A 113651-nucleotide genomic window follows, 5' to 3' on the forward strand; every position below is an offset into this window, starting at 1 on the left:
CAACATAATAGGGCCAAATCATCATCTATTTAGCTTCGTCAAATCACTGACAGCAGGCCTTGATAAAAGAGAGTGGAAAATATGTAGGGTACAAGAAGCTGCCAAGACCCTCACCGACTAGAGCCCCCTATTGAAGCCAGATGTTGACTCAACTGGCCAATTTTGATAAATGGCATGATGATTACCATTATAGATCGGGTAATTTTATATCAGCGTGCCACATTGTTGGTCGTCTTTAATGATAGCCAAATGAACTCTGGTTTGTGCCCGAGGCCAGGTGGGCTTTTCTGTGATTGGTGTGCCGCATGCAGTGCCTCAAGCGGCCATTAGGAGGGTGCCCCTGCTGCGGACAGGGCGCCTGGTCTTGTGGGCACGGCTGACGGTGCCCGTTGTTGTCATCAAGTGTCCAGCTGAGCCCTGAGCCCATCACACAGACCTGTAATGAGACTTAATTGGCGCTTTAGCCTGACTTTTGCCTTATTCAATGTCCTCAATCCCATTAGAAAGGCTTACTAGATCAGAGCTCCGTGTACTTGACACAGTAACCCAGATGGATGTTACCTTGTGTGACCCTCCGAGCGCCCAGCAGACTACTGTGGTCCAAACACTGTAGTCTGTCTCCCATTCCTCAGGGATTGGAGCATTACAGTAGATTAGCTGGAGTAATACCTCGATGGAGAACGGGTATGTGGGGTCATGGGTTCGCTCCAGGACATGAAAACCAATGTTTGCTTTCAGGGAAAACTGTCACAGACACACTTCTGAGAATCAACGAAATCCAATTAGTGTAATGCTTAGTCCAATAGGCGTCTTTCCTCTGATTTGGCACTGTCCTTATTGCACCCCTGTAGGATCTATTAACCTTGTTTTCAGCCTGGCTTTAGAGACATTCCTGAGATAGGTGATCTTGAACTTTACTACAGTTATCTTGCACTCTAATACAGATAGTCACTTCCCCTCATCTTTTTTAGGCACAGTATGGGAATTTTTAGGGTGAATCTAAAAAGAAAGAAAAAAGCAAGACCCTCCCTAGCATAATTAACATTTATATTTAATTAACTCTTCTCTTGACTTAGAAAAAACATGTCAAAAATATTATATTCACGGGAAACAAAACACTGTAAATGTCATAGTCAGAGTCTATTTTGAAGACAGGTAGCTCTGTAGCTTCAGATGGACTAAAGTATCACAGTCTTTCTCCACCACCCACAGATTCCGCTTAAAAATAAACATAAATGAGATTAGATGATGCTACGTATAGCCTGATTAATTACATGATGCCTGAGTCACATGGCCGATCGAGTTGGAGAGGATTCTTCCAGACAGCCTCCAATAAGCACAGCGTTAACTATCAGGCCACCTATTTGACCGTTTTATTTTTATGTAATTATTCTATGATAAATCACACAAGGGAAGAATGAATCTGGGATCAGGAGAAAGCAAAAAACACATAACCCAAACCAGGGGCGATTCTAGGATCAAACCTTTAGGGGGGCTATCAGCCTATGAAGGTAAATATGGTGCAAAAGGTGAGAGCTTGTAGAATACAATGTGAGAACTTGCAGAACAAAAAATCTGAACTTGTATGTTAAAATTTGCACATGTAGAAAATATTCACACACACGTGATCTGAATTTGAAGTCACAGAAAAAATATTCACACACCTGTATTCTGAATGTGAATGTGTTTAGATAACTAAAAGGTATTTATTTATGGTTGGTTGGTTAGTTAGCTAACGTTAGCTTGCTATTCCACCAACGCTGGCGGTGAGCTCCAGGGGGGATGTGCCGCTACCGGGTGCGGGGCTCTCCGTGTCCCGCTGGAGCTCCGACTGCAGGTCGAGGTCGGCAGCGAAGCTTTCTGGCAATAGCAATGTTGCTACGCTGGCCGGTCCCCACTGGTGACGGTCCATCTGCGGCTGCAGGACCTGGAGCTCACCGCCAGTGTTTCAGTTTGACTGTTAAACAGTGTTAAGATAATTAAAAGGTATTTATTTAGAAGCAGGCTTGTTGGTTACTTAGCTAACGCTAGCTTGCTAATTCCACCAAGCTTCCATGCTACATAGCTAAATAAGCCGGACAGGGGTGTCACTCATCTGGCGATAGAAACCCTGCTTTCTCCGTTCTGTTCACTGAGATCTCCACAGCCTCTCCACAGTCCACAGGCACAAATTAGTTTTGCACCAAATGTATCGCAACAAGTGTTGCAAAAGTCGAGGCGCAGATTCGCCACTTTGTGATGCAAGAGAGCACATTATGTGAAGTTGCAGTGACAGATTTGAGAGGTTGTAATCAACGAGTTATGGTTGTGATGGAAAATGAACCTGAGTTAAAAAAAAAAAAGTACACGGAGTAAATGTTGCATTACAAGTTTGCAGCTGTCATTGTGTTCATGCAAATACCAATCTACACATTTGTGAATATTTTTTCTGCAACTTTACATTCAGAATACAGGAATGTGAATATATTCTACAAGTGCAAATTTCAATTTACAAGTTCAGATTTTTTTTACAAGCTCTCGTGTGTTTTTTTTTATCTTTGTGTGACTTCAAATTGAGATCACATGTGTGTGAATAAGTGCAAATTTCAGTTTACAAGTTCAGATTTTTTGTTCTGCAGGTTCTCACGTTGTATTCTACAAGCTCTCACCTTTTGCACCATATTTACCTTCATACTCAGCCCCTAATGAGAATGTGACACGGATATAGTGTGCATGCACACTATCCCGCTAAATCAGTAATTTCATTAGCCGATTATCTCTGAACTAGCCACTGAAAAACAACGTCAGCTAACGTTTTTTGACACTACTAACACTGTGATGGAACTAAACCTGACACTTTATAAGTCACAGTAATAACGACCAATTTGACCCTGTAATTGTTTGTCCTCTGTTACTAACAGACAAGTTCGCAAACTCTCACATGAAGCACCAAAATTGATGAAAAAAAAGAATTTGTGGTGGCTGAGATGAAATTTAGGGGGGCTTGAGTCTAAAATCTCCCATGACCCATCTGACACTGTCTCCACCCAAGTCATTTTCATACAGTCCCTGAATTACAAAGAACAATTCAATGCTTTTTGGATTTCAAATTTCCAGCCAACTGGCAACTGGCTCGAATACAGAAATGTGGCAGTTTACCTGTTTATCAAACAGTCAGACGGTCTGACTGTTTGATAAACAGGTAAACTGCCACATTTCTGACCTCTAACAGGAACTTGATATGTAAGTCTCAAATTGCAATCATTCAAAATCAAATATAATAAAACAAACACAAGAAAGAGCCATAACATAGAAGTCCTTTTTGTAGCATAGCTCATTTTATTGTTTAAACAGTTTTGCATAGGAAATATATCCACTTCCAGTAATTGACTGCAGTAAAAACAGCTGCTAGCAGTATAGGCTGGATATAACAGTAACAATCACAAAAAGTTGAGCCTTTATTTACACTGATTTTAATCTTGTGGCAATTTTAGCCCCTGCACCAAATGTAACCAGCTGGAAGGCATCGCCTAATGCTCGGCATTTCTAAAATCAATAAAAGAAGGGATATCAAGGCCTTCGCTATACAGTTCACAATGGACACCTGTGGCTCCTAAACTGTCAATGAAAAGATAAAAAAACAAAAAAAGATTTCCAAAAAGTCCTCTAAAACGTACATTCAGATACATACATAGACCTTTGCACACACTTGCAGTGTAACTACGATCACTACTGGAGACTGTTTACATATTGTTTTGTTGGTGTTGTTGTTGTTGTTCGTTATATATAATTCCACCATGATTCATGGATTAGAAATGTGCGTGCAGAGGGAAGTAAAAGTGCCACAAGACCCAAAAATAAATCAGCCCTGCAGAGAAAAACTGGTGAGTACTCTTAAGAAAAGACATTATTTTAGCTGTTCACTCCCCCCCCCCCCCACACTCCCCCTGGGGCGGAAAAAAGAATTTTGAACAAGCTCGATGTGGGCATTGTGTGCTGACATAATTAATAAATTGCAAAAAACTAAAAACAAAGCAAAAACATCAAAAGAAGTAATAAAGAGCATATTTCTAGATGAGTTTGCCACATTCTGTTCTGTGTGATGGTGTTTTTTTCTTGTCACATATGAAAGTAAGTCTATCACATTTTACAATTATATACAATAGACACTTGGACAGCTCGAACAGGCACTGCATTGCTATCTTTTTGTCTTCTTTTGGTGAATGTTACATCCTGTAAAAATGCTGGTTTTCATGTTTTATAGAGACCTGATGCCAAGTGACTAGCAGCTAGCCAACGTATGGAAGGTGTGTATTGCTCATGTAGGATGAAAATGAAGTTTGAATCTGCATGTATACGCCCTCTCACTCCCTACCAGAGTGCGTGACATTCAGTTAAAAGGAAAATCACACATATTGCATGAGTGCCAGAGGTCCTCCTTGCATAAAGTTGTCCTGTTTCTCGATGATCGCAGTGATCAATGCCAAAATACTTTCTTAAATAAGGTCGTTGTGAGTGTCAACATCTTCCCTAAATACGGCTCTTTCTCATGGGTGGAACATAAAGTTTCAAGAGCTTTTTGACAGGCTACATTCACACCCATCGTAGCAATAGTAATACGTAACCATGCCTAAATACACTTAACTATTATGAGCCTGGAAGGTACAGTACCCTATTCTGAAGCACCTGCAGTTAATGTTTGTTTGTGGTGTGAATGAAGTGTTTTTCCTACATCACATCAGGCATAGACAGCATGTGGAATGTGCAAAATGAGTGATGCCTAGATGTTGTTACCAATCGTTGAAGAGATATTTAAGAGCGTCGTCCGCACACAAAGAAATTAGACGGCTCAACATTGGCCGGTCGGATCTGATCTATGTCGTCTTGCAACATGTCCTCTGAAAAGAAACAAAAAAACAAAAAAGAAACTATCTGAAAGATTCATCGAGGACGTTTTTTTTCACTGCAGATTTTACCCTGCTTCTTCGCTTAAGGTCAGGTGCAATCTGGGGCCTTTTCTACTGGTTAAGTGACATCACCTCCCAGCTGCTACAAGAAACACACTCACACCAAGATCTTGTTGGACAAGAATTCACACCCATTTGCAAAAAGAAAAATTTTGATAAATCACATCACACTCGCTATGGCCACACTAATGAAAAAACAACAATTCAAATATTCATGAAGTCTTTCCCGAATGGAAATATCTAAGCACTAACCAAGATCAGAAATAATAATATTAATAATAATAAAAAAAACCTTCATTGTTGTTTATTTATATTTATGGATTTGTATAGAATATTTTCCCCCCTTTTTTTTACTTTACATACAGGAATACAACGGATGAAAACACTTTAGATTCTACTTATCGGGAAAAGCTGGAGAGTTGTAACTCAAATCCAGCCTCCAAAACAAAAACCCGAATTCAATTTGCTATTTTTTTTTTTTTCCTAAAATGGAATTGACTTATTTTTCCCCAGAATTGAAGATTTACAAATAAGGGCTTAAGAGGAGAACTCTTGAGAAAGTTTACAGTGTACAAACTCCTGTCCTATGGCAGGCTTTTTTTTTTTTTTCATTTTTTCAATAGAAAGACCCTCATCTTCTCTCGTTGTGTAGTGTCAGAGGCACTCTATCACACATCCAGCTCACAAAGTCACACACACGCGCGCGCACATGCACACGAACACTCAAGCTGCCAAAGCAGAGTTCAACCCCACGGACTACTGCTATCGACGCAATCAGGATATTTACCTTTATGTACAGTCTCCTATTCAAATAAACACCAACAGCACAGTGACCCTGACACATTTTTATCACACACACAGGCAAACACACACCCACTCACAAACACACACCTGGGGACAATGCACGTCAGTGGGGTCTCCAATGGCCAAAGGCTGCAAAGCACTTATAGTTTATCTTTAAAAAAAAAAAAAAAAAAGAATAAAACAACAACAAAAAAGACAGAACAGTGCACATAAAACGGGGTGACTTTTTAAAAATTTTCCTGCATAAGAAATCTGGGTGAAGACGGAGAGATTGAGCTTGACTTGAGGATTATTTTAAAAACGTTTTCTGCTTGTTAGCCCTCTGCTTACTACTGGTGGAGATCTACCGGTGGTACCGTCTCTCCCAGGGGAACATTTCTTCTTTCACGATTGTAGGGAAAGAGTGCAAAAGGTGTCATAGCAGTATCGGAGGAAAAGTATTTTTGTTTTTTAGATGGTAAGATAATGATTGATATAAATAATGCCCTGTTATACGCCTGAGAGATTTAGTTTAAGACTAGGTTCAAAACGCTGTACGGGGGAGCAGGCGATTGCCTGTGTGCTAGTTAAGTGCTACATTTTTCTTCTAGTGGATTCTATTTATGCTTCTACTGGGCCACTGGAAAACACCAAGCTTCTGTGGTTCCAATATTTGCTTTGACATACTCTACTGGGCTCTCCGCTGGGGAAGTTTCTCAGGAATTGACATATGTGCATATCGTATATACATTTATACAAATCTACTACTCATAAAATACTTTCTAAAGGCTTGCTTGAGCCTGTCTGGGACTGATTTGGACAGGTCTCACTAGCATTAGTCGGTGTGTGATTGTTGCGCAGGTCACAGGCCACTTCAACTGATGTGTTTAAGGCATCTACTTGGGAATTGCATTCGGTGACGTAGAATAGTACGGCGTAGTATTGGATTGGAGCGTGCAACAGTATCCGCCGTCAGTTGCAGCTTTAAGGGATCTATGAGACAATGGGATTCTACGCCAAATGATTTCTTAAAATGATTGTCATACTCAAGCCAAGCCGTCTCTCCTGTGAAAAAAATGAGCTCCTTCGAGAACACACGCTAGCACCCCAGGTGGAAAGTTGAAAGTAAGAGTCACAGTAGACCAATCAGTGACTTTGCAGCCGTAGAAAGACCAAGGGTGCATTTTTTTTTTTCTTTTTTATAGAAGTACTTCTAGAAAAATACCGCCCCTCCCCCTAAAACTCCCAAATTCAAAATACACTGGAACACCATCATTCGGTAGGCCTATATGCTAAAGAAAAAAAAAAAAAAAAAAAGACCTTGTCATACACTGCATAGAAAGCAGTCCCCACTTTGGTCAATAAAAAAAGGAAAACACCCACAACAACAACAACATCATCAACAACAACAACGACAAACAACGATATCAACAAAATAAATGCATTACAATATTGTCTATCTCCACACTAGCCTCTAATAATTGACGCATCTATAAGCACTACCTACATAGGCAAAACTTGGTATTGCATAATTTTCATAATTCTGAATTCCACCCTCCACAATAGTAATTGGAAGATGAACAAAATGAGCATTGGAAAATAAGAAAAACAAAAGATGACAGGTTATTAGATAAACCACCAAAATACTGAGAGAGAGAGAGAGAGAAAAAAAAAACTGCTGGTTGATTACAAACTTTAAAACGGCAACTATACACAGCCTTGATATGCAATGTAACTGTGAGATAGAGTAGTACATGAAGTTAAAAATCAACAATTTCATTCAGAGTACAAAACAATTCTTATCATAAAAATGTTAATTTTTTTTTCTATAATGATAAATGCAGCAAAAACAAGTGTAGTGATGTCTCTATATTCAAAGGCAAGGCACGTAATGTGGACTATATGTCATCGTGCAAATTAATAGTATTGGAGAGATTTTCCTTGTATAAATATGTCTGGACTGGAGAGGCAATGGCTATGAACATGCCGTGCACAATTCGAGATTTCAGGGATTTGCCACCACCTGGATTCATAATTTCAGTTTTCAACCTCTTCCACTGCGGAGTTAACCTTGCACACTGTAGCTTTACACATAAGCCGACTGTATATTTGCATGAATTATACATTTCCATGGAGTAACACTTTGCATTCCATATATAATTTTTGTAAACATAAGCTTTAGAAGCTGATGGCCAAATGCATATGGTCTTGATCTTATTTATCGTGAACATTTATAAAAAATTAAATGCCATTTATTTACACACTATGTGTGTTTCATTTCTTTACTTATGTTCGATTATTTCCCCCCACCCCCCGCCCCCAAAATAAATAAAAAAAAACTCCCCATAATGATGGGAAGGGCTCAAAAGAAGTGCTGGTTTTACTCAGCGCTGCACAGGTAGCTTAGTGCTTGCCTTCAACTGCCTTTCACGCTTGATGTTTTTTTCTCATGGGAGAAGACGGATATGTGACTGAAATCAAATTCAAATGTTTTTTTCTTAAACATTTTACCCATAAATCCATTTAATATTTATCCCCCTTCCTTTAGAGTCTTAGGGCTGACAGACTGATAGCTTCCCTTCAAAGAATTGCACTTGCCTGTATCAAGATTTTCTATTTCTCCGTCTTTTTAAATCCTTTTGTAAAGGAGTTGCAATTTTTTTCTTTTTTTTAATGAGGGGTCCTATCTCAAGCCAAACATTTAGTGTTTTTTGAAAACCGCATCAAGAGTTCTCAACTCTTACTTTAAGTATGTATGTTAATTCTTGTAGTAAGTAGCAGAAAAGAATAAACACAGTCAACACATTTTCTGAACAAAGAGTCGTATCACAGTAAACTGAAATCAAACGGAAGAAGAAACACTCTGAATTCACAATTTTTTTGTTCCTATGAAAACCTCTTTTCAAGAGGTCTGATTGGAGAGCTTAGAGTCCACCAGGCAGAGGTTGTCGATACGCAGACCTCTTCACTTGTGTGTGTGTGTGTGTGTGTGTGTGTGTGTGTGTGTGTGTGTAAATCAAGATTTTACAACTTCCCCCAACATGGAAAAATAGTAGGAATTGCCGCTAAGAGACTAGAGTGTCATGCAATAACACATTAAGGCATCTATACATCACAGTATTTGAATGGGATTGAAAAGTTCTGCAGACACAACAACTGGCTGGTGGCTGGTGGATGTGTGGGCGGGGCGAGGACACAGCAGACCTGACGCTGTTTTCTTTTTTTCTTTCCTGCGTACAAACCCTCGTCTTCACTTCACGGCCAGTGTCCTTCATGGGGTGGGACGGGAGTGTGGGGGGGAGGGGGGGGGAGAGAGAGAGAGAGATATGGAAGGGGCGAGACTGGGAATTAGGGGCGATTGTGCAGCTCACGCTGCTTTGCTGGTTTCATCCATGGCTGTGGACACCTGTAGTGCTAAGATGTGCACCACCAACACCCCCACCCACGCATCCACCCCGGGGGTCATCCGGCCTCTGTGTGTTCAGTTCCCTGTCTCCGCGGGGACCAGGGGCTCACCAATGATGTTTATGCTGTAGTTCTGGTGGACATTTGTTGGCAGAATCGGAGTCCCGTTCGACACTTGGAATGGAACTAAGCTCGCCCAGGTACCAGGACTGGAGAGAGAGAGGGAGAGAGAGAGAGAGAGAGAGAGAGAGAGAGAGAGAGAGAGAGAGAGAGAGAGAGTGTGAGAGATAGAGAGAAGACAGAGAAAGACGGAGAGATTAGTCACATGCCATTAACTTGTTTGTGCAGCATGCAGTCAAAATCAGATTCTTTCTTTCAATTATCCTGATCAACCAGCATCAGTGCTCTGCTGACAGTCATCAAGGTTCAAGGTCTTATTTTTTTGAATGTGTTCAGACAGAGAGGGGCAAACAAAAAGAAAAATGGCAGCACTAGCTCATTCATCTAAGCGGAGGTGATTCCACTTGATTCCCAGTGAAGGACATTGTGTGTGAGAGGGGGCTTCTTCTCTGCATTGATGGCAGTATAGAAAAAGCATGAGGGGGAGAGTGTGATTGGTGGTGGAGGAGGGGTTGTGGGTAAAAAGTGTGGTGGGGGTTTCCTACACAAAGCTGTCCCATCCCTATTCATCTCACGCTAATGGCAAAACAACACAGTGATTGTTCCTGGGGAGCAACGTTGCTAACTGAAAACGCGAGCGGGAACAAACAGCGCGTTGTTCCCGTGGGGTGCTGCGCTACGTAGATGTCAGATAATTAGCCCCCCCCACACCCCCCCCCTCCCCCCTCCCCGCCCTTCTCCCCCAAAGGCCCCCAGTGTGCACTCATCTGACACCCTCCTTCCTCTCACATCACATAAAGTCGGAGAATACCTGTGTCGCACATTTTCTACCCGTTTCACCAATAACTAACTTTTTTTAAGAGCGGGGGAGGAGGGGGGGGGAAGAAGAATGACGGCGGGGGCGATGAGTGAGAAAAAAAAAGTGGACAAGAAGAAATGTTTGGGAAGACGGGTGACAAGGAGAAGAGTTGTTTTCACAAGGAACAAAAAAAAAAAAGAAAAGAACAAAAGCCAAGGCTAAAGTGTGAAGATGCTGGTTTGCAGAAGTGGAACACAGACGTGATTCTTTGCGCAGCTTTAACGATTTGACAACAACGTCTGCGTTCATGAAAGCCACAGATCAACCAGTCTGCATTTTATACAAATCACCAGTCAGCGCTCTTTCACTTAAAACAATGGAAGTGCAAATTCAATTCACCTCGTGTCCTAAAAGAGTCAGACTCTTTAATGAGCTTTGAAAAGAAAGAAAGACAGAGAGGAGAAGATGTATTCAAAAATAAAAACAAACATCACTCAAGTTTTAGGGTTGTGTTTGAGTGTGCAAAGAGTTAACAACAACCTCAAGGCTAATCCTCTCTAGCAGTTTTTTGTTGTTTTTTTTTCTCCTGTCCAGCCCGTCCTCCTGCTATCTTCTCTCTCCTGCTTTCTTCCCTCCCTCCCTCCTTCTCTCTTTCACCCTGCCAAAAATCATCGGACAGGAAAGGGGGGATTAAATTTTTCCTACCTTGCTGAACAAAGACCGCACAGAGTGGCCAAGGGCTGCAGCTTTCTCTTTTTCGCTTTCTTTCTTTCTTTCTTTCTTTCTTTCTATCTTTCTTACTCCCACTCTGTCTTCCATTTCTCTGTGTTTCTCGTTTCCTTATGAGACTCCTCTCAGGTAATGGCTTACATTAGGGGGACCACACAGCTACAAAAGCAGACTCCCGGGCCTTTGTGCGCACTAACCCGGCAGATCGGTTTTAATCTTGTTAAAATCGATGGCTGTCAGTCCATATCTGCATCCCATAACCTAAAGCTGCATTGGGCAGGATTTTTTTTTTTTTTTATGTAAAGAACTCCTGTACTATTAGGCTAAATGACAAAGTGGGGGCTGAAATCCTCCCATCACTGCTAATTGAGACTTGCAGATTAACCTTTTCAGTATGACTGAACTTTAAATGCAAACTGTGTCCTAAAAAGCAGCAAGTGAGGGCTCCATCCAAAGAACGTCAGACTCTTCAATGGTCGATATTTTGCTTCCTGTACCTTTTAAATCATTTGGTATGATGCAATCACATACAGGCCATGCTAAAAAAAAAATGTGGTGCCACATTACAGGAATTCTGGGTATTGTTGTTCCAGTTTGTCAAGCAGTTCCCTTTTTGCTACAATCTGGACCAACCAAAATGGCAAAATTTGCTTTATGGCAAAATATATGTTGATTCTTTATGTTGCTGCTCATCAAGCAACTCTGGACAAAAATAAATCAGACCTCCATTGCTGTAATTCCTTAGGTACCCTTCAAGATGGCCTCCCCTTGCCCTGTCCAAGCTCCCAAACCTCACTAATTCTACTCCCTGCAAGCACAGCTCGGGCATACAGCGTGCTTCGTTTAAGGATTAGCTCTCTAAATTAGATTATCTAATGGCATCTTAATGGATTGCTGACCCATTTCCTGCACAATGGCAACATGCGAGTCTGGCAGCGTTTTAATTTGGGGGCTAGTAGTGAAGAAGGCATTGCGGAGCGCTCCATTTAAAGGGCAAGAGAGATAAAAGAGAAATGCGACTGATTCCATCTATATGTTGAATGATTTTACGTCAATAAGCCATCAAAGAGGGGAAAAATACAGAATAGAATTACCGTCCCATCTTTGTAACAAAAATGATCTATATTCAGTTGGGATCTATTTGATCTGTGCTCATTACTGTACACTCACATGGAGAAAAGAGGAGGAGTTGGCTGGTGTGTGAGTAAAGTAAGTGAGCTCGAGCTGCTGCAGGGGACATTTTTCTCTTGCTACCTCCACTGGCCTATTAGGAGGCCTATTGAAGGGGGTTCTGCTGTGTGCATGTGTGTTTGTAAAAGAGTTTGTAACTTCAGCAGGCACAAAATGAGCTACACACACACACACACACACACACACACGCACACACACACACACACACACACAGATGATCTAAACTTCATGGAAAAGGGGAAATGGGAGACGTAACAGGAAAAGGCTTAGCTCAGCTTGCTCGCTCTGCCATGGTGGAAATGGTTCAGGTTTTTCCCCCAGAGAGGGAGAGATACAGTATGGAGGCAGGGAGGGGGGAGATGAAGGGGGTGACTTTCTGTAACTTTAGGTTAACGAGAGTAAAGCATGACTTCAGCATAAAGTCAAACAAAGCTAAGCTTGTTAAAATGTGGAAAGTAAAACATCCTCACGTGGCTAAAAAAGCTGACCTGAAATGACTTTTTGTTTTTATTTTCCACGGCTGGACTTCATTTGTTCTTATTAGCTTCATCAAATGTTTGTGTAATGAAATGAGAACAACTTTGTTTTTGTGTGAATCCAAGAAGAAAGCTATGTTTCAAACCCCCCGGATCAACTTTGAAATAAATAAAGTTTGACAAATTCACACAAAAATCTCTTAAACATACAGTAAATACTAATTATTCAGGGGGAAAACTGATAGCTGGATAATTATGGACAGGATACAGAGAAACCAATCCTAAAATAGCAAAAGCACTATAAACGACTGGGAAAATAATGAAGGAGTGAAAAAACAGATGAAGGAAAAGAAAGGTCAACCTCAGACAACACCACTTCAGTATTAACACTTACAGTCACAGGTGAGATACATTTGATTTATATGTGAATTTATATGTGACATATATATATGGATTGTTAAAATGTAAGAACATCAAGAAAATCATTTATTATATGGTGTAATTAATTGAAGTTTGTGTGTGTGTGTTCGTGTGGTGCAAGAGAGACAGAGAGACAGCATGAAAGAATGAAAAGGTTACCTTTGCCAAGTAATCCCCAAAGTGTCGTCAGTGGCACTGGGGCCATAATGCCTGCCGTTTTGAGTCACGCTCCAGTCACACTTCCTCAGCTGTCAATTGAAACCTAGCAGTCAGATCACTGGGCCAAGACAACTTCCACTTCAGATTACACTACAACTCAACACTATACACAAATGCATGCATTGGAGCCTAGAGCAGGAGCAGCGGCAATACAAAATTACTCCAAAACAAGTCCTAGCTGTAAAAATAGTGAATGGAATTCAATATTTGCTGGGGAAAATGTACAGTAAAATCAAAAGCTATGGATAAAACAGACAAATAAAAAAACATGCAGTCACAGTTAGTGGTAACAGCTAACCTGGAAGTAAAAAAAAAAACAACAAAAAAAACTGTTAGTAACAAGTGAGTGGCATCATATTGGTAGTTCATCTGTGAGGGGTTACTGCTTTTTAAGATGGTTAGCCAATGAAGCCATGCAATCCACTGGATGCATGCACTCTGTCGATGATCACTTCTTCACCGTAAGTGCACTTTCCGATTCAGGAAGGAGTACGCATGCCTTCAAGCATGCAGACTTTTTTTCATTAGCTAAACTGTTTTTATTGATTAGGGGTCAAAATTACAATAACGTTAAACAACGAGCGCACGCACGCACACACACACACACACACACACACACACACACACACACACACACATACATACACGCACGTGCACGCTAACCCCTTTTCCCACCCCCTCTTAAGACATGCCAACCTTACATACAGATTACAAATTACTGCAACAAAAAAGCCACACACAAACTGTGTCTCCTTTGCATGCATTATGCGAGCGCACGTGTCTGCAATCCAGCTGAGAGCTATCTCTGCCAATACCAACCTAACCTTGCCCTGTGGTCAACACATTCATTTAGTAATGCATCGGGATAAAACTGCACTGTTAGCACTCTGCGTGCAGTGGCAGACGTTCTGCAGAGGCTCTTAAGAGGCATTTAATCAGATATACGCATACGCTGAATATTCAAAGCCATTTGCAGCGGTCAAGAAATGTGTTCTTTCTCCTCCGTGCACCTGGACGAACACATCAGGAGACGATGATGGTTTCCTACTTAAGCCATACTTAAATACAGTGATGTGTTTTTGGTAGGTGCCTGGATTTTCTTTTCCGGAACAAATGCAAAGTAGTGGAAAGAAACTGAATTTAAATCTCAAAAGCCTTACGTTACAATGTAATGCATTAGTTTGACTTTATCAATAGCTCAATAGATCAATAGCTGCTTAATTAAACTGAATAGGAAACAATGCATGTTGTTTCATCCAGCGTGTTTTCTCTGTATTCAGGGGAAGGTCGGGAGACTAAACCCCCACGCTGCTCCCGCGCTCTCCAGCCTGACAAAAGCTTGGAGAGAATGTGCGGGTTGGGCCAGACGCTCGGTGCCACCGCTCCTCGAGGGGCTCGCCATCTGTCCGCTGGCACCGGCACATCAGAGTGGCACAGGCAGCGGGGGAAAAGGGGGACAGAGCTGGGGAACGTTAGTAAACAGATGCGGGCAGATTGTGGATTAGGATCCTTCCTTAGATAATACCAAATGACATCTGATCACGGATCTTTCCCTGCGGAATGCTAGATGATGGCATTCCCTCGAGGGGTTAACCAAGGCGAGAGATGAATGGAGGGTTCTCACACATTCACTGGGAATCGTAGAGCAGGTGTGGGAATCGTGTGGTGGTGTTGTTTTGTTTTATTTTTTCATTTTTGAAGCCTACAGCCTACTGTGTGTGTGTGTGTGTGTGTTTGTTTGTGTGTTTCCAGTTTCAGACTTCTAATTCAGTGGTGCAAAATTTTAAAACAGGCACTGCTCTGAAAAGTAAATTGTTTTAAGCTTCACTACCAGGTTATCTTTCCTAGTAATGAAATAATATAATTATCATTCACAGTTTGGAACCAACACTGTAGTAGCAGTTTGGGCAAGGAGCACGAGATCTATATATATATATATATATATATATATATATATATATATATATATATATATATATACACTAAATTATTAAAACAATGATTCCAGTGTTCCAAATATTAAAATTGCCTTCTAACTCTTCTGTTTTTCCTCTGTTTGAAAATCAAATCAAAGGTTGCTCTGACAGCAGCAGAGGTACACAGATGCAGCGCATGTCATGGCCTCTTTCCATCACACAGACAGACAGACAAAGACCACGTTTCAAAACCCTTAACTCTCTAGCCATAATGTGTGTGAGGCGTTTCCCCTTTACCTACCAAGCCTAGCGGCAAACGGCTGCAACTAAACAACGTAAAGTGTCGGTAAGCCTCACGGATCCCACACAATAAACATCCCCATCGCCAGATAAGGACAATGACAGAGTATTCCGTGAAAGTGTTTAGTCCGGAGGGACTTGGCTCGGTGCTGACCCGCTCTGCGAGGCCAGATCCCAGGCCGTTAAATCACACCACAGAAAACAAAAACAACCGTGACAAGCAGAAGCATGATGAATCAATAAAGAAGACGGTTTGGAGTCCCTTAAGCCGACGAGAACATTTATTCGTGTGGATATAGCATGTAATAACCTTCTAGAAGGCTGTCACTGTTGTGCTTGTAAATTTTTCATTCTTCTTTTACATTTTAAGCCACTGTCATTTTCCTCTTTCCAAACTGCGCCAGTCCAAAGTACTTCAGGTTTTGTCTTGTCAGTGCAACGGGATCACACACACACGTTCATTTAAATTTGGAATAATTACAATCAATCAAATAAAAAGTTAAAAAAGATTGTTATAAGATTATCATACTGTGTTTCTGAGGAGGATATTTCTATATCTGGCTAAATTACAAATCTAAAAGAAAAAGGCCTTAAAGCCTCTGGGGGCAAAGCTTTGGACAGCTCATGCTGCTCCACTCAGACTGCTGCTGTCTTGTGTAGTCACTTTGTGCCTCAATGAAAGAAGTAGCGGGGCTACAAGAAAATGTGGAAGACAAACTGCGCGACGTTAGCCAAGTGAATCCTCCCTCTCCTCCTCCTTCTCCTCCCGAGTGGAATAAAGGCATCCCATGACTGCTGACAAACATCCACTAGCCTACTCTGATTTTAGGAAAACATGGGGAGCAAGAAAGGCAGAGAAGAGAGAGGAAAAAAAGAAAGACAGAGAAAGAGGAGTGAGGAAACAGAGGCCAGCTTTGTCATTTTTACTAAACATAAAAAAAAATTAAATAAATAAAAGCGAGCTGAGGAGAAACCTAGCGATCATTATGTAGCCGCGTGCAGATGCATTCAATTAGTTGTGGTTGGAAAAGCCTTGGCCTGAGACCAGCACTTTCAATAAGACGGGGTGGGGGAGAGCACTCTCTCCTGCCCGACAACACCGCAACACTCCTAACCTCGCAGACACACACAAACACACTCACATATGCACACACAGACACACACACACACACATACACACACACAGGGTGACCACATCTGCCCTATAGGACCGCTGCTGGGGCAACCGCCTGACGCCAACACTAAATATTCAGCCCGTGTACTGTAAATGAGTGTACTGATTACATGTGGTATGTGTGTTTGTGTGTGTGTGTGTGTGTGTGTGTGTGTGTGTGTGTGTGTGTGTGTGTGTGTGTGTGTGTGTGGGGGGGTGTGTTTGTGTGTGGGGTTGGGGGGGGGGGAGGGGGGGGGGAAAAAAAAAAAAAAAAAAAAAAAAAAAAAAAAAATGGGTGTGGCAATGACAGTGAATGTCCTGACTGACTGTAGGCTTTAAACTCTAACACACACTCCAAATGATATCTCACACTATAAATTCATCCATCCTAAAAATCCAAGAGAAAATGTGGTAGCGCTGTTGTTTTAAGATACATCTGCATGGATTACTGACATGCTTACTAAGTGTATTTTTCAAAAACAATTTGCTATATGAAATGGAATCTACTTAAATTCAGCTAATGGACATACTGAGGATATTAAATTGTGGGTCATTTAAGGATCTTTCAAGGGTCCTTGAAAATAAAACTCCATCGGTAGTGTTAATAATAATAATGGCAGTGAAAAAAGAACAGCTCTAACCCCAAACTCTTGTATTTACGAAAATCATTTGATTATCACTATAACCTGCTATCTTTAGCCGTGTTAAGGGCTCTATCCTTTTGGGGTCTGAAAAACTTGACATGTTGCTAATTCTTTATACCAATGGTGAGTGCTCTGATCTGATCTAGAAGCGCTCTGATCTAACGAGACAGTTTAATGCTTCCAGCAAATCAAATTCAGAGTGCGACAGGCTTTTGCAGAGGGCAGGGATTTCACATCTGATGTGCGGGGAGATGGGGGACAGAAAATGAAAAGATAAAGAGGAGCAGGTGGCAGGAGGCGCAGGTGCGAGGGGGAGGAAGGGAATCTCACCTGTTGCTGGTGGAGGAAGGCGGGATCTCTTGGGCTCAGGCCTACAAAGCGGTTAGCCGTCGGGGTGCCAGGGGCTGAGTAGCCTGGGTAACATGCCATCACAAAAACAGACATACAAGCTTGCATTACAATTGGCATTTAGCATTTAGACTTCCTCCCTGCTATAGCATTGAGAGCTCACTGTGTAGACCGCTTCACCCTTTGTCACAACCAAGCTGACAGCTGATGAGCAAACTCACCCAAATTTGGTCTCATATGCAGTGATTGTGGAAGAGAATCGCCTACTGGGTCTTCACGAAGGGGGGCACAATTAGATATATCACACAGAAGTATTTGGGCTACGACGCAAAGCATCTCACTATTACTCAATGCTTCTACGCTGCTCCGATAACACGGCCTTTGTCTTTAAAGTGGTATGGAAGTTTAATCTGGGCACATCATTCTCAGAAGGAGAGTGGAACCTGATGCTAAGAACTTTCAAAAAGATGTCCAACGATCTTAAAACTAGACACATTCAATTTAAGATCCTGAACAGAGTTTACTGGACACCATCCAAATGATACAACGTCAAACTAAGGGATAGCCCTAATTCTCCCCCAGGGGGTGAGGGCACTCTACACATGCACATTCTATGGGATTGCCCTGACATACAAGATTTCTGGGTGGGAATTTGCGCCCATATTGAACGTTTGTGGAGATAAAAGGGAAGTTTCCTTCTCTCCTAGTCTATTTGTGTTAGGTGATCCTTCTCTTCTCTTCAGGATCTACGGCCCTCAGAGTGGATTCGAACGGCCATGAATGGTTTGAATGGAAGGCCCCCGATGCTCCCTTTGTGAATTCCTGGGTTAGCCAGTTTGGTCATTTGGCAGCACTGGAAAAGCTGTCTTTAAGACTTATGACTTATGACCTTTACATGCTGAAATAGAATAACTGGGAAACCCACATTAAGAGCCCTGATCGAAGTTCAACTCTCTTAACCTCCCTCTCTTTCTGTAGCACTGTAAAAACATGTTGCTGTTTTTTTTTTTATTATAGTAAATGAGTGTTGATTGTTACTATTTAGTTTTTGTTAGCACTGCAAAATAGTCTCTCTTGCCTCCCTTTCTCTCAATAGATATACAGTAAGTCTTCTTCATTCTATGCATTATCCTTTAAAAGGGGTTGTTCTCAAGTACTGTTTAAGTACTGTTTTGTCTTTGCTTTGTATTGGTGCCTACATTGTCTATCTTGTATGTGGCATCCTTAAAAATAACAATAACAATAAAAATAATAAATCTTTTCTTTTTTTGCAGATGCATTTTATGCAGTAGATGTTTTTTTTTAAGAATGTCAAATGTATGTGAGAGCAACTTAACACCAGCTGAAAATATCTTGAATTCCAGTCACCTTGCTGCATTGATGTACACATGTACTCAATGGGGGTGTGCAGTAGGTGATGGAGGAGTGGTGATCAGTACTGGATGCTAGGGGACTCACCTTCTGTGGATGTGGTGATGGGCTTGGTGTCTGGCATGGAGAGCGAGACGGGTCGCACAGCGCCGTGGTGCGGGGAGGGGGCCAGAACTGGGGTGAAGTGGCCTGGGACCTTTCCTACCACCTGGCCACTGCTGTTAGGCTGCAGGCGGGGGGTACAGACACAAAAACAACACAATTCAGCACAAGCACTTTATTTCCCAAAAATGATTTATTTTGTCCAGATTTAAGGGGGTGTTCATGCCAAACATGTGTGGAGTGGTGTACTCCTACATCTCTGGAGTTTATCAGCTTTTGTTTTGTTTGGTAAGATCAGGGAACAGTCGTGAAAGATTTGGATGAACATAAATTGGCATATTAATATCTGCCAGTAACTTATGTTTGAAAAATAAACATACTTAAACAGGAAGGATGAATTAAGGCAAAAAGCAAAGACAATCATTCTTTTCTGAAGGTGCTCCAAAAGCAAGAACCTCATTTGTTTTATCCGCCACAGGCAAACTGTGTCCACTTACTTACAGTATGTTTACGATGTCTTGTTCGCTTGTAAATATGCAGTTTGGCAGATCTCAATTAAACAATAGAAGTATGTAACAAACTCCACTTTTCCAAAACGGTGAGCACTCAACAAACTTAATGTCCTATCCTCATTTCTAGGGGGGTTATATCCTCTTAACTGCTGCGTTTGCCCTCACAGACCCAAAAAATCTACAACAAAAGGTGACCAGACTGCTCACTCTTACACTTAATGCTCCGTCTGAAGAAAAGATTTTAGTACTTTCAGTCACTGGGTTGTCACAGTTATTACTAAAAGATCTGTGGGGGGGGGGGGCACTGACGATGGATTTCCTACATGATTTTAAACAATTTTTTTAGTGGCGCTCATAAATGGAATTTAGGAGGACTCGGGCATGAAAAGACATAGAGAGAGCTGCGGAGTGGCCTGTTACAATGGCGTGAATGTGCGAGTACAGGGAGCGAGGCAGAGCGACTTTATATATAGAGAAAGAAATAAAGGAAGCTAGTGGGAGCTACTCTTTCAGACGGCTGGAGACTGTCTGGGGCGTTCATTTCAGGGCCGCCCCAAGTTCAAAACTCAAACAGGCCTTTTTGGAAAAGAATTGTGTCCACAGGGTTCCCTTTCGATGTGAATAGAATGTTTAATTAGAGTGTAATATAATCTGCGTTAAAGCAAGCATAAAAACATTCTGGCACTCGTCCATGGGATTATAAGCGCTGTGTTATTTGCTTAGCCTCCCCACCCTCCCTCCCTCCTCCCCCAATTGGTCTTCCAGCGTTCTCTCTTCCCTACCAGACCCCACCTCACTAGCCCGCCACCACCCCCCTTCTCTTCTTTCTCCAGCACCGCAGCAGAGGGCCAGTTAATTCTGCACAAGAGCCGGGCCCCGGCAACGGCAAATATTTACAACCTTTATCATTCCCCGCGGTTTTTCTCTAGAGTAACAGTCCCCCCCCCCTCTCTAACCCGCTCCCTGCTCTGGAGATGGAGCCGTCTACGAGGCCTTTGTTTACAGTAAGAACAGCGGGGATATAAAACTCACATAAATATCACACGGCTCTCTCATCTATAGAGACGCCTGCTCTCTCTCCAACACACTGGCCGCAGTGTATACCCAGAATATATAAAAAGCCCTAAGCTATTTCATTTACTACAATGTCCTGATCCAGTTTTGTATGTCACGTGTGACTGCAATTGCAATAGTTTGGTTGACTTTTTTTATGGAGACATCGAGTACTTTTTTTTTATTTTATTTAGCATGACCACAAATATAAGGCTGACAAGGTACTATAACCCTCGTCATGTGCATTATATCAAACAGAAAAGATATGCGTCTCTGTCACATGAAGTGGTCCGCAAAGTTCAGTCTGGGGTTGCCTGCAAAATGAAAAGTGGTTTAATTTAACTATGATGTAATTCACACTAAATTATTCTGATTACTTAACTCTTTATGAGACCTATTGTAATAATAGGTTTCTGACCAATAGTATTTCCCCACACTAAATGAAATGACGTGTGTCCAGTTAAGGGTTCCCAGGAAAAAATACTATCAAATTGTGGCCAGCTTAAGGGCTTAAAATGTCTAATTTTGGGCTTATAAAATTATTCTTTTTTTAAGATTTTCTGGAGAAAAGCACTGAGAAAATGTCTGACATAACGAATGACCAGGAGCAGGTTTCAGATTAAAGAAAAAAAAACAAGCAAAGCAGGATGATGTTTCTCTACTTCCAAATAGACCAATGAGGCACTGATGAAATAACAACAAATGCGTGCTGTAATTTCTCTTAGGTCAGATGGGAACAGAGCCGAACAAGATAACAAAAGGACTACTCGAGGCCATGAAACTCTTGCCAACCCAGCCTCCGACGTCTGGCCAACAAACTGGCTTCTTCAAAGATAAAAATAAATAAATAAATAAAAACTGACCTGGCTGCTCTGTGGGCTGGACGGGTCGTATGACGGCACGTAGCTCTTGAGGGGATCAGCTGGGTTGAGGTGGGGCGGGTAGCGGATGGTGGTGTGCGAGAAGTAGGGCGACGGCGCTGGGGGCAAGATAGCAGAGGCCGAGAACTGCAGGGGCGAGTGTGGAGGGGGGCTCCTCGTCGATATAACTGCAAGAGAGACAGACAGAAGAGTCAAGAGGGTGTTTGCGAGACGGAGTTAAGATAAAGCGATCATCATTGATCTGAGAGGGTAAATGAAGTACGGACATAGATTTTTCCACTGTGTTTATCAGGAAAAAAAGTCAATTCGAGCTCCAGATTTAGCAAGAGAGCTGGTTGTTGAAGTCACCAGTGACTCACCACTGTGTCCTACACCTGTGAGGCCTGGGTGATGAGGCTGAGAGAAAGTGCTGAGTCGGGGTGACGAGTCCTGTGGGGAGGTGGGGCTGAACAGCGGCTTCTCTGGCTTCTTCATGGTAGGAGAGGACATGTCTGCTAGTGGCAAAACACACACAGGCATACAAACACATGAATGCGTGCTCACGTCAGAAAATGGGTACATGCCTTATCGATTATTCAAAGGTCTTTGATCATTTCTTTGGCCATGTTTGCACAGGACTAGACAAGAGAAACATTAAAAGTGACCCCCCGCTCTGGAGGTAAAAAGTTAAATTGTATGTTTTTGTTTTATATATATATACACACATATACATATTACTAAAAGGGAATAGACATTGGACATCTGGAACAAGAAACTATTGATACAAAACCTTTGGTTCTGTACAATTCTAATGTTAACAACTGTAACTCCATATGTACTTGTCAATTGATGTGAAATTTCCTAATAAAAAGATAATTGAAAAAATAAAAAATAAAAGTGACCCAACTTCTGTGTTGTGTTTACCATTTTCATACAGAAAAATGAAATAAAATGACTTCACAGGTAAATAAACATTTTAAACTTAGTTTTTAGCAAAAACTAAAAGGTGTGTTGCTGAAAATGTATCAAAACATTTTGCTCCAGCTTCCACTAATTCTTCCATTTCTCACGAATAACAGAAATGAAGTACCAAAAATGGATTACAGTTGAAATTAAGCAGAATTTGATCTGATTGGGATTAGTATTATTACACAGGGCACCTTGTCTTTTGCAAATGCAGCAGACAATGGAAACATTTATTCAGCAAATTACAGACACCGCAAAGGGTCAAAATCACTCATAATCTCTGGAATCATTACAAATTACTGAACATCCTCAAGAAATAGGAGTCCTGTGAAAATTCGGCTTTTGTCATGTCTAGGCAGACAATTAAATCAAGCGATCTGATGCACAGTTGTAAAGCAGCCGGGCACTCAAATGGGATTTAAGAATTTCAAGACCCTCACGTCATCTTAAATAGAACATTACACTGTAACATCTGCTCGCCTCGGCCTTGCACAATGTTTGACAAGCTACTGTAATACTCCATGAATAATCCTCGGCTCGGCAGAAGACACAAAATTTGTTTAGAAAATGTGTGTCGTTCTACAAACTAAAAAGTATCTGCTCAAACTCTTACAAGTTGCTCATTATTACTGTTCTACACTTTCATGAGCAATGTTCTTCTGTCACGGCTGTGCGGTTTTCAATTTTCCATGGTAAGACAGTGTCTGAAGGGAACGTGATAACAAATAGATGCGAGAGGCAATGGCCTATGTCTGCTCGTGCTTCTTCTATGAACATTCATCAAGTGCTTTTCTGGTCTGTCACAGACACATTCTTGGGGTGTATAACTTTTAAATCATCCATCTCTTTCCCCCCCCCTCAAAAAAAGCTACACCCTGTTGTTGATGCATTTCCATAGTTTTTACCGCCTTTTCCCTCCCTTTTTCCTCCCACAACAGGGAAGGATCCACCCGAGTGACGGGAATATTCACTCATCTCCAGAGAAAGAGAGCGACAAAGGTGGCTGGAATTCAGGGGGATTTCCCAGTCTGAGGTTGCAAGAGGATACAGGCTTAAGTGCTTTCTTTTTTTGTGTCAGAGGGAGAAATACCTTCGAGAAGATTGATATCACTGCTCAATGTTTCCATGTATAAATAGGAAATATTTTCTGTAGTGGAGGTATTCAGCTTTTCCCCTCTTCTGCTAATTAAATCCTTTAGAGAGTCAACTGGACCGCCTTGGGAAATTAAACTAGACAATTCATTACCAGAAATTAAACACCTTTAATAGTTTAAATTACATTTTGCATTTAGACCAGACTAGCTGTGAATGTGTACCTTCACATAAAGAAATTCCACCCCAAAAAAAAATTAACGCTGTACTTTCCCAGAGAAAAATACAAACGAGAAACAATTTCTTCCTCTACGTGGAGAAGTTTTGTCCAATGACAACCATGTGCGAGAAATGACCGCTTGGCACTTGGGAGGCCTCATATGGGTTTAATATCACCCCACTTGTCATTTATTCTCTCCTGACAGAATAATGGCTGTCTTTGGAGAGCTTCCTACCCACTGCTTTCCCTTTCTCCTCGCCCCAAAGCGTCTAAGTTTACGCAGAGCAATACTCCCAGGCCTTGTGCAAAGGGACAGACTACATTCTCATGTACCCACATTGGGCTGTGGTTGAATCCCACCAGTGTGGTGTCTCTCGTGTATCAGCTGATGTTTTCCTCTCTCACCCTCCCTACTAATTATGCTGAAATAAAAAAAAAAAAGAGGACTGGATAGAAGAGCAAAAACAAGGACGTGCACAAAGTTAAAACAAAAGGTAAAACCACAGTGCGCCTTGCTGAGGAAATGGTGGGACATTGTGTAAAATGCAGGGGCAGCGCGGGCAGCAACGTGTGGAGAAAAGTCAGCAGAGAGTGAGAATGATCCGGAAACACGGGACAGCGAGGCCTTAATTAAAAGTGTGACGGGCTCTGCCCTGCACCAGGAGACGACGTAATGAGACATGCAAGCTGTCCCGTGAGGATCTCGCTTTCTCTCGCGCAGAAAACAAGCAGTCAGGACAGCTTGTTTCTCCGATACACACTTCTCTACCTTTTCTTTTTCCCCCAGTAAGCCCTGTGTATGACCTCATTAGGTGAGCTTTATTTCTTAATTCCCTTCTAACTAATGCCTAAAAGTTGGATCATCAAAACTCTACTGATAGGGAATTTCTCTCATGTTCAGCCAAGATGTATAGCCTGATTTCCTGATGAGAAGCTATCTGACACGTTTGCCCCGCGGGGTCTGATAGCACTACATGAGGTTTAGGAATTGGGATTTCTCTATAAAAGCCACTCACAAGGTGTTTCCGCTATCTGTATATGAAGAAAAATGACGCACCCAACATTTGAACACTCACAACTTGCACTTCTGTACAAGTTAAAACTCATATAATAAAGTTTATCAGTAATGAAAAGAACCAAAGAGTTGTGAATCTCAGCTGGAACACTTTGTTCTCATATCGGACACTCTGCATTGTGGGATCCATGTAAGCAACAGGTGCAAGAGAATACAGATTTACATTCAGACAGCAGTTCAAATGGGTTTAAACATTTCTATGACTGGCGATGCCTGGGCCCATCTCTGTCATGGTATGTATTTTAAGAGGGTTGAACAGGTTCATGTGCAGAGAAACCAGATGCAGTTCATCCGCACTAAAACGGGTGGCGGCATTGATGTACAGTAGCTTATGACAAGGCTGGGAGTTAGAGAGAGTTCAGCTGCTGTTAAAAAAAGCAACGCGAGGTGTTCGCTTTGATCAAATCTATTTCCATGCGATGAGGGTGAAATAAGTCCCTCATTAAATTCGGTCAACACGCTGCCGTGCGGGGCTGTTCCCCAACTCCACCGTTTGTGTTAACTGTATGAATGCGATGGAGGGTGTTACTGACAAAGAGCATCCACACCGGACAAACCTCCCATTTGGTAAATAAAGGTGGGCAGATAAAAAACAGGGAAATCACCTCCGTCTCTATCGTGCCAGTTTGCCCGACTGCTGGCTGGCGAGCTGGGTGACGAGTAGAAGTCAGGTCCTGTCGGGCTGGTGTCCATGTTCTCCTCCATGTTGACCGTTTTGGGCCTTTTGCTGTGGGACATGGAGAAGTTTATGGTTTAGCATAGCCAGTCTTTTTTTGGTATTCAGGTCTGTACTGATTTGGGGCAGTTTGTGTGGATGTTTGGCGCAGAGTAGCTTGTGTGAAGGTTTAGTTAAAGCTATAGTGCGTAGTTTCTGTCGGCCCCATGAGGAATTCTAAGTAATGACAACAAAAACTGTCGGCGCGTCCACATGATACGAGCCTTCTGTGACCGCGCACCACCCCCACGCCCCCTTTACACGGTTGCTAGTAGCCAAGGAGGACACGGAGGATTAAATAAACATGATGGACTCTTCAGAAGAGGTCGTTATCTTCACTCCCGTCTCTGCGCGGGAAAGTCACCGGACGCCACAATCTTCTGAACGTAGCCATACTGAGAAATACAGAGAGAGTTGTGTGGAGCCGATAGTCTTAATTATCGTTGTAGCAACTCATTTGGCAACGGCTTGAACGTAACAGACGTTCATCATTCTATCAAAAAGTTACGCACTAAAGCTTTAAAGGAATAGTTTGACAAATATTCGGAAACAAGAGTTACACGAGATGAGTGATACACTCTTCTATCTGTATGCTAAACATGAAGCTAGTGCCAGGAGATGGTTAGCTTAGCTTAGCATAAAAACTGGAAGCAAGGGGATTCAGCTAGCCTGGCTCTGTCCGAAAGTTAAAAAAAAAAGATCCACACATTTTTTTCACTTTGTTTTTCTGCACTGACGAAACAAAAAACATATAACATGTTCATTATTTCTGTGTTAATAATAATATACAATGTCACTGCTGTGATGTTTTTATATCCCAGCTTTTGTTGCTGTAACTTCCACTGACCTGCCAGGAGGGGAGGACAGGGAGCGATGCAGCCCCACGCTGGAGTTCAGGTCATGATAGTAGGGTTGGCTGGGCATGTCGGCCATGGAGAAGTTTACCGCAGCACCGTGGGTGATGGGCACTGTAGAGGACACAGAGAAAACAAAGAGAGACAGTTATGCTGTAACCACTGCAAAGGAGTTCAGTGTCTGCAGTGTTGTCAGATGGAGCGCTGTGTCTCTCCCTAGCCTCACACGTAGAGACGCACAATTAATTGCACAAAAGCTTGACTGACTGTTACTGACGCTTTGTGTTTAGAGGCCCTGTGTAACAAATGAAGCGCTCCCTATTCACAGGTTAACTGTCCCGACCATCACAAGCGTTTCTGCTAAGCACTCTGATTAGTGAAGTCACTGCTTCCCAAAGTGGGATGAATCTCTGTATGTGTACATTTTATTACTACCAATATTATTATTTTTGAGTCCAGTCTTATTTGAACGTGGCACTGAATATACACTAAATGTGGAAATACACAGCAGTGAGTCGACAGCGTATTTCACAGCCGAAAGCGACAAAAGCAGGCCATTTGTGGCTAAATAGTATAATTAGTGATGCATCAAAAATTGGATGAACAATCTTCAACCTTTTCTTCACTTCTCTGCGCTCCAATATAATACTCAGCAGTTTCCTCGCATAGTGATTTACAGTGGCAAAGGTGTGGTTTTTCTCACTGCGGTCAAGGTGAGGTATATTGTTTCAAGGGAGGCCGGGCCAGTGTTTGCAGAACAAAAGGAGTTCACCACCCATCCTCACTCTCTCCCTCTCTCTCTACATCTCTCTCTCGTCAATGTGTGGGCCGCGAGGCAGCCCGCAGCCCGAGCGGTTGGTTGGTTTGGAGTCGATGAGAGGAAGGAGTGTGTGGCGCCGTCTGTTGTGGTCTGAGGTTCACCACTGGCACGATCCCTCCGCCAGCCTCCGCCCTGGCAGCCCACTGAAGCTCTGGCAAAGGCCCCTACCCGCTGCTACCCATACCGAGCTGTCTGTGGAGGAATGCATCCGGCCCGAGTACGCTGAATACAAGACCATTGTTTTTTTTGTTTTTTTTTTTTCATTCATGGCTGAGGATACCCCCAACCATCTCTGTCTGCGCTGGGTTCTCTCTTATTGGCTCGGCAAGATATCTGCAATGCCACTTGGCTGCCCCGCCTGTCATCTCATTTAATAATCTGAGCTTTGACTTTGAAGCTAAAAAAAAAACAAACAGTAAATGCATCAATGGCGCTGCAAATCATAGCAGATTACCTCCTCTTACTCTATAAGGGGGAAATGTACTGTCTTCACAAATGTGCATCAACAGTTTTCACTTGCCCGTGCATGTCTACATTTTTTCTGTTGACAAAATATCTTTACACTTGCAGCCGAGGCTCCTGTTGCATTAATGAATGTCCTCGTCGAAAAGCTGGATTGCAAGTCAGCCTTCAACTCCACAGCTCCCCTTTGATGGACTTCAAAGAATGTCTCAACAGCCTGGAGAGTTGGGAGAGAAGCGCGATGACGGACGAGCGGCTGCTTAGAAATCTTCCCAGGGAGTGACCGGCTGAGTGAGTGACAATTCCTGTGCGTCCGTCGACCTTTTTAAAATTCCAGCTCGACTTCAGTCGGCTTTAGTGAAACCGGGCTCGGTCACATGAGAGCAAGCACGCCAGCGCAGTGGCCATCTGGTCAGGGGGCAAATTAAACGCTAAACAAAAACACAGCCTTTCAAAGGATATTCAGTCCCTGGGCTTCGAAAGGAGTAGGTTCTGCCTTTCAGAGCTTGATGTATGTGACAACCTGGACCATGCTCCTACATCAGAAACCCTTTGATACAGCAGGTAAACAGAAACCAAGGTCAGCTTTAATACTGTTTGTTGTTCTCCATGCATTCGCATGTGAATGGACAAAACATAGTGAGGTTTTTAGGGACAATTTTTGAGGATTTTCACATGTGAAAACCCTGTGTGTACAGGGAATAAAATGATTCACTTTCAAATCTGGAAGTTGCAGCACTGAACAGGACGTACACACCACTCTGAGTAGGGCCGCACAATATATTCTTCTTCTATCATCATCGCGATATCAACTGGCGCAAGATACACATCGCAAAAGGCTGCGACGTAACGGCGATAGACACAAAAACGATTTTTGTGTTAGTTGAAAGAAAATATCAGGAGAAAACCGCACTTTAAAATGTAACTGTCATTCCTTTTTTTGTGGTGCCTTTTATATTCAATATAATGTTCAATTTGTCAATTTTTTTTTTTTTGGAGATGATTTCCTTTTATTTGTTTTAAATTCAACAAGCAATTATTTTGTATTAGAATACTGAAAGCAGCAGATAATGCAGAACTGAGTACAATTTAATATAGGTTTATGTATGAGTAATATCGCGATATACAACAACATTACCGCATATGGCATATTTTCCTTTATATCGTGCAGCCCTAACTCTGAGTCTAACCAGAGGACCGGAATGGACTGGTGTATACTACAAGACCCAGACAGCACAACACAGGTATGTTTCCTTTAAACACAGGTTATGGGGGTGACTGGAGTCTTTGTGCACCGCAGGCATGTCTCAGAGCTAAAGTACAGCAAAACAGCACCTCGGGTTGCCCTCAGCTATCAGAGGCAAGAGGACTGACAGAAGAACAACCGTCAGCGGCTTTACGGAGGGCAGACAAGTCTATACAGATGCACACAGGCTCATAAAGACGGCTGAGCAGTGTTCTCTTATTGCAAAGCAGACTGGCCAAACTGGATTTACCACGCTACAGTTGTATGGTGGATTTCAGTTAATATACAGAGGCTGGGATCTGTAGAAAAGCTGGGACTTTCATATTCTGTTTATAAGAACTATGACTGACTTCTCCCTTATATTAATTAAGGTGCACCTGTTAGGGCAGGGAAACTTACGCCTTCGGTGTGTGTGTGTGTGTGTGTGTGTGTGTGTGTGTGCGTGCGTGCGTGCGTGCGTGCGCAGGGCGCAAAAGATTAGAATATGACGGCTACTGTATGTACTTACTTCTGGACACTCGCACCAGTTCTGTAACACTGAAGACTCCTGATTTAATGAAGCTGTCTTCCAAGTACACTGTAGACACAGGGACATACAGAAAAATCATGAAATCATTTTTTATTTTATTTTTTACGGTCATACATGCTATTTATTAAATACTTTCAGTATGTGAAATCGTCAGTAACATTGGGTTCAACATGTCCGACAATTCCATTACGCATCATTTTGGATGAAGCTTAACAGCCATTGAAATTTAGTTTGTTGTCAATAAAACACTATCTTCAGTAGTAAAAAAAAAAAAGAATTGAGTCTGAAACCCATAAATAAAATCCAAATGTCTTGTTTTCAGGTGCTCTATCATTCTTTCTTTAATCTTATTTCTTGCTTGTTTTTATAACAATATTTAGAAGAGAGCACACGATCATACAAAACCAAGAGAACTGAATTGAGTTCATCAATGAATCACAGACAAATATACAGGTACAGATCATCACACAGGAAATGTAGGCTCCGTCACCACATACATGTAATATTATTTAAAAATGGTAAAAAGAGAGAATGAATCGGTCCTTTTTCATCCAGCATTTTTCACACTTGTCCTTCTGTCTTCAAAGGCTCTAAATCTTCCTCATTTAATCATATTTTCATGAGAATCTAGCTGTGGATTGCCTTTCAAATTATTGTTATGTTTTTAAAGTTTTTTCAAAAATGAAAAACTGAAAAAAAAAAAAAAATGAATCCAACATATTATTAGCAAATATAAATCTCCACTGATGATAGCTTAACTGGCCATCCACAGATACTGTTCACCCTAACAATTCACTGTGCCACATGTATGTTTGACATCAAAACATGATTTAAAAACATCCCAACAATTATTAGGCTATTTAATAGCTTAGCATTCTATGCAAAAAACATACCTATAAAGGCTTTAGGCCGCCCTGCACGTTATTGTAGGCCCAGTTTAATAATATGCAACTACATTTTATACAATATATGTAGTAGGGGGTCCCTGCTCCATCTCTCTTTCAGCTTAAAAACGTTGAAGCCCTGGTTTAAACTTACAGCAGCAAACCATTGTGTGCAGTACAGTAAAGAGTGACAGGACAGGTGTGTGAGGAGAGAGGGAGTGACATATCAGACTTAAACTCCTGCTGCTGAGAGTACAACCAATGAGGCCGCGCTGAGCCACAGGCGCTGCCTATTTGATCACATATACAAGCAAACCTTAATAACTGTCAATATTGACACTGTTGAGCTAAGATACAGTATCACAGCAAGAAAATCCCACCTTAAAGAGTCCTTTACTGTAGTAGTTATAGTAAAGATTATTTACTCTTTCCAATCGTAATAAGGTTTAGGTTCTTAATTAGGTTCTTTCAACCCAGCTCAGATTTTTTTTCTCCTGTATTCAGGTAACTATTTTTTAGATTGCACTAGGGCTGGGCAATATTTCAATATTATATCGATATCGTGATATGAGACTAGACTTTGTCTTAGATTTTGAAGAACTGTAATATCGTTACATTGTAAGTTTAGTCTTTTCCTGGTTTCAAAGGCTGCATGTTGTCGTTTTCTGAATTTACCAGACTGTTCTAGCTGTTCTATTATTTGTCTTTAACCACTTAGTCATTATATCCACATTATGATGGTTATTTATCTAAAATCTAAATGTGAAGATATTTTGTGAAAGCATCAATTGTCAACCTTCCAATTTCGTTGCAATATCGACATCGAGGTGTTTGGTCAAATATATCGTGACTTTTGATTTTCTCCATATCGCCCAGCCCTAGACTGCACAAATGTTCATTATAATGTGTATTGCTTGGGGTGTTGAAGCATTTGTTGCGTTCTGTATGACCTGCCCAGGACGCAGCAACGCTACTCAGAGGCTGTCAGAGTCAAGTAAAACAGCCAGACAAGTTATTATTGACACCCAAATGACTCTGACTCGGCTTTGATGCAATGCCAAGGGCACTCGGGCCATGCCAGAACGATAGGCGGGCAGCTCGATTGGCACCTACAAAGCGTAATGCCTCCAGTGAGCCAACGGCTTTTGTGCGGGGAGCCGTGCCACTGCAGAGGGCCTCCAAGGCCTGAGTCATTGGCTCGCTAGAATGTTTTCCTTGGCACCTGTATCGCCACAACGTACTCTTGAGGTAGAAAACTAATTATACTTCTCAAACTATTTTCATTCCAATATTGTGACGACACAGAGCAGGTCAGTCCAGGGGAACAACGGCGCTGCCAGAGAATATATTCTCTACAGCTGGCTCAACATGACACACTCAGCTACCAGCCAAAGGTGCAATGTGCTGTAACATTTTCACTCCAGATCTTTAGTGTCTCCGTCTCGTTTCTTCTTTGTTTGTTTTTTACAACGTGTTTGATGTTACCAATATGTAATGTAATGATCCAATCTAATTGTATTCCTCCTCACTCCATGCAAAGTTGAAACTGAGCCTCAAAATGCTCCTTCAAGTTTTAAATGATTATTTACGACAGTGTGTCACTTTGGTTTATCTAGTTCATACTGATGGTCCTATTTATGCAGTTCAATTCGCTTGAAAAAGAAAATACCACTTCAGCTGGAAATCTCGTGTTGTTGTTTTAAAAAATTGCCGTTTTTATATAGTTGACATTGGATCACGCTGACGAAAGACATTATATGGTAAGCACCTAAGGCAGTACAGTACAGTGTATTTTTTTTTTTTACAGTAAGGGCTTAGCTATTCTGACCGCAAGTCACTGAGTTCACAGTAGATCAACAATATTTAACCTAAGGTAAGTTATGGTGTACATAGGCTGTTGTACAGAGGGCGAGCTGCAGAGGAACAATAAAGCGATGACAGGAGGGAGGAGGACTGGTACTGTACATACCTGGAAGAGGGTTCTTGCCTGGCTCATTGTTACTGGGACTTCCTGACTGCTGCGAGTCTGCAAACACACAGAGATGGAAGGGGGGATGGGGGGGGGTGGGCTTAGTATAGCACAAGGACAACAACATGCCATCTTACTGAAACACGGTTTTCTTGTCAGCAAAGATTATTTCCAGCAAGGTAACCTGGCGGCTTGGTGAAAACATATGTATCCTGTTACTTATAATAAAAAAATAAGTATGTTTTTATCCCAGTTTGTCTCACACCTTTGGCCTATTACAAACTCACTGAGTGCACTTAAAATAAAGAAATAACTTCTGTCGAGACACTCATCAAGACAAAGTGTATTTCAGGACTTCCTGGGTGGGTGCCCTAATGTTTTTCCTTATCTACCCGTCAAAGCGAGCATACCCACTGTGCATTAAACAAGACAGTCTTGTTTGAACAGCATTCTCATTAATGGGAAGGCAAACCGAAGGAAAAAAGCTCTCTGTCTGACACAGGATAGCCTAAAACTTTTTTAACGGCAGACCTCTGGGTAATTTTTCAAAGGGGCTAAGGGAGTGTTAGGCGGGGGCAGGCGGGGGATACAGAATGTGTTCGGTCCTGCTGTGCAAGGTACGAGCACAGAACAAAACGTGGAGAGAGCACAAGGAGGGGCGGGGAAATACAAGGAAACATGAGTGGAATTCTTTCCACCGGCTACGGTGCGCAGGCTTTGGCATGAGGCGGCCCGGACTGACGTCTTTTACCTTGATGCCTCGATGGGAGGGGAATCTATCATTCCTCAGCAGTTCCTGCCCTGGGTGATCACTGACAGGCATGTGGGTCTTTTTTCCTTTTATATCACGCAACAGCAAAAGTTGTGGAACATCAAATATGAACTGTATAAATCAAGTCCGATTTCAATCTGTGATACAGCACGCTGTACGTCGGAAAGAAAAACTGACTCAACATTGCGAGGCTTTACAGTCACACGTGGAGCGGCAGTGAACTGCTGCCATGCCAAACCACTGAACGACAGCGTCTGAGTGGACCCCGATAATGATCCAAAATGGCCATAGCCCACACATGGCCTGAGGCGGAGAGGGCCCAACGAGAACCAGCAGGGAGATTATCATCTAGGTCTTTAACACGAGAGAGCCGAGACAAGAAGCTAAAGACAGTGAACTCAGATACCCTCGCCTTGCAACAACACCCCTTTTCCTGCAGCAGCTCTCATGAGCTGTGTTACAGAGGCAACGGGGAGAAGGAAAGAGAGGGGGGTGGAAGAGAAAGAAGAAAAAAAAGTTGAAAGATTTATCCCTTACTTGTTCTCTCTCTCTGTGTGTCTCTCCCTCTCTCTCTTGTTCCCCTTCTCCTAAATTTGACTATTAAACAGCACTGCAAAAACAGAATGTTCTTGGCCAAAGCTCAACAATGACAAAGTAGGGAGGGAACAGGACCATACGTTAAGAAGAAGAAAAAGAAAATCCCTCTTTTCCAGTATGCTTAGCCCTGAAAATGTAAGAGTAACGTACAAGTTGTGGTCTCACAATACATCTCTGCTCTGCTTCCTAAAAACGTTTAAAAAAAAAAAAAAACCACAAGGGTGACTTGTGCTTTCTTATCCAGTAGTCTTTCATTTTTTTAAGGGATCTCTGTTAAATCTCTCATGTGGACACGTAGAAAAGTTTCAACATTTAAAAGCAGTTAGTTTGTTTGTTTCAACAATTGCAGAAATTAATGAAATATGCCTATCAATCTTTCCCAGAGGCCAAGGTGACATCGTTTGTCTGATCAACAGACTGAAAAATACTACTATTATTTATAACAAAGAGAAGCAGCAAATCTTCAAATTTGAGAAGCTGGAACAACATAACGATGAGCATTTGTCTTTTATAAACCCCTTCAACAAATAATCAATTATCCAAATTGTTTAAGATTAAGTTTCAGTGAATCATGTCAGAAATAAAATCTATATTATATTGCAAGTTGATGACCCCTGAACACGCGCGCACGCGCACAAACACACACACACACACACACACAGCTGTGTAAAGCAGCTTTTGTGGGCGAGCGGAGGTTTGTGTGGATTTGGCACAGCACATGTCCATAAAGTGATTGCAGGGAGCTCAGCGGCCTTGTCTCCCTGTCTTCTCCCCCCCCCATGCCACTTTCAGAGTCATCCATCAGTCTCGTTACGACTGCCAAGTCTATGCTCGCGCCCTGAGAACTGCTGAGAGGGAAAGAAACGGGCCAGGGGAGAGAGAAAAGAGCACCAGAGAGTGGAGAGGAGGTAAACGCTGAAAAGGTGGTGGGAGGACAGAAGGAGCAAGGAGCAAGGAGGTGGAGGTGGGTAGAGGCGCACCGGTTCGCTTAGATCGGATCAGAGCGTTGTGTTTTCGGTTGTTTTTTTCGCCCTTCTTCTAGGACTGAACAGGCAACCATGACAAAAAAGAGCAGATGGTGGTGGCAATTAGAGATCTCAGGCAGCATCTTCCAGCATGAGGCCCCACTGTAGCACCAGGAGAGACCACCTGGATGACTCAAGGTGGGATGCAAGCATATGGCGCATCTGCCAGGCCTGCACCAGGGCTAGAAACACCTCCCCTTTTGCATTACATTTTACCTTTGACCCGAGAAGGGCAGCTTCATGCTCTATCCTTCTTTCAGGGCGATTACATTGTTTAGAACAGTGCTTGCACATTTGTCAGGCCCGTGTGCCGATTGTATCTACTAAACACTTTTATTTATTTTACATCAAATCACTTTCATCACTCAACAGGTATTTAAATAGACCATAGACCGATCAAAGAAAGATAATTCTGGATTACAAAAGGTTGGATTTAAGTGCAGATAAATTGTCTGTGAATTAAAGAAAAAAAAAAAAAAATGCAGTTCAAAAAAGTGGCTGAAATAAAGTGAAGCAGTGGGATATTTTTGAGCCTGAGGCCTGGTATCTGTATCTAAAAGGTGTCCTGTACAGAACCCCAGCCAATCCGATAGTCTTCAAATAAACAGTAGCGTAACCTGTAAATAAACAGTTGCGGTCGAGGAGGCTGGGCTTTGCCCTGGGAGCTTGGCAGGCCTCGATCACAGGGCCAGACACCACACACACGCCCTCTCTCACACACACACACACACACACACACATAAAGACGCACGTACACACACGGCCCTTTTCCAAAAACAACATTTCTTGGCACCCTCCGTCCCTGCCACTTGTTTAAATAAACAAACCGGTTCATGAAGGAAGGGGAAAAAACAGTACCACGAATGAATCAGATTATCTGCTGTTACTCAGCAAAAAATAAAAAAATAAAAAAAAAGTAGAAGAGAGGGCTTGTGGGTATTTTGGATGTGTCCACGAGTTCTTACACCTTCTTGTCCGGTGGGATACTTATCATACCACTGTAACGATTAGGGCAATTAGGGGTAATGGCAACAGAAATCTGGCTCTGCTAGAAAGTTTCTCAGTGCTTGTGAGGTTTCTCCACGCCCAAGAGTTTTTACTCGCCTGGATTTTATAATCACTAAAACACTCGCACACACACTCTCCCAACCCACCCTCTCCTTTTTTTGGCACTACACCCATTCTGTTCCCACTAAATTGCTGGAACACACGTGCACATATACGCACACAGTGTGGATTAAATTAGCCACATAGTTTTGGGAAACTTTCTTTATTTTTTATTTTTTTGACAGTGGCGGTGCACGTCCTTAGCCCGCAAACACTTGCAGACGCGTACAGATATCCTCCACAAAAAAACAGTGCGCACGCGCGACACGCACACCCTGCAGATGCATACCGCTGTCGACATTTCAGGAGGAGAAGCCTGTCTGGCAGCCATTTTATGTCGAGCGGGGTTCTGTGCACATGTATAGCACTCTGGCTGCCAGAGGCATGGGTCCTGAGCCAAGACGCATTTCAGCAGCCTGGGGAGGCGAGGGGAGGGGGATGTGGAGGAGAGGTGGAGAGGGGTGGACTCCCGGAGAAGTAGGGAAACAGAGAGAGGGAGAGGGGCAGAAAATATCGGCCTAATTACGGAGCAGCTCCGATGCGTAATGTTTCGACAATACAGCTGCTCTTGAGTAAATATTTGATGTGGCCCGAGCAGACTTTCTGCTCAGTGTCCTCCTGCTTTTCTTTCCCTTCCTGCTGCAGGAGACCGGTTTGTCCTTCCTTGGAAATGCACAGTCAAAGTATGTGCGCGTTTTTGTGTGTAGCACGGGGTCATGCAAGTCTTGACAGTACGTGTAAATGACTGTACATGTGCCGGTGTGGAATGTGCGTATGAGTGTGTACTTTGTCCAGTGTCCTCCTCTGCTCCTGGTTTCTATCGTTCACAGCTTCGGCGATGACCTCACAGCACTCGGGCTGGCTTCCAACAGCCGGCAGAACCTGCTCTCTTCTCCAAATCTCTTTCTTTCTTCTTCTCGCTATCTGTCTATTGCTGTCGCTGTGCCTGCAACAGTATCCCTCCTCTATTGTATCTTTTCATACCAGCCTCTGTGGATATCTACTATTCAGTGTGTCTCTGTGAAGATATCGTCTTATCCGGTGATAAGTGCACACTATTTGTTATTTCAAATTTCTTGATTTTTTTTTTTCACTCTCATATGTCCTATTTTTTTTTTTAACACTTATCTCTTTCTTTAAATATCTCCATCTGTGTTGGCGCTCGCCCCCCCTTTGCCGCCTTTTTAAATGCCCCATCTCTTTCTCTCTCTCTCCGTTTCTATCTCTTTGTCTCTCTATCTCTCTCTTCTCTCCCTCCCTCACGCTTTGTTGTCTAAACAAAGTGGCCTTTATCAGGATGAGCCGCAACCCAAACAAGCCAAACAAAAGATATGGGCGAGGAAATCTGCCCGCAGAATTGGGAGGATCTTATCGTGCCAGCCATTGTGTGCCAGCCTGCCAACTGCCGATGCCCCCCACTGCCCACCCCGCACACCCACCGCACACACACCAAATTCTGGCATCTCAGCCCCACCACCCAGACTCATGCATGGCGTTCTGCAAAGGGCTGGCACCTGACCTGGCCGAAAGCAAAGTGATATTGACGCCGAGGGTGAAGGGAAGACAAATGCTGCAGCCAAATGGGCCGCCATCTTAGGGTGGCATTGTTTCACAAGGAAGACGAGCTTTAATTAAACAGTAAAACAAACAAAAAATGAAATGCGGAGCAACTTCCTGATTTACTTACTTCTTCTGTATTTAGTGGGGCTAGGTGTTGAACTGAGTACCAAGTACTGAAAACTGCCTCTCCTATGACCTCTTCCTTGCATTATTGTTGGCTTTATTATCAGTGATACCTTCTGCACAGACAGAAATGTATAGTATTGTATTCCCTTTGACAAACTATGACTGTGTTCCCCCAGTGGTGTCTATACACTGTGTGACACTGTAATGATTATCTCATAATTGGAACAAGGCAAGTATTTCTTATTGGCTAAAAGGAGCACCTGGTAATCCGGATAGCCACCCTATCAAATGACTGCCATTGACGGGGAATGCAGGTACAGTTGGGTGAGTTACACACAAACACACGCACGCACGCACGCACGCACACACACACGCACACACACACTCTCTCTCTCTCTCTCTCTCAGACGAAAGCGAGAGAAAGGCAGATAGAAAGTGAGAGGGGCAAAGTTGAAACGTCTGTGAGAACAATGACATTTTGCTTTCTTTTCTCCAAGCCAGACACCACAGACTTGTTCAATAGAGCAGGAGGACACACACACACACACACACACACACACACACACACACACACACACACACACACACACAGTAGGACTGTCAGGGTTTTGAGACTTATGGAATCAAGTGGGATCCCAGCCCAGACAAGAACAATGAGAAGCCATACAGTGTATGTGTGTGTGGTTGACTGTGTGTGACCCAGCTCCCTTGTATCTCTCTGCGTGCGTGTGCATCTCTCGATGGGAGCATTGCCACCTTGGTGTGTATGTGCGTGGATCATCAGTGTGTGTTTGTTTCTAATCGGTGCATACTAATGCCGGCGAAGAGCGGGCCCTCTTTCTCTCCGCAGAGTCTCTGTGCCTTCTCCTCAGTAAACTCTCACGGCAGTGAAAAGAGGAGAGCATTTTAACCGAGCCGGGAGGACAACAGGCTCCTCATTGAGGTCACCAAACAGTGTGGACGGGGAGGGAGCGCATTCAGTGGCGAGTGGGCCTTGAACAAGGGACTGAATGGCCTGACGGATCATTAGCCACACCGGCCCGGGAGTGGAGAAGGAAGAACCTGGCAAGCACAAAGGGATACACAGCCACAAAACCAAGGATGCAGATGAGGGTTAACCCATCTAAATTCAACTTCCCCACCTTTTAATTTGTGAAATAAAGTTTAGCCACCTCTACACGGATGCATATACTCTGTGCATACAAACACAAACTCAAAAGCAGCTCTGAATGCTTGCTCTATAATGCTGTATTACATGTGCACACACACATTTAACCTGCACGCTGACATACACGCATGCACAAACAGGGGCAGACACCCAGCGTCCCGCGGCGAGCTGATCTGTGCTGTACATGTGGGATGCAGTCAGCGGCCGAGCTGCAGACAAACTACACAACGCGACACAGTGGCTCATCTGTCCCATGAAAAATGAGCAGGCTGGCTTCCAGTCAGCACACTGCGCCCCACTTAATGTTTCCACCTCCTCCCACTCTCTCTCCGTTTGTCCTTTTCTCACAATGTGGCCTTTCCTTTCACTTTTTTTATTACATTCCTTTTTTTTTTGTCTCTCTTTCTGTATCCCTTTTTATTCTTTCTATTCTTGTCACTTTCCTCTTTGCATGCTGCCCAAACTTTTTATCTCCTCCGAAGCACCTGGCACACACAACACAACTGCAACACATCCATTGCATTGCGTGTTGCAGATATATCCATATAGGATTAGCAAAGTTCTTTGTGCTGAAACAATTGGTCAATTAATCAATTAGTGGGTGGATGGGAAATCAATCCCTTACAATTTTGATCATCTTTGGAAGTCATTTATTACGCCAAATTTCAAACCTTTGCTGGTTTCAGCTTCTCAAATGTGAACTTCTCAATTTTTATCATTGCAAATTGAATATCTTTGAATTTGCAGGTCAAAACAAGCTATTCAAAGCCTTCAATTTGGGCTCTGGGAAATTATTTTTTAAACACTTTGTAGACTAAAAAACTATTGATTAATTGAAAAAATTATCAAAAGATTCACTGATAATGAAAATAATTCTTAGATGTAGGCGTTAACAACATATATATATATATATATATATATATATATATATATATATATATATATATATATATATATTTAAACATACTTATAACAACCGCATAGATTAGCAGATTTTTCAAAAGTGTGGTCTCATCATTCACAAGTTTAATCAGCGTCAAGTCTAGCCTGTGAGAAAAAAGAACTTTGCATCTGCGCTGAAACAATGGGCCCGTCAATGGCCAACCTCGGCATCTTTTTGGTATGCACCAAACAAACAATTAGCTTTGTTGCGGCGTAATTGACAGGCAGGGCCGGGTGGCATTTACATTCGCCCGCTGTTGCCACCCTGCCATTCGACGGGCCGGGATAAAAAAGAATAGGTCCATACGAGGGTAGAAGGTTGGCCACATCTCTCTGGTTCGAAGACACCGCTTTTTTTTTCCCGGTGGCAAACTTCCAAGCAGGAGCGTTTTTTTTTTTAATGCACGGCTGTGGAGGAAGGAGGGAAGGGAGGGTGGAGTGAGGACCAGACTATAGATTTAATTATGCATGCATGTTTTCTCATTCATTGTAGTGGTGGGAAGGGGAGAGGGAGAGGTTAAGGGGTGTGTGGTGGGAGGGTTGGGGGGGAGACAGACCAATGACATTCCGTCGTTGTAGTCCTCCTCCTACACACACACAAACACACACACACAAACACACACACACAAGGAGCAGTCTGGGAGCGAGCCGCTATAGGCTAATGAGGTGACACTCACCGTCTGGAGACTAGCCAAAACAGTCCATTAACTCCTAGCCAGTAGTTAAGAGGAGAAGAAGGAGAAAGGTGGTGGTGGGGAGGGTGGAGAGGAGAAAAGAGGAGGCGGATGAGGTGGGGGGCAAGCGGGTGATGTGGGCAGCTAGCCGATGGGTTAGTGGGAGGAGCATGTGAGGGGGGGGGAGAGAAAAAAAAAAGAAGAGAGTCTGAAGTCTTTCAGGATGTGAGGGTGGGGGGTATTTCTGCAGTTTTGTAGTTGTGAATGAATCAGCGGGGTGGCTGGTAGGGGGGGGGGGGGCTGTGCACGAGCGTTCACTGTCGGCGATTATGCTCTGTGGAGGCAGCTCTTGAGGAAAAGTAAGACTGTGTGTGTGTGTGTGTGTGTGTGTGTGTGTGTGTGTGTGTGATGGAGTAGAGTTGGTGGGGTGCACGGTGGATGCCGCGCGAGAGAGAGGACAAGGGAGATGGATCCAAAACCCCCCAGTCAGGCAGACAGACCTTTGACAGAGGAGCTCTGTGATTCGCCTCTTTCATCTTCAGAACCCCCCCATCCAGTCGGATAATTATGAGACAAATGCACTGGACCCCTGCTGCTTGAGTGGCAATGGGCATGGGAGGCCAGAAACACAGAGAGAGGGTTCAAACCTGCACGTCTCGACTGGTCTGGAGGGAGGGGCGGACAGAGGGAACGAGAGATGGTGGGGGGTGTTTAGGGGTCTGGGAAATTCCCCACTCTCCCAAGAGAGACAAGTTGGCCCACAGATCATAGTTCAGGGACAGCCTGGTTGTGATACTAGCGAGGCTTAACTGGTTTTAGCCGCCAACTTCCTTTCAACTTCCACACACACACAAACACACACATATGTCCAGTTAATAAATACTGCATTGTTTGGTTTTTCAAACGTACCTTTCTGAAAAACGTCTGAAAAATGCGCCCTGATTTCTGACTTTCAGCTGGTGGAGTATGCGCCTGACCCAGTTCACAACGTGTTGTTTTATTGATGTATTTGATGGAGCTCTGGTCTGCCCTGATAAGGGAGCAAAGTTAGGAGCTGCAATGGTACTGTACCTACATCTCTAACTCACACCAATCCCACTCTGACAGCCTTACCCCTGGGTAGACATGCATGCTACAGTCAATTGTATTTGACTGCAAATTCCAATGAAAATCATTGAGCAAATATGTAAAACTACTTTGAATTTTAAAGTGATCCATGTGAAAATAATTCAAAATGTTCTGGAAATATGAAAGTAAGAAAAAGAAGCAAAAAAAAAAAAACAAGCTCTCGTTTCATGTCAACAGTTTTGGTATCTACAGATGAAAATAACGTTACGGACTCAAAGTCCCTTCAGTTTGACTCAGGCCTGCGTAATGTTGTGTGTCCATGAGGCCTCAGCCAGTGATGTGTCAGTGATGTGTCAGTGATTGTCAGCGCTTACGCCGGTGTCAGGCTTCAGCCAAGAGGAGTTCCCACTGGCGAGAGCAGCAGGCCGAGCCAGGGCGACTGGGTGCTCCCTCACAGGGCAAATGTCTCTCCTCCAGCTGGGCGAGAGGCCACCGAGGATCCCTGCCACCCATTGCCACTGTTTGCACTCCCTGGGCTCTGCCAAGCGAGCAGCGGTAAAGCGCACACAAACACACACATGTGCACACACACCTTAAAACTGGGGACGTGGAAGGAATTATCCAATCATAGAATGCCACCACATCTAAGACCAGATCTTGGCCCAAAACAGACAAAGAAAACAAAGCGTGCACTCATTCAGATGATTTTGTTCGCACTGCTCCGCTGGAACGGGACATAGGGTGGAGAAGGGGGAGGGGGGGGGGGGGATCAACCACAGAGTTTAATGTGTCATTACAAGCATAAAAACAGACTACTGACATTGCCAACAGATGTCGAGCCAGTTTATTTTTGCCATTACAACTCCAGTAGGGAATGAAGCGGCAGGTGCAAATGAACGCAGTCTTGTCGCTTTCTTTTTTACTACCCAGGCTACTGTGCTGCTGCATCATCATTTCTCCTGATCCTGTCACTCAGACATGCATCATGGAGATAGGCCTGGTTATCAAATCCAAAAAGCTACCTATTGCATTGGCATTGCATCTAAAATGTTATGCAACCGATCCTACATGTGGATTAGATATTACTGGTACCTTCTGGCAAGGTGTAGACCAATCTTCAAGAGCCTTAGTTCTAATATAATAATACCCACACCTTTCTGAACGTCCTACTCCCATGAGTGCAGTAATGACGGAAAGATGTTTTAACTCTCAACGGTGTACGTTGTTCAGATGCAGCAGGCCGATTGGGGAGCTTGTTGGTGGTTTAAATGCCGGCTGCCTGCCGCATGGCCAGTAAAACCCCTCCTTTCCTGTTAATGAGCCTGGAGACGGAGGCCCCCAAGTGCGAGCTGGCCCGAATCAAAGCATGTGTGGGGATCGAGGTCGGGGGACAAGAGGGTTTGTTGGGGGGAGTTTTGGGTGTCTCCACTGGCACAGGACCAGGGAGCGAAGCTTTCAGGGCAAAAGGGAAATCATGGGAGTTTAATTTCACAGAAACCCCTACTCTTATAAAGAAAAGTGTCGGGGGTTCTGGTGGAATCACAGCACCAGGTAAGGGCTCATTTGGTGAGCCCTAGGCAGATGCAGAGCAGCGGTTTTAAAAAAAACGGCATCATAAAACAGGTTCTCACATAACTCAAGGGGGAGTGACAGCGGCTGTGCCCGCCACAAGGTCAGAGCGCTGGCAGCCATCCAGAGACAGTGGAGCTCCTCCGCTCCTCACGGACCCTCCAACTGTCTGGAGATATCCAGCTAACAGCAGTTAAGGTGCAAACCATCTTTGCTCTTTGTGGTTTGTAGGCCCCAGACGCACAATACAAACACAAACACCCAGAGACTCAATACAGTCAACAGCCCGTCACTTACCACAGCAAAGCACTATACAATCATGACAAAACATCTTGGTCTTACAGGAGATCAAAATGCAAATTTCATCTCGCCGGTTTAACACAGCATTCCCTTTGCCACACCACAAGTGTATGATTTATAAATCATACTTAAGTGCATGCTAAGCGAGTATTCAAAGCCAGAGAGAGAGAGAGAAAGAGAACTCTATTCCACATTCCTGGCAAAAAAACAGAGAGCAAATGTGTTCTGTGCGACTTAGGCCTGCTGGGGCAGCCCCCTCTGCCACTGCAGCAATAACAACATGTGGTTTGGCTGCACAGCGCCAGTTTACAGTGGGAAGAGGAGAGGCGCTAAATTAATTTCAGATTCTGTTGTTTGAGAGTCATAAACAATGTTACAGCAAAGCATGGCATCCAGAGAGTCGGCCACAGTGTTTGGTCACATGGTTAGAACACATTACATCAGTCGCTTTTCAGTTTTTTTTGGGAATATATCATTATGCGCCGCGAGTATTGAGATATTACAACTCAGATTGACATAGTAAACTGGTCATGTTGAACACACTGTACAAAACAAAGTGTCCTCGGGCATGGCAATCCTGGTCCTCCCCCCGAGAATGTAAAGGGCTTTTCTTTCGAAATTTATTTCTGGGTTGTTACCAAAATGCTAGGACGATACGCAGAACAAAGAGGTCTCACCTGGCAGGCTTGTGTTTATTTACAAGTACCTTGAACATTGTGGTTTTATGATTACATTCATGCTCTGATAAAGTTAAGAAGGAAGGGCTTTCTGTTAAAGCGAGTTTAAGTCGGGCTGTCCTCGCTGCGCTGCTTCAGCCTTTCCCACGAGGCTCCAAAGCCATAATCTCTTGAAATATTTGCACAGATGACGGCAGCGCTCGGCTGTTTTGACACGAAGCGGCATGAACGAGATCGAGCAGTCACTTTTTCCATCACTTTTCAGTTCAGGAAAGGGAATTCCCCTTTTGTCGCTTTTCCCTGTAGCCCGCCTGCACGACTCCCACCAATCCGTATAACCCTCCTAGCACTCCTTCCTCCACTTCCTCAGCCTGCTAGGATTTGTTCACTCAGGGCCACACCACAGGGGCCTTTACGCCCGCCTCAGAGCCAGCTCCCACAGTCCTTGCTTTCCACTCGCCCAAGCATGTTGTTTTCACTTTATCAGAGATGCCAAAAGTTCATTCACTGAGATCAGGGGTGGGTGGGAGGGCAAACAGGGTTGGGGTAAATGCTGCAGGAGGTTGAGGAGAGAGGTAGTTCCTGTTCTGCCCTGCTTTCGGCTCAGGAAGGCAAGCAGGGCTGTTCTGTTTATGTTGAATGTTTCTGGCAGGGTTGTCTAAGAGCTATAAAACAAGTGGCCCTGGTTTGCGTTTGACTGCGACTTGTTGTCCTCGTTCATCATGACTGCTCACCCACACCCCACCGACACCGACTCAAGCTGCAGGCGGCACAAAAAAAAATAAAGTACACATAGTCACAAAAACACATTTTCCATGTTACCTCTCTTAAACTCTTAGTGGTGCCTCCCAGGCGGTCAAACGTTGACAGAAATATTATTATATTATGTCATATACATTGCTTATGTTTGCCTCCAGGTGTTTTCCCAATGTCTACCCAGGCCTTACAAATGTTCTTTTCAATGTGCTTCAAATACTTTTCAGCTTACACGTTAGCCACTGTCATTCAACTAAACATAAACCCTTTATCTATATCTTTTAACTAATACAAATGCAATTCATTTTTCACATCATAGCTGCACTGAATGTGGTGGGGAATCTGTCCAAAGGCCATAAAAACATAATCTCCTGATCGTAGCCACATTGTTGCATCATGGGCACTGAAAGGAATACCAAAAGGGCCACCACTGGAGCCAAATCTATAATAATCCCACTCCTGGCGAGCATCTGCATATATACATCTCTCCTTGCCTACGTTTTTTTTTTTTCTCCTGAGGGCCTGCTTGAATGTGCGCGTGTAGAAAAAACAATATCTCTTTACTGAAAACTGACGGCACAACAGGCTTGTTGCAATCACAAGGTTGGCAGCCCTGCAGAAACACTTCCCATTTGCGGTGCACGGCTTAGTCCAAGCCACTTGAACTTGGCAGGGCTTACCTGGAACAGCCTACCCGTAGGACCGCCACAGACTCTCCCCCTCAGCCAAGGCAGGAGGCCTCACTGTAAGCCACAACAGCTGATGTCAGGCACACCTCCAGAAAACTGCCTACAAGTGACTTCTAGGTATGTATCAAGGCAGAAGGAAATGATAATGCAACTTTTACCCCGATGAGCCGGTTGAACGGCTTGTTTTAAGTAAGTCAAGTGTAAGCGCTTATGTGGAACTCATTTGCAGTATATTGTTTCATAATTGTATAAACCTCGATTGTAACTGGTTGGAAAAAAAGTTGACCAAATGTTACAAGGTAGTACATAGAGTACAGAGGCACAAAGGACGGAATTGTGCATACAAGGTGACGTTTTTTTTTTGTTTTTATCAATTGAGAGAGAATTACACAGATCGTATGACACCATATGGAATTATTTTTACACATAATGTATTTCCTTTGCGGGCGCTGTGAAAGGCGAGGCCTACAGGGAGTCCTCTTTAGGAGGAGGGGAGGAGGAAAAAAAGCTGTATGTATGGTGAGGAGGGAGGGGGGTGGGGGGTCGAGGGGTTTAGTGGGGCGGTGCAAGCACGCTCAGCGAAAATATGCCTTGTGCACTCGTTGAACTTGGGGCCTGCGCGGGCTTCACTCAAGGTTACAGGAGAGGCCTGTGTGGAGAGGAGCAGGAGAAAGAAACCATGCAGCAGCAGTCCACACGCAACAAGGTTTCCACTGGACTCGCTTTCTTGCCGCTTTTTACTTTGGGAAATGGTTTATGTTCAGTTTCCCGTGAATGCTAAAACGTGTAATATTTAAAAACTTGCGCCGTGACATTTTTTTTTACATCTACTTTATAATATCCCCAACCACACATTTAGTCTCTGGACTGTCACTGAGTCTTACTGCGAGCGTCTGTTGCTCAGATAACAGAAGCAGCGAGCGATCGCCTTTGACACCAGGTTTCCTTCCCTCCTCGGAGCCTGCCGGGACCCTGGCCACGTATCCGCTGCCCCACCCCTGAGCCCTCGGCCACACAAAGGTAGGAAGCGGCCGCTGGAGCAGGGCGCATTGTGATGAGGCCACTAAATCACCTCTCGTTTTATCCAACGCTATTTACGCACGTTTCACCGAAGGAAACCATAAAGACAACAAGGCCTAGTAAATACGTCGCGGACGAGGCTTGCTGGGAAGAAGGGAGGACAGGCTATTGGCTAATTGAATGATATGGACAGTTAGGATATACAAAGCTTTTGATAGGATACGTGGACACACAAAGCTTAAGGAAGCTAGACATTCACAACACCTAAACAGTACAATCTGCTGTAATTTATAATAGCACAGCGATGAATATATCTTAAGTTTTTGCTGTTGAAACTGTGTTAGCCACAAAACCTTTGAGGTCATAGTTTGCAGTAATGCATAGCATTAAATGTATTCTGGGTCTGGGAACAAAAGAAAACATTAGGTCCACCTTAACACGAATATAATGCACCATAGCCTCAAAAAGTAAAACCTCTAAGACACAGTGCCAGAAAAGTTCATCAACAGTACTTCGTGGCTGAATTGTATAAGAATTTAGGTCTTATTATAAGATAAGGATAATTTTACAATTGTAAATCACATCAATGCATAGTAATTGCATATGTGACGGTAAACAGCATATAGGACTGTAAAGTCAAGGATAGAATGCAACCATGACGCTTGTGCCGGAAACATCAAGTTGCCTTTGACTTTGAGACAAAGAAGTTGGCAGTACAAACATCAGCTGAAGCAATTGTCACTTGCCTTTCCGTTTCATCCAAGCAACATCAAGCCATTATCACACCTAAAAAATTTCTCTGCTTCATCAAATTAGTTCAACTTTCATAAAAAACGCAATCAGTCCACATTCCCAATCGTAATAATAAGCCAAGAATTATGGATACACATGTCTTATTGTATCGTTTACCAAATCCAAGCTAATCCGATACAAGTTAAATCAGCGATTCATGCTTGCGATGTCATCGTTCATCGTTCGAAACATCCGTCATCAACGTACACAGCTCGATCCGAAAGAACGTCATCATGATCCGTCCATGCCATATTACAACCGTCCGTCCGTGCCATAGCCTTCGTACATTGATGGATTAACTCATTTCCAGTACGTTAACCTTTAGAAACCTTTCGCCTGTGGAAAGCACCCGCTCTCATCAGCACTTCTTAAAACAAGGGTGTGGTGCAGGTGCTATGTGTGGAGGAACCAAGTTGGATGGTTCAGTTGGATTGGACTCCAACTGAAAAGACCTTGGGGTGCTATATGTCTGTGAGGAACTAGAAGGATGGTAACAATCCTCAAAACATTTCCGCGTCTCGATGATTTCAGCAGATGAGTTTCATCTCTGTCTGCAGGGACTAATGCAACACCGGGTGCCGAGCAGCCCGAGACACTCAAATGTGAGACAATGGGAAATGCACATGCAAGGGTATTTTTAGGCCAGTGCAATTTCTCTGTGACACATTTACTGCGGAGGACCTCAAGAGCGATAACATGCACAAACCGCAGTGTGCCGAGGAGAGTGACAGCAATACTTGGGGCCACAGGAGAGACGGGCCAATTAATGCCGAGAAGTCCTGTGAGTGGAGCCCTCTGTATAATCCCACAACCCACTTTATGGCAAACGCTCCCCTCCTTTGCTGATGTGTGGATCATTAATCACATTCGGTATCAAACGCCTATCCCTTGCCACAAATGTTCATTCCCCAAACTCAAAGCTATGTATGCCAAATACTCCCCTTCACCATAGAAAGCTACTCAAACTTTTCACAATCGATTATCAAGAGAGAGGGGCTGGTAAAACCGTTTAAAATGTGTATTTTCTTCTTTTTTTTTTTAATCATCCAAATCTGGAGTCTGATACTTTTCAGCTGAAGTACCTCCGCACAAGTATTTCTGTGCCGCCACGTGAAAAGACTGAAAACACACTCATGAAAGGAGCTTGCCAACGTCATTAAAAGAAGAAGAAGAAAAAAAAAAAGCATCATGGTTTTAACTTCAATTTAACCAATGCTACTTAATGCCGAGCTCTCAAAATTCTCGCTCGGCACACAGAACTGGCACTTGAGACATGAAAGGGCAGCTGCGACGTTTGGTTTACATTATATCTTAGTGGTTTCCACATTGTGGCCAGGGGATAAGCATCAGGAGAGGTTTATCTCTGTCACAGTGCTCTATGGAATATGTAAACACTATGTGTAATCAGTGCTGCAGTGAAATGGAGTGCAGGGGGGTGTGTGGGAAAGTGAAGTGCTTTAGGAATAAGCCGCCATCTTATTCCTTGAGCTCGGGGAAAGACATTGAAGCTGCAGAACCTCTATGCCTATATGTTGGTTTTTACAGTATACAGGGTGTTTTGTTTTTTTTCAGTTAAAGGAGGAACAAAAACGTTCGAGTGAATCCACAGATGCATTTAAAAAGATAAAAAAGAATAAATCCAGCAAGTTTTAACGCAGGCAGTATTGTTAGTAACTTGGGTGTTAACTTTCACTCTGCTGAGGACCTTCGCTCTCATCTGTCTCATCTGTCTCATCTCCTCCGTCTCTTGGCTTAACTCTGTCAGCGTGTCTTTGTCCCCGCATCATCCACCCTGTGAGGCAGCGCCGCTCCTTTCTGTGGAGGACGGGTACTCGTTTTAGCCGAAGAGCCTCTCTCCCGTCTAGAGCCCAAGTTTTAATATGGTGTCCAATCAAAAGTGATTAAGCATCGCAGAGCACAAACAATGCAGGCCCTTAAATCTCTGTGAACCCTCTTTCACTGGAGCGAATGAAAGAGCACTCTGTCTGCAGCAGCAGATGACAGACGTGCGCTTGAAGATAAGTCTTCTCCGTGAGCCCTTATCCTACCAACACCCGCCGTCCGACCAAATAAAGAAATAGATTACAAAACGCCTAATACAACAGAATGGGATCCCACCTTGAAGGCATCAATGAGGAAGTGAAGAGTGTATTTTGCAAATAGATGTTCCCTTTTACAGCAAAGTGCCTTGACATGATACCTAAAACCCGTGGCACCAGACAGGCCAAGTTAAGTGGCCGAGCCACCATGGGTAACTCGGCTAAATAGAATTAAGTTGAGAATAGAAGACAGACACAGACTCAAACATGTATGAGCAACGAAAGACAGCAAACCAAAACCCTGTTAAGGTACAGAACACGCATGAACAAAACAATAAATCACTAATAAAATCAACCAGCTTCCAAGTTCAGTATATTTCACATGAGGAAAAAATACTTAAAAAAAAAGTCAAACTTGGCTAAATTTCCCGCAAATCATCATGTCTTGCACATAAATTACAGACAATCACAATGCATGATGTATGCTGCGTGTAACACAATACCCTGAACTAATGCATCAGATGCATGCGGTTCATGCAAGGCATATGGCAGCATGAAGATTTAAGGAAAGCTGGATACCAGGGGCAGCCAACTAATACCAAGGGGATACTGTTCTTACTGTGCCTTTTTAAAATGCCAAGAGCAAGAGTAGTACTGCAGCCCACAATGACACGGTGGTTGGACAAATGTTTCATCATTAATATATTATATACACATGAGACAGCGTTGCCTAAATACATGTTTTCAGCACATGTAATGCAATCTTACATCTGGTAAACTTCCATTTGTAGTTGGACTGACTGGGGGAAATGATTTCGCTGGGTACAGTTGGATCGAGGTTTCACAGAAAAGCCTTCAAATTAAATGAAAAATAAAAAAATACAACATATCACTTTATTAATGTTGCTTCCAAATGATCAAAATATTACAGAATCCAAAAGACTGATGATGTATTAGCAAAGGTCTATTAGCCCACATGAGGGATTCAATAACCACATACACAAAGAAGTATATCATCATCATCATCATCAGCACTGGGAGGTCACGTGAGGGAGGAGCTGGCGCTATGACAACGAGACATCAGCCGTCGGCAGCCTGCTGCCGTCAACAAGTCAGCATGAGCACTACCATCTGACTGGGCTTTCCTTACACTGCCCCCATACACTCAGCCAAAACTAGCTATTGCTGCTGCTGTTACTGGCTCCTGCTTTCAATTTCACTAGAGTGGCCCAAGTAATGGCTTCAGCATTTTGTGGTCTGCCGACACATATGGTCCGTGTAGCGATCTGTTCCTGCGCCGCCGCCGCCCCCCCCCCCATCGATAGTTTTGGGACATGCAGGGTGATGTGGGCAGAGGTAGACAGACACAGCCCCAGGGGTCAGCCACATTATGGTGTGGGGGCGTGTACGGGTCTTGTTGTGACTGCCATGAGAATTGGGGGATCGGTCGGGCCAAAGCTGCAATCAATGTGTTGCCGCAGAGTGTGGAATCAACCAAATAGTGCTTGTTCATTCGTAGCAGCAAGGTTCAGGCCATTTTTAGAAATAACAAAACAAAACTTTTTCAACTCGTCAAAAGGAATGACCACATTAACCTTCTCTTTATCACTTACGTCACCACTTAATGCCATTGCTGGTTGATAGGCTACCACTGCCGCTGCTGTCCCAACCTGGCTGCATGACGCAGATTAAAGGTTATTTGCTCAAGTCACGGAGGCAGCTCCTTCGGCTCGCCCTTGTTGGGTTTCCCTATCTGTGTTTGCCTGGACAAATCTTGAACACAAAGCGCCCATTTTGTGCTCCTCTCTGGAGATCCTGTTACAGTGTTCCAGACAGGACGCGGTCCACCAGCGCTGCCTCTGGGAGCATGGCGTTTGGCGAGGGCGGCGCAATTAGGTGCTTCCTCAACTTCAAGCATATGAGACATATGCACTCCTCTTACGTCTCCGAGCGCTTTTTTTTGTGCTGTGATGGGGTAAAATGATCAGGAGGGGGGGTCAAATGATGTCATGCTGCGAGCATTCAGATATAGCAACTTCCCATCCCAGTTACCAACCAAAGAAAATATACAAGCGCATCCAACAGCCTGCTTCAGGATTCCCCATAGTCCATGCGCCGATTGCTATAATATTTGCATTATTGCTCAAGCACCTTCTGCCTGTTAAAACTTACCATGTAATTCCCATAGATTCAAAACAATCCTGAATCAAAACATGAAAAAACACTTAGCAGTACAATAACACCCTTTTGGATACTGAGAAAACTATCATCAAGTTGTTGCTTGTCAATGGTACTGATGGAAATAACTAAGCCTCTCCACCCAACAACACATATGCACAGTGAGTGTGTAGATACAGATGCCTTGAAGTTGATCTAGTGGCCTTATGCCTCCTCTGCTCTAGAAGGACAAAGTACAACTAAGAGAGCGAGCGAGGGAGGCAGAGAGAAGGAGGGAAAATGAGAGAGAAAAGAGTAGTGTTCTCTGACCTCATTCTGACAACAAGCGCGGGAAGAGCCTTTCCCTGGAACCGTTTCGCAATAGCACTGTTGTTTATACAGGTGGCGGGTGAGTCGAGCAAGATATGCAGAGAGCAATGCGTTTTGCAACACCTCATTATGAATACTAAATACATGCAGCATGTCAAATGAGAGTGGCTTGGGTTTCGTTTAAGTTATGACATTTGCAGGGAATGCGTCATTTTGTAGGCTGCGGCCAATTCACCCGTCTCTGTTTGAATTTCAAAGTCGAGTTCCTTCACGCGATCCAAGAGCTGTCAAACACTACTATCCTCGGGTAGCGTCCAGTGAGTGCTCGCCTCCTGGAACGGAGGCCTCTGGTTGGCTCGTGTGTTTGGCTGCGGGGCCGTCTCTGCAACAACATCCACTTGGCCAGAGTTCAACCCACGTGGAAGGCTACAATAGCCCAAAGGTGGCTGCCCAGACCATTGTTTATGCAACAGCACACTACTGCCAGGTTAAAGTTAAAGGGAAAAGAGCAAGACAGCTGATAAATATGCAGGGCTCCTGCCTGTAATGGAGTTATGACATCTGTTAATCCTTCCCATACTAATACAGCTTAGTAAGACATTTATTAATAAACCATAGATTTTTTACACATGCATAAAAGATCTTTTTAAAGATTATTTTTTTTACCATCACATAAAAGGACGGAAATAACATTTTTAATTCCGCTTCTTTGCACATTTGAAGTATTGTCATCTCCATTGTAATATGCTGATGATAACAGTTTAATTGAACATGTTGCTCTGTGAGAATAATGCTGTTAATTCCTATTTTATTGGAGGTAATGACCTATGCTTTTAGATTGTGTTTGTTTCTAAAAGAAGTGGCACGCTGTTGCGGTGATATAAAATGGAAATCTGGCACGTTAACCAAAGCCATTTAACTTTAATGAAATCTTACCCAAACTAAATAGATTTTTACGCTGTTATTTCTGTCACAGTTGAAGCCTGAATACGAACCCATGCATAAGTTAATGTAGCGCCTATCTCATCTTCCTACTAACCAGCGAGGTGAACCAAATCCATTACATCTCAGAGAGGGGTGAAAAAAAAAAAGAAGATCCACACACCAGCTGTTTGGTAAACATACAAAAGTAATTGTTCCAAATACCTTACTTTAACACAGATTAAATGCAATTAGATGCTGTTTATCTAACCACAACAAGTCTCTATGCCAAAAGAAAAACCTCTGTCATTGTTTCGAGCAGTTCTGCTCAGAGGCATTACAGCTGGGAATAGGAGGACTTTTTTTTTTTTTTTTTAAACGTAGCTTCCTTATGTACAGGAAGGAACTTTTAAACACAAACAAAGCCTTTGCTCATTGCATAGGAAGACTATAGGAATGGAAAAAAATTGGTTGGTTGGCTAAGGCAAAGGTCTTCTGAGGTGAATATGAGGAATTTAGGTCAGAGCAGCCGAGACATTTAACCAGCTCAAGCCGCTGCAGCCTGGGTGGAAATAGCATGAGAGGCCAGGGAGAGGGAAACCAGTGCGTCACAGTTCCCGGCCCGAGTCCAGGCTCTCCCCCCCCGACGCAAACAAGAGCCATAACTTCCCTAATGATCCCAGACCATATACGCCTCGGATATATCCCACCAATAGGGAGAGCTTCCTCTTCACCTTTGACGTCAAAGTGGGTGTGCCTACCTTTGACTCTTGCATTAAGTTCAGTACATGTAGGCTTGGTGCTAGTGTGGTGGGATGAATCCGTGGCAAAAAAAAAAGAAAATTAGGTTGGAATGTCCCATTGTGAAAACTCTTTAATCCGAGTATGTACAAAATCACTCCTAAAATCTGGGGAAATCCTATTCTAAGACCTAACAAATCTCTTAATATCTTAAATGTTTGCCAAACCTCGATAATCTGACGCTCTCTTGCTTTAATTTCAGTCTCTCTGTCACATACAATTGCGCCGTGATTCAGAAGTCCAACACCACACACACTCACACACACATTGTAAACAGTCTTTATTGAGACGTGAGTGCTTGTATAAACATAGCCAAGCCCTATTGAGGGTCCGGGGCTGGGTCGAACAATAAGAGGGGGAAAGTTGCTGGACGTTCCTCACAGACGGTGTGTACAAAATCCAATTATCAGAGCCACGGCATTAACATTCCAGCAGTCTGGCAGGTGACGGCTCCGTCTTTTAACCCCCCTTCCCCTACACCACCAGCATGGGATAGAGTCGCTCGGCAGCACCTCGACAATACCCACACACACACACACACACACACACACACACGCAGCCCTTTTCAACTCCCCCCCTTCTAAGATCCCCCAAGTATTGAGACATATATAGAGGGAAGAAGGCAAAGAGTGGGGGAGGCAGTTGGGGGGGGAGTGGGGGGGTCCACCAGTGACACTGGTCTTTTCTTCAGGAGATCAGCGCGACCGGCCTAGCAAGCAGTATCAGTCAATGGGGCATTCTTCTCCTCTCTGTCCCTGGGTGAGAATATGTTGATCGCTGATAACGTTGCTTTGATTGCCATAATGGGGAAACCACTTTTTGTTTTGAGCGTTTGCCTCTAAACAGTGCGCGCTTTGTCAGCCCTGGGTGATGTTCGTGGCATACAAGATGGCGATTAAAAAAAGGTTTAACGGTAAAACAAAAACATTGTTGTTGATCTTGGCTACAGGGCGAGTTGATAATGGATTAAAATAAGGTCTGCGCCTATGGGGGCCCTCGATGACAAGTGAAAAGCAATGCAACTACCCCAGAGATCAGAACAGCGCCAAGTTTAACCCTGCATTCACTGAAAAACTCACAACACTAAGAGTTTACACTTCATTCTCGGTCTTATTTAATTACAGCCTCTAGCTCCTGTAATTAGCCTCTTCACTTTCTTTTTTTTTATTAAACCCTCTGGTATCATATAGCCGGCCATCATGCATCGCTAACACTTTTTTGCTTCACAAACAGTACATGTGGAGTACGTGATAGGTTGCATGATATGCAACGCCTCTGCCTTGTGTCCTGCTTTTTACCCTTGTCAGATCCTATATATAAACGTACATCTGGCCCCCATTCTGCTCTTTCCATCATGTCATCTTACAGAGAAGGCTGTAAGTACAGTACAGTACAGTACAGTACAGTACATTATGGTACAGCAGAGCTGGAACAAATTATTATTTTCATTATGGATTGACTGATTATTTTTTATTCTACATGTACGAAAAAAAAGGAAAAAAAAAAAGTTCTGAACATGTAGGCTTGGTGCTAGTGTGTGGTGGAATGAATCCTTGGCAACACATTTAGGTTTGAATGTCCCAATGTGAAAAATCTTTAATCTGAGTATACAAAATCTAAATCTATCCTAACACCTGGGAAGATCCTATTCTAAGACCCAACAAATCTTGACAATTATAAAAAAAAGAAGCAAATCCTCCCATTTCAAAAGCCCCGGCGATTGTTTTTCACAACTGAACTGAACTTTGCATCGATCAGCCGGGCACTCCAGTGCAGTACAGTACATGATCCCCGCAGATTCCTTAAGCCCCGTTACCAAACACCTCGAGCAGGGATTAAGTTAAGAGTTGAAAGTGTGTTCATGTCTAGGTGCAATGTGAGTGTGGGAGTGTATATAAGTTAGTTCAAGAGGGATATGGTAGGACATGCCAGAAATAATGATGTGCATTTCTGTATACTTCCAGTGAATAAAAAAGGTTTTATGTTACATGTGATCTGGAATCAATGAATATGTAACACCCTAAAGTATTTTTTATATATGTATATATATTTTTTGCTAACTTTTTTTTAATAAAGTTTTAAGAAGCGCCTCTTGACAGTCCACTTTTGGTTTCACCTGCCCTCTTTTCACGGCTAAGAACTTTACTTTGTCCCCCCAACAAAAAAGTTTTTTTCCTTCTATTTTCGCCCTCTCTGTGTTTTACTGTCCTCCTCTGCGGTGAGATGTTAGTCAAGTGTCTTGTGGCTTTCTCCACCCTCAGCAGAAGGCTTGCGCACTGGTTAATTATTCTTGGATGGCAGATAAAAAAAATAAATAAAAAAAAGTGAGTTCTTTCTTTTCTTTTTCTTTTCTTTTTTTTTCAGCTCAGCTTCCCATTCATAACAGTTGGCACTGGTTTTCGCACTGCCTGCCAGAGATCACACCCCAACCATTTTCATTTTCCTTCATCCATTTGTTTCATTCATGTCATAGATTTGGCAGGGGCCCGCATCGTTTTCCTGATGGCCGTCGACCCTTCAACACCCTTCTTTTGAGTCTCAAACTCCCGTTTGTGGCTTTGTTTAGCATCAGAGTGAAGAAAATGTGGAAACAACAATTCACACTGGTGTGCATCAAAGTGACATTGTCTTTTAAACGAATTAATTGTTATCTAAAACTGAAATGAAGATGCTTTAGCAAGGCCATGTAAAGAACTTCTGACGTGCTCTTGGATGAGGAGAAAGACTTCACACATTGAAACTTTTCCTGGGAAAGTGGATTGATATTGTTTGTGTATGTGAGTAGCAGTGTTGGGATAAATCCAAAGTTAAAAAGAACCAGTAAGTGTGGGCTAACATCCCCCTGCCTTCATATAGCCTAGTATATTATCCTTTAAGACCGTGGAGGTAGTAAATGCACTGTGTCCCCCCACACTTTAAGTGTATTACACAGTGCATTCAACTACCCGAGGCCCCAAGAAACAGCAGTTTATCATCATACAACTACTGGAAAAATGCCCACTGACAGGAAAGCTATATCACACACACCCACACACACACACACACACACACACACACACACACACATTGCTCCCACCCACCCCAACCACTTTGCTCAATTTATCAGCTGCAGCTGCGTACATGTGTTTTAATGCATGCACACAAGCTGAATGCTTTTGAGTTTGTATGTGCATGTGAGCATCGGAGTCCAAACACTCTCAGGGCTGCAACCCAATCCCAGAGAACTCAAACGTGTCAAATAAAGCCCAGGCTCTTTAGCGTCGGGAACCAGGCTTCCCAACATGGAAACAAACAAGATGGCTACCGTGTCTCCAACCCGAGCGTGCCTTGCGGTGTTCACCGGCTCCCATCTGAATGGAGTTACAGGCTGGCTAACAGGAGTGCAGAGGAGAAGAGTCTCCTGGGGCAGTTGGCTCAGCAAGCAGGACCAGAGGATGGCTGCACCGTGGATTAGGGCCCCACAGTGGTCCATTGTTAATTGGGCGCCATGTGTGAAAGCTACAGAGAGATTAGTTTGTACAGCTGCTGCCATTTGTCATAACTGCCCTTAACAAGACACACATGGCAACCCAAGTTACAGCCAGAGGTTTTACAGAAAAAGGGGAGAAAAATGTCTGGCGAGCGTCTAATAGTTTGTGAAACAGACCTGCATAAGCTGATGAAGATGTTCCTAGGAAACACCAAGCAGACTCAGCTGGGATCCCATAAGAGATGATGAGTTTGAGCATTACTTATTTAGCCATCTGTAGGTCAGCTACAGTCATTATCATAACTGCTCAAAGAGCTATGTTAAGCCAGTAGAAATCCCAGACCACAGGTTGCAAACAATTTTGTGACAACAATGAGGGAAGATCAGTTATTACATCATGGCCCTCAAATTAGTGTTTTATTAGACAGGCAACAGAGATAACAAGAGGGCAAGTGACGGTTATAGCCTGATGACCTCTTGTTAGCCAAATTTCCTTGGTAATGTAGTCTACACCATGAGGTTTAAGAGAGGGATGGTGCAGCAGAGTTATTTTTTTGGTAAGAATCCACAGTGTAATTGTTGGTTGTAGGTCTACGCACATGTTGGAAGCCTAATTACAATCTTGACCTGGTAAATCCGGAACAAGCTTTTAAAGCACACGCACTTTCAATTTTCGCCCGAAAGACGCTAGAGCACTGTTCTTATTGAGGAGTTGCGGGTTCATTGAATCTAAATGCAGTCTTTTGAGCTAAAGTGCCGGTGAGCAATACTCTTTTCATGGTTTTCTATACGCACATGTATATGGGCATGTGAACATGTGTCCCCATGGTTGCATTTTTGTGTTTGCTTATAACAATTTGGAAGGGTTTTCTAAAAGTGCAGCAAAGTTACCAGCTGGAGCCTTGTGCCAGTGGAGATAGCGGGCCAATTCTGGAGCTTTTCTGGAGCCAGATCATATATGCTTTCAGAAGGCACCATGCTAACAAGCCCCGTTCCTCCCTAGTAAAAATAACGGGCTTCATTAACCATCTTGTTAGTGCTGCAGAGGGCTTTAATCACAGGTTCCAGACAGCACTGGACTAGTTTGTTCCTAACACAAGTAGTTGCACAGTGGCAAACGGTTTCATCATTACTAAACCCATAGACTCAGTGTTTAATACTGGTTAAAAAAAATTATCCAGATATCTAGATTTAGATCAAATGAAATTTAGCAAAATGTAGTTTCTGATTTGAGTTGCTGGTTGTGCATGTTGTATTCATGCCATGCATAAGTTCAATTCTCAAATATCTATGTAGAAATCTCTAAAGAAATATGCGAAAGGTGCATTTTTTATTTGACCTTTTATTCACTGTATCAGTTTGTTGTTTTAATGACTCGATGTAAAGACGCAGTGTGAAAACCGGATCCGTCCGTCACAAAGGAGGAAGTACCTCTGTAAAAAATCTGTTGAACACCTGCTGGTTTGGTGATCCTAAGATGTGAGATTTTCATGTTGTTGCCACCACCAAGGTGTCCATATTTCCTCTCCTCCTGTCCCTCCCTTTATACAGCTCACTTTAATCACATACAACACTGCTCAAAGATGCTGTCTGTCGTAAAAAAACTGCATGTTTATGTAAGTGCTAAAAATGTAAATGACTTACTTTCCTAGTCTCCTTGCCTTCTCCGCTGTTCTATAACTTTTCTTACTGTATGGGTCAATAAAAACAAACAACCATCTTGGGGTTGGTATTGTTTATGACACTGAATATATGGCATCTTCTGCTGATCGAGAGTTGGTTTAAAATTCAGGAGCTTTTTGAGAAGTGAACCTGACATATGTGAGGGAGGAGTGGCTAGCTTTGACAACTCAATGGGGCGCTGATGAATCCGTCCCAAGCAGGCTATTCCCAAGCCCCAGACACCATATCCCCTCTTTGACCTGCTGCACTGACATAAGAAAGAAATCCTCTGGGGATTCGCCCACCCAAAAGTAAATTTTGCACTGCGCTGTTATGGCGGCCCTTTCTTTTTCTGTCCCGCTCAGGTCTTGTCGAGCCGTCACAGTGATGGGCCGTACTGTACCGCCAGACAAAAGAAGAGACAACCATCACTCTGGGCCACTGATCGGCCCTGTCTGGACTGAAAAGACTTTGATGGGGCAAAGCAGGATGGGGGGTGCTGCACACAGAAGTTAGTGTCTCCTGGGCAACCACTCTGATTGTCTGCCCTTGCCTAAAGTTCCCCATCGCACCCCACCTACCTCTACCCCTTCCCATTTTTTTTCTTCCCTTCATTGGTTGTTCACAAGGCTTCTTCCTGGGTAACGGGAACTGGCTTCAACATGAATGTCTCAGTCTGGTACTTGAGGGTGCTTTTCTCTTGGTTGACTTGAAACAATGGGTGGTCAAAAACATCTTCACATGAATTCTCCTCTCTGAACCTTCTTGTCCCTCTTTCCACTACAGACCCTGCTGTCTAACGCGACCAGTCTATCAGGCAGATGGGACAACACTAAGTTTTTCTAGCAGTTGTGCTTGTGCGATGGCAAATAAGAGAGAGCGGACACTGGATGGAGAAACTCAGGGCACAGGGAGGGTCTGCTTTGTAAGGCAGGACAGTGAGGTACAGTGTAGTGCCTGGGATAGGGGGTGAATGTACCCATTTGTCTTCATTTGGAGGACCAGCAGACAGGGTGGGGGTGGGGAATCTATCCGGGAGGAGTGGGAGGTGCTGGTCCTCCAGTCAAGTGGCCTCAGGGGGATTTGAAATGCATTTGGGGTCTGCCCCAAAAGCCTGGGAAAGTGTGGTGAAGCTGAGATCTTAACCGTAGACTAATGACACAAACTGCAGTCCTTAACCAAGTGTAACCACAAACGCAAAATTGAGTCTCAAGAAAAGCCTTTTCAACGCAACGCCTGTGCCGTAGAATGCCAAAGAAAGGCCACGTCCTATTTCTATTTGACGGATGCAACAGCGTAAACTGTGACACAAGCAAATGAAACACTGTAGCGGAGCAAAGGAGGGAGCTGTAAATTTTGTTGAGAAAGAAGGCATCCACATTTCTCAGTGGCCTCTGCTCCGAGTTGCCTTGTTTCCATGGAGATTTATGTACACATGGCGCACAAAAGAGGGCCAAGGAGGTAACACGGCCTGTTTAAGCCTCGAGGTATTTGCTTGAGCAAAACCCCGCTGCTAATAACACAAGCTTCATACTGAGCCAGGCAACCTGGCTGCACAGCACCCAGGTTAGTGTTTGAGAAGGAGCAGAAAGGGAAAGAAGGCAGAGGAAAGTCAGATGGAGATCACAAACAACCAAAGATCCTAAAGAGGGAGTGAAGCCATTAAAAAAAAAAAAAAAGAAAGTAAGCACGAAAGAATGGAAGGAAGGAAGAGAGAGAAAGAAAGAAAGAAAGACCACTGCAAAACATAAATAGCTCCCGGGTTAAAAGAAAAAGGATCGGGAGGACATTTAGTGGGAAGCGGAAATCAATAAGGCAAGCGGTGAAGCTGGGAGGGAGTTCTAAGTGGATTAGATTGAGAGAATGTGTTCGATAGGTTATGGCTCTGACAGAGAGGTAGCCAGACACCGCAGGCTCTATTGCATACTAATAAGGAAGCCAGAATGGAAGCTGAGCACAGGGTTGTGCAGTTCAATCCAAAGAGTTTTTCTATATGGCTCTGGAGTCATCGGTTAAGGTTTTTCCCAGGAGTTGCACTTTACCGTCTTGCTGATTTTGTTCAGAATGTTCACTGTTAAAATCCATGTGCAAGAACAAAATTCCACTCAACTTCCAGAATCCCCAGTCCTGAGACTTTTCCCGGTATCATCTCAAAATTTCAAATTAAAAGGCAGCTGAATAACTGTACTTAACCCCCCAAAAAAACGGAAGACAAACAGTAGTGTCCTTTACGCTGTCTGTTTTCAACAACTTTTGTTTTACACTTCTGGCAGCAACCCAGCCACTCTCTCTCTGGCCAAGCGCCTGGGCCTGGGACAGCTGTCATGGTCAGGGTCCGGGGCTTGAGGGAAAGCCAGGGAGTGAGAAAAGAAAAGCGACTGGGAGAGAGAAGGAGTGAGAGAGAGTCATTTGGCCGGGCAGTGTGCCGCAGGGGTGATTCCTGATGGCAGAGGAGGATAAGGGGGATAAGGGGAGGGAGGGATAGATGTTGTGCTTAGTCACAGACCTCCACTGTGACCCAGAAGGTCAGGCCTCGGCACTGGCCGCCTGACCAAAGCCTCTGAGGCAGCCGGGCGGAAAACAAGATGCAAGCAGCTACCCCACGCAGTGTGGTGAGCAGGCAAAAGCCAGTCTTGGAGATAGGGACCAGCCAGACGACCCAGCCTGAGGGATTGGAGAAGGGGGGGGGGGCGAGGAGGTGTGGGGAGTCAGTGGTACCTACTCCCCCTCACTTAGGCCAGTGAACCAAGGGACCACCAGCCAGACCAGAAGTAGTGGTGGGGGAGTGGAGACAAACAGTTGCCAAGAGACCACCGGTGATCTTGCGGCCGCCGCGGTTTGACCCCGATCGAGGAGGTCAACTAGGGGGGGGGGGGGCTTACGAGCGGCTCCCCCACCTCCTCCCCTGACCCCCCGACCCCCAGGCAAAAAGTCTTCCTCCTCCACGTGCCCTGGGCCTGCAACAGCGCGTTTTCACTGATCTGTTTTGCTCAATTAAACTTCAGAGGACACCCTGCCACATCTCTCCGCAAAGGTCCCGACCCCGGGGGCAGAGGTTAAGTCTGCCACTCGTAAAACTAGGTCTCCATTAACATGGCAGCGTGTATTCAGTGGTAATCCATCCATTTCCACAAACTATCATGACAGTGTGAAAAAAAAGTGTGTGTGTGTGTGTGTGTGTGGGGAGTGTCAAGGTAATGTTTTATGGCCGTGTTAACTTTCGGCACCAGAGTAATGGGAAAGCTGCTTGGCCTTGACTTCTTTAGTCTCCCATTGGACTACCTCGGCAATCCTCTTCGGTCACTGGTTAGAAGGCACTGACAACCATCAGAAAAAAAAGCTCAGAATTCTTTGCAGTAATTTCTACTACTATTCCTACTTCATTCCACCGAAGTACCGCTTGCCGAATTCATATTTTAATCGAGGCAGAGAATGTCCAGCTCGTCGTTTCAATCACATTTTCCAAGATTTTTCAACTATGGTAGAGAGCTTTCAGTGACTTTATTAACTACAGTCCTAAATATGTTGAGGAAATAGTGGTGCGCAGCTTAACAAAGCCAAATACAAACAAGGCTCCCAACATGTCTCGACACGACCATTATACATGCCTTGTTACAACGAAGCCGTCAAACTGTAAAACTGGATATGCAAAATATAAATCCAGGTGGGGAGAGGCGATGATTCAAAGAAAAGAAAAACGACAAAAGTGCATTAGTGTACAACAGCCGTGTGTGTGTGTGTGTGAGAAGCCAGGGCCCTGTATTGAACACGGCCTGCCAGTTGGCACAATGGATGCCACAACCCCCACTCGCAGCCCCCACAGCCTACTTCCCAGCGGGCATTCATCTGGGCATGCACATGGGTGCTACAGCCCTGCCTGGCTAAACGCGTCTGTGCCCCAGAACAAGGGGGCTGAGTGCCCTCTCTAAATTCACCCCGCACACTCGCTGCCAACCCTCCGACCTTTCTCAGGCAGCAACCTACCAGAATAAAAAAAAAAAAAAAAACTCTGAACTTATTGATTTTTGCATACAAAAATAACAAGAAAAAAAAAATGCCGTTGTGTAAATAGCGGCAGCAACACATTTTGTTTTGGTTATCCATTAAAGCGACACAGCAGAAGCGAGCCGCTGCCAGGTAGCCGGACCGAGAGAACCGTATTAAAAGCACAGTCCGGACCCATTTATTTCTCGCAGTTAGCACAAATACCAGATTCTGTTTCAGACGGAGCCGTTTGCTAGTTTCTTTGTGTTTGATTGTGTGTTTGTTTGTTTCGTGCAGTTGCAGCAGAACAAAGGGCAGCGGCTTCCATTCTGCCCCTGTCAAAAAAACTTTCCAACATGCCCACTTCATTGCGGATGCCAACCAACGAATCAAAGGCATGCTGCAGGCAGACAAAGAGGGTTTGATGCCAACCTCCAAACCTCTAACAACCATTACTGGTGATGTGCCTGCCTCCCTGGCACAGTGCAAAACAAAATGGCGCCGCACCACATGCTACCACAATATGGCTGCATTGTCTAGAGATGGGCACTGCTTGGAAACTTGAAGAAAAGGAAAAGACGCTTTAGCTTGCAAAAACGAAAGAGGAAGGGAGAAAAAGCACGTTGTCTCTGTGATCCCGGGAAAAGAATGCTATTTTGTATTTGCCAACGTTTCATTCGGTAAATAATCGCTCTGATCCGCAATGCGATGTTGAATCACAGTGAATTTATTCTCCGGCGATAAAGAACATTATGTTCACCATTTATTTTGAACACTGAAATGAATCTTCTTGCCAACAGTCTTCCTCCATCGCGAACACATTTTCCCAAAATAAAAGCTGATGAAATGCCGTCAATAATATACGATACAGGCACTAACTTATCATTTAAATGGTGTATATTATATAAAAGCAGCATGAAAGAGCCATTCTCAACTTGGTACTGAACAGTTAAAAATGCAGCAGATGCAAACTAGGGAAGCGGTGGCATCCTACAAAAGACACAAAAGAGGGTCTGATGCCAACCCCGGTGCCAGTGGCAACCATTATTGTCTGTGTGCTGTGCCTTCTGCTTTCGCTGGCACTTATCAAACACAAAATGGCGCCCAGGGTTTGATGATAATGAGCTAGCCATACCACCATTTCTTCCTCAATAGCAAAGTATTGGTGGTTATTCGCAGTTGCTGCAATAGGTTTAATACAGGGGAATTTCAACAGGGAATACTATAGGAGGGATTCCTATGGTAGCAACAGATAAAGGGGAGATCACTGTGAGGGACATGAAGGACTGTTAACATTTTGCAACAACAACAAAAAACTGTTTCGATCTGGTGTCCAAATAAGAATGAAAAATAGCATTCATGAGAACATTTACAACATCTATCTAAACAATATTTTCTGCTGAACATGTGCATTGTCTGTCCTAAATGTGAAATGTCGTATTTAAAAAAATTCACAATTACTTTCTTTTAATTTACAGTTTGGAAGACAAAGGTTTTTCAAGCTGCTTTTCAAAAATAATTTATAGTGATACATTTTTGGCTTGAATTGTCAGTGTTGTACATTATCTCTAATGATGGAGTAAATGCCAGTATTTCAGTAGTGTGTGGCAGTCTTTTGGTTGTGTATCAATGTGGAAGAAATTAATTATAATAATACAATTTTACTTTTACAACTTTGACACTTCCATTCACAAATGTGCATGTTAAAACCTATTCCAGTACCTGGCAACACAACTTCTTATTCAACACTTGAATAAAATGCAAGATTCAGTCGTCACACTGTGTCTGCAGAATAATTTTCGGGAATTAAGAAAAGACAGATTTCAGCACAACCATGACAACACACATGATTTATAACAGACACATTTTCTTATTATACTGAAATGTAATATTAAGAAGTAATATTATGAAGGTCTACTTTATTACTCATATTTTGAATGCTAAGCTGGAAAGTGACTTAATATCACCATATGACTATGTAGCTGCTGCCCTTTATTAATGGTGGAAATCTTATATTAAAACAAAATTGTTCTAATGTGATTTTTGAGAGTTTTAAAATTACATAATTTTGCATTGCATAATGGGGACTATGTGGCTACGGCAGTGTTTTTCTTTTTTTTTTATTATAGTAAGGACAACCACAGTTTAAAAAAAAAAAAAAAGCTCGTAATAAACACCACAAGAATCCTGTGTTACAAAATATACTACAACTGCGTTCATTTTAATTTAACCAGTCTATAGTGTAACTTTCCACATTTGTCACGACTTAATATCCAGACAAATAGAATAGGTGTAAAGTGTGTGTGCAATACAAGCCTGTGTGTGTGTACAAGATCAAACATAAACCCTGTCCAAATGAGAGACACTGAGAAACGACTGAACATGAGCAGGAGCTGCTGCGGGACTACAGCAGAGCAAGGACACATTTAAAACATGTTCTACATTTATTGATTACGGACTGTCTTTTGGTTAAGTGATGACCCATACTTGAGCCATATAAAAAAATAATATATGCTGCTTATATATACGGTACTGACTATCAAGTTTCCAATGTTTATTTGTCTGGCGAATGTAGTGGTGATTTCAGCCAGTCTCGGCAGGACTGCCAAAAAGTAACACATGTGACCCTTGACCTTGCCAAGCCATTATTCACACTTGTGCACACACACACACACGCACAAACTCTCTTGCGTGACACACACACACACACACACACACACACACACACACACACACACACACACACACACACACACAGTAAAACAAACACACACAGTATGAGCTTGAACCTACCTTGGTCCTGGACATAGTATGCTAGAAACAAGTCCAGCTCCTTGACCGATACTGTTATGTGGTGTGGCTGGACACAAAGTGCTGGGTTGGTGCAATGTTGAGACTTGACGAGGCGTTCCCCGTCTGTACTTTCCAGAGGGATGCCTTTGAAGAGGATGACCATCACCAGGTCCAGACGCCAAACTTTGTCGGCCTGCCTCAAACAGTCGATCCGGCGGATCTTGCCCTTCTGGTCCGGGTTGGATAGCACACAGCACGGGTGCTTCTTGCCCGTCACGCTGAGGACAAAGTCCTCCCGGTACTCCTGCCGAATGTCCTTACGCAGCTTGGCCAGCAGCCTGGATGCCCATTTCTGCTTGACCTCGGGCTTCTCGCTCAGAAGCTCGTCCTTCACCGCGCGCTCCTCGTCCTTGGACATCCGCTTCTCGTGCTTCTTGAAGTACTTGCGTTTTCTGGCCTGGAGGTTGAACCACGTGTAGGCAATGGCACGGACGTGAGGAAGAAGTGCCTCGATGAAGGGATGAAATTCATCCTGGAGCGTCCAAGGGACACAGCGAGGAGAGGGATGAGAGAAGGATAGAAATGTGATCAGAAACTCATGCCGTTTAAACGTGGAGAAGAAATATGGGTTTATTCAGCTACTAATGTGAGGCAGAAGGGAAAGTCAGACCACAAATTAAACATGTCCTCATAATCAGTCACATCATATCATATTGGCAGTTTCAACAGCTTTAAGGCGAGATGTTTCTCATTACACAGCAACACTGGTTTTACCATCCTAGATGTATCTAGGCATACTGCAGGTATGACAAGGACAATCCACTGTTTATACCAACTGCCAGCACTACAATAGCACCAAGCCCGGTGACTGAATGCACTCGCGTCTCTGCTCTCCTTTCCCGAACATACTCTGAGCGGGACTCCTGTGCTGCTGCTGCTGCTGCTGCTGCTGCTGCTGCTGCTACAGGGTGAGCATACACTCCTCACAGTTGCACTTCTCTTATCAAACTATCCCCCTTCCAACTTGAACTTATCCCATGTTTACGAAGGATGCAGGCTAAGCTGGAGGGCCAAGTGTGGCTGCAGCCACAAAATAGAAGGTTATGGAGATTTCCATTCTCCTGGCACATACAAACAGCCTCGTATACAGCCTGCCTGCACGTTCAAAATACATTCAAAACACAAGCAGAGGAGACAGGGCGGCATATCAAACGTGTGAAAGCAACCGTGTGAAAAGGTATTTGCAAAGGTTGGGTTAGTACTCGATCAAAGTTCATGCCAAAGTTTTGAGATTAAACACATAGACTGACACTTGCCGAGCTTCATTCCAAAAACCTGAGTCAGTGATATTAAAATCATGGCCTGCTTTTAAAATGTTGCACCTCCCTTTTAATAAAAAATAAATAAAAATTAAAAAAAAGTGAGGTGGAAACCTCACTTTTTTTTCTGATACATTATCAGAGAATCAGATTAATATTAGTGGAGATATTTTCAACACTAATTTTACTTTTTCAAATGTTATATTCTGTCTGGGTTTTCGGTGTGTTTTGCATTATGCCATAGCACACTTTGTACCACGTTATCTTTAATTCTAAACTGAAAAATGAATATAAAACAAATATGAGAAAACCTTTTCAATATATATTTGACAGAATTTTGCTTGCAACAAAAAAAAAAGCTGAATAGCAACATTTCTACAGCAGTTGACTGGCTTTTACATCAATAACACTGCAGTAAGTCTCATTCAAATTATAGTGATCTCTTAATGCTTGTTTTCTGTAGGGTGTACAGGATGGTGTGTGGGTGATTTTAGGAGTCGTCAGAAATTACAGCAGCTCTGAGTGACAATTGGAAACATTAACTTAAACTTTGTTTTAGGTCATTCAAATGTCAAATGTAATAAATATAAGCAGCCCCTTTTGAGCAGGCGTTTGAAGAGTTAAACCCATATTGTTCTTTTTGTAGGCAGCCAGACAGGCTATAGGAAACCACAGAAACCCACTCCTATCTGCCCAATCTTGTTTTTTTTTTTTTTTTTTTTTTTTTAATTTTTTTTTTTTTTTTTTTTTTTTTGTTTTTTAGCTGGTGTTTTTTTTTGAACCCCTTTTTTTTTTTTTTTTTTTTTGCCCCCAAACTCTGCTCCAGTGCAGTAATGTCAAATTATAATCATTTATTATACAGCATGAATAAACATTTAATTCTCTAAAATCCGTTTTGAAATGTATTATATTTACTATGGCTATGATATCCCTTCATAGTCTTTTAGAGAGGTAAAAGAAGAAAAAAAAAAGATAAAATAAATTGAGAACTCCTTTAAATGTCAACTCCTCACTACAATGTTGCCCATTAAACTGACAAAGGCAAGCAGTAAACGCTTGTAAATGTGCTGGAAGCAACTGTTTCTGAAATCCTTTTTCACTTCTGGTTTCCTGTTCAAAAACACTTAAATATTCCGTTAATTTTTGTCAACCAGGCTAAAGCCAAATGCTGTAAAGATAAATGACTTGGCCGGGGCCTATGCAGCGCACTTCAGCTGGGGCCATAAAAGCACAATCCTCTTAAGTACAAACTAAACCACATCTCAGTCAATCACTTACTTATGCCAAGTAAAATATAAACAGTAAAACTGATCTAGCCAAAACAGTCAGCTACTCTGTCCAACCGCTGAATCAACGTTATCGTGCGTTTGATCTTCCTGCAGTGAAAGTGTCTTTTGTACTTTATTTAATCTAACCTGACCTAAACTGAGAAGGACGCAAACCGTGCAATTACACAGCACTATTAAAACGATAGTCTTGTAATGCTATCATAAAAAATAAAAAAATATCTTTACGCATAACTTTACGCACACAAACAGCGCACGAGCATAGGCACTTCAATGACTTTTGATGTGCCTATGGACTGTTAAATGTTTTTTCGTTAGGGCTTTCGGTGGAATCTAGGCTCTCCAAAGTAAAATAATCACCACGACTGTGGCACAAAATCGATCACTTTGGTTTAACAACTTACATTTCGCTTAGTTCTAACGCCACATTTTCACCTACAAGGCAACACCTCATTGTTGTTATGAATTATGAAAGTATTTGCCAAGCAGAGCTGAAACTGCACAATCCTGACGCATGCACGGAAACTTTCATATTACTGGCCACTGTCTGTAACAATAGTATTACAAATACCCAAATCACATGTTTAAATGTATATAGAGAGAGGGGAAAAAAACGCACACAATACCTGAGTAAGACAAATCGGAGAATACATGACGAGACGGCTACACAAAAAAGTGAATGTACTTGGACTGGTTCCTCTGATCACTTTATCGCGCCATTCCTGGACCGATGTGCACCATGCAAGACTGTGGAGCAGCTATCCGCGTAAAACGAGATGAGATTATCCAAGAACATCCATGGATTTGTGCGATCCAAAGATTGTCGTCTCCGCAGAGAGGAAAAAAAAGGGAGATTTTATGCCGGAGACGTCTTTAGTAAGTTGACATGCACGGTTAGCACTTGCGGATTCTACTCGTAGAGCCGGTGCAAACGGGGCAGCTGCGTACTCCTCTACTACACTGGCTCTTTGCGCGTCTCGGTGCTGTGATATCTCGTTCATAAAAGCATTGTGGGAAGCTTCAGAGGGCGCCGAGTGTGTGATGTTCACCCCTGCTTTAACCAAACTTGATATGAAATCGACCGGTGCACCTTCGGTCCTGCGCGATTCCAGCAAATCAGACCCAACTTTTTTTTCACCCACGTAATTACACAGTCACACTCCTCCTCCTCCTCCTCCTCCTCCTCCTCCTCCTCCTCCTCCTCCTCCTCCAAACACACAACCTCTATCCACCATCCAGCACCTTCTTCTCCTCCTAGGCTATCTGAAAACACTGCATATTTTCCCCCTCACTTTTTTTTTGTGTGCTTTGGGGACTTTGGACCAAAGCCTCGGTCACATAGAAACGGAAAAGGGACATTTCCCTCCGCAGCGGTGGCACCCTTTACCCCCGAGCTCCGTGTCGACAACGTGCGCTCATTCCTTTATCAGTTTAGATTATCCAACGGTTCACGGTATAAAACTAGCCTAACTTTTGGTCTATTACTTTCTCAGTCACATTGTAAAGGAAACCGACATATATGAACTCAGTTCATTCGCCTTAAATGTTCTGGAAGTTGCTGAAATAATTCATAGGAAAAAAACTCAAATATTTATTAGAATACTACGTTGTTTTTTTTAATAGGCCTACAGTTTTTTAAGACAAAAAAAATGAAGTCAACTGAAGATAATAATTGACACATTGTATGGTAGATATAAGCCTATATATGCTCTACACACGACAGGTAAATATATATATATATACCTAGCTTGAAACTTTGACACTTTGTTAGTTAGTTAGTTAGTTTATAGAGGGAATATTGTTTTTAAATTCATGTTTTAAATTGCCTTAAATAGTGGCCTTTCCGTGGGCCGAAAAACTCTACCTGGACACCTGAAAATCTTTTAATAGAGCGTTAAGCACTCATAACTAAGCTTGGTGTGTAACAGTGTAGCACTAACGCTGAAAGGACTGGAAGTTAAACATTGTTACTTGGTTGCTGCAATGCGTGTGTGTATGTGTGTGTGTATGTGTGTGTGTGTGTGTGTGTGTGTGTGTGTGTGTGTGTGTGTGTGTGTGTGTGTGTGTGTGTGTGTGTGTGTGTGTGTGTGTGTCCTACAGAACTGTCACCAGTCCACATAGAGTTCGTTTGCCAAATTAAGTGGAATGGGATGTTAACATAGGCTGCCGGAGAATCTGCGCCAAGTTGAGTACAATTTTGGCCCGACCGTGCCAGTGTTGTGGTCCGTGTTAAGTTAACCCACTTCTCTACATTTCTCAATCGTCGCAAAGACAGGACAGTAGCCTATTACGAAAAAAAAGAAGAAATGTATCACAGTGGTCACATCACCGTTATCACAACATTTGAAAGCAATAATAATCCATGTTCACGTACCATTGCACTGTACTGCATGGATTAATAGGGAATCCTGGAGCCTGGTTGAAACACACAAGCCGGTAGCTTCACATTTCTCACGTTCAACTTTGTGCTTTGGAGGGTTTTCTCTTGGCAGTGATCGCAACCAAAAAAAAAAAAAAAAGTCAACACCGGAAGACAATTCTTAGCAGATAGCGGTGAACAGAAGTTGGGAGCACCTCGCGTATTTTTTTTTTTCTCTTATTTTTTTTCTTGTCTTCCGTCCTCTTCAAGTCTTACTTGTTTGGATCGTTTTTGGGGTTGTTCAGTGAAGTTGAACGTGATCCAGAAGAGGCTGAGTTTTCGGCACTGGGCTGGTCTCCGCCTTCACTTTCACTGTCTGTCTGACTGACTGCCACCCTCCGGCTCTCAGCAGGAACTGTCAAGTCGGATAGAATTTCCACAAAACCATTTCCGGTACGACTCTTTCAGATAAAACCCGTGTTTAAAGAAACTGCTTGAACAATGTATCTGCTAGTTTATACATATGGAATATAAATACAATGCCAGTTTGCGTGCACATCATGTGTATTCGATGGAAGATGGACACATTTAGCCTATTATGCATACATATTATTTTCATGGCTCTGTAGTAGGCATAGGCTTCGCATATTAAAGCATGCCACTGCCCAATGCAAGTTTGTAGCTATCATATCTAAAATAAAAAATAAAAAAAAACATATATGTCAAGTTCTCATGAAATACGATGAACAGCACTTGTTTTAGCTTCGTGAGAACGCATTTTAAATCTAAACCCACAAAAGTGTAAGCCTTAATTCAGTTTATCTGAAAGCCTTAAAGGTCCCATGGCATGACAGTTTCACTTTATGAGGTTATTTAACATTAATATGCGTTCCCCCAGCCTGCCTATGGGCCACACCCCCACCCTCCACCTTGCCCCCTCTCTCCTCCTCAATAGCTAGAGACACAAAAATGGCACATCCTAAGGAAAGCTCATTGTGGGACTGGCTCTAGTGGCTGGAATTCTGCACCAAGGCTGAATTTCGGGAAAGAGACTTCAGATACAGTATTAGGGGACCACTAAGGCCTATATAAAAGAGACTTCAGATACAGTATTAGAGGACCACTAAGGTCTATATAAAAGATACTTCAGATACAGTATTAGAGGACCACTAAGGCCTATATAAAAGAGACTTCAGATACAGTATTAGGGGACCACTAAGGCCTATATAAAAGATACTTCAGATACAGTATTAGGAGGACCAGGTTTATAAATAAATTCAATAATACAGTATTAGGGGACCACTAAGGTCTATATAAAAGAGACTTCAGATACAGTATTAGGGGACCACTAAGGCCTATATAAAAGAGACTTCAGATACAGTATTAGAGGACCACTAAGGTCTATATAAAAGAGACTTCAGATACAGTATTAGGGGACCACTAAGGTCTATATAAAAGAGACTTCAGAAACAGTATTAGGGGACCACTAAGGTCTATATAAAAGCATCTAAAGAGCACCATGTCATGGGACCTTTAACATCACCAAAACTGTGGACAGACGATGGTTTCCACTGAATAGTGTAGTTTAAATGTTTAAGTAATGTAGTGTGTTAACATAGACAACTTCTACCTCTTATTTTGAAAGCAAAAACTCAACGTTTCCCGGGTATCGTCTAGCTCTTTCCCTGTAGCTTGATGCAGCTCCGTTTTGTAACAGTGATCGCATTCTTGCCTCTCATTGGCCAGAAGCAGTGGCCCAGGCTACTTTCTACCCTGGGCCCCTCACTTCCGCTCCTCTGACGTGCTGTTTGCGGCCAACGACTGATAGTGGAAATCAAAACACTGCAGTAATTATTGCTCTTTAACATGCAGTTGTTAGATTAGATCATATTTATTTCATATTCAATTATAAGAGTATTGCTATGATTATCAATATCGCTATGATTATGAATATGATTATTACGATTATTGTGATTATGATTCTTCTTCTTCTTCTTCTTCTTCTTCTTATTATTATTATTATTATTAGTAGTAGTAGTAGTAGTAGTAGTAGTGTTGTTGTTATTATTATTATTATTATTATTATTTGCAGTTATAAGAGGAAAAGTGTCAGTATAAGCCACTACCGATATACACATCTAGCAACACCAATATACATGTAGCTGCAGAACATGTTCAGATTTTCACATGTGCCCTATAGTGTAATGATAAAGGCATTTTTAGGTAATTGTGATTTGAAATAGCATTTCCACACTTTCCCCTAATTATTATAAAATAGTAATCTCTTTAATCAATAAAATATTAACAACAAAAATTGCATGAGAAGCACTGATATGGGTACTGTTGTACGGCAATATAATTGTAATATAATGGCATTGTAATGCATCAGTGGTATGGTGCCCATTACGTAATAAGAAAAGCAGTATAACAGCAGTGATAGCAGCAGTGGTAAGCAGTGTTGTAATAGGAGTATAGTAGTAATGGTGCAGCAATATCAGTGCAGTTGACTGATTTAAAAAAAGGTAATGGATGCCCATAACACCATTCTAGCATAATCACATCAGACAATATGATTATATGACTTGAATGGGTAGTCTGACAACAGATTTTACTGCTCTCTCATTACTGTTATCACGACATTAGCACAGTATTCACACCATTTAACAATGTCAGTGCTGTCAGGTGGGTCCAGTGCATTACAAACACCTAGTTATCAGTTGTGTTTCCTTTCCAACGATAATTAGAGCATTCATTCATTCAGTTGCAGAAGAAATGTCTATAAATTGCTAATCAATGGTCATGTCAAGGCCAAGTTCAGTCTACTGTTGTTGATGTGTCAATTTATACTGTGGCAGCCTTGAAGCAAATATATATGCTGACTTGAGGCAGAATAGAGCTAAACCTTCTGACTATTATGTCTTTAAAAACACTCATTTAGACCCCTACTAAATGGATAATTTCAAGCACACTCAATACATTTTAGAATACTTTTTTTTAATACACCCAGTATCTACCTACATTATCTAGTATTTATTTCCAACAGTGTTTTACTTTTAAATCTAGTGCATTTTACTTTTAATTTCTGTTAATGGGCAAGATACCATCAAAGGCTAAATCATTATCACATCCCCTGACTCCATATTCTCTCTGCCTCCATTAACCCAGCATTATATCATGCCAGTTTACTGGTGCACATGGCATGAGCCTTCACAGATTCATCACCTCTGAATGCGGACCTACCGCCCCCATGTGGCCACAAACAGAACTGCTAGATGCTTGTCTGGGACCTACTGGAGAATTAAAACTGAGTTGCAGACTATCTTATGGCTTAAATTCCTTTTAAAACGTAGAGATGTTTTTGTGTCATTTAAGCAATTTAAAACACAAGTAATACACAAGAGTTGTAAAGAAGTTTGTCTCCATGTTCAGAAAATTGGCACAGCAACAGTGCTATTAAGCACCATTAGGGTTATTACATGCTATATTTTCTAGACACATTTGAAAATATTAACACCTTTGGTTAAAACAAAACAGGCTACTTATGTCATGTTGAGAACAAATATTCATAGTAGGAAAAGCATGTGTTAATAACATTAACAAAGGGTGTGTTCTAATTAAGTGTCCCAGTAAGCCAGTGTGACAGTAAGCCATTATGCACAATACCGGTGTTTTTTTGTTTTTTTTTACACCATTAGGTGGCGATGTACCAGTGCTGTTACTGTAGTTACCTCCTGTGTCATCTGGTTATAATCTATTATTATATCAATATGCTGGACATCTATCTTAGTAATATATATATATATATGTATATATATATATAGTAATACTACATACTACATACTATTACTGCTACTGCTGCTTCTATTACCTGAGTGAGCAAAAGATGTTGTAGGAACTTCACTGTGTGATCATGCCATTTCCTACCAATTACACCATTTCCTATAGGCCTTTCATAACAGATGTGGGTAACTTTTCATGACAAGACAGCAGGTCAGCTGGTCAATCCTTATTATATTTTAATCTTTGGTATGAACTTTGAATTAAATGCTTTTTCTGACCATGACAGACTTCACATCATGTTCTGTCCCTGCTTGCTGAAACTTGCAGATAAAGGAGTTGAAGCTGATTCGATTGTATTTGATGTCTTCTTTTAAAGCAGCATAATTTAAATGCATATAGAATAAACATGTTCCCGTAGCAAGAGCAAAGAATGAATATCACTAGAATTAAATTCATACATTTTTGCCATGTATATATTGACCTAGAACATGACTGAAAACAGGACAAAATAGTATAGCAAGCAACACCAGCAGCATGGCCTGAGCAGAAAGCTCATATGCATTGAGACAGACAAACAAACTTTAACTTAAACCCTGGTGATGGAGCACAATAAAAGCCCGACTGTAGTCGGACAAGTAAATAAATATTCAGAGAGAAATGTCAGCCCGCATTGCCTCTTCAGCATGGGAAAGGCGCGGGCTGGAGAAAGAGCTCTTTGTCCGACACTATCAAATTAACACTGCAGAGGGTGCACAGAGAGGTGCTCTTACACTGAAGGGAAGCTAAATATTCCCTTTAGTTATTCATCTCGGCAACTAAACAATGCTATTTTAAAAGCCCATTTGGACCACTCCTCTCCTATAAAAACCTTGATTCCTTGCAGTATACCTGGTATTAAAACAGTTCAATGATCAACGATTCAGCTGCTGGCCTTGAGGATTACATAAATTCAGAAATGAATGTTATTGCCTGCCAGGGATGCTCTTGCTATCTCTTCAATAAAAGCCAAAAATAAATAAATAAAAACACATCTCTTTTGAATGTGACGGTACAAGTAAAGTGCTGCACTCAAAACCTTTCATATTACATAGCCTCCTCCACAATATCCTTCACTTCTGCCAATGTAGTCAATCTTGACCTGGGCACAGACACACAAAGACACACACAGCAACTCCCAAAAGCAACACAAAATAATAGTACCAATTGGTTAGTTATATTTCAAGAGGGTAATCAGCAGAACATGATATTTGGGTGTTGCAGTTGGAGACTAGACATGGCTATTTACAGATGTACTTACCAACACAATTTCAGAAGACATCATAACATTTAAGACAGGGTATTCAATGAAATAATAGCTTTTTTAAGTTGATTTTGCTTGATAGGGATGTCCTTAACAAAGGTGGTCGTAAAGACAAAAGAGCTCCACTTACCATCCACCATGTCCTAGCTGACATGTCATAACAAAGCTGCCATTTAATGGACCTCTCTGTCAGTGTACCAGCCATCACTGCACTCCCGGCTGTCATCGGACGCAGCCCCGTGGAAGAAAAGACACCTAATCAAAGGGGCACCAGTGGAGGCATGCTGTGCCACATGTAGGCCAGTCCTTGACAAAGTTGCATCATGGGAAGAAAAAAAAAAAATCAGCAACAACTTGACCAGTGACTTGAACCTGACTTGTGGTAATTACAAGAGCCGTGACGCTGCAACCCTCACCCCCCTCACTCCTACATCAACCTCCTCCCCTTCTCTCTCTCTCTCCCCCACTCCTCCCCCTTCACCAGTGCTGGGAGTTATCCACTAAAGAGCCAGGGCAGCTTGATATCCCTGTGTGGCACTGAGCTAAAGGTCCAGTGAGACGTCTAACTACTTCTGCATAGAAAAATGCACAGTGTGAGGACTTTGTTAAAGGATTTTCTATTGTCACTGAAAAATGATTGTTCTCATTCAAAGGCGGTCCAATCTATAAGCTATGATGCAGTCATGAAGCTCAAGATCAAGATCAAGAGACCTGTTGCGTTCAATGTCAGGGTTCACTGGAGCCAACTGTATTTTGAGCCATGAATTAAGACCTTTGGCGTGTCCATGTAAATGTTATCTGAATGCCAGCTGAAAAGACCTTTTCTCTCCTGCGACATTCCAATCCTCCTCACTGAGGCCGTTCGGTGGCAGCTGGATTTCCCCACAGGGATGGTGGGTGGACTTAGCAACAGTTACTTAGCATTGGTTACAACAAATAGATGAAGTGGAAAATACAGCGCAACGGAAATGACATTTCTTTTGCCGCACACTCAAGTCAGAAGATATTGAATACTAGATTTTAGCACTTATGGTTGCATCTCACAAAATACAATTGACAATTCATAGAAATGTGATGGAAATTAAGTGGTACTTATACTCTCTAATTAGGCACCTGCAGTATAGACAAGATTCGGTACTTATGCACTGTATAGCGGCTTTTAATAAGTGTTCATCGTTGACCTTTTCAGCCCACCTGACTTTAATAAAGCACTACTTAGGAGCCTAATTCAGAGGTTCTTATAAGACAATAAGACATTCAGCAGTCATCATGAAAGGCAAATGTCATCTTGTTTATATTCTAATTTGTGTGAGGCTTTTGAACATTTCTTCTTTATGGTTATATGTTTTTACATTGTATTCCTTCCTTTACACGTTATTTAGCATCTCAAAAATAACTGGTTTATTTTAATGTTCTGTTTCAGTAAACATTGGGCCCTCTTTAACAGCTCTTAAAACGTACTTACCGTAACATTGTTTTATCACCATTATCATACTTAATGACCTTTTCCAATTTTATGAGATTATTGCTTATGAACATGATTTTGAACTGATGTTTCAGATATCCACTACAGACAATGATTCCTTACTTCTGTTTGAAGAGCAAGCTGTAATACAAGGTTAAAAATAATGGACTTTCATGTACAATTGGTGTTGGCAGCACATATTTTACACAGCAGTACCCTTCCTGAATAGCAAATTAGTCTATTTGAATTTCTCTTACTGTTTTCAAAGTTTTTTTTACATGTGTTCATTAGGGGTCAAACAGGGAGTTCATCCTCTGAAGTTGAACTGACCCCAAACATTAGTAACATCACTATGTAGGATCAACTATAGTACATTTCCTTGTCAGGAAATTGTATTATTCATCTGACCTAAAATGTGTTCTTCATTCTTTTGGAGAAAGGAAAATGTTCAGGGCCGAGTTCATGCGAGAGCCGCGTGCACCTTATTGATTCTGAGGTTAAAAATCGATACATTTCGTCGTCTTGATTGGATTAACTGTTTCAAGTTCAACTTTTAATTGGATTTCTACTTTCTAACAAGAGCTTATTTGAAAATCAATAGGCCAATCAATACCTCCATGTTCAGGAAGTTCAGCTGCGGAGCTGAAAATGGAAGAACGTAGCAGACACCTGCCACTGGCAACCCATCCACATGACTCGCTGAGGTCTAAAAAATGTAATTATGCCTTCATGAACAGTGTAAAATAATACAATAAAAGTTTCTTACTATGTCAAAGTGGAATCAGAGAGTAAGGTTACTGAGAAAGTTTATTTGAAAAATTTGAAAAGCTGATTGGATTGTTTTATGTAGCATTTTATGGACACTTACAAGTTTGTGAATGATAAGAAAGACCAACAACTACAAATTGTTGCTTGTCAAACATATGGGATCTTCACAGAAGAACTACATTCTAAGCAAAGCAAAATTGATGTCGGGGATGACTCTAATCACCAAGTCATAAAGGATATATGGCCCATATGGATAGAAATCTAAAAATGACCATGCTACCAATAATTTTTGTGATCCGATCATAAATTCTATCTTCCATCTCTGAGACTTAATCCTTGTCTCGGCTTGGCAAAATTGCAGCAGAACACGCCAAGCCACTAACTCCAATCCTAGACAGGTAAACAGCCTTGCATCTGAGAGATAACTGTTCCGAGCGTAGTTTATGTTTATCAAGCATGTGGCTAATTATTTCTTTTGTTCAGCCAGATGTCATAGACTGTAAGTAGCAGGTGGTCACTTATTTAATTAGTCCAGTTGACCAACCATTACCAGAGATTAAGAGCACATTTAACCCAGGCAGCTGCAGACTGCTATTATCTAGACAGGACTCCTTCAATTTTACTGTCCCAAAGCCCAGACTCACTAATTAAATTTCACCCTAGGCTCATGGAAACACACTGGTGTGTGTGTGTGTGTGTGTGTGTGTGTGTGTTAATAATATTTGTACAGAAACTGGTTAAGATGTTAGTTCTGAAAAACAACAGACCAGGACGATATGTTTTTGTAATTCATCTGTACTAATTGACATATCTTCAAAGATATTGTGAAGCATCTCCATCAAGATCAAGCATCAGCGATAATACTGCAAGAGGGATGGCATACAAATATTCGGTAATTGAGGACAGCTATGCATTGTAATATTTAACCCTGATAATGTATTTTATAGGTGCCCAACGTGTGGGATGAGGATCATGAGGTGTCCTTTACAGAATTGAGGAGATCCCTTAGAAAAGGAGGATATTTAAATTTCATGAATAGTGTAATGTAATGTTCTAATTAAATTCATTTTTACCCTCACTATTCTCGCTATTATGTGGTCTTATTTTGGTGGCTGGTAACCTGATAACATTAATAACCATGGTGTTGTTAATGTAAGGACAAATTACAATACAAATTATCAATTTCTTGCTCACAAATGCTAATACTGAGAAACCTGTGGCATAATAAAAACAATCTTGATCCTCATCGTCCAATTTAGTCCGTGATGAACTTGTTTGGGAACAAATCAAGGTTTCTGGTTGGTCAAGACAATCTAGTTGGGGTTGCTGAGGGCAATAAAATGGGTGTGCATGACTGCATTTGCGTATGGGCGTGTTTAAACATGTAACCATTTTAGACAACACACATAGATTATGTTCACGGATCATGCACACATTACACACGCCTCACTGGGACTTAAGAACTGTTCAAGAAAATGACCATTTAGAATTAGAATACAACTTTTGTCTGTTTGTTTAAAGTAGATATTTTGTCCATGGCAGAAAACATTATGAGTCCATTCAAATGCTACTCTTTTAAGGTTTAAACAGCTAATACTGTAGGTATTCTCTGAAATAAAATAGCCTGTTGTGTGTGTTCAACAGGTCAGAAGGATCAATCTTGTCTGAGTGTGGGCCTCTGTGTCATCACATTACACATTTTACAGATGGTTACATCACTTAATAGACAACGGGAAGCAATGTATCTGCAGTCTTTGAATATGCTCCATTTTCTTCTATTAACACATTGCTCTTCAAAAGTAGGTATCAATAATGTCCTTCTCACCCACTGTTGTCATATCTAGCTTCCAAGACATGAAAGAGTCTCTAGCCCCAAACCTGACAAAATATAGTAATCATGTCAAGACATATTTACTTCAAGAAGAATAGAGACGCACATGGTCTGGGAGTATGAACAGGTGCATGAGTTTTGGAATAAAACAACATCAATACAATCTGATGTGATAGGATGTCTAATTCCTACTGACCTGATTGTTTTGTTGCTTAATGATGACTCTAAATTACACCTACTTGGGAGACTGAAGAAAATTTGGCTAGCCGGCTCAACCGCAACCAAGAAAAATATAAAAATAATAAAAGATTGATCATAAAAAAAGAATAGAGACATTCACTGAAAAATTGAGATAATGTTATGACGATAGAAACATGTTGCCTGTTAACTAAGTGGTGTTAGGTTAGCTCTTCGGCTAAAATGCTATAGATATGGTTACAAGTTTATAAAGTGATGCTAGAGCACTATGCAGTACAGTATATGAATGATTAACATAAATGCTGATAATGCTGTTTCTGAAAATACTGACATCATGTGTTACCCTAATTTAGCTAATTATTTCCGTTAAATGAAAGCCTCGGCTGCAGTGAAAATTAGGTCTAAATGGCAAGCTGAAAAAAAGAAAAGAATACGCTCAAATTTCCATAGGCTTTTTACACATAAAGAATTGGATAACATATTTGTGGTGTAATTATTTATTTTACAAAACTTAACTGCTCCAGTGTTTGAGGTATGAATAAAAAATGCTTAAAAACACATTCCAAAAACAGCAAAGGAACAATGTGAAGCAAACTGCCCAGATACAAACTGAGAGCCCTGGGGGACGCCAACTCCTGCCTTGGTTGCACCGGATTGTTGTGGTCTGCAGAAGCGCAGAGAACTCTTCTTTTTTCCCCCATCTGTGAGTTGCTCCCACCTCCAGTCTCCCACAGCTCTTGGTTCAAATCAAACAAACTCAAGCCGGTCTGTTATTCTGTTCCTAACAACATGAGGCATTGAGGCTGACATGTTAAATAAAGATATACTGTAAAACTGTACACAGCAGCTACTAGTGCAAATGCGGATGACATTTACTCACTACTGTTGTAACAATATAGACGGCTTTACTTGTAATGCTTATTGCTTTAAAAACATATTTGTAAAATAAATTGAATGTAAACTATCAGTACCCCCTTATTTGTCAATCACACACATTAGCCCACCCCATTATCCCACCACCAAACAAACTGAAATCAAAATAATAATTCACACAAACATCCAAGAACCTGAATCTGAGTTATAAAAACCACTGAGCAAAGTGATCAACACACTCATGCGAATACAAACAATCTGATTGAAGATATGACTAAAACATAAGATACACATAAAATACAGTAACTTTAAGTGAAGACTTTCTTTTCAGAGTGCCATTGATGCAGTGAAACAGACGATATTGTGTAAATCAGTGCATAATATTGAATGGCTACCTTCAGAAATTTGGTAAAACATGCATTTACTAAAACACTATTGCAACATTTCCCCAGGTCTTTGGCTTTTATGGAGACCAACATGATGATTATGTACCGTGAAAGTAAAAAGAAGACCTAGAAAGGCACTTAAAACTACTACGATATTGTTATATATTTACCACACATGGCAAGCTTTGTTTTTGTACAGTTTAGTTATGGGATTGCAAAGTATTATATACCGTGACAACCACGCTATGCCAGTATTAATATGCACTGTATTATTTTCTCCTTAAGTATCCTGTTAAATAATTCAAACAAATCTCTTAACAGTACCATAGCGTTACAGCAAAAAAACACCATAAATAACTCAGTGTTGTGTCAAGTGTCAACTAGCTGTATGTCACCACATGTAGACTAATCTGCTAGTTTTTGTATTACTTATAAAGATATGCATTTTTAAAGCCACAAGTTCAGAAACATTTAAGACCTAACTATGACGGCGATTTGTAGGAATCATTCGATATTTTGTAAATTACATGCATTTGCTTTCTTGCCATGAGCTAGATAAGAAGATTGTTTAGTCATATCTTTCACTTTCTGGCATGAGAGTATATATCTTCTCATCTTACACTTGGCGGGAAAGCGAAAAAGTGTATTTCCCAAAATGTCGAACCATTCTTTTAAGATAAACAGCGTGATTTAAGTTATCTTTGAGGATAGTGTGTGGCACTCTAACCGCATTAATAAGGATTTCACAACAGATTATGATCAGGCAATGATATGAATTGGCTGTGGAATGTTTGTTATACTCAGAGAAACAACTTGATTATACAGCACGTTTGATTAGAACATATACAGCCTAAGACTGATAGCATAAACTTGTTTCTAATTTTCATGGTCAACTGTTAACCGTTTGTCATTTTGTGTCATAATAGTGTCACATATCAGCCTTCAAGTTATGAACTTTGTCCTTTCGCCATGCTTCATAAAACATCACTTCATAGATAAAACGTTCATAGAACAATGCAATAAAACATTCATGAATCATCAAATGATCACCAATTAAAGCAATGCAGTTGGCGGCCGATTCCTGCACTATTCACAAGACATTTCCAAACTGGAACATCACCAACCAGAAAATATCAAAACAAAAACACAGCTCATGCATGACAAATAAAAAGGTTAACATAGTTTAAAGAAACAAGGCACAAACTTTATACGAAAAAACCTGCCTTTCTAATAGACACACTGGTTCTGTCTGTAGCTGATTAAAGGTAAGTAGGAAAGGCTCTTTGTTAAAGTAACCTGAGAGGGGTCCCTTTCGCCAGCTGCTTTCAGGTGAAGACTGCCATCCTTCTGATGCAATTAACCATTTAAAGTGGTTTCCAATGCTAAAAATAGCAGTCACAGTGAGTAAAAAAAGCAACATTTTCCCGTCACTCCCTTAGGTGTTTCTTGACCCTGTTTACTGCCAGTCTGGGCCTTGTAGAGAAAGGCAAAAAAAAGCTTAGAGTATCAACAAACCAAGACTGCTGCCTAGCTCCCATAGCACAAAAGAGGACGGTGAAGGCGAACAGATGGATTCTTAAGTGTGCATACAGTGTTTCATCATGGCAGCCGCTAGAACATCTGCGCAGGCAGGAGGAACTGTAGAGTTACCGGCCTACACGTGGGTGCGGAAGTGGTGGCTGGCTTGGAGCGGCTGTCTGTTTCGGAGCGGGATGAGCCATAGGAGTTTCCAACGAGTGCCGCAAACTTCGGCTAGCGCCCACTGCCAAGATTTCTTTGAGCCATATCTGAAAGGAAGATACAAAAAAGGCAATTTTTAATGTTAAAACTGACTGTGTGAGAGTGATACTAGCAGCCAGTTAGCTTAGCTTAGCATACAGACTGTAAACAAAGCTAGCCCCGCTTTGTCCGGAGGTAACAAAACCTGCCTACAAGCAGCTCCAAAGCTCACTAATTAACAAATCATGTTCTCGTTTGGAGTCTCTGTTGATTGCCTGACAACCTCAAGGTGATGTCAAAACTCCAGGAAGTCACTGTGCCCAGGTAAGAAATAGTCCAGCACAGAATCCCCCATAAAACCACAACTTAGTTTTTGTACAGATTAAACAAACAAGATATAATATTTTAGAGAGCTTTGGAGATGCTGCTAGGTGTATTTACATGTTACCTTTGGAGAGAGCCAGGCTAACGGTTTCCCCTTGTTTCCAGTCCTCATGCTTAGCTATGCTAAGTGGCTGCTAGCTCCAGCTTCACGTTGAATGGACAGACGTTAAGAGTGGTATAAATCTTCTAAACTAACTCTCGGCAAGAGAGTGGATAAGGGGGGCATAAGGAGAAACCGAGCTAAACAGACTCACATTTCCTTTGAGAACAGAGCCATTTTCTCAATGGTGGTGGTATCCTGTAAGGGAGAAAAAAAAGAGAGAACAATGCAAAATGAGAGGATTCATTCATCTATTGCTCCTGTAGACAGCTCCATCTATTAAACACTATTCTCTAAATACGTATAGACGTTTCTAACATTACGGCTCTGCCAAAATTCTTGATGAAAGCCTGTAAATCACTTTGGCTTGTAATAAAACAATGTCAACCCTTTACCTGCAAGATAGTAAACACACATATTTAACACAAACAGCCTGACCCCCAGACTTTCTCTCTTGTTTTTTTTTTTATATTGATCACTCCATTATTGATATAATATAATATAAAATAATATACTCATTGATTGTTTTATTTTTGTGTATTATGTCTTTTGGTTCTGTCTGCAGCTTAGTGCTGCTGCCTAGTTTGCTAGATTGTTCTTAAAGAGACAGAACTTGCCTCAATAAGACAAAAATGCTAAATTACACTGCAAATAAGTACCCTTCATGCATATTCGATAGATCCTACAAAGTGACACTAAACAGTTACATTAGATTGGAAATAGTTGCTGTAGTCTGTTAAGAGAAGACATAATCACATTACATAATTACAGCAGGAAATGTCATTTAAAACAAGGTAATGAGACGTCTAGTCATTACTTAGTACTCACAGAGAGGATGCCTGCCATCTGGGTGTAAAACATGCTAGTCATGCCACCAAACATGACCAAACCCATGAGCGTTGAGACTCGCAGCAGAGCCAGTTCATGGCGTGTTGTAAACTTCTCCTTGCAGAAGAAAAACACAACGTCAGCCCTTTGTTGTAAAATCCTCTTATCATCTCAAAGCTCTATGTGATGACTTTTTCATAGTAAAATATTAACTTTTATATTGGTGTTGTATGATTTTTACAGGATGAAACAAAGCTTTTAGCACTGTCACACAGTACTTAAGACAACTAAATAAATACAGTGAATAGCAGTCCAAATTGCTACACATCTGTAAGCTCTAAAAGAAAAAAACATTTTTTCTGCTGAGAATATTATGTACCTGGTCTAGTCCTGTCAGTGGCTGGAAGTAATAGTACTGGCAGAAGTCCAGCACCAGGGTGAACAAACTGAGAACCTGAGTGTAGAAACAGAGCTGCAGGAAGAGCCAGTGGTTGTCTTCTCCCACACAGTTATTGATCCTGGAAGTAAATAAACAGGATTTAAGATGTGTCCATGAAAAAAATGTTCTCCCAGAATTATATTCGCAGCAAAAGCCTGCAAAGCAACTATATATTTCATAAAATGTTGAGTGATTTTGCATTTTGTTGTATTCCTATTTATTTCTACTTTCCAACACTGTTTATAATAGGTGTCTAATAACGTAACACCTTCATGAGTGTGTGTGTGTGTGTGTGTGTGTGTGTGTGTGTGTGTGTGTGTGTGTGTGTGTGTGTGTGTGTGTGTGTGTGTGTCCTTACCAAGGACAGTGGTGGTCCATCCTGCGTACACAATGGCCACAGCGACTACAGTGGTGGGACCTTTTAGGTCTCATTAAGTTGCACTTATTGCACAACTCCCAGTGCTCTCGCTCTGTAACATAAAAACAACAATGAGTCGTTTGTTGGTTACTACTGGTAGAATTGGCATTACTAGCAGACATAGTGACACAGTAATACCATATTCAAACCTATTTACTGTTGAAAGTATTAGCTGATATCAATTAATATGAGGAACAAAACTGGTAGAGAATGAAAATGCTAGATTGACTATGTTCAGTTATTTACAGGAATGAAGATTTATGGATAAACAGTTAAATGTGCACAATCTGACACACTGGATTCTGTATCCATACCAGAGTGAGGTATGTTGGGGTCCACAGGAAGACGGCCGGGATCTGCTGTGGAAGCTCGGAATAGGGCTGCTAGGCAGAGTGCTGATGCTATGTAATAACCTGAGGGAATACACAGTGGTTAATTTGACTTAAAGCGTGTGATTCATACAGCCTAGTCAGAAATTCCAATTACTTGTTTTCAGTGGTTCTGCCCAAAATAGCTGAGAAATGTTATTATTAATCGCTCATGTGTGTCAACAAAGAAATTCCTACAGTGGGAACAAGGAAACTCACAAACAACTATGGCCCATGGGATGTGTCCCTCATTGTAGTGTGGAAGTAGAACCAGTTTAGGAATGAAGAAAGTGTTGTAGAGCCAGATCCCAAACACCACGCTGATACACAGCCAGCCCATGGGGTCCACCACAAAGTGTAGTCGAAGCTTCATGGCTGCTGGCACTCCGGGGGAAACCTACAGTGTACCCCCAACACACCAACAGATGCAAAATCTCCATTTCATTTGATGATTGGAAATAGATCTCCAGATAACAGACAAGAATTGGTTGACTAAAACATTCCCTGCGCTCTCACACATAGTTAATAAACTTGACATACATGTTTTTCTGTCATTGTTGTATGGTTTCTATGATACCATCATCATCATCATCATCATCATCATTAGTATTAGTTTGCATCACAAAGCTGTGAGATTTTGCCCCAAATACTGTGACATGACAGTGAAAGATATTATGTATAGATGACTAACCATCAGCAAAATAATAGGATCGAGACACCACCATGATCTGACATGTACTGAGAGAGGGGGGGGGGTGGTCTTGCTCTCTGAAATAGGTCATGAGATGAAACCTCAACACAGGCCTACTGCCACTACTCTGCTATAAAGCAGGTGTCTAGAAACAAGCCCAACCTTAACTAACAACCTACACAGATTTCTTACATTAGCATTACATTATCTGCTAATAGAACCCAGTCTAAATCACCATACTGTAAGCAGCTCTTACAAACCTATTAAAGCCCTTGTTATTGCAAAACCTCGCCTGTTCCATCATTCAACTGATAGCACTGGCAGTGCCGAGAGGGGCTTGGCTCTAACGTTATGGTTACTCATATATCTATGATGATCAGCTGGCTAGCGTGATATAATTAACTCGCGTTCAAAATTACATAATTCAACGTGTGTGGCGTCAGTCATGATTTCCTACGCGAAGATAAAAAAGATACATACTTTTCAGTTGCTGTCTTATTTAACGCACGTATCAGTGGTATCAGGTATCAGTGGAGCTACTTCCTCATCCGAGCGTCTGTGGGATGGACCCTATGGCTGGACCGGCTGGACAGGAACACTGGTTTGCTACCGGCAGGCTGCGATACAAACAAAAAAAACATTTCCGGTTGATTTGTATTTAAAAAAATAAAACACGTTTTTCGTTTTTAACATGTTTTATTGGATTATATTCTAGTAATACCTAAAACACGTTTAATAATAAGTAGCCATCTGAACAGTGGCGTATTTGGTAGATTTCATTTATGTTTTTTTTTTGTTGATTTGTAGGTATTTTAATTTGCTACAAAGTAATAATATGAAAAACAAACAAAACCAACGCTGACGGAAAATGAATGAGCAAGTATGATAATCGATATATTGGCCTTTCAAGCAATCCCTTTTTAAGCAAATATTGAGCTTCTGTATAGATATAGGTTAATTAAATAGTTCAGTGCTCCATGCAATTCCAATTAAGCAATTTATTGTTTAATTTCTGTTTTACTTACTCTCTTAATTACCTGTTTGAGTCTCCTTATGTTGCCAATTTTTTTTTTAATTGTGATGGCTGCCACAACATCATAATTTACCATTGGGACTAATTGACAACTGATTATACCGTTGAATGAGTACTATAACATAACAAAGTAGGCATAGGTACTATCTATCTATCTATCTATCTATCTATCTATCTATCTATCTATCTATCTATCTATCTATCTATCTATCTATCTATCTATCTATCTATGATCTGGCAATGCGAGACTAGAGACTTCATGTAATGCTGGTTAACAGACTAATATCTTTGGGGGTTCACATATAATCGTGGTGGTTTGGTACTGGTGATTGTTCCAGATAACCAAAATCTTCAGAGAAAATGTTTTACTCTCTTTTACTCTTTGGGTGGGAGCTGCTGAATGCTGGACCTCTGATTTAACTGTGCACCCATTGTTTTATGTCTATGTGTACACCCCATAGACTGTTAATATACAGTCTATGTGTACACCCTTTAGGCTTTTATTTGAACGACAACATTTGTGGTTTCCGTTTGTATTGTTCTACGGCAGCTGATACCGTGGACAGGTGGGCGGGGGATTTAAGAGCGCAGTGCACCAGCGGCAAGACGGAAAATACAGTCTGCTGCCGCCTTCTGGTGAAGTACATGTACAGGCTTCGTTCACTTCTGTGATTTAAAAAAACGAATTTGTGAATACACTCTGTCGACAACATTAAGGCTTTAAACTTACCACCACTTATTATTATTATTATTATTATTGGTATTATTACAACATGTTACAAAAACATGAATTATAAAACAGATCGGCATACCCATTAAAGAGCCAAACAAGACCTGTCTTACTCTCAAGCAGCAGCAGTGGCAGCAAAAATGTCCTGTCCTGTTAGTAGTGTCCTGTACACTGTCCTGTGACTCCCATGAGTGTTCCGGGACAGTCAGACACTGTCCTGTACACTGTCCTGTGACTCCCATGAGTGTTCCGGGACAGTCAGACACTGTCCTGTACACTGTCCTGTGACTCCCATGACTGTCCCGGGACAGTCAGACACTGTCCTGTACACTGTCCTGTGACTCCAATGACTGTCCCGGGACAGTCATGGGAGTCACAGGACAGTGTACAGGACACTACTAACAGTTTTTGCTGCCACTGCCTCTCCTCTCAAGGCGATACACTCTTATATTATTAGGACATAAAATAAATGTACCCTACTACAGTAACATGTCAAGAAAAATTTATAATTAAATAAATAAAAATAACGGTAGTAAAAATCTGAATAAATAAAACTTAAGTAAAAGGTAGGCAATACTATTACATTTCTTTAAAAACATATATCTTGTAGCATATTAAATATGAACACTTTTCTTATTTATAATTTGGATAGACTCAAAATATTTTCTAAATTCAATTCTGAAAGAATGTGACATTTTGATAAAATTCACATTTATCTACAGCCACAAATCTTGAAACAAATGTGTTAGTGGGATAAATATTGTGCACAATTTCATATTGGAATTATTACAATGTATTAACAAATGAAAAGCCATGTTGTTTCCCATTGAACATTGAGGAAACGAGAGTTTCACACATGGATGTATAATAATTACACAAATTTTCCCCGTGGAAGAATTTAGCTTTTGCTGTAGTAGAAGTAGCCTAACATTAACTCCTTACATGTTTATTACTACATGTGTGACTTGAAATATGTATTCCATTAACAAAGAAGGTAGGTTCTAGCATTTTTTTCTCTCAGAGTCGGGTTTACTGACATGACATGTCAGTGACGTCATTCAACTTCCGCTAGCATTAGCGGCCGGTGTTTGTTGACAGCAACGCCGCTTAGCATAACTCTACTGTGGTAGTTTCATCGTGTTGTCGGGTCAAAATGGCATCATCGAACTCATACAGACTCAGCTGCTCCATCCCGGGCCACGAAATGGACGTCAGGGGACTCGCATCTGCTGTTTTTCCAGAGGGAGCTTTTGTGTCTGTGTCCAGAGACCGAACCGGAAGAGTCTGGGTCCCAAACTCAAGGTAGCTAGCATTAGCCTGCTACTGGCTAACTAATTGTGGTGGTTGGCTAGGATTTAGTTCAGTTTATAAGTAAATATGTTACCAGGAAAGGTGCCCTGACCAAGGAAAGAATCAAGCCAATTAACAACCCCCAGGGAATTTACTTACTATTAATACATCCGTGTTAACGTTGGTAACGTTAGCTAAGTTAGCTAGTAAGCGGTTTGCTAACGTTTACTCAAATTAGCTTTGTCATTCATTCAACTGCAACTATCAATATACACAGCGCGGATGATCGAGTGCGTGCTAAAGTCCACCAGATTTATCGTTAGATTGGTCTTTTGTCTGTCAGTTCATTTACTGACCTTTTTTTTGCAATTATCAGCCACACAATGTCAACCACTTGTTCCAACCATAGACTGTAATATTAACGGTCTATGGTTCCAACACAAGTAACTCCGTTCTCTTAAGATGTCGTTCTCTCTTTCCCTTCTCTTGACAGCCCAGACAAAGGTTTCACAGAGATGCATAGTATGTCTGGCCACTCCAATTTTGTATCCTGTGTATGCATCATTGCACCTAGTGAAACATATCCTCGAGGACTCATTGCCACAGGTGGAAATGATAATAACATATGTGTTTTCACAATGGACCAATCACAGCCGCTCTTCACTCTCACGGGTCACAAAAACACAGGTGAGTTGTGCACTGTACACTCCCAGAAAAATTACGTTCTAATAATCTAATTTGTTCTGCTTTTATCTAGCACATCTGTATTTTATCGGGTTTAAAGATTCAATACTTTTTGCTATTCTTAGTTGTTAGGAAATTGCCTCAGTGTGCTCATTCCAGCTTTCTTATGTTTAATCTCCACAGTTTGCACTCTGTCTTCTGGGAAGTTTGGGACACTTTTGAGCGGTTCCTGGGACACCACAGCCAAAGTCTGGCTCAATGAGAAGTGCATGATGACCTTGCAGGTATGCTGAAGCTTCTGTGATCTTACTCTGAACTTCTCTTGGGAGAGTTTTCCCTAAGAGGCAGTTTGTCAAATGTCGTCTTCCCTAACACTGACTGTGGTTGACATTTGCACTTTTACAATAACTTTTGATATTGATTTAATCTATGCAACTGTAACAAGCAAAAATATTAAAGGGCAGTGTGACGGAGCAAAATCTCGGCTTGTTAATTTTGCTACAGGGCCACTCTGCAGCCGTGTGGGCAGTGGTCATCCTGCCTGAACAAGGCCTTATGCTGTCTGGATCAGCAGATAAGACCATAAAGCTTTGGAAAGCTGGCCGTTGTGAGAAGACATTTACAGGTGAGAGTTTGCAGGTGGTTGATATAAGTAAATAAAATATTTTTGTCTTTGATTTTTTTCTTTTTTATTAGCCCAGCGTGTGAATAAAAGTGTAACTGTGGCTGTTGATAAGTAGGATTGTTTTTAAACTTGCCTCTTAAACCTGGTTATTGTAAGCAGTCCACCCTCAGTCCTTTTAACTTTACCTGCTTTTAGCCAGCCAAACTGATGGGAATGAATAAATGAAATTATGTCAGATTCAAATAATAATAATAATACTAATAAATTAAAATAGTAAATTGTATCATTATTTGGGCTAATCATGTTAATCTAATCAACCATAATAATTCAAAACACTTGTCTGGTGGTCAATGTGTTTAAAATCCATGATTAAGACCCAACCTGTTTTGCTTCCCTTTTAGGCCATGAGGACTGTGTAAGGGGACTGGCAGTGATCAGCAACATTGAGTTCTTCTCTTGCAGCAATGACACAAGTATCAGAAGGTGGCTGGTGACAGGCGAATGTGTACAGGTCTATTACAGCCACACCAACTACATCTACAGCTTAGCTGTCTTCCCCAATAGCCAAGGTTTGTTTATTTTTTTTATATATATCTCTATATCTCCCTATGAAAGAGCATTGTGTGTGTATTTGTTGAACTAGCAGCCATTTGTTTTCCTGCTGTAAGATGGTAGCTGCCTCACCCTCCCTGACCTTAGAGTGATGCTTTCCTCCTTAGATTTCATAAGCACAGGAGAGGACAGGACATTGAGGATATGGAGGCAGGGAGAGTGCTCTCAGACAATCCGTCTGCCTGCCCAGTCTGTCTGGTGCTGCTGCATTCTACCTAATGGTGATATAGCTATCGGGGCCAGGTAAGAACTGCATTTGGCGTGCTAATGTGTGGTCAACACATTAGCAATTTCTGAATCGTGTCACACAACACATTTCTGACTCCTGCATTTCCACAACGTGGTGGAGACTCATCGATGCACATACACAGTACAGTAAGTACTTTTGTGGCTAACCCGGATGCTGCTCCTCTGCCCACAGTGATGGCATTATCCGCGTGTTTACGGAAGCTGAGGACCGCATAGCGAGTGCAGAGGACCTGCAGGCTTTTGAGGATGAACTCGCCAAAACCACCATTGACCCCAAGACAGGCGACTTTGGCGACATTAAAATGGAGGACCTTCCTGGAAGGGAACACCTTGTTGAGCCTGGTACAAAAATAGACTGAGATGTATTTGATCATAATCACTGTGTCTGGTATCTCTGGTTCAAGCTGTACACACCCGAGATCGCACAATTCAGTCTGATAGTGAATAAGTGCCATTGCTATTTCTGCGTCAAGATTTGTTTGCTTATTTCCTCCAGGGAATCGTGACGGACAGACGCGTCTGATTAAAGATGGACAGAAGGTGGAGGCGTATCAGTGGAGTGTCAGTGATGACCGCTGGATGAAAATCGGAGATGTGGTCGGAGGCTCAAACCAACAGACTTCCAAGAATGTGATGTATGAAGGAAAGGTAAGACTGCAAGCTTATCGAGAAGGCAAACTATGCATGCACGCATGAGTACAGTCAAGAGAATGACCCTGGATCCTCCCCTCAGGAATACGACTACGTCTTCACCATTGACGTGAATGAAGGAGGGCCGTCCATGAAGCTGCCTTACAATGTGTCAGAGGACCCTTGGCTAACAGCGCACAACTTTTTGCAGAAGAATGACCTCAGCCCCATGTTCCTCGACCAGGTCGCCAATTTTATAATAGAGAACACCAAAGGACATGTGGTGGGACCAGCCCAGCCGGCTGGTGGTGACCCATTCACTGGTAAGGCCAAAAGCTTAGCTAGATAGCTACTTGTTTTTCTCCCTTTCAGCTTATAATAATGTACATGTTTTATATGTTCATTACAATATTTAAAGGTTATTAGACTGAATTTGTATTTTCCTAAAGGTGTTTTGTCTCTTCATCCGACAGGAGGAGCTCGGTATATCCCCGGGGCTTCTGATGATGGACGCGGCTTTGGAGCTGATCCTTTCACGGGTACAGCACGTTTACTTAAAGATTTTTTTCACTGACAATCACCAGAGATGTTCTTTTTAAAGCTGTTATTTATTTATTTTTTCTCCCCCCACAGGCTCCGGTCGCTACATCCCAGGGTCGGGTCCAAACCCAAGTGCTCCTTCAGGTGTGGCAGACCCCTTCACAGGTAAGTTACTAACCAAAGGAATTGTGGACAACTCAGTGTAAACATTAGACTAAACTAAACCAACTCTCTTGAACAACTGAGATACTGGGGTCATAATGCTTGTGTGTCGAGCGAAGACCAGGGATTTGTTTGTGACAGCTGTTCGGTGGCAGACCCATGTACACAGTTCTCCTATTAATTATCTTTTAATGTTGAGGGTTTTACTCACTGGGTCATACTCTCCTCTACTCTGCAGGAGGAGGTGCCTATTCCTCAGCAGCCCTCAGACAGACGGCAACTAACATCTACTTCCCCAAGACCGATGGTGTGACCTTTGAGCAAGCCAATTCCTCGCAGATCATTGGTAAGGATTTCAAGTATGGGTTTGATGATGTGCCTCTACAGTCTACACGCGTCAGTTGTGAATGACAGACATTTCTAAGAACTTCATTAATGGATTTGAGCTTTTTGTCAAAAAGCCCCGAAAACCTTTTTTCAGCTTTTTTACTGAGTAATGGGGCCCTACGTGAACACATTATTTTCCTGCCTACGTTAGTTTTGATTATGTCACATTAGAGATTTCTGTATTTATCTGTCTAATCTAACTGGTTTGTAGTGGGTGGGGCTCAGTTGGGAAAAGGTGATTCAGCAATAATGAATCAGAATCTGATGACAGTTGGTGGGCATTGTCAATAAAATCTGATCAAACCGCACCAACACCATCCTGATGAAGCAGAATAACTTTTAGGTGTTATCTAAAGATGATTTTTTTTCTTTCTTTTTTCTTGTATGTTGCTTATTTAGTCATGCCTATTTCAAAAGCCTAAGATTTGATGGCAAATATAAGCATCTTTAAAAGTAAACATTTCCAATTAATTTCTTGTCATGAAGATTTTGTACCAAAATGCCATTTCACTTGGTTCATTAAAGCTTATTCACTGCGTCGGGGTCAATGACTTGTTCTTTCCACACCAGCCAAGGTAAAGGAGCTAAATGGAGGTGCCCCTCCGGAGCACAAGCTTTCTGAAGAGATTCTGGAAAGCCTTCAGAGGCTGCTGGTGTCTGTCTCTGAGCCCAACTCCTCCATGTCTCCCCCAAGCATCCAAGAGATCAACGTGCTGTGGAAGGCCTCTCACTGGCCTGAAGGTACAACAACAGCATACCAACCCAATTTATGATTTCTTTCTTCCATTTAATGTTTGTGGATTGATTGTTATTATTTCTGCTAAGTAATTATCAAAAGCAGAAAGCTTAACATGATTTAAGGTTCTTTAGTTCATTAATGTTCGCTAACCAAACTCTCCTTTCCTTCCCCCTGGACTTCAGACCTCGTGTTTCCTATCCTGGACATTATGAGGCTGGCAGTGCGCCACCCACAGGTTAACGAGACTCTCTGTGGAGAGGCAGAGGGAGTCCAGCTGTGCAACCACCTGCTGAGCCTGATGAGGCCTGAGGGGCGTCCTGCCAACCAGATGCTGGCGCTGCGGACTCTGTGTAACTGCTTTAGCGGCAGGCACGGCCGAGCCCTCCTCATGGCCCAGCGTGAAACCGTGCTATCACATGCTGCCGACCTGGCCACAATCTGCAATAAGAACATCCACGTTGCTCTGGCCACTCTGTTGCTTAACTACGCTGGCTGCCTGCACAGCCAACCCGATCTCGAGGCCAAGGCCCAGTGCCTGTCTGTGGCCAGTAGAGCTCTGGAGACGGTACAAGACAAGGAGGCTGTGTTTAGGCTGCTGGTGGCCTTGGGAACCACTGTGGCCTCAGACCAGACAGCCCAGGACCTGGCTCGCTCCCTGGGGGTCAACTCTCAGATTTCCAAGTACTCATCAGTGTCTGATCCATCTAAGGTGGCCGAGTGTTGCCAGCTGGTTTTAAAAGAACTACAATGATGTAAATGATTAGAAAAAAAGAGCACTTGTTTCTTACTATCACTCTGTTCTGACTAATCAGTTGTAGTGGAGACTTAAATACTTGTATGTTCTGCAATAAAAAAAAAAGGACAAATGAAATCTGCATATGTTTAGCCTGTGTTTTTATTACTGCACCACCTTTCCAAAGCCCCTAGACTCATTTGTTGGGTAAATGTAGGATAAATGTATGTAATAATGGCTTATAAATATTTATAAACTATTAACAATACAATGTGTAAAGTTAAACATATATCCCACTGTTAAACATGTTTAATTGTATTTCATTCTACCATGTTACACTTTAACTCACTAAAATGTGGTATTGCAGGGCAAGTGAAATGCAAATTGTAGCTGGGGGAAAAACAACTTTGGTGAGTGACATGGATATTTTAATTGCTCAATGTCCTGACAGGTAAGATAGCTAACCTGCAGAGTATTCATTCGGGGAAAGAGGTCTATTTACAATGCAATGCAATATTTTTTTTAAAGCTTGTTAATGGTGGTCTTGGTTTATATCAACTATTAAAAGGAGCCTGAGGCTTGTATGTTTCTTCACTTCTTTGTTGGATACTCTAGAACCGGTTCCCCTTGTCCAACATTGAATAAAATGAGTCCTCTTTGTATCACGAGGTCCTCCCATAAAACAAATGTAAGGTATTTTATTGTGTTACTTCTCAGTTGACTGTGGGTTAATATACCCTTTTTCACGGCAGACATGTTGACATGTCCTAGCAGGAAAAGCACAGGTGTATTCAAAACCATTAATGATGGCTGCATTCCACTTAGGAGAGGTCCTGGTATTGTGCATGCTGACTCACTGAAATAGCTCACTGGGACACTTGATGGAATTCAGCCATCGTTAAAGGTTATCAATTTCAGCTGTGCTTTTCCTACTATGACAAGTCAAAAATGTCTGCTGTGAAAAAAGGTCCATTAAGTAAGACATCCAGTGCCGCTAGGTTCCAGCATGGGAAGCCCTTTTTCCTTTTATTTTATGGTCGAACCTGAGTCTAGGCAACTTAATAAATCCTCGGTTACACAAAAGATAGAGCTGTTATTCGCTCCCCGGAAGTATTTGTTAACAACATCCGGGTAGTTATTGGAAAAAAATTGGCGGTTTGTGTTCTTGCTGCGGTTTCGTTTTCCTGACAGAAATGTGTGAATTTAGTTTAACAAATGTGAAATCAAACGCAACGTATGTTTTTGTAACTTCTGTAACACGTAACTCCTTCGACAGCTTTTGTTGATTAAATAACAGTCTGTTAAATGTATCTTGACAAACTCAAAACAAGTTAGCCAACCGTGAACTTTGTGTTAGCTAGCTAGCTAGCAGCTAAAGCTATCCAGGCTGGGTTTTTGACCAGTCGCCACCGTAACGTTACGTAGCTACGTTACTCTCCCACTGCTTTGTCCAACTGGGTATAATGGCGAACCCGGCATTGTTGCAGAAAAAGAATGGAAAATATCTGTGGTTTGCTCTTCTCGGACTCGGACTTCAACCAGACACTGCATTGTCGTTAATCGCCGGCAAAACCAACATAAACGTTAAACACATCAACCTGGGACCGTAAGTCTGATGTTAATACTGAATAATGTTAGCTACTTGGCTAGTTAATGTGGCTGCTTTCACTTGAAGTAACATTTAACCTTAAGTTCTTGACGTTAAGCTTTATTCTAACAATAGGAATATGTTCGACAAACCAAACAAGGATGCCTTCTATATAGTAACCCATTTCCTGTTGGAGAGACTCAACCCGACACGATTTAACGAGACATACAGGTAAAGTTAGACCTGATCAACTTTTGCCATTCATATGTAGAAGTGTGTAGGGTTCATTGTCAAAACAATAAAACATTTGCTTTGGATTAGGCACTGCTGGCCTGTTTTGAACCACAAAGCAGATGCTGAGTTTCGCAAAGTTACCTGCGCTTGGCTGCGAGAAATTATGGTAAGAATTTGAGTGTATTTGTTTTTATTATTTTCTTTTTCTAAGCAAATAACTTCCAGTCGAATTTTACTGCATCACTGATCAAATGCCTAAAATATAAAGAAAATAAATTTGTCACAGTTGCTGCTTCTGTCGTTTAGTATACTACATAATCTAGTGATACCCATCTTGTTTTGAAATGTGTAGGATGAAACTGCAAATTCAGGATCCAAAGTGGTAGCATCCTTGTTCCTCTCACCCGGAGGCCCCAAGTTTATCAGCTTGATGCTTCATTTGGCCAGTCACGTCATGCTGCAGGAAATGAAGACTTTTCCTACAGGTGGGTCTAATTAGAATTATTTTCTTTTTCTTTTCTATACCAGTACCTCATATTCACAATCTGACTTCAATCCCACAGTGTAGAATGAGACCACAATAGCCAGTTGTTGTTGTTTCACTTAGTTTAATTTTAATTCTTCATGGAGTTAGCACTCAAAAGACTATCAAATATTTTTGAACATTGCCAGATGACAGCTGGGTTCCTGAGGCTGCAGCAAATCCCGCTTCCTCCCTGGCCATGGCAGTGAAGAGACTCAACCTGATTACGACCCGTTTTTTGAAAGCTGGAGTGAGTCAGGACCGCTTTCTTCACGAGTACCAGAGACAAGCACAGTAAGTCCTTTTGTTGGCAGTTCCATCTTGGAGGCTGGACAGAACTAGATGTTATTTCATATTTAAATTAGCAGATGGAAGCTTTCTACAAAACTACAACGGTAAACCTAATAAATATTCCACTTAACTGAAGTTATGGCAACAAAATTAAACTACTGACTTATTAAAGTCTGCCATTACCAAAAATGAAACGTCTGTAGTAAAAGTTAGTTTAGTAAAGACAATGGTTACTAAAACTAATAAAATTGTAAATAATACATTTTATGAAATTCTAATTAAAGTGATGTGACTGTTACCGTACTTATTTTCTAGATTCAGAGGTAACAACCATGCTGCAAATGTAATGTGCATTGCCTATACCTATTCATTATAATAGTTTGAGCTCTGTAAATGGCAGTAGTCCATGATGACACTTAAGGGGAAATATTTTGTCATTCCCTTTTTCACACACTGACCTAACATGTTGGGGGGAATTTAATAAAGCATGTTTAATGTATTAGCTATGTAGCCTGATGCTCAGTATGTGGACATATTTTTACTATTTGAATTTCTTCATCTGTTCTTGTGTTTAAAAAAATAAAAAAATAAATAAAATGAAAAATGCGATGAGCTAACTTTTCAGAGGTTTATATATTTATTTTTTTACATAAATCTTGTATCGCTGCTCTTGATGTTGCATGTTTATTGGCCATTTGTTTCACGCCCCACCTGTGTCTGGTTACCTAATTGGTAACCCTATGGTTAACGAGGCCAGTTGGCAGCTATTGGATGTTCAGTCAGTGTCCACAGGTGAAACAAATTTAATTAATGATGGCTCTGTTACATGCAGTGTCCCAGTAATATCTGGGCTGCTATCAAATACAGAATGTCTGCTGTGAAAAAGTCCTTTTGAAACTGTGTACAGAGACCGCTACATTATGTTAAATTCTAGAAATTTACATTTTGAACTTTAACTTCATTTTATATTTTGTTTTGCACATGGAAGTCAGTTTCTTCTATTATTGGTACAAAGTCTTTTATCCTGGTTTTCAAGGCTCCTGGTGAAGTCCATGCGGGACATCAGAGCAGAAGGTCCCAAGTATGATGAGCTACTTAAGTATGTATACTTATTTTATTATAGAAAAAAAAAGTATATATTTATTTATATTTATATTTTTTTTCTTCTCCAGTACTTCGGACTTCAATGTTCTTAGTCCAGATTGTTCAGTCTGTTTTATCTACTTTCAGGCTTCACAGCAGTGAATCTACACAGGGAGATTCTTCAGCTGAGAAGACTCAAATGGTATGTCATTGTTTGTAAATCATGAGATGTGATTTGTACGTCTTGTGGGAAGACATTTCAGCAGTGCTGCTTATGGCAAGTTTCCTGCCTAATAATACAAAAAACCAATACCTCTCTGCCAATTTGCCAGAGGTTAGGTGACATTCTTATATTGAGAAGAGTTAGATTGAGAGAGATTTTTAAGAGCTCATGTTAGTACTTTGTCTTAAGGTGCGCTCCTTGTGGTCGGATATTGATAGAATGCTGTCGACTATCAAAGAGGAACAGAATGCAGTGGAAAGTGTTTTGAAGGGGGAAGTGGATAAATATGTCCTGGACGGTACCGATCGAGCCCTCAACATTCCTCGCAGTCTGCTGGAGAGAATTGAACGGCTCCCACATCAGGTGAGAGTAAAGATAATGTGACAGGTCACTCTGTTGCTGGTGGCCTGTTAATTCCTATACACGGCACATTACTTTTATTCATTTGGCTCTGAATCCATAGTTTTATTTTATTTTTTTTCACTGTAACCTCACGCATGTTTTCCAGTTGAGTTCAGGGAATGTGTATGAGGCTGGCCAGTTGAACATCCTGTGTGTGTTGGAGCTGACGAAGCACGCGCTGCAGCTGCTGAGGGAGGAGCGACGTCAGGTCTCTCATGCCCCCAAGCCTCAGCTCAGTCCTCAGCACCTGCAGGAGAAATGTCAGCAGATGGGCCGTGCGCTGCAGAACCTCCAACTACTCAGGTATACAGTAACCCACACACTTGACAGAAAGCACTCTATGCAACCTGTCTGATCTTCAGCACAATGACTTGATGTATTGATATTAATCACAATGTTTTTAATTAGTATTTTAATTTTGGTGTGTGTGTCCATGTCCCAGAGAGAGGATTTCCAAGGAAGAAATTCCTGAGGTCATGAGTACCATCAGAGAGTTGGAAGCTGCATGGGACAGGAAGTGGATGGATACCCTGAAAGACACACCCCTAGTATCTTTTCTGAGTGAAGATCCTGTGAGTGGTCTTGGGATTTTTGAACTTGGCTTGCTACCATAACAGTATAATCTGTACTTTTAAAGGGGAATGAGAAATGTTTGTCACGTTATTGTTTTGGTAGTATCAAATGTTTCACTGTAGTTGCATATCCTAATTTAATTCACATTTATTTTTTTAAGGCTCTTGGCTTCCTGTCACCAATGGCTCCACTGTCTTTTGAACCGGCAGCTGACGCTAGTTACAGGAGTAGTGTCTTCTCTCAGTACCCTGCAAAACTTCTCGGTGAGCAAAATCCAATTTACATAAATAGTTGGCAATGTATTCACAACATTGCAGTTGTTCTAACTATGCTTCTTACACTTTTTCAGACGAGAAGCCTGCAGAGAGTAAATTGCAGGAAGGTACCCCCCCTACCTCTTCTAATCCGAAGAGGTAATGAAACCTATATTTGAACAGCTCTTGAGGGAAATGTAAGCTTAAAATGCATTATTTGAAATGTTTGGTGTATTGGCTTCTGATGGGAGGCAGATACCTGGGCAGTCCTGAGCAGTGCTCTGTCCGTCACTAGTCCTCCCTAAAGCATCCATGCTCTCTGATGACCGCGGCGAATTGAGAGAAATTGCCACGGACAGATACGGAGCAGACACTCTGTCTAAAGTACCAACCTTATCATGGACTGATTATTAAATGTGTTACAAAAACTATAGAAGCTTGTACAGTTGACTTGGTAGTGTTGTATAATACCTTAGGTAAAAGTGTACATGAGCCATTATTGGCTACGTTAAGATGCTCTCGTTGCTTTCACTGTACCTGAGCTTTACTGCATTGAGGAAAATATAGTTGGTTACACTATACAAACTTGTTTCAATAATAAATCAAACAATTTGTCTTTGAAACAGCTCTAGCCCTGCAACGGCTAAAAGGCCTGAAAGTCCTGTTAACACGCAAGCGTCGTCAAAAGCAAACACCTCTCTGGACTGGCTTTTTGACACACCATCCCCTCCTCTGAGGGCTCCATCAGTACCACCACCTCAGGCTAGTATATTTCAGCTAACCTGTTTTGAGTTAAACTCCTGTTTAGTGGATAAACGCCACCTTTTTTGAATTTGTGAGCACCAGTTCTTCTGAAACTGTATGTAACAAAGCTCTACTTGTTTTTAGGCTAGTGTGAGGAAGACGGCCCATGTTGATCAGAAGGTGACCCCCATGAGGAACGAAACTCAGATATTAGACATGGAATGTGATAACCTCGCTGATCAGGTATAGTGCTGACTTTCAAACGAATGGAAGTGTCAAAGGCTGCAATGCAGGAGCTTAGAATTATAAATACATTTTGTCTTGTTTATATAATTCAGAAAAACAAACTGATATTTTAACAATCGTTACAGCTTTTTTTTAATTTATTTTTTGTTAAAGCTGTACGGATTGTCAAAGTCTTGAATGAGGAGGAAAGTGGCCTCAAGAGATGCACAAATGGGCTCGGAGACCCAGTCCTGACTAAAGGGGTGTGTGTGTGTGTGTGTGTGTGTGTGTGTGTGTGTGTGTGTGTGTGTGTGTGTGTGTGTGTGTGTGTGTGTGTGTGTGTGTGTGTGTGTGTGTGTGTGTGTGTGTGTGTGTGTGTGTGTGTGTTAGTTTGCAGATGCTGTAACTACAACCAGTCCTCCAGAAGGCAGGGCCAAGGTTATGGACTTGGATGGCCTTCTGGGCACTCTTCATAGAGGTCCCTTCTCTGCTAGAAAGCAGCTGGCACGTACACCTGAGAGCTTGAGTAAGTCGTGAGCTGTTGCATTTTTGTGAATTCTGTGCAAATACCTGAATGGCAGAGCTTATTTAGGATGGTTAAAACCGAAGAATGTGGCCTCATAAAACTAACAGTTTTGCCTTTTTTTAGTCACCTTATTTTCAGTTGGTAAATTTTTTTTAAATGTTTTGATTTTTTTTCCAAGTTCTGGATGTGAAGAGCTCCTGGCGCAAGGCAGTTGAGGAAGATGAAGTTGAGAAAATGGGGCGGTTGGCCAAGTTTAACGACAGCATAGCAGGGCGGCTCACTCCCCTCGGTGAGCACAATGTGTTGCTGAGCCCCGATGCTCCCTCCCAGAGTGTCTCTTGCAGTGTCACCCCTCCTTTAACAAGCCACAGCAGCCCCCCTGTCAGCCAGCATGGAGTTTCTCTTAAATCCACTCTGTTCTGGGACACCTTTAATGCTGAGGCTCTCGACAGCTATAGCGGCACTGGCAGCAGTGCGGTCCAGTTCAGCCTCGATCATGAAACGCTCCCTGAAATGTCGAGCTGTGACAGTCTGCTGAGCCTCGACGACGAAGCGGTGGATTTGAAGAGTGAGGAGGAGGATAAGCTCCTAATCCCCTCTTTGAAGACTGAGGTGATGCAATCGGCACTAACCCCACGTCATCATCTGGGTCAGATCCAGCAGGCGTACCAGGACGGCTCCTTCACGGAAGGCAGGCAGAGGATACCGGAGTGTCCTCTGTCGGGACACACGGTCTCTGGTTTGGACAAAGACTGGCTAATGGAGCCTTCAAAATTAGTGGAAGCTACAGACAAGGTCTTCTCTCTGGACCTAGAGGCACTGGAGACTCCTTCAACTCCAAAGAAGCAGGAGTACAGCCTTCCAAAACTGATCACATTCTCCCCGATAGATGACATGAAGTGTTGACTACATTCATATCAAGACCACTTTTTATCCTTGACTGTCAAAACGCTCCCTAATTTTAATAGACCTGTAACAAATTTGCACATAACCTACTTTTGTCACACTTTTTCTTTTCTGTGCGTTTTAAAATGGAAAGACATGAACTGCTTAATAAAATTGTAAGATATTGCTCCATTTCCTTGTTTACTTGTGTATATAAATGTTATACCTGTATAGGAGAGCACCTTGGAACTTTAATTTCCAGGAACTAGTTGGGTAACAGTTTGTATCAATGTCAAGCTTTTCTGCCTCTAACATCTACGTGTGCATTGCACTATCAGCATGGTTTCTAACCACACAATGTCTTGAACAAGATGTAAATGTCTTTTGTAGGTATGTGACTGCCAATGTGAAAGGGACAATGTGCTGTCAGGTTGAATAAAGTTGTAGAATTTCTTGAATGTCAGATTAAACATTTGACAAAAGTGTGTGTGTGTGTGTATAAATTAACTGCAGACTGAAACATGAGTCTGATGAAAGGGCTTTTTTATTTATTTTTTGCTCATGGCTTGCATATTTATTAGACGCAAGCCCCTGTTTTCATCACGTCCAACTTGCATTCAATGCATTGATAAGTTGTGGGAGTCTCAAAATGTAACATGAAGTCAGACTGGGTTTGTTACTGCTAGTGTTTTCTCCAGCAGCAGTTGCAGCTAAAACTGTCCTGTTAGTAGTGTCCTGTCCACTGTCCTGTGACTCCAATGACTGTCCCGGGACAGTGAGACACTGTCATGTACAATATGTCTGGGAGTCACAGCACAGTGTACAGGACACTACTAACGGGACAGGACAGTTTTTGCTGCCACTGCTCTCTCGTTTTCCGATAAAGCAGAAAAATGTTTCCACACACACCTGTTGCGGTTTTTTATCCGTGTAACGGCTGTGTGTAAAGATGGGGGCGCCAGAGGCAAAGGAAAACCATGGAGCAAAAAGAATGAAGCGAGTCAAGGCAGTACTAAAAACTCAGCGAAGTCGGGATGTCAAATCCTTTACCCTTCACAATAAAACTCAAAATGTGCAATCGGTTATACAAGACCTGACTAGATCTGAGGTCCTGCCACGTACGGTAGAATTGTGGCTCGTTCGATACTGAAGTTGGCATTTATCTTACGTAAAATGGTTGTGTAGAACAGTTAAAATATATGCAAAAGCAGCATAGTATATATGTTATACACTATAAATATAAACTATAACAAAAATATATATGATGCATAACCATGTTAAGTATGCTACTATTACTAAGAATAATTTGACACAATTGAAAATAGCTTTATTCTGGAAACTGCAACACGTGTTCGCCACTGAGGGGCTTTACTTTGAAAAAAAAGCACACCGGAAGTGATGGTTTTATGTGTATTAGCTAGCTTGATAGCGCTCCCCAAGGCCAGCCTCGCCTCTGTCAGTTGCAGCAGGGACTGTAGCCTCTCCTCTTTGGGCGGTTCCAGTCTCAAAGAAACGTTTAGGAAGAAAGCCCAGCAACAAAACTATCAGCGCAGACACAAACATGGCGCCTGCCTTCGCTGACAACTTCAGATGAAAGTGTGGCGAAGAAGTGGACAGCAAAGTTTCAAAGGAGTATTTCGAAGTGCCTTTTTTTGCGCGCCGTCCTGTTTTAACCTGTATCAGTTTGCATACATAGAAATACGGACTGTATCAAGCGGGTAAATAACAGCAAGTTGCCTACATGTCAACATTGTCTCTCGCTGCAGTGTAAACGGCTGGTAAGTGCTTCTGTTTTTGAATTTACTTAGCGGAGTTTGTCGTGGGAATTAGAACTAGTAGTTTAACTATTTTTAGGTGACTTTAGCTGTGTATAAGTAAGGTCGCCTGCTGAAAATACATTGTCCTGGTGTTGTGCTTCTGCGGTCGCCCTCTACACTTTTCATCGTGTGTTCTCCAACCGCGGAAAGAGAGTCAGCCACGTATCACTGCACAGGCGGATCACAGGGGGACATTTCTTTTGTTATGTGTTGTTGGTGATGTGTATTTCCTGCATAAAAGTTGACCTAATTATCGGTCGGATGCAACAGTTGGGAATATAACCCCCCTCCTATTCCCCTCTCCTTCCGGGCCCTCCTTAAAGCCAGATAAACAGACGCTGCTCTCCTGGAGCCTGCCTAACCTTGCAGGTGTCTTCTCTCAGCCACATTGAAAAAATGAATTTCCTGCTTAAAAAATGAGAGATATTTGATTTTAAAAAAAAGCTTTAGCGAGAGAGTTTTGCAGTTTAAGACACTTAGAACTGTACCTAAGACAAGGAACTGTTAACCTGACTGCCTTTTGGGCATGTGGCTTGCTTTTTATCAAGGGACATTTTCTCAGAATATGCCATGTCAGCATTTGTGTGACCCTCAACCTAGGACGTAGAGTTGTGTTGGATGCCTCCGTTGGTATTGTGGATGTGTGTGTTGGGTGAGCACAAATGCCATTGAATGCATTGCTAAGGAAATGCTCACATATCTATGCCTCAGCATTTGACAGTTTGCCAGTCAGCAGCAGTCTCTTACCCCCCCCAAGGGCAGCAGAGTACTCCCAGCTTCAGCTTCCCAACACCGTTTTGGTGATTCATGGCATGCATGTGATGTTCCTGTTATGACAGCCATAGCACAAGTCCCAGCACAGCAGAGCATGGCACTTCTTCTTGTACTTATTTCATTCAGATTGCATATTGTACTGTAAGTGTTTGCCACCTGAGATGACAGCTGGACTAAAACAGTTGGACTTAAACAGAATAATCAAGCCTTGTGGAGGAAGTAAATCATGGAAATAATTGCTACTGCAGAATTTCATCATCCCTGAGCCATTGACAAGTGGAAATGCAGGAGCAAAATCTCTTTCTTGACCTTGCCTTGGCCTGACAGCGGCAGGGGAGTGGAGTGAATGTTGCCTCCTACTAACCGCTACAGGCAGCAGCAGGTATAAAAGTAGGTCATGGCTTCACTGTGGCTTTGTGTACATTGAACTTGTACTTTGTCACCACCGCTGGTCTTCCAAAGGCTCTGTCAGGTGACTAAGGAAAGGAAGTAGATTGGCCAAGGGAGCTGCAACGGACTGTTGAAGGATTCTGTGGTTGCCTAGGCAAAAGTCAAATTGGATTTCGACGAGTGTGAAAAAATCCAGTAACTCATTCTTTGGGACAGTAAGAGGAATTTCTCCCAAGAGCAACAAAGGTGGCTGTTTGTGAAATGTCTGCTGTGATACATCAGTGCAGATTCTTTCAGTGAAGCCAGTCAACTACCATCTCAACTGCTTTTATCTCTTACTCTTCAAATGACTCTACTGCTTAGCTGGCACTTCAACTGCCATCATTGAACTGTCACTAATTTCATTAAGCACTAACTGACACCTTCAGGTCAATTTTCACCCACACTTTGACTGACTTGTCTTATTACTTTCGCGACTTGAAGTTCCACTGAATTGTCAACCCTTTTCAACACTTTAAGTGATACTTCATCTTTGCTCAGTGCTTTACACGTCAACTTCATTTATGACTTCCATTTTGACAAACTCTTTTAGGTCTCAGGTTTTTACCTTTTGAACAACCACAACCTCAACAAAAAATTCCATCTCTTTCAATTCCCACAACTTCGACTGTTCGTACACTCCAACTGCTTTCTGTGCTTTCACACTTCTTCGACCGACACACTTTAACTGACATCGTCTTTCAGTGTTTACATTTGAACTGAATGTCTTTTAGGAATTTCAAACTTTAACTGACACTTTCTGGTCAATTCATCATCTATGCACTGAGTGACATTTCAACTCCTTTTTAGAGCTTAAAGGTCCCATGACATGCTGCTTTTTGGATGCTTTTATATAGACCTAGTGGTCCCCTAATACTGTATCTGAAGTCTCTTTTATATAGACCTTAGTGGTCCCCTAATACTGTATCTGAAGTCTCTTTTATATAGACCTTAGTGGTCCCTTAATACTGTATCTGAAGTCTCTTTTATATAGGCCTTAGTGGTCCCCTAATACTGTATCTGAAGTCTCTTTTATATAGGCCTTAGTGGTCCCCTAATACTGTATCTGAAGTCTCTTTCATATAGACCTTAGTGGTCCCTTAATACTGTATCTGAAGTCTCTTTTATATAGGCCTTAGTGGTCCCCTAATACTGTATCTGAAGTCTCTTTTATATAGGCCTTAGTGGTCCCCTAATACTGTATCTGAAGTCTCTTTCATATAGACCTTAGTGGTCCCTTAATACTGTATCTGAAGTCTCTTTTAAAAAGGGTTTTTTGGGCTCTTAAAACTCTTATCTGAAGTCTCTTTTATATAGACCTTAGTGGTCCCCTAATACTGTATCTGAAGTCTCTTTCATATAGACCTTAGTGGTCCCCCTAATACTGTATCTGAAGTCTCTTTTATATAGACCTTAGTGGTCCCTTAATACTGTATCTGAAGTCTCTTTTATATAGACCTTAGTGGTCCTCTAATACTGTATCTGAAGTCTCTTTTATATAGACCTTAGTGGTCCCCTAATACTGTATCTGAAGTCTCTTTCATATAGACCTTAGTGGTCCCCTAATACTGTATCTGAAGTCTCTTTTATATAGACCTTAGTGGTCCCCTAATACTGTATCTGAAGTCTCTTTCATATAGACCTTAGTGGTCCCCTAATACTGTATCTGAAGTCTCTTTTATATAGACCTTAGTGGTCCCTTAATACTGTATCTGAAGTCTCTTTTATATAGACCTTAGTGGTCCTCTAATACTGTATCTGAAGTCTCTTTTATATAGACCTTAGTGGTCCCTTAATACTGTATCTGAAGTCTCTTTTATATAGGCCTTAGTGGTCCCCTAATACTGTATCTGAAGTCTCTTTTATATAGACCTTAGTGGTCCCTTAATACTGTATCTGAAGTCTCTTTTATATAGATCTTAGTGGTCCCCTAATACTGTATCTGAAGTCTCTTTCATATAGACCTTAGTGGTCCCCTAATACTGTATCTGAAGTCTCTTTCCCGAAATTCAGCCTTGGTGCAAAATTCCAGCCACTAGAGCCAGTCCCACAATGAGTTTTCCTTAGGATGTGCCATTTCTTTGTCTGTAGCTATTGAGGAGGAGGGGGGGGGGGGCAAAGTGGAGGGTGGGGGTGTGGCCTTGACTAGTGCCCTATATTTAAATATAGGGCACTAGCCTTGACCAACTGCCACTTTGCTCGTTTGAAAGCCATGATGTCTCTCTCTCACGGGTGGGCCAAATTCTCTGGGTGGGCACAGCAGAGAAAGGGGAGGTAACCTTGCTCCTTATGACCTCATAAGGAGAAGATTCCAGATCGGCTCATCTGAGCTTTCATTTTCTCAAAGGCAGAGCAGGATACCCAGGGCTCGGTTTACACCTATCGCCATTTCTAGCCACTGGGGGGACCATAGGCAGGCTGGGGGAACGCATATTAATGTTAAAAAACCTGATAAAGTGAAATTTTCATGCCATGGGATCTTTTTAAAGTTCCACTGAATCAATTTCAACTGATTCAGCTCTTCAATTATTCCGAATGTTTTTAACTGAATTATCACGTGAAAAATCTAGTCGTTTCTAGTAAGTAATTATTAACTGTATATTTTTTCATTATTAATGCAAAAGAGGTCTTCCGTCATAAAGAGGTCTGAGCTCATCGGCAGCAAAAAAAAAACATAGCAACCCTGCATAGCTGGTAGGGAGGCATTGTCTGGCTCAACAAGAAAACCCTTCATCAACCCTGATCTTCTTTCTCACCATTGCTCTTGCTGTTACAGATGTATTTAATTGGTGTTTTCTACTTCATTGGCCAGAACTAACTGCAGAGTATACCGACAATGCAAGTTCTTGAGCCAATACTTACCTGAAACACTTCTCTGCATTTTGTTAAGCTGCCTGTTTGCATGTTTTAAGACATATTAACTCCAGATAGTTGTTTTGAGCCAAAGGGCAACAAGGATCTTGTAAGCCAGCCAAAAACCCTCTCAGGTAACATATTTCCGTCCTCTGACCCTTGTACTTTGGTGTGATGTGCCAGTTAGTGTTTTAGTTGCCTTCTTTCGATAGGCCTCGGGGTCTGAGCTATAATAGGGCCAGCTGAGCTAGTTAGTAAAGGCAATGACTTTGCCCTCTCTCCCTTCTCCTTAGAGTGGAAAGAATGCTCTGTGTCTGCCGGGTGTCACGCTCCAGGAGGGAGGCAGTCTTGTGACGGGTTCTGCAGAGCCTAGCCTCGCTCTGAGCTGCCTCTCATCGTCTTAACTCACCCAGGTTGTTGTTGCTGTTGTTGTTAGTTGTACAAAGACACGTCTTACGGCAAACTTTGAATAACCGTTGCCGCTGTCCTTGTCCGACCCTTTGGTGTCGTGTTGCGCAGGCAACAGTTGTGTTTGACACAGTTCGGCAAACACTTTTAAGTGTGTCCTTTTTTCTCTTGAAAGCGCACCTGCCTCTTAAATCACGTGCTCAGGTCTTTGTAGAGTGTAACTAGCCAACCACGGTGAGCCAGGAAGAAAAAAGGGGAAACTTTCAGCTTCAGTTATTACAGTAGTCACTGGTTGCTACCGGTCGTTTTGATGTTATCTTGATAAAACATTACATTACATAGACTGACAAATAAAGATTCACAGGGATACAATACTAAAAGGGGAACGTACCGTTTGCCTGAGTCTTCTGTAATAGGCTTTAGTGGATAACCATTATAGTGCTGAAACAGGTGGTCAGTTAGTTAATGAAGTACAGTTTGGATAATTAAGTACCCAGTTAAAAAAAAAAAAAGACATTTGCTGATTACACCTTCTATAATGTGAAAAAATACTTTGTGTTCTTTTATTGACTAGTATATTTACTAAGTAATTTGAAGTCATTTTCTTGGCTTTGGTAAATGGGCATTACTATATAGGCCAACTTTGATCTTGACATATAGGCTAAGCATTCTGTAGCAAATAACAATAAACCTACTATTAATTACATTATCTTAATGCAGTGTAACTACTTCAACATGTAAATAATGCACCTAAAATACAAATGTCCTCAGACATGCACTCTAACAATGCAGCCCTGTTTCTGATACCGTGGGGGGCCGCCACGGTCAAATCAACATAGTGGAAACACTGTTTTGTTTAGTGAAGTTACACCTTGCACATATCAGGTCAGTATTTCAGTAATATGTCTGCCATATTATTAATGCTCAATGAGAGCTTAGAAAAGTAAAGCAGAACAGCATGTGCCTAAAAAGAACAAAATAGCCTGTGGAAACAAACATTATCTGTTATCTGTGTGATTTGGCAGTCCGATACCTATTCTGAGAAGCGTGTTGACGGCTATCGTCAGTCCTTAAATGAAATTGGATTTTTATGTATTGCCTCTGTATAACAAAAAAAAAAAACAGGTGCCGGAGTTAAACAAACACGAGTGAGGAACAGAGTTCATCGTTGGTCTTTTGCTTTGTGCAGGCCGTGCGGCGCTACAGAGAGGTTGTTGGCATACGCGTATGATAATGCAAGGCTATCACACGGGCTTATCTGGAGCCAAAAAGCAGATAGACTGTGAATGCTCCACCTCTCACACACTCTGAACAGCAAATATTGAACAGTTAAATATATTCCCTGCCTTTTATCAAGTGCACTTGAGCATGTTTTTGAAGCATTTTGACTTATTTTCTGTATCGTATACTGATGGCTTATGTGGCTTATTCCACCCAGTTAGACTGTTCTCATCGCAACACAACACATGTTAAGATTAATTAGCAGGGGGACGTATTTACAGGCCGCCGTTTAACAGCCAACTATGTGCACACATACACACTGTGGCTTGCACCATATGAATTCAATCAGACAGCAACTCAACTGGCTTCAATTTGAGCTCATCCCCCACCCGCCCCCCACCCCCCCTCAAAACCACTCTCCCCCTCAGAAAAAAAACATAGCTTTTAGCTGTGTTCCTGCGGTCTTCATCGCCTTGTGAAGTGGAAGTTTCGTCACCTCATTGGCACCTTATACTCGGCCTGGCCTTCACCACCTACAGCACACTGTGATGACAGATGGCAGGGAGGGCCACTTTGCTTTTCAGATCATCCAGAGCCCAGAGCTACAGAGTGGCACTTGAAGCACACACCGGTGCTGCAGGAGCTGACAAACCGTGGCTCAGCCGGCTGCCACTGGAGCTACAGCTGAAATAAAATTCCCTGTTCCTTTTGCAGGTATTTTGCTTTTGACAATTGTTTTTGTGTCAGGAGCCATAGCTGAGCTTTCAGAAAGGATTTAAAGTACACTTAAGCAGTCCTGTTGCGTGCAGATGAATAAGTAGAACATGCACAGAAGGGCACATACATGTACACTTGTCACAACAGAAGGGGTTGTTGTGAAGGATCAGTCCTTATTTATAACCAAGGGTCGCCCGCTCCCTCGTATCATTACTGCACCTGTACACCCTCTGTAAACATTGCTTTTTATGCTCATTTGCAGCGCTCAAGGTTCAGTACATGACAATTGTGTGTGTCACGATGATCAGCTGCTGTTTCAGTCAAGCTGTGAGCGGATCTGCATGGCGGGGCTACCGCTTAAATACTGTAACTAAGATAGACACAGCACTGTCTCTTGTCCCACATTACACACAAACACTCAGACTTGTGCATGCGCAGACACGCGGGCAGGCTCTTTCACCCCTGGGGAACAAGCCTCCAGGCTCTTTTGTGTGAAAGGGATGAGATCATTGTGGGGCAGATCATGGGGGGGATGGAGTAAGGGGTTCCACTCTGTGTACTTGAATAGAAAAATCTCTGTTTCTATGTCTGCCTCGATTTCTGTCTCTTCAAGTTTTTGTCCCCCGTGGATTATGGTACTTTGGAAATGAAGGGGCTGGCCAGGTGAATGCCATTAACACCGGACCAGAGCTACAAGTGAACAAACATCAGGTTTGGCACATGTGAGGACTAGGACCTCCCCAGTTTTATTTATGGCAGTAGAAGAGTTTTCCTCTGCCCTCAGGGGTTGTTGGGCTGCATAGCCAACCTTTGGCACATTTGCAAGCAAGTTAAGACCAGTGCCACCGTCAAAGAACAAGACTTTCCAGTGCAGGGAAATTAGGGGCCTCAAGGAATGATCCACTCAGGATTTTAGAACTAAGAGTGATCATGGATTTAGTTTTGATCCTTAATTGGGTCCTTTTTTTTTACCAGCATAACCCTTTTATTATATAAGATACCCTTAATCCAATCAGTTGGATTTGCTTTTTTAAATTGTTAATATATTCCTCAGTACTACAGTAGTTACTAGTTACTCGTATTGTACTGGAGGCAGTGAATCATTACATCTCATTGTTTTCTATTGCACCTTCCAAAATTGTGTTTTCTTATCTTAAAAAATATGGATAGGTCTTCCTCCGCTGCATGCCTCTCTGAATGATCACAGAGCAGCTCCAACGATCAGATAATTACATAAATTACAAATCAGTTGGCTATTTGTACATTTCTTTCCCACAACTGACAATAACAGTGAACAATGAACTTTCCACTGATTTCCACGTATTAGAATTTAAAATGATGGATTATGAGACAGGGAGATTGCAATTTTGATGGCTTTATTAATTTGTCTGAGATATTTGATCAATGTACTTTTTTTTTTTTTTTTTTTTTTTTTTTTTTTTTTTTTTTAAAAGACCACCATTCAAGTAATTTGTAATGAATGTTAGCCTGTTGGAGCATCTGTAGTGCTCTCAACATGGTAAGACATCGAGCCCAGGCAAGAGAAACTAACTTAAAATTGGGGAGTGGTCCCATCACATCAGTGAGGCCTGAATGGCAAAACCTGTTTTACATTGGGGACTTATAACAAGCTGAACCGTCGGCTGTTTTTGCTTGCCTTACACTCCCTTTTATTTAGAGGCTTGTGGCACCTAGTCATGCCATGTTATTTTCAGAGTAAGTTATACTCAGAAATGCTGTCATTTGGTATGTCGGTTTTAGTAGACCTGCTCTGAAATAATGACTTTTTACACAACTTCAGAATCAGCTAAGAGTAAACTTCAAATTATAAGTGGATATATGGACATCAGCAAAACTGTTATCACTGGAAAGAGGAAGTCACACTAATTCCAAGAGTGTTATGTCCTTTTGCGTTTTAGGAATATTGTTCTGAAAAGAGGGCATGCATATTTTTGAAGCAAAGTACATCGATCAGTTAAAAGGGTTAGGGCCAAGGTTTGAGCCAGAAGTGGGCATTGTGGATCAATATCATGAAAAATGGATATCTTACAGATCAAGTTAGTTAACTTTAAATAGTCCTGCTCATTATGTGCCAAACCTTGCTTGAGCTAATTCTAGTGCTGAATAAACAGTGAACAGAATCTACAGTGTGCATTATACATTACAAGTTAAAGTGACCTGGAGACTACAGCTAGTAACTGGTCCGAATACGTGTCCTCTAAAGCGTCATAGTATTTTTGTCACGTAGTGACCCTCCTCCCTGAGTGCAACCCAGACAAAGAGCGTGACACTCGATCATCAGGGCTCAGGGGTAACAGAGGAACAGGTTTTCACGTGGGACGGGAGGGGCAGAGCACAACCTTTAGAGAGGCAGGGGCTCGAGTTACACAGGACTTAATACAGTCGAAATTTAGTGCACCAGTTTGTCTCAGTCATTTTCCCATTTGTCCTGAGAAGCTTCACAATTTATGCCTTGAGGTTTAAAAGTTTTTTCCCCCACCCCTGCATGCTGTCACAAGTGCAGAACAAGAAGGGCGGAAAATCCTAAATGCTATGTTCACTTCTGTTTACAATAGCTTTAAAGCTTTTAGTCTAATTCACTGTCAACACCATTGCTGTTTTATGGCCACTGCCATGTTTTATTTGCCCGCCAGACATAAAAGTGCACAATAAAACAAGCCTTCTCTGGCATTTTTAGATCTCAAACTGAGACCGTGGACTTCATTTTGCCAACCTTCGAGGCTGACAGCAGTCTACAGAAAACATGTCAGCTATACTAAATGTACCCTTGAAAGATTTGGAGATCAATTTCCTCAGCTAGGGTAACACTAGTCGCAGCTCAGGGGATGTGCAGCCTGGCATTGTTGGGCCTGGGTTGCCATGGCAGCGTCAGTGTTTGTCTATCATGGACTGTCACAAAGAGATATTTGTATGGTTGTGGTGGAGGCAGAGGGGACTGTCACAAATGGTTCTAGCCTTAAGAGTGTGTCAGCAGCTGTGTGCAGACCTAACATCAAGGGCTAGTTGGCCTTGCAGGGAAACATGATTATTCATTTCAATATCAGTGGTGGTAGTATGTGAATATGGCAGATATCACCAATGATATATAAAAATGGCCATTTGTATCATGCCTTTGTTGTAGTTCCCTCTCTATTGCACAAAAGTGATATAGCATTACAGACCAATCAAACTTGTAATGGTAACCTATCTGCAACAAATAGCCTTTCTATCGCAACCATCCCCCCCATTTTTTAATAACAGAAAATGATATGACAGCATTAAAGTTATTGTTGGTGTTCATGGTAAAGTCCCTGAAATATCAACACATCATATTCCTCTACTTAGTTTCACTACTAAACCCTACACCCCGCACAGAATCATTACAATCCTCATTCAGACAGAAGTGAAGTAAGTAAAATACACATTTTGACGAAAAAAAGCTGTTGACTTTGTTCTCTGGTTGGGGTTTTATATGAAAGCAGCTATGTGTGAAAGATGGCCGCAGTTGCAGTATGTGTGACTTGAAGTGGTACACTGGCAGCATAGTGTCTGGATCAGTGAAGAATTTTCAAATAATTGTTTTTTTGAAAACAATGAATGATCTAAAAGCACAAGTAATAGCCTCATCCCAATTAATATAAGGGACAGTTCTCAAAGCCCAATCAGTACCTAACAACAGATCTGCTGGTTGCCCAGGATTGTGTTTGATTTTTATTTATTTTGTTTATTTCAGCTTGACATTGCTTTGTTCCCTGCTGTGACACTTTGTGGTGATCTG

General features: G+C 42.1%; 5 protein-coding genes and 1 non-coding gene across 17 annotated transcripts in view; 4 read left to right on the top strand and 2 right to left on the bottom strand.

Annotated features, from left to right (window-relative positions):
• Positions 1 to 4188: 4188 nt before the first annotated feature.
• On the bottom strand, positions 4189 to 70521 carry LOC120572708 (nuclear factor 1 B-type-like). 8 transcript variants are annotated; one of them, XM_039822070.1, is made up of 12 exons: positions 70157 to 70521; positions 65178 to 65709; positions 32180 to 32236; positions 29306 to 29374; positions 26263 to 26383; positions 25306 to 25427; positions 21728 to 21862; positions 21351 to 21535; positions 18908 to 19046; positions 17432 to 17514; positions 13029 to 13117; positions 4189 to 9343 (listed from the first exon to the last, which is right to left on the bottom strand). In XM_039822070.1, the coding sequence occupies exons 1-12, from the start codon at positions 70172 to 70174 to the stop codon at positions 9211 to 9213; spliced, it is 1683 nt and encodes a 560-aa protein (XP_039678004.1). In that variant the 5' UTR covers positions 70175 to 70521; the 3' UTR covers positions 4189 to 9210. The 8 variants fall into 8 exon arrangements, with proteins under 8 accessions (XP_039678004.1, XP_039678010.1, XP_039678007.1 ...); XM_039822076.1 differs by lacking the exon at positions 70157 to 70521 and adding an exon at positions 68409 to 68912 and having other exon boundaries at positions 21728 to 21859; XM_039822071.1 differs by having other exon boundaries at positions 9211 to 9343; positions 21728 to 21859; positions 70157 to 70174.
• A 9833-nt stretch (positions 70522 to 80354) lies between these two features.
• On the bottom strand, positions 80355 to 89210 carry zdhhc21 (zinc finger DHHC-type palmitoyltransferase 21). Of its 3 annotated transcripts, none has more exons than XM_039822935.1 (9): positions 89099 to 89210; positions 86170 to 86306; positions 85218 to 85395; positions 84945 to 85043; positions 84571 to 84682; positions 84153 to 84291; positions 83774 to 83890; positions 83100 to 83143; positions 80355 to 82529 (listed from the first exon to the last, which is right to left on the bottom strand). In XM_039822935.1, the coding sequence occupies exons 3-9, from the start codon at positions 85369 to 85371 to the stop codon at positions 82397 to 82399; spliced, it is 798 nt and encodes a 265-aa protein (XP_039678869.1). In that variant the 5' UTR covers positions 85372 to 85395; positions 86170 to 86306; positions 89099 to 89210; the 3' UTR covers positions 80355 to 82396. The 3 variants fall into 3 exon arrangements, with proteins under 3 accessions (XP_039678869.1, XP_039678870.1, XP_039678868.1); XM_039822936.1 differs by having other exon boundaries at positions 85218 to 85409; XM_039822934.1 differs by having other exon boundaries at positions 85218 to 85417.
• On the top strand, positions 88498 to 94247 carry plaa (phospholipase A2-activating protein). The gene is made up of 14 exons (XM_039822933.1): positions 88498 to 88754; positions 89236 to 89429; positions 89610 to 89710; positions 89931 to 90051; positions 90453 to 90620; positions 90771 to 90906; positions 91085 to 91254; positions 91409 to 91560; positions 91646 to 91865; positions 92016 to 92081; positions 92176 to 92247; positions 92483 to 92590; positions 93202 to 93372; positions 93553 to 94247. The coding sequence occupies exons 1-14, from the start codon at positions 88606 to 88608 to the stop codon at positions 94119 to 94121; spliced, it is 2397 nt and encodes a 798-aa protein (XP_039678867.1). The 5' UTR covers positions 88498 to 88605; the 3' UTR covers positions 94122 to 94247.
• Positions 94248 to 95064: 817 nt separating this feature from the next.
• Positions 95065 to 102139, top strand: haus6 (HAUS augmin-like complex, subunit 6). Its single transcript, XM_039823336.1, has 16 exons — positions 95065 to 95709; positions 95827 to 95922; positions 96013 to 96091; positions 96278 to 96410; positions 96598 to 96742; positions 97776 to 97838; positions 97970 to 98024; positions 98235 to 98408; positions 98554 to 98750; positions 98890 to 99019; positions 99181 to 99283; positions 99370 to 99433; positions 99901 to 100036; positions 100163 to 100261; positions 100634 to 100769; positions 100948 to 102139. The coding sequence occupies exons 1-16, from the start codon at positions 95567 to 95569 to the stop codon at positions 101673 to 101675; spliced, it is 2481 nt and encodes an 826-aa protein (XP_039679270.1). The 5' UTR covers positions 95065 to 95566; the 3' UTR covers positions 101676 to 102139.
• Positions 99520 to 99650, top strand: LOC120573732. Its single transcript, XR_005641772.1, has one exon.
• A 1005-nt stretch (positions 102140 to 103144) lies between the features above and the next one.
• Positions 103145 to 113651, top strand: part of dennd4c (DENN/MADD domain containing 4C) — a 42901-nt gene continuing 32394 nt past the window's right edge. For all 3 annotated transcript variants that reach the window (XM_039821358.1, XM_039821359.1, XM_039821356.1), the window contains exon 1: positions 103145 to 103432. The gene's annotated coding sequence lies outside the window, so the exon portion shown is untranslated. The remainder of the gene's footprint in view (positions 103433 to 113651) is intronic.

Source organism: Perca fluviatilis, chromosome 14 (assembly GCF_010015445.1).
Source record: "Perca fluviatilis chromosome 14, GENO_Pfluv_1.0, whole genome shotgun sequence".
NCBI classification, from domain to species: Eukaryota; Metazoa; Chordata; class Actinopteri; order Perciformes; family Percidae; genus Perca; species Perca fluviatilis.

Excerpts from the sequence above, each read along its gene's own strand:
- LOC120572708 (XM_039822069.1), bottom strand. The coding sequence starts at position 68,435 with ATGTATTCTCCGATTTGTCTTACTCAG. Across the intron at positions 29,375-32,179 it reads AGGCAAGAACCCTCTTCCAG|TGTACTTGGAAGACAGCTTC; the intron begins GTATGTACAGTA and ends CTGTGTCTACAG. Across the intron at positions 21,536-21,727 it reads CACAGGTGTAGGACACAGTG|TTATATCGACGAGGAGCCCC; the intron begins GTGAGTCACTGG and ends TCTCTCTTGCAG.
- zdhhc21 (XM_039822935.1), bottom strand. The coding sequence starts at position 85,371 with ATGAAGCTTCGACTACACTTTGTGGTGGACCCCATGGGCTGGCTGTGT. Across the intron at positions 83,891-84,152 it reads CACTGACAGGACTAGACCAG|GAGAAGTTTACAACACGCCA; the intron begins GTACATAATATT and ends TTCTTCTGCAAG. Across the intron at positions 82,530-83,099 it reads GCTCTGTTCTCAAAGGAAAT|ATATGGCTCAAAGAAATCTT; the intron begins GTGAGTCTGTTT and ends TCTTCCTTTCAG.
- plaa (XM_039822933.1), top strand. The coding sequence starts at position 88,606 with ATGGCATCATCGAACTCATACAGACTCAGCTGCTCCATCCCGGGCCAC. Across the intron at positions 91,255-91,408 it reads GGAACACCTTGTTGAGCCTG|GGAATCGTGACGGACAGACG; the intron begins GTACAAAAATAG and ends TATTTCCTCCAG. Across the intron at positions 92,591-93,201 it reads CAATTCCTCGCAGATCATTG|CCAAGGTAAAGGAGCTAAAT; the intron begins GTAAGGATTTCA and ends TTTCCACACCAG.
- haus6 (XM_039823336.1), top strand. The coding sequence starts at position 95,567 with ATGGCGAACCCGGCATTGTTGCAGAAAAAGAATGGAAAATATCTGTGG. Across the intron at positions 95,923-96,012 it reads CGATTTAACGAGACATACAG|GCACTGCTGGCCTGTTTTGA; the intron begins GTAAAGTTAGAC and ends GCTTTGGATTAG. Across the intron at positions 96,092-96,277 it reads CTTGGCTGCGAGAAATTATG|GATGAAACTGCAAATTCAGG; the intron begins GTAAGAATTTGA and ends TGAAATGTGTAG.